This window comes from Pipra filicauda, unplaced genomic scaffold (assembly GCF_003945595.2).
Source record: "Pipra filicauda isolate LSUMZ 115617 unplaced genomic scaffold, ASM394559v2 scaffold396_size653610_pilon, whole genome shotgun sequence".
Taxonomy (NCBI): domain Eukaryota; kingdom Metazoa; phylum Chordata; class Aves; order Passeriformes; family Pipridae; genus Pipra; species Pipra filicauda.
In genome coordinates this window covers 293,022-414,917 of record NW_024104527.1, presented here as the reverse complement: position 1 = coordinate 414,917, position 121,896 = coordinate 293,022, and the positions used below count along the sequence as shown (strand labels likewise).

The 121,896-nt window shown below is 45.5% G+C and overlaps 4 protein-coding genes across 17 annotated transcripts; 3 read left to right on the top strand and 1 right to left on the bottom strand.

Moving 5' to 3' along the window:
• Nucleotides 1-1,761: 1,761 nt before the first annotated feature.
• On the bottom strand, nt 1,762-2,823 carry PIGC (phosphatidylinositol glycan anchor biosynthesis class C). The gene has a single exon (XM_027734889.2). The coding sequence runs from the start codon at nt 2,744-2,746 to the stop codon at nt 1,868-1,870; it is 879 nt and encodes a 292-aa protein (XP_027590690.1). The 5' UTR covers nt 2,747-2,823; the 3' UTR covers nt 1,762-1,867.
• Nucleotides 2,824-3,131: 308 nt separating this feature from the next.
• LOC120323982 lies at nt 3,132-10,298 on the top strand. Of its 7 annotated transcripts, none has more exons than XR_005564957.1 (4): nt 3,132-6,606; nt 6,704-7,667; nt 8,992-9,304; nt 9,802-10,298. XR_005564957.1 is itself a non-coding variant. In XM_039385117.1 (3 exons), the coding sequence occupies exons 1-3, from the start codon at nt 6,456-6,458 to the stop codon at nt 9,099-9,101; spliced, it is 648 nt and encodes a 215-aa protein (XP_039241051.1). In that variant the 5' UTR covers nt 3,132-6,455; the 3' UTR covers nt 9,102-9,551. The 7 variants fall into 7 exon arrangements, 1 of the variants encoding a protein (XP_039241051.1); XR_005564959.1 differs by lacking the exon at nt 9,802-10,298 and having other exon boundaries at nt 3,132-3,430; nt 3,752-6,606; nt 8,992-9,551; XR_005564958.1 differs by lacking the exon at nt 9,802-10,298 and having other exon boundaries at nt 3,132-3,451; nt 3,752-6,606; nt 8,992-9,551.
• A 4,282-nt stretch (nt 10,299-14,580) lies between these two features.
• SUCO (SUN domain containing ossification factor) lies at nt 14,581-52,648 on the top strand. 2 transcript variants are annotated; one of them, XM_027734872.2, is made up of 24 exons: nt 14,581-14,773; nt 25,432-25,540; nt 27,843-27,944; nt 29,228-29,373; nt 32,565-32,705; nt 32,881-33,031; nt 34,348-34,468; nt 34,701-34,825; nt 35,314-35,381; nt 36,031-36,138; nt 36,796-36,901; nt 38,758-38,778; nt 39,013-39,068; nt 40,053-40,144; nt 40,794-40,859; nt 42,777-42,851; nt 43,363-43,459; nt 44,429-45,595; nt 46,455-46,542; nt 47,733-47,837; nt 48,783-48,937; nt 49,276-49,367; nt 50,522-50,577; nt 50,709-52,648. In XM_027734872.2, exons 1-24 carry the CDS (start codon nt 14,709-14,711, stop codon nt 51,153-51,155), a joined length of 3,759 nt encoding a protein of 1,252 aa, XP_027590673.2. In that variant the 5' UTR covers nt 14,581-14,708; the 3' UTR covers nt 51,156-52,648. The 2 variants fall into 2 exon arrangements, with proteins under 2 accessions (XP_027590673.2, XP_027590675.2); XM_027734874.2 differs by lacking the exon at nt 38,758-38,778 and having other exon boundaries at nt 14,582-14,773; nt 50,709-51,155.
• A 699-nt stretch (nt 52,649-53,347) lies between these two features.
• Nucleotides 53,348-64,553, top strand: FASLG (Fas ligand). Of its 7 annotated transcripts, XM_039385122.1 has the most exons (9): nt 53,348-53,475; nt 55,888-55,989; nt 56,744-56,941; nt 57,017-57,135; nt 59,997-60,085; nt 60,781-60,935; nt 61,288-61,333; nt 62,716-62,763; nt 63,168-64,553. In XM_039385122.1, the coding sequence occupies exons 5-9, from the start codon at nt 60,001-60,003 to the stop codon at nt 63,560-63,562; spliced, it is 729 nt and encodes a 242-aa protein (XP_039241056.1). In that variant the 5' UTR covers nt 53,348-53,475; nt 55,888-55,989; nt 56,744-56,941; nt 57,017-57,135; nt 59,997-60,000; the 3' UTR covers nt 63,563-64,553. The 7 variants fall into 7 exon arrangements, 6 of the variants coding, with proteins under 6 accessions (XP_039241056.1, XP_039241059.1, XP_039241058.1 ...); XM_039385125.1 differs by lacking the exon at nt 55,888-55,989; XM_039385124.1 differs by lacking the exon at nt 57,017-57,135.
• The last annotated feature ends 57,343 nt before the right edge of the window (nt 64,554-121,896 follow it).

Genomic DNA, 121,896 nt, shown 5'->3' with positions numbered 1-121,896 from the left:
TGCATCAGTCAAAGCCCAGGGATTTGCACAGGTGATCCACTGGGTTCCTGCTCTGGCTGAGGTGATGGCAGCCTGTGCCCATCTCCACCTGGAATATCTGAGTGGTCAAGATTTGCTTTTCCTAACCCGGAGCTGGTTTTAGAATGTGAATTTGGGAAAAGTATTTTTGAGGAAATATTTCTTCTTAGGGGAATGGGTGCAGCAGAAACTCTGCTTTCTTGTAGCCTCTGAAGTGATAGACAGGGGCCGGGCAGGTGAGATTTTTGATTTACACTCGAGCTGTGTCCTATCAGTGGGCTCTGTGAATCAGCTTTGGATGGCAGCATTACATTGGCATTAGCCCGGGGTCAAATGGGCCAGGCATCCTGGTCACTGAGCAGCAATCTGGGAAACCTCCCTGTGAAAAAGAACCAGTCTCCTTTCCAAAGACCTAAAAAATGTCATCTTGACTCTGACATCTGGCTACTCTGTGTTCCCTGTGAGACTGCAGCACGGGCTCCAAACTGCTGCAGGTTTTAATTAAAACTAAAATGAGATGTAGTTGTCACCATGACGACCACAGCAACATTTAACACTTGGCAGGAGCTGTAACAAAGCACTGGAGGTGTTGGGGACTCCACCGGGTTTTGCTCATTTCCGAGAAAACTCGAGGAACGCGGCAAGCGCCTGCTCCGTAGGATGAGACCCTGGTGCTCGCGGGGCTGGGGTAAATCGAGCAGAAAGTTGCACTTCTGCAGTGCTGGGTTTCCAAAAGAGAAGAATTTCGTAAAAACCCGGGTGATACCAAACGTATCCCTGTGCAGTGAGGCTGGGGCAGAGTATGGGCATCCCTTCCCTCTGGCAGTGCTGGCTCAGGAGGGTTTTGCTCCCCTGGGTGGCCGGAGCAGGGCTGGGGCTGCCGAGGGAAGGTGCCGGATGGGAGCAGGGAAAGCGAAAGTACCAGGGAGGCCCTCCCAGCACGGGGTCCGGCTGGCCTGGCCTGGCCTCCAGTGAGACTTGTTTGCCAGGAGCGCCCTCTGTTGCGGTGTGAGCGGTGACGGACAGACGGACACCTGACAGACGGTGCCAGATGAGATCTTGATAGACCTCCCCCGCTGTCCCAGCAGCGTGGCATCTCACCAGCTGGGGTTGCACCCATGGGGGGCTGTGCTGAGCTCCATCCCTCTGGATCAGGGTTTGGCCCTGCAGCGAGGCCTCATTAGCCTCTGAAAAAAGAGAAGAGAGGAAGGCATCATGCCCTCTCATCCCCACCTCTCCCAAAGGATTTAGGATAGTGTGGTATCTGGCAGTGTCATGAGGCTATTCTGGCAGCAGTGACTGTCGGGGTGCAGGTGAGCAGGGCTGTGCACCACACCCACCCCAGGTGCCCTTGTGCTCAGTCCTGCAGGTCCCTCAGCACCCACCACCCTGCACCTCCACCCTGCCCGCAGTGACCCTCACCAGCCCCTTCCCCTCCAGCCCCCTGGGAAAGTGCTGTCAGTCTGCAGTGCACACACTGAGGGCCCGTGGGGCACATCTGGGCCAGATGTGCGTTTCCAAGTGGTGTTTCTGCTCAGGGGATGCACATCCCTCTGTTCCCCACCCCCCCACCCCCCCAAATTCAGGTATGGGTCTGCATGACCAGAGCAGACACCACCCTCCTTGTCTGCACCCCGAACTGCTGCAGGGACCAGCTGCTCTTTGGGGCTCAGCTCCTTTCCTCACCAAACCCAAGCAAGTCAGGTTTGGAAACAGATGCTGAAGGGAACATAAACATGGTCCTTGCTGCTGTGTGAGGCTTTATTGGGTCAGATGTTCTCCTGCCCATGGCTGTCCCCCAGCAAGGACCTTTGTACTGCTCACAGCAGAGGGTCCCTCCAGGCCAGGCCTACATGAGGAACCTGGAGAGGTCCTCCTTGATTTCAGCCTCATCCCACGGCCCGTGGATGTTGTCCTTGAGCAGCTGGAGGCGGATGAGGCAGTAGGGGCAGAGGCAGGAGATGGTGAGCAGCAGTGAGGCAAAGAGCACAGCACCCACGCTGGAGATGGTGGCCAGTCCTGCCAGCGCCGCCAGCGCGAACAGCACCGTCACCCCCACGTAGCACTGGGGCGTCCGGGCCTTCAGCTTCTTCTGCAGCATGGGCCAGAGGGCAAAGATCTGCATGGCAAAGGTGACCATGACGAAGGCGTGGAGGGCGCGGGGAAGGCGCGAGGCCAGGCACACCGAGGCGAAGATGGCCATGTTGAGGGACAGCGTGCTGGACACGATGGCAGCGTTGGCACCATAGTCAAAGAAGATGAGGTGGCCCAGGAGCATGAGGGCCGACATGGCGTAGATGGTGTCCGTGCTGATGGACTCGGTCAGTGTCTTCAGCACGGGCGAGAAGCCGTAGGTGAAGGCGGCGAACACCAGCGTGCTCTTGAGGTCAGCCCAGCGCGTCCGCCCGCTCTCCCACCGCCCAGCCCCGCCGTCCACGGCGTCGAACAGGACGTAGCCGAGCAGCGAGGACACCAGGGCCGCCCCAAAGAGCCCCTGCGGGCTCAGCATCCCGGCGTCCATGTACCACCATGTGAGCACGAAGACGCAGACGCTGCACAGCTGCTGCACCACCGCTCCCGACTGGAAGACGACGGCCCAGTAGCGGTACTGCCGGGCGTGCACGTTCTTCCGCAGCTCCTCCAGGAACCGCTGGTCCACGTAGTTATCGGGGAAGGGCTGTCGCTCGTACAACACCTTCTGCCACCGCCGCGCGGGGACCGGCTCCATGGCCCCGGGACGGGCGGGGGGCCCCGCAGACACGGCCCCGCTCGGGCCCCGCTCGGGCCGCGCCGCCCCCGCCGCTGCCGGCGCCGCGCAGGGGCCGCTGGGCGCGCGGGGCCGCCCCCTGCCGGCCGGAGCCGCGGGACGTGGGACGGGCCGGGCGGGCCCGGGGTCCGGCAGCGCCGGGCACCGTCACACCCCGCCGGGAACCCCCGCCCCGGCCTGCGCTCCCCGCTCCCAGGGAGCTGCTGCTCCCCGCAGCCGGCTGCGGGTGGGATCACGGGTCACCCCAGCTCCGTGCTGGGAGCTGCCCATCCCGAGTGCCACGGCCCGTGTCCCACACGCAGGCTGCTGCCGGGGGGTGCTGGGCGCTGTCTCGGTCCTGCCTGCCCCCCCCCCCCCCCCCCCAAAAACGGCCCGGCGGGAAGGAGGGATGCTCCTGCCGTGGTCCCACACCATGGCGAAGGGCTCTCCTCCTGCAGCCCCAACGTGCTATTCTTAAGCGGCCACGGAGAAGGGCACAGCCGGTCGGTGGTATTTGGCCGGGTCCTCTGTGTGCTTGGACATCCCCCTGCCTGTCCAGCCTTGCTGCTGGATACGTGACCCCAGCCTGTGCTGCAAACCCCGCTCCCCGTTCCAGCCCAGCGAGGCACCTGCTTTTCTGGCCAAACCAGACTCCACAGCAGCCAGGTCGGGAGTCTGGGTGTGATGGTATGAGCACACGGTGCCCTTCCCTGAAGCTCCTGCCTGCTTACAGCTCAGTCTTGTCCTGCTCCCGGAGCCTGCCGGCACCCTCGAGAGTGGAGCAGGACGTGGGAAGGGAGAAGTCGTGGCTGAGCAGGGCTGGAGAGATGCAGCTCTACAAGGACATCCATCTCCTGCACTGCCCATTCCCGAGCCAAAGGGGCTGAGCTAGTGTGTAGCAAGGGGACAGGGGCATAATAAGGGATGCAGGGAGGTTTCACAGAGGCCAGAAGTGTTTTCCCTAACTCTGTGTTTGTTTGTGCTCAGGTCAGAGCCTTCCCAGCCCCGGAGAGGTGCTTGCTGCCGAGGAGCTGCTTACTTTGGCCTCAACTGAGAGGCCTCAGCCCAGGGTAAAGCAGCCCCAAACACTGCCCTGTTTGTGCTTCGGGAAGGGGCGTTTGTGGCTGTCCTGTCACGGTGGGAGCAGGCGAAAGAGCTGAAGGTTGTTTTCACCCCAGTGCCTGCCACAGGGGATTCTCCAAACAGGATCCCACCTCATCCAGATACGTGCAGAGCAGCAGGTAACCCCCACACTCCTGGTGTGCCTTTCGGGAGGGCCTCAGACTGAGCCACAGCACAGTGACATCTAAAACGTGCCACCTCCCAGCCCCATATCCCTGTACTTCCTCCGCAGGGTAGGAGCAGCTGCTCACCCTGTGCAGGTACTCCATGCTGAGGGTGATGCCAGCAGCTTCCAGGACAGGATGGAGCTGGACTAAGTTTTAGCTGCCCTACCTAAAAGCCCTTAGCCCCATCCTTTGCACAGAGCTGTGCGTGCCTCCATATGCACAAGTGGGTGCCCACAGGGACAGGGAGTTCTGCCAGCTCCTGTGATTGCTGGCATTGCCTTGATGCCCAGGGCCTGGGAACTTGAGATTTTAACAAAATGTCCTTCTCCTAAAGTCATGGAGTAAAGCTAGGACACATGAGGAAATCTGGGAGGGCAGTATGCCACTCCTGGTCCCCTGAGAAGTGCCACAGCCGCTACGGAGGAGGGACACCCATGGGCACTGGCAGGGCAGTGCTGTGCTCTCGCTGGGAGTGGTGACAGCAGGTTTGGTGTGATTTGGCCCTGGGGTCTTGTGCATATCTGTGATGCTCTGGGGACCAGGAAGAGCAGGCTGGGCTGGGGCACAAGGCTGCTTCCATGTGGTCAGGTCCATCTGGAAGCCCCAGTGGAAGGGGGAGAAAGAATATAGGTGAAGGGTACTCCTTGTGTCCCTTGAAGTCTCTGCTGTGGGCCACCAAAGTCCCCCTTGGAATCAGGGAGGGGTGGGAACCTGCTCTGGTTGGTGACCGGCAGCACCCCTGAGCCATGCTGGGTGATGCCAGCCATGGTGGCAGCAAAGCAAAACCCTCCAGGAGCTGCCACAGCAGCAGCTGTAGTTCCCCATGGGATGCTCAGCCACTGGATAAGGACCCTTGGCAGTGCTGACCCAGTGCCAAGACCCACAGGGCCCAGAGCCCATTTGGTGCCTGGGGGACCCAAATGTGCTCTGAGGAGGAGCAGCTGCCAATGCTGTGCCGGCCCTGTGTCCCCTGGGAGGGGACAGTGTGTGCTCAGCCACGTGTGAATGCACCGCCCACAGTCCAAAGGGCAGCTGAGCCCTGCCCAGGTGGCCCAGACTTTGCCTGCAGATGAATGACTCCTCTGCCTGCAAAACAGGCAGGACCCACCACGGGACCTGCCACGTCACTGTCAGTCCCTGCTGGACAGAGGGGAACATGTGCTGTGGAGTCATTGCTCAGGTCATCTCTCAGCCCTCCTGGGGCTGTGTGGCCAGTGGAGCTCTCTTGGCAGGGACAAGTAGTAGCTAAGGTCAAGGATGCAAAAGCTGTTTGTGAGCGTCTTAATTCCCCCTCTGGGTTCCATGCCAAAACACCTCCCTCACCTCATGATTACGTGTTCTCAAGTGCCACTGGCCTCTGAAGAGGCTGTAAGATGGTGAGTGCTTTGAGCCCCTCTGCTGAAATGCAGGAATGAGGAGCTGGATGCCATGGCACTACAAGCTTTGGGTATGCTGAGGACCCGTTGGCTTGGCTGTCCCCTGCCCTTTGCAAAAGGACCCCACTGGGGATTTGTTTAGTGTCTGCTGGGCTCTGAAAGTTTGAATACACTGCTAAAGCTTTTTGGAAGGAAGGCTGGAAAAGGTGACAGGCTGGGACTGAAATAGCTGGGGCTGATCTAGACCTCCACTGGAGATATTCGAATATCAAACTATCCCGGGCACTGTGCCCCCACTGCCAGCTTGGGGCTGCCTCCAGGTGTGTCTGATTCGCTGCGGGGTGGGACCATCACTTGTGCCACAGAAATAAGCTTCAAAATAACTAAACAGCACAGTCTGCTACAGGTTTGAGCTTGCCTGGGACTGTGAGGATGCACATGGATCCTACACCTCATCCTGTCCCTCGGGTAGGGCTCTTCCCTTGCATCCCTCCCATGTCGCTCCACAGGGGTGACAGCACAGTTATGGCTCTGGCTTTGTTTCTCTGCCAAGAGATCCCCCAGCCTCCCCCTCTGACCCTGGAGCTGAACCCTCCCTCTGCAGGAATGTTTTTCGGGGGGGGGGGGGAGGTTGGCACAATTCCAGCTGCTGAGTTTTTCCATGTCCAGAGACTGTCTCCTGCCTTAAATGGCTCCATGATACAGGCTGTGTCTGCTCTCCTGCAATCACCTATTTAAGGATTTTTTGGATTCAGTCCCTAGCACAAAGTGGGACGATACCAGCCCAGTGCCTTGCAGCTGAGCTGAGCTCCATAGTGGGATACTGGCGCAGACGGGGCTGGTTGCCCCGGGGTACCCTGCAGGGGTGTGCCTGGACACAGGCAGTCCAGTGCTGCTCCAGCTCTCCCAGGCCTCTTCTTTCCTTGTGTGCAGGTCAGATTCCCTGCATCAGGTCTGTGTTCTGGTCCCAGGGAATCCTGGGCCACCAGCAGTGTGTGAGCCAGGAGGTGCATCCCCTGTGCAGCGATGTCCTTGCTGTGGGCAGCCCGTGACACCGAGGGATGCTCCTGGGCCCCTCCGGCACAGCTCCTGCTCACGGCCTCACCACCCAGCCCCCTGAGCCCTCCTGTCCTCCACAGCATCTTCCACCGCCCAGGAAACCTTCTTGCAAGCTCAGGTGAGTCCCCTACAGGCTCAGTGGAGGCCCCACTGTCTGTCCACGTGCTGCAGTGCTGGTGGTGCAGCCATGATCCACACGGGTCTTTTATCTCAAGGCTGGACATTATGGGAACACTAGAAGCTCCTGGTGGGAATGTCACTGGTATCAGTATCCAAGCTCCACGTCCCAGGGCACAACCTGCCCTATGGAGAGGATCCTGCCCCAGGATACAAGCTGGAAATTTGCTGCAGACCCCACAGATGCATCCCCAGGTGGATGGCCCCTACCCAGGACAGAGAGGACCTAAATGCTGGTGAGTTGCCATTTTCCCTTGTGGCAGCATCTGAGGGACACAGGGGACAGGGTGGGCAAGACTTAGGAGCTTACGAGGGAGAATAGGGACAATAGGAAGGGAGACAGTGGGAAGGAGCAGCCAGAGAAGGGGGAAACTTGTACCCTCCCAGACAACGAGCTGAGATGAGGAGGTGCAAAGGCTGCTGGAGAAACCCAGTAATGCTGCTCAAGGCTGGGCAGAGCAGTCCAGGAAATTGGGATGGGGTCTGAGGAGCCCAGGCTGGACTGGCATCTGCCAGGGCAAGGTTTAGGATTCACTGAGCAGAGGGAGAAGGATGTGACGACTGCTGTGGAACTCGGTTGAGCACCTGGAGTAGGAGAGGTGCGATGTGGAAAGGCACACGCTTGCAGGGGCGTGACCTCTGGAAGTCACAGCACATGGGGCAGCTGTGAAACAGCTCCCTCAGTCCTGGCATTTCTGGACGGTGTGCATGGATCAGGGAAGCCTCATGGCAAAACACCCTCCTCACTGCCCACTCTGGGCTCTGGGGAGAGGGACAAGCCAGCCTAGCCACGGCCCTGCCCAGCTCCAGGGCAGGGGGCAGCAGGGGCCTGTTCTGTAGGGGAACTCCATGAAGGCCAAGGTATCATGTAGTAAAGATGCTTTTGTTTTCTAATCTCCTTAAAAAAAAGTTTCCCAGCCCTAGGAAACTGGATGTCAGCAGTGTGCTCTGCCAGCTGCAGGGTGCTCCAAGGTGGGCCAAGTCCAACCTTCAGCTGCCAAGGTAAGCTCAGCTCAACCCTCAGCTGTATGTGGCATGTCCCTAAGGCAAAGACACAGGGAGAAAACCAAACGAAACCACTGCCTGTGGAATCCGAGCATGGGTTGGCATGGAAGCTGAAAGGTGAAAAATTCCAAGATTCAGGAGCGAGGAGTCTTACGGTGGCAAAACACTGAAAAATCCAACTTGCTGGAGGGCAAAAGCAATGTACCACTGGGGAGAGCTGGTGACCAGGGTGGTTGTGGCTGGAGCCACACACCAGGTCCCTCGTCTCTCCATCAGCCTGAACCTCACATGGCAGCCACTTCCTTCTCCTTGCAGCTCTGGGACACAGAGCAAGAGGTGTGAAGGGACCTGGAATTTCTTAACAGGGATTTTATTGTCTGCCCAGGGAACATTTTTGTTCTGTAAATGAGGAGGTGGATGGGGGATGAAACACTTTTATAGGAAGCGTAGCTGGGGGAAAATTTGGTGTGCACAGGTCAAAAAGAGGTTGTAACTCACTGCCTTAGCTGGTGCACTGCGAGAGGATCCTCCTCTCTGTGCTCACCTTCCCATTTGCCTGGTAGAGAAGCCTTTGTTCAAACCCTAACCCTCAGCCTGGAAACACTGTGATTTCACAGGAGGTATTCACCCCAGGAGCCCTTCCTGCCCTCTCCCCATGAGCCTCCAAGCAGGAGCCCATGTGCTTGGGAAGAGCAGTGTGATGTTGGGGCTGAGCACTTCTTCCTGCAACATGAGCTTGTCCTACTCTGGAACACAGGGAAGGGGGGTCCCTGGGCCCAGCCCTGCAAGACGTGCATGTTCCCTTGGGAACACGGGGGTCCCTGAGGAGTGACATTCCTGCTACCAGCCACCCTCGCACTCCTCTCCCTGTTTTTAAATATCTGCCAGGGAGGGGATGGAGCCAGGTGGGAATTTAGTTTATTCTAGTAGTTGGGAGGAAGGGGAAGGGAAACAGCTGAGCCTGTGGCATTCCCTATGTATGCCTGGCTGGCCTTCTCATCTCTCATCCCCACCACTTGGATCTAGTGGAGGTGCTCCTGTTCCTGCAGAGGCTGTGCCGCTCTCCCAGAACATTCCTGGCACTGCTGACCTGTGGGATCACCTGCTTTGGCCTTGGTTTGCATGTGGCCATGGAGAGAACCCAGCACTAGGTTGCACCGGGTGCTTTCCCAGCCCTCAGGTGAGAGGGTGAAGAGGGCAGGGGAAGCTTCAGCCCACGCTGTCCTCCCAGAAATGAGAGCCAAAAAAAGCTTTACACCTCCATCATGAAGTTTTGCCGTTTCTCAGTTTCTGTAGTGAAATTTGCTTTTTCTTTTCCCAGGGGGGCTCAGACAGCAGCTGTCGGGAAGAACCTGGGGGGACCAAGGCACCCACCACTTCTGTTCACCCCACTGGAAGCCCCTTGTCCCACACCACATTTCCATCACGTGATCAAGAGTTAATTTTGACGCTGCCGGGAGCGTTTGGACTTTCCCTGTTCCGCCAGCCCTGTCAGATGGTGAGAGAAGCTCCTCGGCTGCCGACCACGTTTGTCTTCTCCAGCAGGCAGTGGCCTCTGCACTGGTGTCACAGCACTGAGCCGAGATGCTGCTGAAGGTTGTACCCAGAACACCTGCCAGCCGGGCTAGGAGAAGGTGGGTCCCTTCTTGAAGCCATTTTCTATCCATTCCCAAGCACTGGCTGTAGGAAATGGTGTTTTCTGCCATGCAGGGGCTTTGTGGTTCTGAAACAGGGCTGGGAGATGCTGAGGCTTCCCGCTGTACCCTGCCTGGGCATCCCTGCTGAAGCAATCACTTAATCTCCTGTTTCTAGGCAAAGTTGAAATTTGAATGAAGCCACATGAAATGAGCAAATCAAATACAAATGTTTTCAAAAGTGGCATTCCCATCTCAATTCATTTTCTTCATCTTACTTAAAGTTTGGACTTTCAGTGTTTGAGCCAGGTGGAGGAGACCTGGACCTGGCTGTGCCCTCCACGAGCCACGCCAGGGGCTGTCCTAGGTGGTCCTGGCTGTGGCTCCATCCGTGCTTTTTGGAGCTGTGGCACTGTGCCACCTGTGCCAGATTTCAAGGCTCTTCCAGGCAGGATTGGGGCTGGCAGGAGATCTGAGCAGTCGCTCTCCTGCACCAGGTCACACGGCCCCTGCTGGATGTCACCGTGTCCCGCTGTCCCTCCCTGCCAGACGCTCCTCGGCGCCAGCCCACGTTAATTAACCCTAACGAGGCTCCGTGCACAGCCAGCGCTTCGGTGATCCGGGAATCTGCAGCTGGATCAGCTGGTCACTGTGACCGCGGTCACAGCCCGGCATGGCGTCCCTCGGGATTTTAAAGGAGTGGGAGCGAGAATCAGCTCCCAGGGAGATGTCCGGGACCCACATTTGGGACCGCAGAGGCACAGCCCATGTGTAAGAGACAGTTTGCTGAGTGATGAAAGAGCAATTATCAACTCAGCTGGAGGCAGAGTTGCTCCTGTTTGATTTTCCAAGGAAAATTATTCCAACTTCTTTCCCCGCCTCTGCCGCCCCTCCCCAGCTTGTTTCCTTTCAGTGAGAATCACCGAAGAAATAAAAGAAATCGAGGATTTTCTAAAGTTTTACGCTGGTTTGCTGGATTCTCTCCCGCAAGTGGTTAACGGTTCACCTAAAGTCAGAGGAAGGTCTCTGAAGCAATCTTGCAATTTACAACTTTTCCTTTACCAAGTAAGAAACAGTCAGGAAATTAAACAGGAAATTGTGTCTGGAAGGAACAAAAGTTGCGTTGTCAGAACCTGCTTATGAAAGATTTACTTTGTTTTAACCAGTAAGGAGCCAAGATCAATAGTCAGAATAGGAAGGAGTTTGTGTGAATTAAATCACGCGTGAAAAAAAAACCTAAACAAAAACCCAACATTAGGTAAAACAAGAAGTCTTTGTAAAGAGCAGATAGGGATGAATGGGAGAGAAGTCTTAGCCACTGCAGCAAACAAGTGCTGGAAAGTGCTAGAAGGAGAAGCCCAGTGTGTACCCCAGGATCAGGTGTCCCTCCAGAAGTCAAACACTGCTCCACGGCCTCAGTTCCCAAGTCTCTGGGAGATACTCCACAGCCAGCAGGACACACAGGGCCTGTTTGAGTGCAGTGGACAAGCACTGCCCCATCACTGCACAGGTAAAACTGCAGCACCTTCTCTCTCCTCCCGCTCAGAAGGTGCCCCTTGGGTGGCCACCTCCAGCTCTCCCTACCCAGGGTGCCAAGCACCACAACCCGGCTTTTATTCCCTGTCAGCAGAGGGGTGTTCCCCACCCAGTGGATGCAGGGTGAGTGGTGGCTCAAATTCAGCCCTAGAAGGGCCAACTGTTTGTGGGAATTCCACCAGCTCGCCTCACCCTGGGGTTTTCTGTGAGGAATTTGGCCAAGAGCAAGCCAAAAAACCTTGCTGCAAATATGCAGCAACTTTGAGAATCCCGTGCAAATACTTGCTCCCAGGTAACCCCACAGTTCATTGGGTTTTGGGTTAATTATGGGCTTTAGTTGAGAGATTGGGTGATCTGCAATTGTTTTTACCATTATACTGCTCTTCTTATCAGCGGCTGAGAAACAAGCTCAGCAAGCACTGGTATGTGGGTGTGTCACAGGTGATGCACTGAAACCCCTTCTGGCTGACCCAGGCTCTTTTGGTTCATGCCTGGTGGGGACTGACTTGAGGGGGTTTTTCCTCCAGGATCCTGACCAGTCACTGCCGTGGTTCCCCTGAAATGGTCTGTGCTCTGTGACAGCTCTTCAGCTGCCTTTGCTCTGAGCTGTGTGTGATCAATCTCCCGCTGGTAACGGGATCGTAGCGTGCGGGAGCTGGGCCGGGGAGAGCAGCCACACGGGCTGAGCAAGTGTGGCTTCACAGCCTTCTCCTCTGCTCTTGGGGAAAAGCTCCTGGAGATGAGGCTGGAGGAGTTACAGTCCCGAGAGCACAGCAGAGGCTGACAATGGACACAGTCCCAGCTGCACGCCATGGCAGTGCTGATGGAAGTTCTCTGGCTGGAAGGTCTTAGCAATGGATTAATAAATGCTTACCATCCCTCCCAGCAGACAGCTAAGCAGTTGTTTGAATTTCCAGTGCTTCATGGACAGATTTCTCTACTGCTCTGGTCCTGGCCATCCCCAGCGCACAGTTTGTAGGATGGGGAAATGCTCTGTGCCTGCTGGGTGAGGTGTCCATGGGTGAGTCCTCCAGCTGGAGGCAGGACAGGTGTGCCCCTCGTCTGGCATCTCCCTATGCTGACACTGCTCTCCCTCACAAGGGAAGGTGCCATAACTGGCAGCATCCACAACCGAGACAAGTTCTACACAGGTCCCTGGGGTCATGTCCAGGCAGGAGGCAGAGGGAGGCACCTGCAGCTGGAGCTCACATCGCCTTGTCCCCTCCGGCCCCACAGGGAGAGCTGTGGCACTCCCTGGTGTGGTTACAGCAGCTGCAGGTGGGACATGCACCGCTGCTCCCACAGCTCGGGGAATTTCCCACCGCTGAGGCAGCTCCCTGTGGCCGGCATGGAGGCGTGTCCCTGGGCACAGAGGATTTTCATGGCCCTGCTCTGGGTCCCTGGGGGAACAGCTGGGCCCTCCCCAGCGTACCTCTGCTCATAACCCTCCCCCAGAGACCCCCCCCACAGCCTCGGATCCACGCCGTGCCATGTCTTAGCTCTGGCACCACAAAAAGCTGGAAAAACCCTCATGGCAAAGGTGCTGTCTCATGCCTTGCTGGGGCCGTGAAGTGGGTTCTCAGCATTTTTCAGGACTTACCTCACTCCCGTAACTGTCTGGGCATGCTCCCGGGGCAACAGGACCTAACCAGGTAGTGGAGGGAGCGGTGCTGGGACAGCCAGGCTCCCCACTGACCCACTGGGAGAGCTGCCAGCGGGCACTCGCTCTGGGGACATGGAGCAGGCACTGCCAGAGCCACCCTCCTGGCCGCCTTCATCTTGGAATAACCCCTACTGTGGCTCAGTGAGCCTGTTTTCCTCTGTGAGATGCTGGTGTTAAATCCCATGGGTTTCTTTGAAACTTACCGGTGACTCGCAGAGGAATTCCCCGTGGAGTCCCAGCCCTTCCCAGCAGCTCAGAGCCAGGTTTCTCATTAGTGCATGTACATATCTCCAAGGCTGGTGTCAAGAGGTTGGTGCTGGACTTTTCAGTGGTGTCCAGTGACAGTACAAGGAGCAACCGCCATAAACTAAAACACAAGAAGTTCCACCTCAACATGAGGAAGAACTTCTTTCCATGGAGGGTGGCAGAGCACTGGAACAGGCTGCCAGGGAGGTCTCCCTCTCTGGAGACATTCCAAACCCACCTGGATGTGTCCCTGTGTCATCTGCTCCAGGTGACCCTGCCTTGGCAAGGGGGTTGGATTGGATGCTGATGGTCTGTGGGAGGGGGATTAAAACCCCAGCCTGTGCGGGGATGGGGCACAAAGCTGGAGCTTCTCCCTCATCCCTTCTCCATGCATTGCAATGCAGGCCTGTCTGCTGTCTGTGGCACGTGGAGCTCTTGGAAGGGCAAGGGATGCTGGGTGTTAACAAAAGCACAGAGTTACAGGGTGAAAAATCAGGAAAAGAACAAAGACTCTCCAGAGGTTTCCAGTGCTGGCTGAGTCCAGTCACGACATCCCGCAGCTCAGCGGCCCCTCGCTGAGCCCTGCAGGCACCCGGGAAGGCTCTAAGGGCTGGGTGATGGGGCTGGAGCTGCTCTGGGGAAAATAGGGCCCTCTGTGACCTGGGAGGGCACTGATCCCGCCCGGGTTGCCGTGAGTCACCCGTGCCCAGCAGGCAAAGCTGTCCTTCCTCGTTCAGAGTCCTGACATGTGCACGTTTCCAGCGTGGCATCCCCGTGACTAATCCACCTGCGCCTTCCCGGGCTCCCCGCGGGCGGGGAGAGCTCTGTGTCACTGCTGTGTCGCTGCTGTGTCGTGCCTCGCTGCTCCCACCGCGTCTCCTGTCCTTGGGAACCAAACCCCCAGCTCTGGGTGAGCCGCAAGGATGGTGTTCCTGGCTCGGTGTAAAGCCCACCTCATGCCACACTGTAGATGGCCAGAATTAGGCTTGGTTACCTGCAAAATGCCTGTTGTTTTTGATAATAACTGTTGTGTTTTTCTACCAGTTCACCCAAACGTGCCAGTGCCAGGGAAGGCTCCTCCCTTCTGTCCCACATCGCCCTCAGGCTCCCCTGTATTCCCTGAGCATCTCCCAGCAGCGATAGCCTCTGGCTGTGCTCGGCTCCCCCTCATACAGTGGATATAAATATGCACCGAACATCTTAATGGCCCCTCACACACACGGGGGTGGAGCCTGACCCCGCTACTCATGACGGGCCCCCTCAGGGCGCCCTCAAAATGGCGGCCGGGGCCTCGTACAGTCGCTCTCCTGTCCGGAACTACAACTCCCGGCAGCCCCCGCGCGCCTTCCCTTCTGGAGGGGCCTCAGCGCTCGGCAGCCCGCAGAGAAGCCTGATCAAAATTTAAAAAAAAAAACAATTTAAAGCTGTCGTGTCGGAGCGCCGTTGCTTAAAATGTCCCTTGGAACGGTGGTAGTGACGGTTTTAGCGAGCCTCGCGGCCTCGGGTTTGACCGCCAGCCGCCGTTTATCAGTATGGCGATTTCCCTTTAACGGCTCTCCTAACTCCGACACCTCACGGAGGGGGTCCTTAAGGGGCAAGGGCACCGCCCAATCGGCGGGGTCGGGAGGCGGGGCCATCGCGCGGGACGCTCAAGCCATTGGCTGACGGGCGCGAAGCGGGGGGTGACGCGCATCCTTCCAGCTCAGCGTGTGAGGGGGTAAAAGGGGCGGGGCCGGGGTGTAAGGGGGGCAGTAACGGCCGGGCTCGCGCGCCGGGAGGGGCTTTGCGCAGGCGCCGCCGTTGCCCCGCAGGCAGCGCGTGCCGCCGCTCGCGCCGCGCGTAGGGAGGGGCCGCGCGCGACAACGGCCGGAGCCCCGCGCCGCCCTCACGGAGCCGCCGGGGCTGAGGGAGGATGAGCCGCCGCCGCTGCACGGCCCGCACAGGGAGAGCCGGGAGACCATGAGGGAGCCGCCCCGCCGGCCCCTGGCCCTGGGCTCCTGCCTGCTGCTCTGCGCCCTGCTCTGGTGAGTGCCGGCCCCTCAGCCCCCCCGCCGCAGCAGCCGGGGGGGACCCCCGGGGCTACACCCCGGGCAGCGCTCCCTGGGAGGGATGCGGGGATGGGGCCCTGGGGGATCACAGGATTGTGAGGGTTGGAAGGGAGCTCTGGAGATCAACCAGTACCCCCACCCTCACCCAGGCAGGGTCACCGGGAGCAGGTGACACAGGGGCGCGTCCAGGTGGGCTTTGAACGTGTCCGGAGAGGGAGACTCGCCGACCTCCCCGGGCAGCCCGGGAAGGTAAGGTGTTTGTTTTTGGGAACACAGGGATGCGCTGCTGTGCTGGCAGCGCGGAGGCAGGTGGTGGCTGTCGGGAGGGCGATCCCCCGTGAGCTGCAATAGTCACCTGGTGCGGACAAGCGGCGTCAGGTGCGGGTTGAACCCGCACACCGGGGTTCAAAGTTACCTACGCGTGTTGTTCCCTCTCTGTGTTTTTACTGGAGGTATCCTTGCCTTTCCAATTTCAGGCTGAACTCTTGCACTGTTCTCTGGAAGATCATGATGCTTTATTCTTGAAACCCTTTTTCTGAGTCTGTCAGAAGTTGTGTTGAATTAAACCCAATGAACCTTCTTATTTTTGCATTGATTACACCTCTGACAGTGTGTTTCATGGTGATTACCTCAGCTAAGTTTTGTTCCAGCATCTCCTGTTTACTTTGTTTTCAAACTTCCTTAAGAGATGATATTTAGCAGAGCACAAATATTAGGAGACTGTATTTATGTGTGGTAGGTTCTGGGCCTCTTAAACTTTGGCCTTCTTTGAACTTGGTGAGTCACTGTTTGAGAACTGATAGGCAGCAAACTGCAAATATTGAAAATTGAACAGCCACAATTGTACTACTTTAGCATGGTTCCTGTAGGTTGTTCAGATAGCCTGCTTAAAAAAAGAAATAATCTTGAAGTTCTGTCTTGTCTCAGCATTGATTCCCGTTGGATGAAGAGAGGGAGCCCAGGCATCTCCCAGTACAGAATCAGTTGCAAATCTGGTGCTGACACTTGTGTTACAGGATTTGAACAGTCCCGAAGCAAATTTGGTTCATGTCATCACATTTTTGTTTATAGGAGACAAAAGTGAGTCTAAAAAGTGCTTGAAAACTCAATTAAAACAAAAAGGCTTCTGGCCATGAGGGTTTGATCAAGTGAGCTGTGAACCCCATAAACTGTCTCCAGACAGCTTTGCTCTTACTCCTTGGACAACTAGGTTTCTTCTCACAGAAGGTTCTAGTTGTATAGCAAGGATTCTTATTCGGAAATGATTAGGAAAACAGTTTTTGTTTCTTGCTTGGAGTACCTTGAAGGCTGATAATCTGTTCCTGCCTCCAGGTAATTTGTTAGGGAAGGTGTTCTCAGCTTAACGATCAGCAGATGGTCAGGATGGATTTTTTTTCTTGCTGTGTTCCTAGTCTGCTGTTTGAACAGAACTCTTCAGTTTGAGGAAAAGTTCAGGCACCTATTCCATATTGGTGAGGGAATATCACATCCAACTGACTTGTTTGGAATAATACACCTGTCTTGTAAGTCTCTGATAATTCTGTGTTCCTCTGTGGTATGGTTAGGAGACATAAATTTGCATTAGAGAGTCTAAAATCCTCTGTCTGCAAGGATGGCATTGTGACTGTGATCATGTCGGAATTGTAATTGGAAAGCCTTGAAGTCTATTGATTCCTTCATTGTTGCTGGATTGTGATAAGTTGTGATGTATTTAACTTTTTACTAAAATGAAAATCAGCACCTTTGTTCACATAAGCACTTAAGAACCTTCGAGTAGCAAATGGAAGGCTTTGTGTTATAAATGTTGGCTTTTTAAATTTAGTTGTCTTGAAATGTAATTTTCAAAGGGTTTAGTGCTACTAGGAGAGAACTTCTTTCCTTACAGGCGGCACTAGTGGTCAACAGATGATCAAATTAAAACCAAAAAGGCAGGGGAAAAGAACAGAAGACAAAACAATTGCTGAAAGAACACTCAGGGCTGCTTGGACTCCCTTATCTTTTTTTTTTTTTTTTTTTGACCTGGGCTTTGTTTTACTTTTGGGTAGATGTTGCTTCTTTCTTTGAAATTAAGCATAAACCAGGAACTTTTTAGTCCCCCATCAGGCATTTTCAAGCTCACCTAAAGAAGTTGGTTCAGTAGGGAAGTACCAATTGGTAAAAGTCAGGGGTGTGTGTGGGGGGGAAAAAAAATATTGATTTGACGTGGTTTTTTTTTAACTGGAAGATGCCATCCTGTAAGTTAAAAATGCGACTGTGTATTAGGAAGTGTACAAAAAACACAGAAGCTTGAGCATAGGGGTTTGTTAGCCAGTGTCACTTCAATAAAAGCCACGTGATGCTCTTTGGTTTGGGAGTGCAGGGTCAGAGTTGTCTCTACTGGAGGCTTTCTGAAGCTGGAGCAGACACAGCTCTGACAGACCTGAGCCAGCGAGATTGTTCCAAGTTTCAGAAGAGAGGGATGCCTGCATGGCTTTAGGGAAATACTTTTCATGGAGGTATGGTTCAGGAATGTAGTGCTCTAAAAATAATAGGCATCTGTGCAGATGGGAGCTTTGACTGTGCCTGACAAATGACTCCTGCTGTCCTGAATTTACAAAGATTTTCTTAATGCTTTAGTTAATCCCTTTGTGTGGGTGATCATAATGTAAAAAATACGTTTAAAACTTGTAGTGCTTTGTAGTTTGACAATATAGAGAGCTATAAGTGGAGAAGATTTAGGAGCTTATAGGAGTACCAGTACTATCAGGAGTGAGACCAGCTGTGACAGTTGTTTGAAGAGTAACCTGTGTAAATTGTTCTGACCTCAGCTTTTGCTGCACTTGCTGCGTGGTAGCTGTGAGTTTAATAAAGAAATCCTACAGTAATTTGTCTTTCTATCCCGGAAAGTTCATTGCCACATCCTCATTTACTCAGCTTTTATGAGCTCTTATCCTTGGGTTTACAACTGTGAGTAAATGGAAGATGGAGATAAGTGCATGTGCACTTCAGGATTATTGAGTTTTTGTTACTCTGTGAGTATCACGTCAGTAAGGTATGGCTTGTGTCAGAGTGGTTTAGCAGCAAGATGTGCTGTGTTTGGTGGAAAACCCCTGGCCTAGTAGCTCTGACTCTGGAATCCATAATGAGTGTACCCTGAAAATTGTGAAGGTCACACTGGGTCAGTGGCATAGCCAGGAATAAAGCCTAGGTACAAGTACATTGGAAGGGAGTGGATCTTGATACTGTTCTTTATTCCCACCTATTCATGTGCAGATTGGTGTGAATTTTAATGAGATAAACTAATGATCTGTGTAGGACTGTTAGTGTAACTTGCTTGTGGTGGGACTCAGAATTGTATATGGGATTCTCCTCCACTTAAATCTCCTCAGAAGGCTGATATTTAAATAAGCACCATGTGTGTGCATTTTCTAACAGGAAGAAATTTAGTGATTTGGGCACTGTTCATATAATCAAAACTGTTGTTCCAGGCATCTGATTTCAGAATGGAAAGTATGTTCCTAGGTATGGAGTATCTTGTTTGGAAGTGTCATTGCTCTGTGGTTAAGGCTGGTACAAAAGCTGCATTGGAACTCTTGGACTCCTAAAAATGAAATTTGAATCTGCCCAGCTTGTAACCTGCTCAAGTTGAAGGTGGTGTGTGCGATCAGGGGCTCTGGTGTCTTATGCAAACAAATGCTTGGCTCAATCAATTATTGAATATTTACCTTCTAAAATTACTTGAAAATCAGTGAACTGCTTTCATGCAGTATCTTCTGAAAGATTTGTCCTAGAAACTTCAAGTTTGGTTGTTTGTTATGCAAATTGTGTACTAAAGTGGCCTCTATCCCATCACGAAGTTGCTGTGTTGACCTATAAGACCCCGTGTGTTTCAGTGAAATGTGCTTCCCCATAGCACTTAATTTGACCTTTTTCTGAAATGTCTTTCTCTAACCTCTTTTTCACTTTGATGTTCTTATTACTGCAAGGCTTTTACAGACTAGTTTTTAGCTATTTTGCTTTTCTTGTCTTTAATTGTCATTATTAATCTAGCTTTTGGTAGACTCTGTGTTTCTTTCAAGAGGAAGACATACAGTGTCTTTTAAAGTTAACTCTGGAGGTGCTACAGCCCTCTGCCCGGAGAGGCAGAACAGGGTAACTTAGAACTGTAAATCTAAAAAACTTTCTTGTAATTCTTGTTGAAAATACTGAGCTGATATAACAGAAAGACTCATCCCAAAGCTAGAACTTTTTCTTGGTTGAGTACAAGTGTTTATATGAATGACAGACTGGATTGGAATATTAGTAAAAGGTTCCAACTGTTCAAGAATTAGCTTAGGTGCTCAAAGGAATGGCAATCCCTTGCCTGGGGTTTGGAATGGCAATCAGGATATTGCTGAAATCCTTTAAAGGTGAGAAGCCTATTAAAAATACATTATAAAATGTCTGGGAGTCAGGTGGTAGCAGCTTTACAATGATCTAGGGCAAAATTCATGTTGCTAAACTTAGGGTAGCATTCCCTCCTTGGCACTCTGTCTGTGTTGGACTTACAGCGGGTTTTTAGCATGGGGAGTTGGTGCAGAGCAGCTGTTGGTTTGGAGCCTGCTCTTGCAGTACTGTGCCTGTGTAGACAAGCTTATGAATTTAGACAGTGAGGGAAATCTTCAGAGGTCTAAGTTACACATTACTACAGTCTCTCAGAGCCTTAACGTTTAATCACTGTGCGTGGCTCTTCTGCTGTTTCCCTGTAGTCTTTGTGGTTGGCATCAGGTTTTATTGGGTTTTTCCACAATGTGTTCTTTTCCCCAAACTCCTGCATTAAAGATATTAGCTGGAGTTTGACAATGGAGCGAGGTTCTCATAAGCTGCAATCTTCAGTGTTACGCAAGTCTGTTCCCAGGAGTCACTCGGAACTGCCTGTTCCTTTGGGCGCTTCCAACGGACACCTTTTGAGGGCTAAGGACTTCTGCCCTGCTTTAAACCCCTGAAATAGGGCACCTGGATCCTCCTTTCAAGAAATAAAAGAGGGTTGTGTTTGTTTCAGTTACATTGCAACATGCATTTAATGTAGGTTGTTGTCTCAAAACAATGTACAATTAGATGCTGTGAAGGTGTCTGTTATCTCAGCAGCCTTTCCTAGGAGAGGATGAGAGGAATACTGGTAGTGCTGTAAGAAAGGAATGAAGTTCATTTCCGTTATTTGGCTTAGGACAACAGTGGGCAGTCATGAACAAATAGTATGTTCTCCCTCTGTCTTCTTGGATTTGCTCTCTGGGTTTACCCTGGCTCAAAGCTGACTTTCTTTCCCCCCTCAGGACTTACTGGTGTGTATTCATATTCTCAAGATCAGATCAGAGTGTGCAGAGACCTGTGTGGCTGAAGGCTGGACTACCCCTTCAGGCAGTAAATCAGTTAAATCTGATGAAGTATCTGATGCTGCTGGAACCTCCCTTTGCAGTCTTTGCATGTTAATGCATTTAAAACGCTGAAAGCCCTATTTTAAACCAGTGGTTGGAATCTCATTGTTTGAAGCTATGGAATTCAGTATTGTCAGAAGTATCTTTGTGTTTGGCTCCTCTGAGTAAGTGAAATAACTGTTTGGGGAGCACATTCTTCGAAATGTGTGGGCAAGATTAAACACTGAATTGCAAAATAGAATGGATTGGTAAAGGATTTTCAAAAAAGCTCCAATTTCAGTTGTTTTGGGGTTGTTTTTTTTTTTTAAGCATGTGAATCAAGTTAGTGGTAGGAAATGAGGTGATATCAGTGCCTTGCTGGCAGTATCCTTGCTTAGTCTAGGTCTGTAGTTCTAGTTTTCAGCTTTTTTTCTCCCTTAAAGGTCCACTGTAACTTTTACAATTATCTTAGTAGTGTGTGCTGCTCTTCTGTGGTGTGTTTTTTGCTTTGTGTTGTTTGGAATTTTTTACTAGTATTAAGGAAGATTAATGGTTCTTCTTTGCATTTATCAATATGTATTTCCACTTCACATGCAGAAATGAGTGTTGTGTCTGGGGAGATTGTGCTACAGCAGTCAGTGCCTGGCAATTAACTGGTTGAAGTAATGTCGCTGTCCTAAAAGCCTGAGCTTCATTTTCCAAGAGATTTACTTTGTTCTGCAGGCCCTTTTAAATACAAGTCCTCGGCTAAACTGTTCTGAGAGAAAGATTGATTCCATTAAGTTGCTGGGGAGAGGGTGAGGATTCTTCCTGCTGTTTTTCCTGTGTTGTCAGTGGCTGGAAGGCAGGTTACTGCTGACTGGAGGGTTTGGTTGTGGATCTGCTGAGCTCCTCATTCTTGCAGAGCATTTTTTCTCTTTGATAGTTCATTAGCGATAGTCACAGACCTGTAGGACTTGTTCAAAGCAAAAGGTATTTTCCTGTCTTCCTTGCCCTTTCACAGCTTTTATAATTTTAATTTTTACAGTTTTAACATGATTAATCTGAAGTCAGTTACTCTGTTATCAGGAAGGTGAGCTTCCACCAACAACTAGGACCCTCTCCCCATTCACAGGCCAGCTCTGCCCTGGGTCCAAAACCCACCCTTCTCCTCTGCACAGCCCTGTCTGATCCTGTGAGTATTTTGAGTAGAGAATTGTCACATGGCAGGAACGGTGACATCTTCCTTCTCCCTGGCAGCTGTTGGGCACTGGCACATCTGCACCTGTTGGTAATACAGCCTTCTGAGAGGTTCAGAAAACATCAGGGATTGCCCTGTGCCTGCAAGGAGGGCTTGGAATTCATGTGCTGGTGATAGCTTCCTTTCATTTTTCCTTCACTTAAATGACTCTGTCTTGCAGGTGTCAAATGTAAACTGTTCTGAACTGCGTCACTCTCCAGTGTCCAAAAATAGGTCTTGCTTGGGGAGAATTTATGAAATTAATTGTTTAGAGGACAGATGTGTTTGAACTGAAGCTGTGTAAGTGTCAGTGTTATGTGAAGTCCTTGGAAAGCCTGGGCTGTTTTTCTCTGGGAAGGTTGAATTGTGGAAAAACTCCTCTTGCCCTCATATTTTGCTAAATTGGTTTTTTTCACCTGTAACTTGTATGATTAATTCTTCTTACCAGTTGTTTGCTTTCTACTTGATTGTTATGCCTGTCAAAACAGTTATCAATAGCTTCTCTATCTCTGATAGTCTTCTGCAGCCTCCTTCACAATTACTTAGGGAGTTGGAGCCAAATTAGAACTGGACAGTCTTTCACATGAAACCTACTCTGCAATTTCCGAACCACCTGCACTGTTGAATTTCGTTGCGTTCCTTTTCAAAGCAGAACAGCCTCGGTAGAGCAGAGCCAATTTTACAGCCACGAGTGTACTGAACCATTCAGATAGGGGTGAGCAGCATTTCTGCTTCAGTGGGCAACCACAGTGTGTGCCTGCCCTGGGAAAAGTAAAGATTCCCCCCGCCCCTCTGCTGCTTTGTCTGAGCCTGTAGCATTTGCTCTGGGGTTTGTGCATATCAAGCTGAAAAATTCAAGGCATATTAAAGAAAATAGCTTTTAAACTACAGTTAATTGTAGCACTAAGAGTCGTGCTTAAGTTTCTTTGTTCTTTATGAGATTTAATAGCAGGCGGTACTTTGAGTCATACCTATAAAAATGGAACTCTTGAAAACCTCTGTATCCATGTAAGTCACTGACTGTGGGTTATGTGTTTGGAACAGTCTCTTCCTTTGAAGATCTACCTTGTACCTGAGACAGTATATCTGGTGACTAATCTCCAGCACTATTTGGGCATTAGGTTTGCTTGTTTCTGAGTCAGCATTAAAATGCTACTTGTGGGTCATGAGAAAGGGAAGGATGGATTAGTATGTGCAGGCAGAAGCTGCTCTGCTTCCACTGCATGTACACTGCAAGTTCATTAAACTCAAGGGGAATTCTCTCCTCTGTAAATTAACAATTAGATTCTCATGTTTGACTTTCTGCATTTAGAGTAATGCTTGCTTTGGCAAATTGTTTTTATTATGGGCTATATCCTTTGCCAGCCTGTGGCTAAAGAAGCCTGTTGAATTAATATGCAGAATGCTGAAAGTCTGAAGAAAAAGAAGACTCGTGGTGGCCTTGGTAAGATGATTAATTTGACTTCTCACAGACTGGCTGGTCTCATGTGGCATTGGTGTTCTGTGAATTTGTGTTCTTAATGCTCTGTCAGAGCTTGATGGCAGCAGTTGAGTGATATATCCTCTGGTGCAGTTGGGCGCAGGTTTTCCTGTGGGTGCCTGCATGCATACACGAGTTCTCAGTCCCCTCCCTAGCTCAGAGGGCTTTGGGGAGACTTGAGGCATCTTGTTGGAGTTGGGGAGTAGACCAAGAAGAATTTTGGAAAGTAAGCAAATCAGACATTAGACACAGATTGTCAGAATAGCTTAAATCTGAGCTGCCAAACCGCATTCTTCTAAAAGCGGTGTGTGTGCCCTAATGAAGCCTGATTTGTTGCACAAAAACTCTGTATATTAAGGCAAGAAATGTGTATCTTTTGTGCTGAGTGCTTTTTGTGAGTACAAGTACTAAAGTAGTTATTGATGCTTTTGTGAAAATATACCTTGTGTTTGAAAATGCTGATTCACAGCCAGTGATACCTTTCCTTTTCTGCACTGAAGGTCTTCATGTTGTTCTGTGCAGCTCACCGGAGATGCCCCCCTTAGTGGAAGCAAAATAGGAAATGAATGTGCGTGTGTAGTGACAGGGTGGGATGAGCTACAGTATGTTCTGTGTAATTTCTGATTTTTCTATTGTATTTTTTATGAAGAACCAGGGAGTTGTTATATCTGGAAGGACAGATCAGAGGTACTGGAATGAAGAGCATGAGAAAATTTCGCCATGAAATGACTGAAACTAATATAAATGACTCAAAGTATTTGCATAACTGATTTTTCCAAGTGAGAGCTAGGTAGTAAGGCTGTGAAAGTCTGGTAACATTTCATTCCTTCTCTTAAATGTGCATCCTGTGCTTAAGAGAAGACAGAGGTTTGATGGAAAACTTAATACAAACAAGTAACTACACGATGGGATGGGAATTTAAGGTGTGTGAGAAGCATATACCTCCTTCTGAATGGCTATGTGAGACATTGTACCTGCTACAATATCATACCCTTATATTCAGTTCTTTATTTTCCAGTAACTGCAGCTGCTTCTGCCTGACTTGAAGGCTTTCATTTAGCATAGAGGAAAGCTACTGCCTCAAAGATAAGAGAAATTACTGAGGTGATCTGGGGCTGAGACTGACCTGGGCACCTTATTTGCCTGTCTCCAGAATAGTGTGTCAGGTCCCACAAATTCCTTGTCTGTTGTCTTCCACTCTCCTAATGGCGAGAGCCGTGGATTTAGTGGCTGCTGACAGTCCCTGCTGATGCAGGTGAAAGAGGAGCAATAGGGTTGTATCTCCACAAGAAAAGTTCGATTTTTGTGATTGCAGCCTGGAGAAGTGGTGCTCCCCCTGTGTATGCATATATGTATATATGCATAAAACTGTTTTTAAATTTTACACTTGGCTGTGGTCTGTTGTTGCATGGGTTCCTCCTTGGTGGAGGAGTCTATGCTGCATATGCTTCCCAATAAAGTTGATATTCGAGCCCTTAACAAAGGTGGTAGTTCAAATTCTAAGCACTAGAATGATCCCAGCTGTGTGAGTGAATCATGACCTACTAATGATCTTACTGTTCTGACTCAGGTCGCTGTATCCAGATTTTTCTATGCTATAGACCTGTCTCCTCCTCTGTCCTTTTTTTCAGGATGTTTGTGTGAATTCACCTGGCTGTTACGTGAACAGTATTTCCTGAATGAAAAATGTTTGTCTTTAAGGTGGCAGGTGACTGATGTTCAGGTGTTGAGAACTCCACTGAAAGCTCAGTTTGTATAGTGTTCTGCTGGCCTCCCCTGAAGTCAGCATGGAGACCTTTGGGCCTCCAAGCCTGGTGGTTTGCTGTTGAGATGCTGGTTTAGGATGCAAAAGGATCGTGTACTCTAAGCAACAAAAGATGCTGTTCTGGTACAGGTGTTTGTATAGATGATGGCTGCTTTTCTACAGAAATAAATCCATTTCTACTGCACAGCAAAGCTGTTCAGAACTGCGGGTTCAAAACAAATGTCTCTGGAGGTTGTAGCTGAAACCAGCACCTTGTTTGCCTCTTGTCTGTACGTTTTCATTGTTTTTTTGCATGAGCCTTTAGTGTACTTATTTTCTCTACTTTTTTTAAATGTGCTTGATAATGCTGAGTGTGCAGAATTTTCTCAGGTATGGTCTGTGCAGGGAAATAAGGAACTTTATTTTTTTGGTCCGTGGCTTTAGTTTTTTCTTAACAGTAATCATTGCTAGAAATAGCCCATTGCTGTATGATAAAGGATATAGTTGATTCAATGTTTCCAACTTGCATAACTTAACTAATTTGTGTCAACTTCCACTTTGTGACATAGTAACACCCCAGTAACTGTTTTGCTGATAGTTTTGTGTTTTGGAAGCGCTGCATTTCTTGTGGTTTCTCTTGCTAATTTCTTGAGGTGAAGTCCTCCAATGGATTTTATGAGTATCTATGAACTGTATATGTGTATTTTTTAGCCACATTGTGGGAACAGCTGAAAAAAAGCTTGGGGACAATGCTGAGGAAATTCTGAAATGTCATTTATTCATTTTAAATTAAGATTTTTGACTTTTTTTTTTTAACAGGCTTCCTGTTTGCAATGTCTTTTGTAAAGACAGTGTCTCATCGGCAGTGCAATATGCTTCAGGTGATGCTTGTGCCCTGGCCAATGATGATGAAAATTTCCAGGAAAAGGTATGCTGAATACATCATATTAATTACTTACTCAGTCTGACTTGATATTGAATTTCAAAAACTGATTCATGCACATTGATTCACAGTGTCTTCTCACCCAGGATATTTAGTGTATTCAGTTGTTCTGTGAACCAGGATGTTATCTTGCCAAGTTTTTGCTCTCCTTCAGGTTTGTTGCAGTTATGCAACAATACAAGTGAACAGTTTGGGCTGGGAGAGGGAAGAAAATAGTAAAGCTAGTTTTGGTGGCTTAAGGTTTTTTATTTGGGTGGCAGACGTTAGAAGAAGTGGGCACGAGGGAGAGTATGTGGCTCTGTAGAAACCAATATCAGAGGTGGTGGCCTGGATGAATCTAGGCCATGGTATGCCAGTAACATCTGTGTTGTGTTAAAAACAGTGCACAAATGTTTGCTATCCAAAATAGAAGGTTTAAGATTAATTGTTTTAAGTCAGTATTTATCACTTTGTTTTCCTCCTGTTTAATAATAATTAACAAAGCTAAAATATTTGTGTGAAATATATAATTAACAAGGTATGATCCCTTTTTACATTACTCAGCACTTTAGGTTAAATTGAGTGTAATTGTCCCACCCTGATTAAGTCATTACAAGTTTCTGCATATTGCAGTTGTGTAGTGAGTTCCCAAGCTGTTGAGTCACATCAGAAAGTCAGGGTAATTTTATTTATTTATTCACATAGGTAAAGAATCAGTCCCACGATAAAAATGGATAGTATTGATGTATTGGTTTTATCATTTCCTCCAGCAATCTGTAGTAGTGCTAATCATGGTTCTCATTCCAAGAAAGCTTTTATATGCCACATCAAAATTGAAAAATATGTGTTGAGCATTCTAGTTGACTCAGGTGGGGAGCTGCCTGACCGTAAAAAACCCTTGAATTATTGTAGATTTCTTAAGCATTTCAACAACTAGGGTAGCTGTATTTTTTTTTCCAGTTTGTGCAGCCAAATAGCATTCAGTCCTATTCTTCTGGCTGCCTGAAAAAAAAAGTTCTGCTTTAGTTTAATGGCTGATGTAATAAAACTGGAAAGATCAAGTAAGCTTTGACACTGGGAAGCCACTGGTGTATGTTTTCTACTTTTTCCCAGCATTCTTCCTTTCATTCTATTAATGTGGCTGCATTGTTAAGCACATTTCTGAACCTAAACCCAAGGATGTGAAAACTCATACATTACACTGTTCTTTTTACTCATTAAAGAAAATCTCTTGGGTGTATGAGAAATCTTAAGCATTTGTCTGTTACTCCTAATTAGGCTGCTGGAACTGCCCTGCTCAGAAAAGAGCAGTTCTGCAGCCCTTGATGGGTTTTCCTTAGATCAGTTGTCTCTTCAAACCATTAATGCTATTTCATCTTAGGGACTAGGCTGTGAGCTAATAATGTTTGGGGAAAAATATTGCTTAGCTGTTGTCTCTAAGATTTTCCCACCCAGGTTTGTAGCTCTTGCTCTTCTACTGGATGCCTTGACTCTCAAATGAATGTCATGTAACGTTGTGTAACACAGCAGCCCATTTTGGATCTGAAGTCCAGCACTTGCAGTATTTGGCCACAAGGTTTTAGACAGCCCTTATAAAACAAGGGGGATGTAAATGTCTACCAGATTTCTTGCTGTATTTTGAAGTATTGTTCAAAAATAACTTTCCTATTTTGTAGTCAACTTAAAAAAAAGTTTGAGGGGCAAGTGTAAATTCTTGTTAGTTTTAGTCTCGTGGCTTTAAAACTTCTTTTCCCTCAACTGTGTATTTTTTTTTTTTACTTTGTGAATTCACTGCACTTGATTGTAAGTTTTTAGTTGTGAAAGAGAAGGTTGCTTTAAAAGGGTACAGCAGACTTGTGCAATTACTCTCGTTCTGCTGATTGGACTCCTGCATCTGAAATGTGCCACGTGTTATTTTTTTAATGGTTGCAAGTCATCTTAGGAGTTATTTTTCATTCCTTCTCTTTTGGACAGCAAGGAGATAGGGAGGATTTGCCAGCATGGGAAGTCATAGCAGAATGATGAGCTTTCCTTAGCAGACAAACTGAATGATATAAGAAAATGTTAAAATGGTCTTTTCAGTGACGATTTAACTGAGGTTTTTTTTAACTTGCCATAGTCTTTGTGCAGGTGAGGTTTTAAACATATGTGGGCAGTGGCTCTGAAGGTTAATGTAGCTTAACTCCTTGATATTTTAATGATGGAAAAGGGGATATTACTCAGTCTGTGTCAGAGGTAGCTCCTCTTACTGAGAATAGGCAGGCTGTGTTACTGTGTACTTACAGCTGTTGTACCTGTAATATTCCAGGGGGAAGAGGCTGGTCCCAGACTGGAGCCTGAGCAGGCAGACTCAAGTACACGGAGTTACTCTATGGAAGAGCTGCTCAATGACTTTACAAAATCTGACCAGGCAAGACTTTTATCTCATTTGCTGTCTCCATACACTCTTCAAATGCTTCTTGGATTTCAGCCTTTCATTTTGATTGTCTAAAGCTCCCAGTAACTGTCTATCACATTTCACTTGCACACAGGACTGCTGTTAGACTCATGGTTCCAGTGAAGGACAAAATGTGTGAACTAACAGACCTTGCATTTCCCGTGTGCATAAGTAATAGGAGTAATTTAGTACTTGTAGGTACTGACTAAATGAAACTTTCCAAAATAAATTAAAATTGGATGTTATAGTTAAAGATGTCTCTTTATAAATAAAATATGAAAAACCTTCTCACTGAGGTATTTTTTATAGAGATCAGACTTGGTGATCATAGCAGTCCATTTTAGCTTTGATCCTTCCTGGCTTCTGTCAATTTAATTTCTTTTTTTAAAATGGAAAAAGGGTTATGCTTCAGTAGTATCTGCCATTGATACCATTTAGCCAATGCTCAGTGTTAAATGTTATAAAGCTCACTGTTAAAGATGGTTTATTTGATTATATATTTCTGGTTTGTAGATTACAAGACAATACATAAGACATACTCCAGAAAACATAATGCATGGTTTTGATGTGTAATTGTATAATAAAGTCTTCAGACTTCTTCATATTCAGTTAGATGGCTTGGAGTAATCTAGCAGTTGACAAGAGGCTCTTGTTTAATAATATTTTCTGTTGCTGCAAGAGTTTAATCTGACCTGTTTCAGTGGTTATATGCTTTTTCAGATTTACTAAGCCTTATTTTGAGTGTGCTGTGCAAAGGTTTATGAGAACTGAAGACCTAGAATAACTAAGACTCAAGACTACTAAGCTGTCGGAAGCCATAAGTGATTAATCTCTTTATTCAGCTACAGCATGGAATAGACTTCTGAAGACTTTTGGACCTCCATTTGAGTGATAAAATTGGAAGCCTTCTCCAAAATTTAGTTTAGGATGAAAACAGTAAATTTTATTGTAATAGAACATGCAAATAGAACTGTTTATTTCCGTTGCTGCAATATGCAAACTGCTTTTCTCCTGACTATCTCTATAGGATTGCACATCCCTGCTTCAGTTAATATTTTTACATGTTATTGCAGACTATGGAAGAGTGTTGCAACTATCCCAGAGCAGCACAGAATACCGCTTAAGGAAGAAAGAAAATTTATTTCTGACAAATCTGAACTACTGAACTTTGAGAACTCCATACTAGATGTTATTGTATGAATGCTTTTCCCGTTCAGGTTTTGAAAAATGTGTGTTCACCTGTGATGTTTTCACAGTCAACAGACATGAGTGAAGCAAGCCAGCCCGAAGTTGAGAGTCCACCCTCAGCAGATGTAAATGAAGCTTCCTCCAGCATAGTTGCAAGCACTGAAAACACTTCCAGTTCACCTACCTCAGAGATACCTCCAGTCTCACAGCCTGAGTAAGCCCTTTAAATTTTGTTGATTTTTGTCTTCAACACTATCACTTACTCTAATGTTGTTAAAAGGTTTAGTAGGGATAAAACTAGACTGTTACATGTGATTGTTTTGCTGGTTTATGGTGTCAGTGCTAATGGAGTATGTCATCATTTACTCAGTGTGTGGATAAACACTTGAGTACTTGCATGAAGTGAGATACTATTGCCATTATCAGTTTCTAAGCTGCTGCTTTGAGAAAAAGCCCATGTGCTCAGATAATCTGTACTATAAAAGCCCTCAGGCCTTTCCCATTAGGATTTCTGCCCTTCACAAATGTGCTTTCCCATCTGTGACAACAAGCATCGAGGCTGCTTCAGCCATGGCCTCTGCTTTCAGTTAAAGAAGAACTCTGAAGAATTTTATTTTGGAACTTAAAACAGAGCAATCTGAAATAGGTTCTGATATGAGGAGATTTTTGACTAAATAGCAAATTTTTATATAAATGCAGTCAAGACCATTTGTAGTTCTAGTACTCAGCAGGGTATTGCAGAGCTACCTCTGCTGCAGGAAGCCTTCTGGAGTTTGTGTGGTTTCCCTTCTTTTGTGGAATGCTGTGCTATCAAACGTGAGCTGTAGTAGGAAAATGCATGTGTGTGTACTTCTCAATACTTTCACAGAGTTCTGCTGGGCTTTCTGATTTGTGCTGAGGGAAATACATTGTTCTAATTGCTGATAAAAATTGAATATTTTGGTAGATAAAAATTTGACACATTAAAAATTAAGTAGACTTGTCTTTGGTGTTTTGGGTTTAAGAGTCTAGTTTTTCTGCTTTACCAAATTGAGTTTCTTTACCATAGAAAAGGTGTGGAAGTCTTGTTTGCTGACTGATCTTGCCTAGTCTGCCAGGGCTAATGCTTAAGCACCTTTTGGTACTTCATGAGTGTCTTTAATTTTAAGTCTTCCAAAATTTGCAGTTCTTATAAAGCAAAACTGGAATATCATTTCAGCTTGCTGTTTTTATAGCTGTTGTCAACTACTGCAGTGATTCCTTGTTGTAACATGTTGTAAATCCTACTGTTGTCAGGTTGTAGAGACAGGATATTTTTTTCTTTTAAACGTTCAGCTTGGTATCTGGTAACTGTTCAAAACTGTCAGTCACAGTTGAGGATATTGGAGTGAGGAACTCTGAAGACTTGACCTATGAAATGAATGAAAATGGGAACTTGTTTTGGAGCACCTGATTGATTAGTTAATGCTGGGCAGTGTTCTGATGCCAGTACCATTTTCAGGGAAAAAGGGCAGAATTAATATAGGAGAGATGCATATTTCAAACTGCACGTCAGCTTTAAATAGTAATGGATGGACTCTTATTGTACAGATTAATATTCAAAACAGCTGTAGTCCAACCCCGTATTTAAACTAGATCTTTAAAAAGACACAGTTGCATTTTTTATCTTCAGACAGATTTTTTTCCTGTTTTAGATGCTGAGGCCTGTCAGTGTAACAAAGTCCAGCTCCCTCAGGTGTTACTGGTCTAATAATACAACAGAGCCTCTTAGTCAAAATATTCTGAAAGTAATTTTATTCCAAACTATTTTTACTTTGTAATGGATCCTTTTTTAGGACAGCACTGACTGTAGCTTTTGTACTCGGGCCTAGTCTGAGGAAAACTTCTTGCAAAATTGTCTGAGCTCCTTCTGGCTGCAAGTAAAGACAGCTGCTGTGCAAAGTGAGCTTGGTAGTGCATTTTAAAAGTTAAGGCAAAGCTACTAACAAATCAAGGTATCCAAAGGAGAGGGAACACCACAGCTTCTAGGTTCACCTTTTGCCAAAATTAGTTACTTGGGGCCAGTCAGGTACATCCTGAGATCAGGGGATTTTTAAGTTCATACTTGTTACATATTTTATTCAGTTGATAATTATTCATACTTTCACTTACCTACTGAGACAGAGACTATGTGGAGCTTTTCAGCTTTAAGTGTAGTAGTCAGCCTTATTCAGTTAGTGAAGCTTTACATGCAGAGCCAAACTGTGCACCTCAGATGTAGGCATTTTTGGGATGTTCAGAGAAACCACTCCCTGTTTGTAGCTAATAAATTCTTGTGTTCATAATGTTTGTTAGATTTTGCTACAAAGCAAAAAGTCTTGAATGTCTCTGAGGTTTTTGTGTTATGCTGTAGGAACTTTATCATATGAAAAGTACTAAAATTGTCTCCCTGGGTTGGTTGCAGCTGCTTCTGTTGATAATTGTAGCAGCCAGAGAACCAGAAAGATTCCCTTTTAAGTCGCTGACGTGCTGTTTGTGTTTTGGCAGCTCTGTCATGATATTGGATTAACCTACTTTGCTGCTGACATTAAGGAAAGCTTATGTTGAATTTTAGAGGGCAGAATAAAACTTTGCCTTATATCTGGCTATAGCATAAAGCAATATGAAAGTCATTCCTGTACTGGAGAAGAGAGGACAGTCAGAAGTGGAAGTTATTAGTTGTCCATCTTCTTCTCTCCACCCATTGTCATTCCGAAAGAGCAAACGGGGAGACTTTCGTTCCAATCTTTGCCTCTGGATTTGTCTGATGTGGTGTGTTCAGCCTTTCTGGGGGAGAGGATGTGAAGCAATGGGCAGATCAGCTGGTTTGGCTGTTGGTACAGCTTGGCTAATGGTCTGCTGGGTCACCTGATTTTTATTACACTAGTGAAGAAAAAAATAAATGAACCTAGAGCAAAGGAAGTCTGCCTGGCTTTGCTGGATATTGTTACAGCACCTCTTTTCTCCTCTGGTTTTAGCCAAGTTCTGTTCTGATTTCCACCCATTGACTTGGGAACATTAGTGAGGGAACTCAATCTCGTGTTTCTTTCCTTTGTTGAAAGGGGAAAGAAAATTGCTGGCAGCCAGATAACTATGAACCTGTTGTTAGTTTGTAATGAAGAATTACCCATTGCAGTGTTTGGTAAAATGTTAGATGAGAGTTCTGGGAGATGAGAAGCTAGTTTTGAGTTTCTTTCTGGGACAAACAAGCTAAAATGGAAATTCTTTTCTTGCATGGGTACAGCTGAGAATGCAGTTCCTTAAGTACAGCATACTTCATCCATTTCTTAATTATTTCTGAGACTGTTGCTTTATGAAAACTTTCTAATATCTTTAGTTATGTGGTTGATTGTCAGGGTTACTTATATCATCAGAAGGCTAAAAAGCATGTTATTTCTTTCCCTTCAGTGCAATAGAGAATTCCCGTGCTGATACCCCTGTAGTCAGCTCTAGTGAAGCTGAGCAGTCAGAACCTGACTGTGATATTGGTGGGACACTTGAGGCTGACCCTCAGAGTGAGCCTTCCTCTTTTGTCAGTCCACCAGAGAGGTGAGTATCCACGCAGGTTGTGAGTCTGAATAGTGTAAAGGTAGTTGTTCTTTTCTGTCCTGGCCTTGCAGCAAACATTTGCATGTGCTTGCTTATCTACATATTTATGTGTTTGTGTGTGTTTGTTATTACATATGACTGATTTTATGGGTCCTTATACTCTTTATGCTTTCAGCCTTGCAGGTCAACATATAGAGAATATATCATCTTCACATGGCAAGGGAAAGAAGACAAAATCTGAATTTGAGTCGAAAGTTTCAGTAGCTGAAAAAGGGGCAGATGAGCAAAAATCTGCTCTGAATGCCTCGGAGAACTTAAAAAGGGAGGTAAGCAGTGCTGATATTTACTCAGTACACCCAGGAGCCCAGTGCCCTCTGCTAGGTTATCATCACTGATAAAGATGAGTGATATCCATTGCTTTCCTGATTGCCACTGTATAAAACAGAGAGAAAAGGGCAGCAAGGCTGATCTGCTGGCACTCAGTTTTTCTGAGCTAGCAAGTCTTTTCAAATACAAGACTTGGGGAAATCAAGTAAAACTATCTGGAGGAGAAACTACAAGAACTGTACTTTATGTAAAGATGGTTAAGCTGAGACTTCCCACAGGACCCTGTGGATGCAGAATTTTTTTTATATGGGCTGAAAAAGAAAACAGGTAGGGAAGTCGCATGGTCCAAGTGAGCTTGTAGAAAAGAAGCTTGGGGGTTGAATCTTGACTGAGTCAGGAAGTTCCTGACTAGCAAGCAGATGGCTAGAGGCAAAGATGACAGTTGGAGGAAATACAAAACGTTTGGTGTGTTTTTATTCTGTCCCAGGAATCTTACTTGGCCCCTGTTAAAGTGGGATATTTAGCTAGACAGGTCTTTTATACTCAACTGTATGACTTTTTTATGCTCTTACTGTGAGGCACTTTCTAAAGCTTATGTTTTTTAAATAGCTAAAGAACGACCAAGGCCATGGCTTTTTGCTATTTTAGGATCACATTTAAACTGTCACTGATATCTTGGGAACTAACTTTAAAACATTTTCTACAAAATGGCCTCTGCACTTGAAATGTCGAGCCAAAGCTGTTTGTGCATCTGATGGTGTGCTGAAAATGTGTTTGCACAGAGAAGTTGACTTGAAATTCAGTTTAACAGGGTTGCTGCTTTGTTAGGCAAATCCAAAATATTATTTCTTTGATTAAACGTTAAAGAAACCATCTTTAAACATCTCATTCTGCTGTTTTTGAGATGTTCAGAAATTCCAGGGGACTTCTGGAATTCTGTCAGGACCAAAATTTATGTTTGAAGATTTTTTGCTGCAGGGAAACCTTTCCTTATTAGTAGGGGGAGGAAAAGCAAAAATTTTGAAGGAAAAGCAGGTGTTTGAGACAGAATGCTTAAATTTTACTTAAAATGTATTACTTTAGCCACAAAAATTGCTATCACCTTGGTGAAAGAATCTGTAATTCCAGGAGGAAATCATCACGTGTTTTTTCTGGCTTGTAAGCTTGCTTACCTTGGCACAAAGTTGTTAACATGGGTGCAAGTGATGTGTCTGCTCTTGACTTGAGGAGAGCTTGCTTTATTTGTTGAAGTTGATTTTTGTTTTCATTGTTGCTACTGAAAAATATTCACAATCGGTGGCTCTTTCTTTTGCAGAAAGACTTTAAGAAAACAGGAGAAATTGACCCTACATCAGTAATAACTCCAAAGGACCCTGGAGACATTCCAACATTTGATGAATGGAAGAAGAAAGTCATGGAAGTGGAGAAAGAAAAGAGTAAGTTCAGGATTCGTTGGTTTGGTCTAAATAGAGACTGCTTTCATCTTGTACTAGATTTGAATAGGGAAACTGTCTCAGTTTGGAATGCAGCCTGGAACTTCATTTTTCTGCTGGAATTACATAATTAATGGCCTTCATTATATAAAAGCAGTGAGCAGAAGCTCGCTGACAGTGAAAATACTGTTTGTTTGCATGGTTTGTTCTAGTAGCAATATTTTCTTGTTCCTAGGTCAGTCAATGCACCCCTCTGCTGTTGGTGGGCAGCATGCCACTAAAAAGGTCCAGAAAAATAGGAATAACTACGCCTCTGTAGAGTGCGGTGCCAAAATCTTGGCAGCGAATCCAGAGGCAAAGGTAAGCATTTACTAATTATCAGTGTGCATTATTTTAATGTACTGTTATGCAGGAAGTACTACAAAGTACACTTAAAACTGAACACTGATTTGTGAAGTGATCTTTTATTCCTATGTTTGTGTTTATTGGGATTTTGATTTATAAAAACGGGACATAGTGATCTGTGCTTTTTTTAAGGGGGATTGCTATAGAGGACTTGATGTCTTTTTAAGTGAATTCAGAAGGGGGAGCAGAGTCTGCTTATTACAGAAAATGAACAACTGAACCAAGTTGTATTAAACATCTCACCATAGTAAATAATCTGTGATGGCTTCACAGTAGTATGATTTACTGTGTCCTGTATATTATCTTGCTCAGAATGTTATGAAACTTGGTTATTAGTCCACATACCTAATATCAGAGTTTTTTTTGGAAAGCGGGAAGAAATCCTTGGTGCTCTGTTGGTATCTACCATGCAATTTAAAATACTAATCCTCTTCTTTATACAGAGTACTTCAGCTATTTTGATGGAAAACATGGACCTTTATATGCTCAATCCTTGCAGTACTAAAATCTGGTAGGTTACTGAGGTTTGCTCACATGATTACAATTTTCCATTGTGATGGCAATGTGTTTATCCTGTGGGACTGACTTGACCTTGGTGTGTTGCTGCTTGAAATGGGCGTGTAAGAAACTTTGACAGAATTAGCACAAGATGCTCTATTGTGCCTCCCACAGAAATCTAGCTCTGCTATTGAGAAGTAATATTAAGGTGGTATTTTTATTTACCTTCCTATTTGTAGGTTTTGCATAATTCTAATCTTGCAGAAGGTTAGTGAGTATTTAGGTAGAGATTTTGGTTTCTTTCTCCAGCTGTCAAATAACTAGGAGAGGTGATCAGAATTTACCATATACTAACTGGTATTTCAGATGTGATTTAAATTATATTTGCTGTCCTTAGTTTTTAGTTCTGTGACTTGATGCCTTTGAGTACAAGATGGATGAAGCTCTTGTAGCTGCAGGTGCTATCTAGAGCTACAAAGCTGGATATTCCGGAAAATATCACTAGTGATTCTGAAGGGAGCAACAAGTGTTGCCTTCTTACTCTACAGCATTTTTGTGGCTTCACAACAGTAATGGAGTAAAGGGCTGGGGATTGTAACTGTGGAAGGAAAAGTCTTTTTTTTTTTTTTTCGTTGTTTAAATATTTCCTTTTTGTCTTTAAGGTTTGTTGTTGAGCTCTGTGAACCAGTCCAAGTAAAGCAGTTTGACATTGCAAATCATGAATTATTCTCTTCCACTCCTAAAGACTTTCTGGTGTCAATTAGTGACAGGTATGTTATCTAAATTTACCCTTCTGAATGAAAAATGAAATAATTATTAGATACAAGGCTTCAAAGAACATGGTCTGTGTATGCCTGTTGTTATGCAAAGTGTAATGTTTTGTGAAATTACATGGATTTTCTTTGTGCATATTTTATCAATCTAGCTTTTTTTTTCCTTTGCCCTCTTAAAAACTCAGGGGTTTTTTGGGTGCTTAAAGCACGTAGATTTTGACTTTCAGCACTTGGTCTGTTGTGTAGTTCTAACTCTGCTTTGCTCACAGTTTTTTACTGCTTGCTTACAACAGTATTTACAACCTGTCACTTAGATGTTGTGTTCTTCACTGTTCCTGTGAGGTGACTTTTTTTTCAATTCCAGACACTTTATTGTAGACTGGCTGAATTTCAGTAATTGGATCAAGTGTAGGGTTTTGTCCTTCGGGGGCTTGCACACTGTTTTAAGTATGTGAAGAGGTGCTGCTGAGTTTTTGTGCTGGGACTACTTTATCTTGCAGCTCTTCCTTCCATAAAAAACACATTGCTGTTACTGTGCAACTGGAAAGAAAAAATTATTCCTTCTCTGGAAAGGCGTTTGGGGAAACCTCAGCAAATGTCTGTAAACACTGTGTTCTTGCATTTCATTAGCTGACTTCATTGTTTCCTTTCTAGGTATCCAACAAACAAATGGATTAAATTAGGTACTTTCCATGCCAGAGATGAGAGAAATGTCCAAAGCTTTCCTCTGGATGAACAGATGTATGCAAAATATGTTAAGGTAACTTAATACTGCAGAAGCATCCATGCTTGTCAGGGATGGAAGGGTTTGCTGGGCTTACCCTGTGTAACAGCATCCAAAGAAATGTGTTATCCAAGCCTGCCTTCCCATTAATTGCCCTGGGTTCATTAGTGGCCCCAGTGGTATGGGCCATGTACACTCACAAGCCTCTGACCTGCCTCAAAATGGTAACTGAGAGGATCTTGGGAGGCACCTATTGCCTTGTGTCCAAGTGCATACTTAGCTGATAGCTGAATTAAGAAAAATCCAGACAATGTTCTGTTCTATTTGACTTAACCAACTGTCCCCTAAATGCAAGATTGGAAGAATCTCAACCTATTTTGTCTCTTGGCTGTACCTGCTTTATACACATACATATGTACTATCTCACTCCCTGGAGCACAGATCAGAATATGTGTCTTTCTTGATATTTTTGTAGTTTATTCTGCTGTACAGTTTTAAGTGAACCTGAAAGACTAAATGTTTGAATCTTGATTCTCATCAATAGATTCAAAGTGCAGTTTTGCAATTGCTCATAATTCTAACTCAGGCAAATTATTTAAGCTCACTGCTACTGGAGCATTGCTGTGATATCTCCACCTTCAAAATAGCTTGCATTTATTCAGGAGACTCAAAGAGAATAAAACTCCATAAATAATTAATGTGGTACTTGAACAGGGATAAAAGCTTTTGTGAAAATATGGGGATGTAGTGGAGGTTTAAATTCAAATAAAATATAGACCTTTAAGGTCCTCTCCAGTGATGTGTTTATCTGCCAATTATGGTGCTGCCAAAAAAAAATGTAGTTGTGCTACTGAATTATGCTTTGTGCTTTCACGAAGAAGCAACTATGAATGATAGTTGTTTAACTTCTCTACCCAGAAATTCTGCATGAGTCACAGAATAAAGATTTCATTTATTTTTAATTCTGTTTTCTGGCTGAGTTAATGCCTCAAGGTAGCTGGAGTCTTGTTTGTCACTGAAGATCCAGAATTCCAGTAGATGCTTCAGCACCTAATCCTTTGGTGGATACAGTGCTCTGCCTTGAATAACATGGTAAAATGTTCAAGTTCTGAGTGTGTAGTCTACAGAAGAAAAGTCCAAAAATTTTTCAAAAAAGTTTAATTTTTTGATGTGGCCTACTGAACTTTTATCAAAAACAATTGAAATTTTTTTGTAAGAGTGCTTTTATGGGAATAGTTGGTCTCACTTGTAGATTATTACAGTCCTTCAGTGGTAGTGTCTACGTGTCTACGTAGTAGTTTCATAAATGTATTCTACACTTGCAAATTAATTCAGATTAAATAAATACCAGTGTGTAGTCAACGTGGCACTAGAAATACACAGACAACTGAAGCTTCCAAGATCTGATCTGTCATCAGATGCTCTATTTCTCCAGTCGTGCTTCTATAAACTGAAGCATGTTATGCTGAACTTGAAGTAGCAGCAGTACACAAATGCATGCTATGTGGGGTTATTTTTCCTCTTGAGTCACTTTCTGTAGTCTGTGCTCTTTAAGGGAAAAAAAATACACTTAGAACACTTAACACACTTCAGTATTCTGTCTTCAATCATGCTGCCTTGAAAAATTGAATAACTTAAGTTAAACTTATAACTTAATAAAACACTCGTTGCATGTAACCTTCGAATCTGCAAGGTACAAGGGCTAAAAGAAATCTTGCTACCCCAGGCAGATGTAGTATTGCAACTTAATCCTCCACAGCTTGTCGTCTTAGGCATTTATAGTACTGAATTAAACCCAGCCAAACTCTGTAGTTGCCTGTGGCATGTGTGTTCAGCCTTTGTACTGACATCTTTTTTTTTTTTTTTTTCTCCTTTCCCTTCTCTCGCTTCAGATGTTCATCAAGTACATAAAGGTTAGCAACCTCTTCTTTTGGAATGGTGAATGCTTGGGGCTTGGGGGGTTCTCTGCTGCAACTCAGCACTTTAATGCATGGCAAGAATAAATCTCTTGGTCTTTTCTGCTGTGGGCAGTCTGCAAATCCCTTGAATAAACAAAACTTGGAATTTCAAGGTTGAATGTGTATGTTAATGAACTCTTGACTCTGTGAGTCTTTGGAGTTTTATTTTAAGTACCTCTTATTCTTTAGGTGGAGTTGATATCACATTTTGGATCAGAACATTTTTGTCCTTTAAGTCTTATAAGGTAATATTTTTTGTTTTGCTTTGTCTTTCTACCTCCTTGCAGTGAGGATTAGTCTTTTTCAATAGTATTTGAGCAACAAATTCTAGTTTTCAATTAAAGTTATCTGCGAATATTTTGAATTGAAGTAGTTAACCTAACTCACCTGCTGTTTAGACTCCTTCATGTCTGTTTAAAGAAGTTTTGAATCTTTTTATTTGGTTCTCCAGTATGCAAGGAATAGTTTATATTTGTAGGGGGGAGCATGAGGGAACAGGAGCAGCTTTAGAGAAGGACATGAGCATTCAAGGCTGACCAAGCAAAATAGGGAACAAGTGGTGAACTAAAAAGAGCAGGTTTGGTGAGTGCTTTTAGAAAAAGTTGCTGTGTTTTTTGGCACCCCAGGTGCTTGCAGTTAGTAATGCTTGGAATATCCAAGTAGAAACACCTGTGTGCTTGTGGTTCAGAGGACCATCAGCCTCTGCACTGCTCCTAAAAAAACAGGTCTTGAACTTGGGAACTCTGTAGTGGTATAAGTCAAACCATATTTTCAGTTAACAAGACTGCTTTAAATTGGATTGATTTGATATGGTCTTGGCAGAACAGGTCAAAGAGAATATAGTATGCAAAGTGAAGTAGTTATGAATAGATACTCCTGAAGTTAGTCAAAGGTGAGGCTGAAGAGGAGGTGTAAGAACTCATGGAGAGCTTAAGACGAGGAAGTTTAGGCGTGAGTTAGAGTTAAAAAGGAGGAAAAGACTCTTTGGAATTAGTAGAATGAAAAACAGGATCTTGTTCTTGGTTCAGCATTTAAAAGCCTGCAGTGGACTTTGCGGATACCACTTTGAAAAAATAAACATACCTCCAGCTTGATCTTGGTTAACTGAATGCAACTACTGTGTTTCTAATTAACTTGCTACATGAAAGTAATAGTGCTTATCAATTAGGTAACACAATTACATAACTAATAGGCTAATATTAGGTTGCCTTTTAAAACTTTGTTCATAGGGTATTTGGTACTAGCATGGTTGAAGAATATGAAGAAATAGCTGATTCTCAGTATCAGTCTGAACGACAAGAACTCTTTGATGAAGATTATGGTAAACAAATATTTTGTGCATTTTTCCAGCAATTCACACATCTCCTGTGCTAGTCTGGTGGTTTGTTGTTTCCTGGTTATGATAAAAGATTTGACTGTTAAATTTACTGTGTGTCTTGTTGACAGTGTTCTGGGCTCTTCCAACAATCCTTTTAAGTTTTAAACAATTTGTTGAAATGTAACTATGTGGAAGGTTGCTTTAAAATGCTCGTACTAAGTCTCTCACTTGGCAGAATAGACAATAATTTCTTCATCTGCTGACAGTAGTCAAGGATTACTAAAATAGCCAAAGCAGCTCACACAAAACAGATTTATACTTAGTGTCCATAGCCCATTTCCTGTGATTGTTTTTATAATCAATGCTACATGCAATTGGGAAGGAGCTTATTTTGGCTGTAGACATGGTGTTTTAATTGAAAAATGCGAAACCATCTACCTCCAGCCTCTGTGAAGCTCAGTGAGTTGTTTGCTGCATCTGTCTTGTGAATCCTGGCTAACCCCTGTGTCTGACCTCTAACTTTATTTCTGTAGTTTCATTTTCACACAATCAAACTGACATAACTGAATGAAATGTTAAATCTTGAGGTTTATATTCTCTGTCCATGACACATTTAATTTTGATAGTCACAAGTGTTCTTCTTTATACATAGATTATCTGTTGGATTATAACACAGGAGAAGAAAAATCTTCAAAAAATCTTCTTGGTTCTGCAACAAGTGAGTATGATTTATTAGAAACACTATTGCTGTGCTAAAACAAGATGAGTTAATTCAAAGTAGAATGACATTTTGTCATGCAACATCTACAAATTTCATGTTCTTCTACTGAAGCAATATATTGTAATTCCTATTTAGTTTCATAGGAAAAAATGACAATTTCAAGTTGGGATATCAATCTTAAAGTGTTCTAAAAATAGAACTTTCAATTTCTAAGGATGTCTCTTTTGTGAAAACTTTTTCTGTATGTACAGATCCTGAGCACTTAAGATAATGTGAACCTTGCATAGGGCTGTAAGTAGCCAGTACTCATGTGCTGTAGAACCTTAATTATTTGGAACTTGGAAATCTGTGTTTAATGTGCTTTATTTATAGGAGACAATATAAAGATTTCCTTTGTGTACAGCTTGAAAGGGAGGAATGGAGAATTCTGTTTCTGAGAAGGCTTTATGTAAATGTTGTAACTTATGTTCTTTATAAGGGCTGTGTTTTTGGTTGTTTTTTTTTTTTTTTAGAGAACTAATAGTTCTTGACTGTCTCTTCTCACTTTTCGCTTTGGAAAACCTCCAGTGCAGGGTTTGTTTGCTAAGAATATGTGAATATTTAGTTTTAATGGCATTCTTAACTGCTGAATTATTCAGGCTAGTATCAGCTCCACACAAATTTTTCTAAGGAGCTCTTACACTGTTCTGCTCTTCCTTCTGTCTCAGTTGATGAAGATTTGTTCCTGTAGTGTAGATTTGCACTCAGTTAATGCTGTCTGGGCTCAGGCTTTCCTTTCATCCCATAGTGGATCAAAGCTACAGAATTCTCTATTTCCTAGAAAATAGTTGTCTCCTAAGAATAAAAAGGTCATGGCTAGGAATATTCATAGCTTAGAACAGTTTTCAAAAGGGAAACAGATAGTGCAAAAGGCAGATTCTTTCTAATGTTAGTCTCTCACAGATGAGAGAAAGCAATAAATTCTTCCCTGATGCTGCTTATCTGTTCTCTGTGGCTTTCAGACTTTCTACTCTCAAGCTGTCCTGATGATGCATATTCACATGATCTGTCTGTAAGGGCAGTATTGCAAGTTTACGTTCACTGTCTAAAAAAATGCAGTGACTTTTCTGTTAGTTTTTTCGAGTACTAAAGCAAAGATTAAAAGATTTAAAACCTCTGTTGCTGATCGTGCTCAGCTGTCTTCCTAAAGCACTGAAACGTTGCAGTGATCATTGTTCAGTGGATCTTGTTGTTGAGACCTTTTCTCTCTGGCAGTGTAGTCAGTGTTCCTCTTTTGGAAGGAGTAGAGTTTGTGGGTTTTTCTGTGGTGGTTTTCTTATATGTACATGCCTTCACAAAAGTGATAGGTTTCCATTTTGCATCAGTTGTTTTAAACAAGCAGTGAGGAAGAGGGTCCTCTGAGGGGAAGATTTAGGGATTCCCAGACATTTAATGTCATAGGAAGTATTCTGCAGTCTTCCACTAGTCTTGACATTTCTCGACTCACTTTAGTTCTGTTATGAGAAAGGAGCCAGCCTGTCTTTATTAGAGCTTTTCTATTTGAGTGTTCAAGCTTTAAATTTCTGGCTTAGGACCTTCCTCAGAGGTTCACATACTCAAGTTGTCAGCAAATTCCATGCTTAAATACTCTGTTTGTTTTACTATTCCATGGTTTCAGTGGACCCATGATCAGCAAGTACTTCTTGCTGTTGTTAGAAGGTCCAGCTGGTAAAGGTTAGGTGCAGGTTTCTAGCTTATTCACTTACCCTTTAAAAGGAACAGCTGCATCCCACATAATGGAATGACCAGGCTTTTTTAATGTCTTTATACTATGATTCCTTTCAAGCAAGTATTGCAAAATAGCAGATTGCTCAGTGCTGCTGATCTCTGGGCCCTCTGAGTGTGTCCTTGTTGAGTAGCTGTTGTCTCTTTTAGATGCTATCCTCAGTATGGTGAACATTGCTGCTAATATGCTCGGAGCCAAAACTGAGGAGTCGACTGAAACAGAAGGTATTTTATAGATGGTTGTTTTCTTTAATGAAAATTCTGTAAAATTTTAATTTCTCCTTGTTGTCTTGTTTAATGTTTCTGTGAAGAGTTGGATGACCTATGTGTAAGTGACTTTTTCCACCTTTTATGGCACAGCTGATTAGTGTCATGGAATTCTTATCTTACTTACTGTGAACAGTGGAACAAAGATGCCAAATTTGCTGAGGAAGGAACTGATATAAATATGACACATAGGCCTGTTCAGTTTTGTTCAGAGATCTTTACTCTTTGTTACCCAGCTGAAGTTGTAAAGTCTAATTTGCTGCTTCTTTCTGGAAGCATTCTGAGGCTGTCTACAATATCATGTTTATAAACTGACAGTAGCACTTTCATTCAAATAACAAATCTGCAATTAATTTGGTAGAGCAGTTAATAATCAAAGAAAACCCCAGCAACAAACCCAAACTCCAAACTCTTTGAAAACAAAGATGGTTCTTGACTTTTAATGTTCACATTTACCTCCTTCCTGCAGCAGGGAACAAAAGTGTGTCTGAAAATGTCACTGCCACTCCTGCAACTTCAACAGCTGCACCGAGACTACCTGAACCAACGCCTGTTCCTTCACCAGAGTAAGTGATTGGTGGTGGGGTTTCTCTAATTCCTAGCAGAGACCAACAGGCACTAGTCTGGAATCTTTGGTACCAGAATGCTCGGGTATGGCATACAGACATAAACAAGTGAAAAAGCAAGTGTTTGGTGAAGTCTGTAGTATGGTAATGTTACTAACCAGGGGAATTTATTGGTTTAGTTACTGTTTATATGTATTTCCATAATAAAACATTATAACATGTTTTGTTTTGGTACAGCAACTGACTTAATATTGGTCCAGGTTTTGTGGTTGTTCTCCTGCAAGGGAGACTAATTAGGCATTAAATTGTATTGCTGAAACTTCAACCAAATTATATGGGCAAAAATTCGTGTTTAAAAGCTTAATATATTTGCTAGGTTATCCTTAATAAAAATTTGTATGCAAATACACAGATTAGGTTGGAAAGAGGAGTTGTATATAGATTCTGGGACTTTTTTTTTTTTCACTTGATTGCAATTGTTGAGAATTGATTTGGCTACTTAGAGCCAAGATTCTACCTCTTAAATGTTAAGACATGAGTTGTGCTGTATTTAGAGGTTTTATAGTTTTCTAGTACTCTGGTTGTTGAGAGACTGAGGAAGTTCAGTGGGAAGGCTGAGATTCTTGTGTTTGCATTTGAAGATTGCAGCAGCAGAGTAAGGTGTTTACTGTGGAAGAATTTAGTCATATTTGAAGTGGTGACTTTTTTCAGGGGTGAGGGAAGGGGCAATATCTGGCTGAGAAGGCTTCTGTTTCAGAAGCAAGGGTTGAAATAATTTGTTTGTAAGTTGAGACTGAAGAGCACCGGAGAAAATGCTACCTTAGAGAATTTCTCACTGTCTTCAAATTGGCCCTTGGTTACCAGATGAAGCCTTGCTGATTTTTCTAAAAGATCCTACTTTTGCAGTCTTCCAGAGCAGGCATGTAAAACTGTTGAATTAACATCCTGTCTTTAACTCTTTTGTTGTAGACTTGTTACTACAGATATTCCACAGATAGATAAAGAGCAAATAGTGGTGGATTTGACTAAAGACAGTCCTATTGTTCAGCTTGTACAAGAGTATGAAGAAGATACAAGCCAGTCCACAGTAACCTTGCTGTCCAGTGATGATCAGGAAGAAGAAGCATCGACCTGGTTTGAACTCGAGACAGAGCAGTACTGCTGTGACATGGCAGCAGTGTGCTGTATTTCCACATTTTCGGAATACCTGTTTAAGTGGTGCTCAGTGGCAGCAGCCCTGCATCGGCAGCACAGTAAAACTGGAGGCAAGGACGGGCCAGCTCACCCTGCTGATGTGCAGCAGCCACAGGCAGCTCTGACCGAGTCTGTCCCTGTGTCAATAGATGAGCCTCTGCCCGAGCAACCGGACAGCAAAACCGAGAGACCATCTGGGTCTATTGCTGCAGTTGTCTTGAGCAGTGTGGTCCACGAGGAGATAAGTAATGAGACCACAGAGTCAATTGAACTGGAGCCGAGCCATCCTCAAACTGTCTCTCAGTCCCTCCTCTTGGAAGTTACTTCTCAAGTTAAGCCATCACCCACAACAGACGTGGTGTTGGAGCCTGCAAAAGAAGATGCAGTCCAGGTAGCACTGAGGGGGACTCCCCAGGTGGATGTACCTGAGATCAGTGCTGAAATGGAAAAGGCTGAGAGCTCGATTGTAGAAGAAAGCCCTGTAGTTTCTGAGACCAGTGTGGTCACTGAGGTAAAGGAGATGAGCACAAGAGAGACTATGGCTACTCCAGTGATTTCAAAGCCTACAAAGACTGTTCTGCAGCCTGAAAATACAGTGGATGTAGTAGCCAGTGTTGCTGGGGAAGGAAAGGAGAGCACTCCAGAAGTGCAGAAACCTATTTTGCCTCCTGTCGAATCTTCTGTGCCTGCCGAAACAAAGGAGGACGATCAGGCAGCTGAAGAAGCTTTAATGGCAATTCCAGTCTCAGGGGGACCACAGAGAACAGCTACAGACTTCTATGCTGAATTGCAGAATTCAACAGATCTGGGCTATGCTAATGGGAATCTTGTTCATGGATCCAATCAAAAGGAATCTGTCTTCATGCGCTTGAATAATCGCATAAAAGCCCTGGAAGTCAATATGTCTCTCAGCAGCCGTTATTTAGAAGAACTCAGTCAGAGGTAAGTCTGAAGATGGTCTTAGCCATTGACACAGAGGAACATCCCTATATGGAGAGTAACACAGGGTAGTTGGGTAGAGCGTAAATCACAGCATAAAGCTTTATGGAACACTGAGGAAAGTAACTAAGCCTGGGTAGGTGCTGGAGACCCAGATGTCTGTGTGTGGCAGAGGTTCCCTCTTTGTATTTCAGATACAATCACATTTATTTTGTTCTGAGGGATACTGCTGTGGGTTTTTTAAAAGGATAAAGTGTTGCCAGGAGGTAGGCACTAATCCTATCCCTAATCCTTTCAACCAAAGGGCGCATCCTTCTGTTGCTTTAAAACTGAATGCCACAGACCTACAATGCCTTCTTTATTGAGTTACTTCCACTTAAATTACTGTGTTATCCATCTGTAATAACTCCTGTTGAATAAGTGAGTGTGGAGAAGGAACTAAGAGCTTTCTGTGAGGGATGTATCTATATTAGTGTTTGTCTGTGGTGCTCCTTAGGGACAGGAGAAACGGGAAATGTACCAATTTCAGAATTGGTTCCAAGGAAGGGGCTCTTCATTATACTTACTGTTGTGTTGTCTGTCTCAGCAGTCAGTGTTTCCAGAATGAAGTTCAGTAAATTGGCACTAAATTCCAAGGTGTTGAAATAGATTTGATTTTAACCTTGGGAAAAAACAAACAAACAACCCAGAAAGACACATCTGTTTTATGTGCGAAACTTAAAAGCAAATGCCACTTGATATTTAAATAAAACTTTGGGCAAAGAGAAGTTTTTTCACTGGCGTAGTCATGGTTTCTGAAGACAAGTCTAAGCTGAGGAGTTTTATGCACTAGTATTTCAGACTTACATGCTCTTTGTTTTAGGTACCGAAAACAAATGGAAGAAATGCAGAAGGCTTTCAATAAAACAATAATAAAACTTCAGAACACCTCAAGAATAGCAGAAGAGCAGGTATGGCTTGTTGGAGTATTTAAGTGTTTTCCTAATTAAGAAAGTTTACTTTTAATGAAGAGTTGCAAGGAGTTGGAGAAATCCTCTTTCAGTTGAGCTGTATATCTGTGTTTTACAAGTATCCATCCCTTACTTCTCTGGTTTTTTTCTCCACAGTAGAATTCTTATCTATGTTCCCAGTTGTTTTAGAGTAAGGCCATTCCCAGCTCTCTTTTCTGATTTTGTATTTGAAGAAAAAAAATAAGTTATCAGCTGCTAATGGCTAAAACAATTTTTTTAACTTGGTTGGTTTTTCATATCTGATTTAAAGTATAGATAGACAAATTCTCTGCTGCTGAAGAGACCCAGCCTATAGAATGGTAGAGGGGTACAGTAAAGGCTTAAGTGAAATTTGCATTTGAAAATGTAACAAAGCTTTAGTTCATTCTTTAAAATGTGGGTTTTCCCTGCTCTGCCATCCTGGCTTTTCTGAGCAGCTGTGGAATACAGCCTGTACAGTCGTGCTGAATATTCGCTAAAGCAGCTGTGCATGTGGCATTGAGACAGTTTGGGACCAAGCCTGCGAAGTTTCTGAAGTGCAGCCCCAGGCCTGTAGTTTGCTCATCCATCAGCAGTGAAGAAAATGGCAACTTCAGATGTGTTCTCATTTCCGTTCTGTTTTTTGAAGAGTATCAATGCTGATCAGTCTCCTCTTGGTTAACCTCTCTGATATTCTACTCACCTTCCTTGGTTTCTCATAGGATTAAGAATCCTGTTAGGGCTCTTTCCGGGGAGCGGCTCCAAAGTTGTTGTTCCTGGCTCCTGTCATTAAGTGACTGGCTGCCTGATCCTGGGACAAGAGCTCTGTGTCAACCCTGAGACTGGAGCTGTGCCTGGTGGTGTGCATGTGTATTCTGTGACGTGGCAGTACTCAGCCTCCTGACAGCCACTGCCTGGAGCTGGCTGCTCACTCTGCCTGGAATGAGGGCAGCACAAGTCACTGTAATGAAATGCACTTGGCATAACTTTACGAAATGTTATCTGACAAGTCAAAATGTTACATAAAACTGGGCTAAAAACAATGCTGGATGGGTCATGTGGCTGCAGAGTGCCTGGCTGTGTCAGACAGAAAGAACACTAACTGTACACGAGTGCATATGATAGTGGGAACCTGACAAGCACTAACATGACCGTGACTCTCTTGAACGCAGGATCAGCGTCAGACAGAAGCAATCCAGCTGTTACAAGCACAGCTCACCAACATGACCCAGCTGGCTTCCAATCTGTCAGCGACTGTGGCAGAGCTCAAACGGGAGGTAATTACAGTTCAGCAGTATGGCACGAGGACTCAGAGGAAACAGATGCATAAACAGATCTCTGTTTGAAGAGACCAGAGTCTTTAAATGAAGCTTTAAGTTGTCTGTAGTGTTGCTTTCAGCTTGCTTTATCCTAAGCTTTTAGCTACAAATTTGAGTAGCTTGAGCTGTTTTGTGCACGGCAAAATTGATAATGATTACTACAGCCCTACAACCCCATGACTGTAGTCTGAGCTAAGGCACCTTTCTCCTTTCTTCACTGGATATTGTCATCTTTGGAGATTAGGGGGATCTTGGCAACAATACTGAGAATGTCTTGTCTCAAATGTTTGTTCTCCTGCCTGGGATTTCAAGCAGTATCATAAACATGACCTTTTTAATTTTGTGCCTGTTGCCAGAGACCTCCCTTGAGCTGTTTTCTAACACTTAGTGTGACTCCTTCTTTGATACCTGGCTGGCTAAGCTCCTGTTCACGAGTGCTGTGGTTAGTGAAACCACATTGAATCAAGTGATTATAATGGTGTTCTGTGAAGTACTTCAGTGTCAGCTGATGGAAAGCATCAATTAGATTTGCTATAGTGTTGCATCCATGCCAATTGTAAACCAGAGGAGTTACCTTCTAAGCATGCTTTTTTTTATTGCTTCAGGTAGGTTTGAATGCTCTTTACAAGGGGTGGCAGCTTCTCTAGTAATGCTGGTACTGTAGGCAGTAAAATACTGTCCTGTGTTAGCACTTAGTGGGATTCGGCCTTCACTCCTTCAGTGCTGCACAGCCCATAGACTGCATCAAACCTCTGAAGAATTACTCAAATTTGAACAAGTGTTAAGTGAAACTGAAGGACAGTGACTTTGAGAACACGTCATTTGTCTTTTAAAGTTTAAAACACAAAAATAGTAGTATCAGGAAATTATTCTGTCTTGAATAATTGTATCCAATTCCTGCAGGTTTCTGATCGACAGACTTACCTGGTGATTTCACTGGTTCTTTGTCTCATCCTGGGCTTGGTGCTTTTTGTGCAGCGGTGCAGGAGCCCTTCTCAGTTCTGTGACGATTACCTCTCAAAAATTCCCAAAAGCAATCACTACCCTAGCCCCAAAAGGTAACGTATTTATATTTGAAACTTAATTGTTATTGCAGCTTTTTTTGGTATTTCCACAGTCTGCTGGTACTGAAATATCTGCTTTAATTCTGAGTTGTCTTTCTGCACGCTCAAAATTGATGGCAAAGAGCCATTACTGCTTTGTAGTAACACTCTCCTAGAAGCATTTTGGGCCTACTACACTTGATAACGTGTTGCAAACACAGTGCTCTGTCTGATTGCCAGGCTGTCTTGGGCACCTCAGTTCTGTCTTTCTACCAAAAATGCTTTTTAATGCAAAATGTGTATGACAAAGTACTGAGAAAAATGTGTTAAAAAAGCTTTCTGGAATTTTCTAGGTGTTTTTCCTCCTATGATGATATGAATCTGAAAAGAAGAACTTCTCTTCCACTGGTCAGATCACAGTCTTTTCAGCTAGCTGGTAAAGAAGGTATTATTCATATTGTACATCTAGTTTCTAGTGTTACTCTTAGTGCTACACAATGTGCATATAGTTCATGTATGTGTTCTGTAGGACAAGGTGGTTTGTGAACAAATTACCAGATATTCATAGAAGTGTGCTGGATTATGCTAAAACCTTAAATGCAGTTTTTGATATCAGTTATGCTCTGCTCTGCACGTGTTTTCTTGGGGTTAGTAGCAATCCATGCAGGCACTCAGATCTGCAAAGCTGTCAAACTTGCAGAGTAGTTTTTTTTTACTTGTAAGTGTCAGACGTGGGAAGTCTGAGTGCCCTACTTTTCAGAAGTCTTGATAGTCTGTGTTTGAAACTTGGCAGGTATTTAGGATTCAAATTTAGCAACTGTGGTAAGAAATTTAGACCATTTATCTTGGCTCGGGTATGAGGAACGATCTGGTCTTTTCAGTATTCACGTTAGACTTGGGACAACTGAATTTTGATTTCTTAGGCCATCATTGTCATGCAAAACCAAGTGTTGCAGATTGTAGTAATTACCGAGTATGCAGCTGACACTGTTCTTTGGGTGCAGCAAACTTGCCTCACAAGTTTTTGTACTGTGAATGCAAGTGCATGAAAACTTGTAAGTTGAGTTGGAAATGTGTTGTAATAAAGACTAGCTAAGGCCTATGCTATTTTATTTTCTTTTTTGAAAAAAACACACTTTTCCTGCTTCATCTTGGAAGAATGGTTTTGCTTCCACCAAGGCCCTGGTGGAAGAATGCCAGACTGGTCTCGTGTCTATCTGAATGTCTGTGTCCTTGATAGGTGCACGTGCTTCTGTCCTGTCAGGGTCAGGTTGCTTGTTAAACACTGTTATGCTGGTTTGTTTTCTTAGACATCAGCTTTTGCTGACTCCTGCTCCTTTTCCCCAAAGGATGTTCTCTGCTCCTCTCCCATGGCCTAATTTATCAGAAAGCCAACCTGTTTTCAAGTGTGTGCCACTGACAGCTGCCATGACAGCACAGTGGAATTCCTCTGAGTGCTCCCTCACTTCCAGTATTTGTGTTGTGCCCCCTTAACTTACAAAGGGAGAAAAAAATGTGCCTGATAAGTGGAATATTTTGTTGTGTTGCTCTAGAGCTGGCAGTGTCAGGACTGCTAAATGTGTGTTTCCTCTCTTACAGTGGATCCAGAGGATCTGTACATTGTAGAACCTCTGAAGTTTTCCCCAGAGAAGAAGGTACTGTGGGGTGGGGTGGGAGGGCTGGTGGGGCTGAGGTGCTTGTGCTGGCAGGTGATTGAAGGCGTGTCTTTGCTGCTCTGCTTCCCTTCCAGAACCTCACTGTTTCTTTTTTTCACTTGTGATTTCAGAAAAAGCGTTGCAAATACAAAAGTGAAAAGCCAGAGACTGTTAAGCCGACAACAGAGTCTGTGCATCCCATAGCCAATGGGGAAATCAAAGGAAGGAAGCCCTTCACAAACCAGAGGGACTTCTCTAACATTGGGGAAGTTTATCACTCTTCGTATAAGGGCCCCCCATCCGAAGGAAGCTCCGAAACATCATCACAGTCTGAGGAGTCTTATTTTTGTGGCATTTCAGCGTGTACGAGTCTGTGCAATGGACAGACCCAAAAGACAAAAACTGAGAAGAGGGCTATAAAGCGAAGACGGTCTAAAGTTTCAGACCAAGGGAAGCTCATAAAAACTCTGATACAGACTAAGTCGGGGTCAATGCCAAGCCTGCATGACATAATCAAAGGAAACAAAGATATAACAGTGGGAACACTTGGTGTCACGACAGTGTCTGGACACATCTAAAACTAGCTGAACTTCTCAAACAGGAGAGTGTTTGTTCGTTTGAGAACAGTCTGTGGTATTCTGTGGGAGGATAGTGGGAGACAAAGAGCTCAACCAATTGGAAAGTATTCAGAAATTTGGTTTCTGCCTTTTTAAAATAGATGGGATTGTGTCAATCTTGGCTATAAGCTGCAGCTTTACAAGGCTGATAATTTCCTATGAGAACAGCTTGGGGGGAGGGAGGGCAGGGTTCATTTTATAAAGGTTTTTTTTCACAGTTCCTGGGACAGAGATTTTTTGAAACCCAGTTTGTTGGGTGGAATAGGGATAAAAGCCTAATCCTCTTCCTTTAGCTTTGTTCCTATTTCTTGCACCTTCCCATATTTATGTGCCTTTTGTCTATTTATAATGCCACTGGAAGAGGGGAGATACAATTGTTTGTCATTTGATTTATTTTGTAATTTCTCTAGCTTTTTTTGAAGATGCAACACTACAGTGCTGTAAAGGGACATGTGTTGGCCTTCAGCTGGACTCGGTAATGTGGACTGGATACTGTAAAAATACCAATAGATGGACTTGCCTGACTAGATTCTGGTTTTGCAAACTCTGAGGAAAATACGTCACCAGGGTTGGTAACTGTCTATTTGCACCTTGAGTCACAAATGTGAGCTGTAGTCTGTGCAAAATCAGTGACGGTGGCTCTCCAGGATTTCCCCTGTGCAGTGGAACCTGAGGCTGATGAATGCGTTTGTCATCTCAATGGCCTGCTGCAGTTCTCTGAAGGAAGTGGATGAAGAATGCTCACTGTTGTCGTGCTGAGTTCAGTGAAAGCTCAGCTGAAGAACGGGAGGGTGAGCCTGGCACAGCCAGGCCATTCTCTGAGCCGGTCCGGCTGCGCTGAGTTTGCAAAGCCTTGGAGTCTGAGCAGTCGGGCTGGTTCACTGGGGGTATTTCCACAACGTTTGCTTTTGTATTGGCTAACAAATGTGCAGTGTTGGTATGGTTGGTATTTCATATTCAAGTGTTTTTTATTTTGACTGTGATTGTATATTTGGATACTATAGGATGTGTGGTTGCTAAAATGTTGTGTGATTCTGAATGAGTGGAACAAAAGGTTATTCCTTTTGACAGGTGTTACAGGTTCACGTTGTACAAAATAAGTTAACTTATTGAGCACTTTTAGTGGTACCCTTTTTAACAGATCTAATGCCTTTCCTGGGTATTGTATGTAATGTGACTTATTTAAAGACTTTGGTTTTTTTGCTGCTTTCTTGTTAGTTTTTGAATACTTTAAAGTGATGTACTTTCAGAGTTGATCTGCACAATTAGCCAGTCAGAGCACATGAACCAGACGTGTTGAACCTGAATTCAGAAGGGTGTCAAACCTGGATTAGGAAAATACATACCACCAGAGTGCAGCATCCAATGTTGTGGAACAAGAGTATGTAACTACAGAGCTGTAGTGCCATTAGAAACTGTGAATTTCCAAATAAATCTGAACACTTTGTCTTTCATTTACTGGCATTTTTCCTTTGAAAATGAAACTTGTGGCTTAAATTGTCTGAGAAGGACTGTTCTTTAATTTTCAGTCTAGGACTAGGACTGGGGTCCTTCAGCCCTAGTAAGGAGTTCATAAACTCAGCCTAGATGTGTTTGTCTATCTAAAGAAAGAAAGGGGGGAGGTGAATTCTGAAGACCAAGCTGTGCTTTGTCTGAAAGTTCAGGAATTGTGGCCCTGTGAAACTGCTGGATAAGTTTCCAGCAGGTCAGTTCACACCTTGCCCAGGGGGATCCCTGGGCGTGGTGGCTTTCTGTGAGAACAACGGCATGAAATGACCTCTTGATACTCAGAGCTAAGGTTTGTGAAAGATATAAAAGGCCCTGAAAGGAAAAGGTTAGGGAGTCGTTTATTATTTCAAACCAGAGTTTTCAGCTTGGTTTGCCTCTTACTGGTCCTTCCCTCCTAACTTATTTCTGTCAAGCACAGCAGCACTGTGTGCAGCCAAATGCTGAATTCACAGGCTCTTCAGCACTGATTTTTTCACTTGAGTGTCTCAAGACTCTCTGCTTCATCATAGCACTGTTACTTAAAAAGCAATTTAGTGTGGGTTTTGCTGGGGAGGGGGGGTTGGATGGGGAGAGTGGCTGTTTTTTTGGGGGGAAGGTGTGGGCTTCTTTTATTTACTCCTTTCTCTTGATATGTCACTTGTAGGAAACTGTGTACCTTCATTGCCCAGGCAACCACTGGGCTCTTCTCTTCAGTAAGAATCACCTGAAACTGGACATGTCTGAATTCTTAAAACAGCCCATCTTTACTCTGCTATGAACCAAAGGCTGGCAGGTATATACTAGGCTGATAAATGTAGAATGAGGCTGCACATTTGTTATGACCCGCCCAGAAGAGGAGGGTAACCCAGGTTCTTGTTAATACATCCTTTGGGGTGGATTAGAGTGAAACAACACTGAATAGTTGGCATTTGTAAACATATATATATATATGTATATAAATATATGCAGGGTTTATTTTAGAGCAATTTTGTTTCAAAGGTAAACAAGTGTGTTGCCATTTTGGGTACCAACATCTATAGTGATGCAGCAATATTAAAGCATAGCAATATTAAGGCATAAAAATAACACTTAAGAAAATGTGTAAGGGAGAGAAAGGGAAAGAAAGGATAAGGGTCCTAAGATATATATACATATATATAGTCACCACCCACTGGATGCAGCAATGAAACTTGGTAGTTGCAGCTTCCACGTCTGTTGGTTCAAGTGGTAGTCTTGATCCATTGGGGCTGGGAGAAGACACACACACACCCCCAAACCTCAAAGATTTCAAGCTCAGGTGGTAATGCCTTGTACTTCCTCTGGGGTGGGGAGTTTTTCAGTGGATCATGTCATGGGACATGTCACAAGTCTTGGATGCTCCCCAGAGGGATCTTCACAGCAGAGCCATCATGTAAGGGAGGACACTGGCATGATAAGAAGGATTATCCTGCTTCTGCAGGATTTGCCTCTTCTTTTTTCTGGCAATCCAGTTTGTAGCTTCAGGTAGGGGATAGTTGGACCATAGCACCCACTTGTCTCATCTGAAGGTCCTTTCCCAGTAGCAGTAGCACATTCAGGGAGGGGGAGGCTTTGCTGGTTGTGCAGCTGTTTCTTTTCAGTTTACTACAGTGGACAAAAGTCTTTTGGTGATCTTACAGTGTTTAGGCCATTGACTATTTCAGTCTGACAATGTTGAAATTCCAAGCACATGTTCACATTTCCAAGTTAACAGTTTCAGATGTCAAACCAAATGCCTTCTAAACCAATCCTTTAATACCCTGTGCTCTCTGTACATTTTAAGCACTGGGCATGACTTAGATCTAAGGAGTTGCTGCATTCTGTGGAAGAGTATCAGGGATAAAGCTTGTCCTGTAATGAACAGGAAAAGTGCCATGGGAATAACACATCTGAAGGAACCTACAGAGCTGATTGTGCTTTTGCAGACTCAAGTGTGTGTGCTTTGGCAGGAGATTGGAGATTGAACCACAGCTTCCACCTTCTGCTGACTTCCTGCTTTTAAGTATCTGTAACCACTGTTTTAAAAAAGGACTCTCAATATCATGTTCTTACTGCTTAATGTTGTCCTTTCATGTGGGCTCTTGAGTAATTTTTTACTTTCGGTTGTATTAATGTCATGCAATCTAGCTTTCAAAATCTGATTCTTTGGTGGAATCAGGTCTCAAATTGGTTATAATCTTTATATAGGGAAAAATAGTTTCTAATGAAGACAGTCGTTAAATCTGAATGAATTCCTCTGGTGATGTGGATACTTAAATAGGGGAGGAGCTAGTCCATCTTGTGATATTACATACTGAGATTGGACAGCTGCTCATGTAAAATACTAAGAAGCCAGTGTGTGTGTGCTGAGTGAGGATGGTGTCCTTCAGACCTCGGGCAGGTCTGGAGCCCGTGGTCAAAAAATACCTACAGAATGCAGAGGTTTCCTCAGGGGGATGGATAATCACGAACATACACCTTGTGTAAGTGAATTACCAGCTGTGGTTGCCAGAAGAAGGCATCTAGGTTATATACATTAGGTATCAAGAGAGGAAAACCAATATTTTTTAAATATGGAAACTCTATCAGTTGGTTGGTGTTGTAAGTAGAGAACTCAAGTCTAAGGTGTCTCTGTGTGGCTTCTGCTTTTGCCAAGTTACAACACGAGATGAAGCAAGATGGAACAGCTTAGCATGCTTTGCTTAATTGGGTACAAACATGTTCCACTTGATCTGGAACAATTAAAGTGTAGAGCCCTGACCACAAACTGCTGTGAGCAGGCACCGGGTGGCTCATCTGGAAACCCGAAGTGTCAAACAGCACTGGGTGCTGCGGGAGACATCGCTGTGGTTTGTGAGAGCTCAGAGATGATCTATGTCCCCAGAGCTTCTCTAGAGAAAATGCTTTAGTTTAGGAAAGGGTGCCGAAATGAATCTTTCTTACTTATCCCTTCTCTAATTTAAGGATAGTAATTTTGAAGGAAGTTTCCAAGGAGCTTCCTGCTGCCTTGCTGCTGTCTCACATTGGACACGTGGCCTGGGAGCTGCAACTGGTCTCACCTGTGCTGCTTTCCAGTGGCATCACCCAGTAACACTCACATCAGCAGTACAACTTTTGGTAGGGAATAGAGAGGAAGTTAGTATCTGCACTTTGTGGATCTAGAGATGGAAAATGTTTACCACCCTGAGGCTTGTTTTTCCTTTGTTAGATGTGGTCAGAGCCTACATCCAGCTGCCAGGCCCTCCACAGACTCGCAGCAAACAAGAATCCCTGTCTATTTCTTTTCTCCCAGAAAAATAACTTAAAGCAGGTAATGAATCTTCTGTTAGTCATAATTTGACACAGTTACTGCTGGAACATAAAGGTTGTATAGACTGCTCATGAAACCACCTGTAGCTCAAAGTTAAATCCCAGAAAAGTCAGCTGAAGGTCCCTCAGGGTTTTGGGAAGTCAGCTGATATCTGTGCTGTGTAATGAGATGGGCATACCTGCTGCTGGGCTCTCTGTCATGAAACCCATGCTGGAGGACCTGAATTTGCTGAGTGACCTGGAGCTGAGGTATGATCCTGGTGGACTCAGTGAAGATCTCGATGTAGGTCTTGGGGGATTTTGTTGGTTTTTTTGTTGTTGCTGGTTGGCTGGTTTGGGGGTTTTTGTTTGTTTTTTTATGGGCTGAGGCTGCTCCCAAGAAAACGAAATTGTCAAATACCAACTAGGCCACATTGGCCAGCAGAGCCAGCTGGTGTTTTTCAGGGCAAAGGCTGAGAACCTGTAGCAGGGCACAGACCCTACTGAAGAGCTTGTGAACGCAGTTCTCAGCCGTCACTGGGGAGGAGACGGGAAATCAGCATCTGCACGTTCTCCTTGGTCTTCCTCACAACCTCTAAGTGACCACAGCACCTCATTACATTTTCTCCCATAACTAAGCTATTGTATCATATGAAACGACCTGCTTCTGTTTCTCAGAATAGATCCCGTTACCTCATAACCACTATACCTCATTTCCTTGTTCAAAAGAAATGAAAGCAACAGAGTAATATTTTAATTATTCCTCTTTTTCTCAGTTGCTTTGGCTCCTTGGATTCTCTCCCACCTTGAGACAGAGCCCTGTACCTCTTTTGCTGAATTCAGGGCTGCTGTCTGCTTGTTGGGATCATGGTGAAGGAGAGGACAAAGCCCCTTGCTCACTGGAAGAGGGATGTATTAAGCACTGCAACACCAGTCCTGAGCTGTTAGCAGTGGATTTTGAAACCTGCTCAAGTGTGAGTATCCGAATGTCCCCCCTATGAGCTTTTGGCACCAAGACATGGCTTTACATGTGCTGTAAATGCTTCTAGCAAGGAGAGCAGTCACTGAGGAAATGAAAAGCGTCACCCTCATCTGGGAAACCAAACTGTTAAAAAAGCATGTAATAAAGAAACGACCCGAAGACGTCAGCACCAACTGCAAAGGCTGAGTGAGTTCAAATGTCTTCCATGCCTCTCCAAGGCTTCAGTAGATGAAGATCCTCTCCCTTTGGAGGCAGCTCTTACAAGCATCCATGCTAATGTTCAGTCAAAAATCCATGTCCTTTTTTTTTTTTTGTTGGAACTCCTTCAGCTGTGGCTCTCTGGGAAGGTTTTTATTCTGTGAGATTCAAGAGCACTCTGCTGTTGGAAATTGTCCCTGTTTATACAGGTTTTCCACACACTGTCCATCCCTCCCTGCCAATCTGCTCTTCAATGCACAGAGTTGAATCCCTTTGCTATCCAGCAGTTACTGCAACTTCTTCCAGAGCCTCTCCAAAGTTAAACATAGACTTGGAAGTGGGTTCCAAGACTGTCTGTAGCTGTCTGGTGCTGTTTGTGAGCTCTCATGGGGGAGCTTATGGGAACCCGTGGGCTTTCCCTACTGGGAGCTCATGTCCATCTGAGGAGCCTCAGTTTCAGAATTGTTTTCTTTCTAATATGATATTTTCTACCTAAAGAGCTTGATTTGAAGTCTTTGTTTCTAGACTTTTCTTCTGACACAATTCCCTGTCCTCATGGTTTTGAATACTGTTTTTTGAATGTGAATGAGTCTCAACTTCCTCTTGGGTGTAATTTATGCAGGCTGGTGGGCTTTCAGGAGTTGCTTTTTGGCATTTCCACTAGTCATTAGCGTAATAGGAAACATTTGTTAATCGCTTTCAGACAGACTCTGTCCAAAACATGATGAGAGCCTCTCCTACACAGAGGTTCACACTTAAGTTGGTTTTGTTTCATCTTCTGTCAAGTGTTAGATCTGGATCATTGTTCAAGTCCTGCTTTCTTTGGGATATTTCAGGCAAGTCATCCCTTTGTCCCTAAATCTGCTGATACAAACTTGTAACTGGCTGATTCTCTGCTGTCAACATAAACTTTAGTACAGTTATGTGTATTGTTACTAAAAGCTCCCATGTCTCCTCTGGGAGTGAAGTGGGGATAGAGAGTGTTCTTCTGAGCAAATCCTTTTCTTCAGTCTGTATCATGTTTTTCGTTGGTTTGGCAGAGAGGGACAATTCTCTGATAAAGCCTCTGGAAGGTGTTTCCCTTTGAAAATACTCTTTTCTGTTCCAATGACATAATAAGGCTGCTGGAAACAGAGAATGCATCTTGCAGACGCTGAAGAGGGGGATAGGGAGGCAGATGGAAAAATCTGATACCCTTTTTGTCCTTCTTATGCCCTCCTTTCCTACCTACCTGTCCTTGTCCCATATTTTAGGAAGGCTTAACCTTGTCTAAATCAACACCAACTGCTCTGTGACTCTGTCATCTTGGTGATAGCGAAGCTGGTGACAGGGAAAACGGAGTGTGACAGCAGCACCAGCACAGTACAGTGTGTGAGGAAGGGAGAGGTCCCTGAAAGAATGTTGTGCACCAAACACAGTCCTTTGATGGTAAAATATCTGTGAGCATTGGCTTGCCATGACGTGGTATCAGCAGGCTCTTGACTGGAGCATTAAAAAGCAAAGATGCAGCTGAAATGGCTTTAGCTGATTTCATTGTCTGTCCCTCTCACCCACCTATTAAAAAAAGCATCTCTGTGAAAATAGGAAGCAGTGGGTGAGAAATAAGAGCCCTTCTGACGTTTAAGGGAAACTGCTACTGTGCTCTCAATCCCACTGGGATAAGATGTTGGCATTAAACATGGTGCCAGGGAAAAACTTGGGAATGGATCATCTCCAGGCAAAGCCACTGTGTGACACTCTCTTGTAATGGTCATGAGAGTGGATGGGGACCTGTCCTTGGGCTGGCTGGGGAATGCTGCTCGGGGGGCCTGAGAGAGGGTAGGCATAACCCAGCTTGAACTGTTGGAGTTGGATTTATGTTGCTTTGTGTCTTTTGTGTCAGAAACCTAGAAGTGCAAGGAAGAGCCAGTTGGGGTTGTTGAAACCTCTTTTGCTGCACATTGCTGCTGCAGCAAAGGGCTGTGGTGAACATCTTCAAAAAGCAGCGGGGTGTGTGGTGGTGCAGGCATGGCTTTGACAGCACATTTGATTTATTGGTGTGGTTGGAGGCAGAGCTGAGCCCTCGTTTTGGAGAAACAAGTGTACATACATTATTTAAGTGTGCCCTTCTCAGATCCCAGTTTTGATGTTCAAGATCAAAGCCTGTGTGTTGGGATTGCTTCCTTCAGCCACAAATCTCCAGTTTGTTCTTGTATCAAACATTTTAGTTTTTTAACACTACTATACAAATACACACTTCTGTAAAATGCCAGAACAAACTGTTTATAATCACTCGTGTGCACCTGTAAATCTTCAGGAAATTCTCATTGTCACCACTCAGAAATCTGCGGTCAATGAGGAATGGAAATGTCCCTGTCTCTCTTCATTAGGATTTTGTAATGAGCTCTTATAAGTGCTGGTCCTTGCAGCATAGCCTGGATTCTGGATGATTTCTTGAAAGGCAAGAGAAATTCTACAAAGATGAGTGGCACTGTGTCTGCCCCTGGCATTAGTCACGAGATACCCAGCCAGGTTCGATCCTGCTGCAGTGCTCAGCACTGACCTGGAGAGATGATGAAAAAGCCCTTCCCTCTGTGAGGCTTCTTCAGGTTAGACTGTGGGATTGGAGATAGTATTTGCAAAGGCATGAGGGGCAGCAGAAGCTGTCAGAAGAGCCTGCTTGTGCCCCAAGGTACTGTGTGTTCCCCGCATTACAGCAGTCATCTGGTTCAGCCTGGCTGGTGCCCCGGTGGATCAGCGGGGGTGAGGGCAGCCCACCGAGCTCTGTTTGGGCTGGTAATGCTGGGGCTGTTTGGGCTGCAGCACTCACTGTGTCCTCCTCTTCTGACATAGATTGGTTTTTGTTACAGTGGGATGGTGTCTGTGACCATGTTCTGTGCCTCAGGATCCATGCCCTGTGAAACAGCCAAGGAAAAGGTCGGATGCAAAACGGACAGTGGTAAGGAATTTGCCCTGTGTGAAATGAAGTGACTCCCTAGCACTCAACAGCTGCACTTGGCATTGGTTCCTCATCCTGCTGAGGGCAGAAGTCATCAGCTCTATCTCTGCCCTCTGCCAGAGGTTTTGTCGTTCCCTTTGCACTGCTTGTGGTCTAGGACACCTCAGCGGAAAAGCAGCTGCCTCTGTCTGAGTGGGCTGCTGGAAAGAGTGGCTGGTGGTGGGTATGAGCTATCACTCAGCCCCGGACTGGCAGCGCAGCCCTCGTACCTCCAGCCCGTGGCTGCGGGAACGCGTTCGGCTCCCGAGCCCCGCGGGCTGGTCCTGCTGCCTGGCGGGGGAGGAGCAGGTTCGTGTCCCGAGCCTGCAGCCGAGGGCGGAAGCTCTTTGGGGTTTGCTGTCGGTGCTTGAGGCTTTCAGAGAGTCGCAGCATCTGAGCCGGGTGTTCACCGGATGCAGGGATGCAGGCGTACAAAGGCAGAGCTGGGTGCTCCCCCAGGGCTCAGGCTGGGACAACCCCGGCAGTTTTTGGCTGCCATATGGAGGACCACACCAAGCGTGTCCAGCCCATCCCGCTCCCGGCCATGCAGCAGAACTTGAACTACGGGTACCCCCAGATTTTTTGGGTGGATGGCTGTGCTGAATCAAGTACTTCCTGCCCCTCGGCACCCCCTGTTGCTCCTTTCCCACCACCAGTACCGGACCGGAGGAAAAAGCCAGGGAAAAACAGGGAAAGGAGGGGCTTCGACTTCCTGGTGATCTACTTGCTGCTCCTGCTGGCCTTCGCTGGAATGGGGCTGAGCATGTTTCGAATTTTTCACCTGGAGAAGGAACTGGCTGAACTCAGAGAGGTGAGGTTTGCCTGGCTGGTCACACGTCCCTGGGGAAAGAGGGAAAAGGAAAAACTTGAAATTGTGTCTGAAATGCTCAGGTGGCACAAAGCTCCCCAAGGGACAGGATGGTGCTACTTCAGTGTCTGCCGTGACAGAGTAAGTGAAGTTGCTTATTACTGTGAGGGACTGCTCGGTTGGTGACTGATGTACCTGGATGTGTTCGTGTTCCTGAGTGCTATGAGGTCTCTCCCTGTATATTTCTTAGCACTTTACAGCTCCCAGTGAGCACCCAGAATTTGCCACTGTTAAAGACAGTCTTTGACTGCTTATGCTCTCATTCTAAGACAGTGTCATTCTTCTCTTTTGACAGTCTGCCAGCGCTGAACACATCCCTCCAGCTCTGGAGAAACTCATAGGTGAGTGGATGTGCTTGGAGGAGGAACTCCTGTGTTAGTAGGTGTGAGTGTTCCTGTCAAACTCTTTCCTCATCAGGGGTCACAGCTTGATGCTCTGAGAGTGCTGATTTCTCTTGCTTGGCTGGACAAAGAGCTTTATCTCAAGGCTGTGAGGATGTAGTCCTGCAACCTCCCCGCTGGACTGCTCAGAGGTGTCAGCCACAGGTTCCTGGGGCCTCCCATTCCCAATGTGACAATGGTACTAGGAGTACTCTGCTGTGAAAGGGAGAATCTGGCTGCCCCAACACAGAGCAACAACATGAGTGAAGGAGAAAGGAAATGGGCACTGGATGTGTTACTTCTTTCTCTCCTTACTCTTAGAAGATTCTGGGAGGAAGTAGAGAGGTCTGTCTTCTTTGGAGTGAGGAATTAACTCCCACCCTTGAAAGCACACCTTATTTTTTTCCTAAATTCTTTTGGTACAAAGCTAGTTGAGAAACATTTGATTATATGTAGAGAGTTTTTCTCTTAGAAATGTAATTTCAGTGAAATTGAAACATTCTACAACAACCTGACAATCTTTCTAGATTTCACTTAGGTAAAAAAGGAGTTTCAATTTCAATGGAACAATTTAAAAATCATATTTTGGTCTTCCAAACTATTATTTTTTCATTTGCATTCCATGCTAATGTTGTCAGTGAGGATATCCTTCTTAATGATGGTCAGGTCTTAAAGAGCTTTTCAGCTCTCTTGACAATTTTTGCTAGATTTGAAAGGTTTTATTTTATTTTCTCCCTTTGAGGATTTTGGTTAGTAGAAAAGTTAATTTCTTTCCAAATTTGTTCTGATACTGAATGCAAACAAATTTGGAAATAGCAAAATTCTCTGGAAAGGGCAGTCCTGATTCCCATCAACTCCCATATCAATAAATTTTCCACTTTAGGGAAAGAGGAACTATTTTAGCTGGATGCTCAATGCTGTGATCAAAAACTTCTTTAGCAGAAGCCAAACAAAAGTAGTAACCCTGAATTTCTTGAGGGGATGAATAAATAAATAGAAACAGGGAAATAGTGTAAAGAAGAAAAGGGAGAGGATAGAAAAATTTAATTGGCTTGAGGAAAGAAGAGGCTGCTTCTAAAATTAGAGGACACGAAGCAGATGCTGATAAGAAGGGAAGGATGAAGTGGGTGGGATCCACATACTGAGTTGGTGTAACTGGCCCACCTGTCCAAGGGAAGCCAAGGCCCCCAGGAAAGGCAGAGTTTTCCCAGCTGTGCTCTGCCTCCCTGAGGACAGTCTGCCTGGCCAGAGGGGTGGTTTGCAGGGTCTCAAGTGACAACTTTGTGGCTGGTTCCCTCCTGCACTCTGGGCACATGGCTAATGTCTTCTCTATTTTTGTGCAGGGCAGAAGGAGTCAATGAAAAAAGAAAGAAAGGCAGCACACTTAACAGGTATGTGCTGAGGGACCAGGAGGATTCGGGAGCAGGAGACAGGGCAGATGTAATTGTACTGAGAGGGTGTCATGGTTGTAGTTGTGAGGAGCCCACCTCACACAGACCTTCCTATTTTCCTTGGAAAACGTGTGCTCTGATGGTGGAAAGTTGCTCCACAGACAAAACCTCCCCCTCATTCAGACTTCTCAGCGAGGCCTGTTTTTGGCTTGCCTCTGGGGTGTGTGGGGCAGAAGCTGTCACAAGGGGCTGGTGTTGATGAGGTGCCAGGTCAGGGTGGGCTGCAGTCAAGGGCTTGGAGAAGGGTAGACTTGTGACGTGGGGTGTGACTTGATGGGAAAAAACCCCACACAACTGTTGTACTTTACCACCCCTTTTTTTTTCCTTCTTGATTCGCCTTCCAGGGAGCCCATCCCAGCAAGGCCTCCCTCTAGAGTGGGAGCCCATCTCTGGCCATGCCTACACCAGTGACATTCAGTACCGTGACCGGGGGCTTGTCATCAATGAGACCGGGCTGTACTTCGTGTACTCCAACGTGCTGTTCCGGGGCAATGTCTGCGACAGCCAGGTGCTCACACACATTGTCTACAAGAGAAACCCGAGCTCCCCCGGCAGCTACGTGCTGATGGAGGACAAAGGCATCAACTACTGCACGGGTCACAGGACGTGGGCCCGGAAAAGCAACCTGGGGGCTCTATTCAGTCTCAGGAAGATGGACAGTGTGCACGTCAATGTCTCCAAAATCGCTCTGGTTAATTTTGAGGAATCCAAGACTTTCTTCGGCTTGTTTAAGCTTTGAAATGGAGTGTGGCCAGCAGCCCCCCCTCACACACACCCTAGGATGTGAGGGCTGCCTGAGTGCAGTGGCCAAACCAGGGTCACACACCACAAAACTCACCAAGAAACCATGTTTTGGCCTTCAGTGTGAAAGAGTTCAAGCCACTGGCAAAGGCTTGAAAGCAGACACCTGGGAAGCACCAGAGCTGTATTGTGTCAACCTGAAGAGAACTGGACATGTTCTCCTTACAAAGAAACCCCCAACAAACTCAAAATGTGATGTGCTGAAGACCCCATTGAAACTCACTACTCGCTACCTGAGAAGAGGCTGGGGCCTGCGCCTCACATGGTGTCATGGCCCTGGTGAGCTTGGGCCAGCAGAGACAGCTGGTGGGAGTTATGGAGGTCCCTTGAGCCAGGACTGCAAGTGCCTGGGTTGTGCCACACTGCAGGGAGTGGTGTGGGAATGAGTAGTGCCAACAACTGCTCACCCCGGGCCATGGCTGCCCACCCTGCCTGGGCACGGGGCTCTGTGCTTGCTGTCTGACAGGCACCTGCCTGCAAGCTGGGCTGTTACAGCTGGTATGTTCTTTTTGTGTTTAGTTATTGAACTGTTCCCATCCCAGAAAATGCTCCTCAACCCCTTTATTTAACTCATCCTGACTGTCTTGCAAGGAACATGCTAGAAGCAATGGTGGCATGAGGGGAGTCCTGACCCTGGAGTGGAACCATGACCACACTGTGAGGGTGGGGCTGGTGAGGAGGCCACGTGCTGACAGGATCTGAACAGTGGGGCAGTGAGGCTTAAGGTGAAAGCAGTATTTCCAACCCCCCTCCTGCCCTTTCAATATGTGAGGATCCTCTGTGGAGAGCTGGTCTGCCACCCCTTTCATGATGCATGTGGTGACATGCTGGCATCTATCCATGGCATGGCTTCAACTGGCCCCCTTGTCATGAGATGTTGTCTCCTGAGCAAAACACAGATGGTAAATAAAGATATATTTTTCTAGTAAGTGACACTGTCCTCTCCTCATTTGGTGCAACAGGTTTCTGCAATGGCCAAAACACTGAAGGCCTCTGTGATCACGGTCCAGCACCTTGTTCCTTCTCCAGCAGCATGGCAGAAATCTGGGAGCCTTATCCCACTTCACTGCCTGCTTGGCACTGAACAGGATCCCTTCCATGGAGCTTTGGGGCTCCAGCATGCAAACATCAGTATTTGGGGTTTGGGGAGGTGTGATGGGGGCAGCACAGACCAGACAGCCCAAGCCCACTTGGACCATCAGGCAGGGCCTGATTTCAAAACACAGGCTTGAGCTTGAGTGGAGCCAGACACTTTTTGCTGAGCAGAAGCACTGCTGTCCCCAAAGACACTGTGGTCCTCTGTGTGACTTCTCACAGGGCAGTCTGAAGAACAAGGAAAGGAAGTGGTGTAAACAAAAAAAAAAAGCCTATTTGCTCACTCTGGTGTCTGGTCAGTGCAGTTCTATCCCCAGAGTTGTCTGTCGCGCTACCACCAGGCAGGACCCAAAGGCTGCAGCTGTGTTGCATCATCACTTTTGCCTGTGGTTGTGCTTTCTTGCAGCTCTGGTGTCGGTCTGCTCTTCAGCAGTCTGCAGCATTTATTTACTTTTCCTCCGTGCTGCTCTCAGCTTGGTGGTGTGTGGCCTGTGGTTTGCTGTTTCTTGCTTCAGGTAAGCCTATTTCTTGGAAATTTGTCAGTGATCTGGCTACTGGTGTGTCCAGTATGAAGGGAACACTGCACCTCTGCTCACACACCCGGTGCTGCACTCAGATGGTTCCACTGCATTTCTCAGGATGGAACATACATCAAACAGATGAAGTTTAGGGACCTTTTGTCTTGACTGACTCTTTTTTACTACCCCACCCCGCTAATATCAGAGGGGCAAAACACATAGTGCAGATATGGAGATGCTGGATCCAGACCCTGCCGTCCTCTTCCCATTGCTGTTTGACCTGTGTTGCTCTCCTAGTGGTGAGACATCCAAATGGGGAGTGGGAATCTGTATGTACTCCTGCCTGCAAGCTTTTCAGCTGTTTCTGTAGCAAAACTAGCCGAGCACATCACATGCTTCCAACAGCTTGGAGAAAGGCGGAGTATTCTGTGCCCAGAGGAAGTCTTACTGAGGTTATGCTCTCTGCTAGTGTGGTGTTGGAAGGGTTGGAAAGCTCCTAAAGGCTTCTCTCAGTCAGCACCTGGTAATTCATCCAGACTGACTGTAGCTGCCTCTGGGGCAGGATGCAGCAATTGCTATTGCTGCACGTCATGAGAGGACAGGCATCTGTCTTTTTATCTGAAATGTTAAAGGCAAGGGAGACCTGCACGTTTCAGAAACAGTGGCACAGTGGAGTGGACAGCCTTGTTACATGTGAGTAGTGGTGGGGTCTCCTGAGGTGGACAGAGCTGGCTTATCCCTGCAGGATAAAGCTCAGTGCTGCTAGGTTTGCTCCCGAATCAGAGAGCAGCTGTGACTGTGCGAAGTCAGCAGCACAGATGCCAGTAAGACATGTGTTTCTGCTTTGTGATCCCTTCCTCAAATATCCCTCTAAACTGCTCACAGCAAATCCACTGCTTAGCTTGTGGGCTCTGGCTAAAGATTCCAAGTAAGATCGTGACAGGATTATGCAATTTCAAACAGCACAGACTCAGTTCCTAGGCTGCTTTTACCACAACGGCTTTATTAAAGTCATCTGTTTATCTAGCTAATGAGCTGTTCATTTAGTGAAATGAGTGCCTATTGTTACCATTAAATACTAATGAATATTAAATGCTGACATTAGGCTCTGTCAAGCTGAGAGAATTGGGGTTATTCAGCCTGGAGAACAGAAGTCTCCAGGGGGACCTTAGAGCTCATTCCAGTGCCTAAAGGGGCTCCCAGAGAGCTGAAGAGGGACTTGTGACAAGGGCATGGCATGAAAGAACAAGAGGGAATGACTTTACACTGATAGGGGGCAGGGTTAGATTGCATATTAGGAAGAAATTCTTTACTATGAGGTTGGTGAGGCGCTGGCACACATTGCCCGGAGAAGCTGTGGCTGTCCCATCCCTGGAAGTGTTCAAGGCCAGGTTGGATGGGGCTTGGAGCAACCTGGGATAGTGCAAGGTGTTCACAAACAGCTCTCATGGGCAGCTGAACCCTTCCCAGGTGATGGCTGTGTGTTTGGATGTGCAGCTGGCCAACTCAGGGCTCTGCACAGCAAGCATTTGTGCTGCTATGTGGCCGAGCGCAGTGAGGTGCTTGATAGAGATATGGCTCCTTTTGTGGTTGATGCGTATCAGATGCTGCACCCTATTTGCCTGCCTTGGTGGAGGAAAAGGGAGAGCAGGATGCCAGTGTCTTGAAAACCTTGTGCAGGCTCAGTGCATGAAGTAAACAAGATGAGAGAAGGGGCTGCATTATAGAAAGGACTGTATGGGTTGGGTCATTGCTGCTTCTACAGCAGAAGTGCAGTGGAAGCAAACAAAATCCTGGTCAGAGAGGAGAAATATTCCCTGGACAGCTATGACCAGCATCACTCATCCATGCATCCTGACTCTTTACCAGTCTGTGGTTACTCATGATGGGGAGGAAGGTGACTGATGCACAGTGAAGGTAAAGCAAAAGGAACAGTTGCTGATCTCCAGCTCTTGGCTCAGAAACCTCAGAGCTTAGATGGTTAGCTGGAACTGTCACTGGTGAGAGGTGTTATGTATAACTGTTTCTGTAGCCCTCCCAGGGAGAAGAATATGAGTAAGAATGGAAGAATTGATATATCTGAAGACACTCAAATTCTGTGAGTTCAGGCAGTAACGTTCTGTTTGATCTGACAAATTCTAGTGGTTTTTTGCAGGTTGATTATTGTTTTCCTTTTTTTTTTCCCTCCTTCATTTACCTGAAGCCAGACTTGGGCTCTCTAATTTTCTGTTACAATGTTTTGTGGAGTCACCTCTTCCAGCCCAAGGAGCTGTACAGACTCTGGCAAATTTTTACCAGGTTGTGAAGAAGCATTGTCTAGTGGTTAGAGAGAGGAGAAAAAGGAAGAGATATAGACTTAGATATTGTTATTATTCTCCTAGTGGTCTGGCATGGCTATATTACATCATGATTACAAAAGTGTAATTTTAGGCACCTAAGTGAGGTTCAACGCAAAAGAGAGCATGAGATGAGTAAAGAGAGAAGAAATTTTGCTGCAAGGTGAGGCAAGTTGCACGTGAATTTCTTGTTGATTTTAATTATTTAAAAAAAAAAAGAAGACGAAAAGCTTGACAACTTGTTGCTGATTCATCTCTTGGTGTAATGCAGAGAGTCAAATGTTCCATTCCTTGCACATAACCTGTTACAGGAGATGTGGGACTTTAGTCTGGGGTGGAGGAGTTGGCTGGCAGTGACGGCAGTGGTGTCTCCTGCCAGGCAGAGCTGTGAAGACATGCTGAGCTCCCCAGCCCCTGCCTGTGGTGAGACCAGCAGTGCTGCTTTAGGATCATACTGGTGGGCGCTGGCCTGGCTGGTTATCCCTGCCAAGACATCAGCAGGCACATGAACAGGCACACAGGTTTCTGTTGTAAAGACTCACTTGTTTTGAAAATCAGCTTCTCGTTCCTCTGGGTAGCAAAGAGACTAAAACTCTAGCTGGAATAACAAAACCCAATGTGCTTTCCTCTGTCTCAGTTGCTTCCCCATTCCTCAGCATGCTCTCTATTACTCAGCTCTCTCCCCCCTTACAAACCATCATAGAGGTTTCACATCTCTCTCTCTTTCCCCCATGCTTCATAACCAGTTTCCTTCAACAGTAATCGAAAAAGTCTCCTGTCCATTTTTCTTCTGCTGTTGAGTGACTCCTTCAGTCCCCCTTTGTCAGATCATTCTTGGGGAGTGAAAGACAGCTGGTCAGCTAATTCCTTGGGACCTTCAGCTTGGAAAGCTGCACTGGCAGGGGAGTAGCTGGCCTTTTGAGCCATCTGAATAACTGTCAAAACTGGACTGCGTGCCCTCCTGAGCCTCATGCTGGGGATATGCTTTCTCCTGATGTTTCTCTCTCTCCTCACTAAAGTGAGGTTTATGCCAACAGACGCAAAAGATTTCAAGCAAAAAGGCATCAGAGAGGAACATTTGTGTCTCCTAATAAGGTTTCTGCATGGAGAACAGGTATCCAAGATTTAGCTTTCATTAAAGTCCTGAAAGAGAAGTCCAAACCATGGAAGATAAGAAAACATTTTGCTCAAAACTCCTCACAATCCGTGGAAATCCTGCTTGCTGGGCTGGAGGATGTGACTCAGGTAAGGCTGTTGATGGATGGAAGGGGATGGTAGTTTCTTAGTTCAGTTTGAACCATCCTCAAGTACTGTCTCCCTGCCTCGAAGTGTTTATTTTGTCACCATACACATTTTATTCTGCACAAGGGGATGTTTAGTGGCAAGACATGGTGTAACCCATCTACCAGTCTATGCATCCTCAGAGTCACTGTACCTAAAGCCCTCCAAGCCTCAGATTAAACATGTTTCAGAGCTGGTAGGATTGCAGTGCTACAAGAGAAGTACCAGTGCTGTGCACAGGACCCCTGGAAAGGAGCAGAGCACCAACTGCACAGCTCCCTGCTGGCACCAGGTTCTTTGCAGTGGCTGTAGGTGGCACTGGGTACGGGGAGCTTCTGCCTCCAAGTACTGATTCCTCTCTCCTGTGGGACCCTACCCTGAAAGTGCTCACCAGCACTTCAGCCAAAATTGTTCTCCCCACTGCCATCCTTTGTCTTCATGCAAAGTAAGCAAAAATCCAGCCCTGTTGCTTGAAGGAGACTGGAGGATACACTGAGGGGATGAAGTAAAAGAATATGGGAATATGGTAGCAGACAGTTTCTAGGCTGCCATGCTCCAGATTGCTGTTTGGGAGTGTTGGAGCTGAATGCAGAGCATACCAGCAGCCATATAAGCCCCACTGAATTCTTCGGGGAAAAAAAAAGCCTAAAATTGGCACTTGGTTAAGCAGCGCTTTCGTTTCTCTGTGTTTCAGGTCACTGCCTGTAAACCCTGCCTAGCACCCAACCTTATAGGACACCAAAGGAAAACCTGCTGATTTCACGCAGTGCTCGTGGTGGGGTTATGACCAGCATTGAAAGTGGGTATGGAAATGGTGTCAGTGATGAGCCTCTCCTCTCCACCAGCCCACAGCCAGGTCTAAGCAGCACATCGAGCCCTCTGGAGAGAGAAAAAAATGTTATATGAAAGAAGGAGATGGTTTAGAGAAAAGAAATTCATGTTCATTGTCTTAAACGATTGACTCTCTAGGAACTTCACTTAGCAAGTGTTGTTTCTTTGTATAGCCTTCTTTGGAATTTTGACCTTTTTTGGTGACCAAATTGCTCTCTTTTGTTTTCTCAAAACTGTCTTCTAGTGGTTTGTACCCTCTACAAGTCTGTTACCACTGATGAACGCTTCGCTTTTGCCTTTAGGGTGTGAAAACCCTCTTGCAGAACCATTGAATCACCTATTAACAGAATGCATCACGCAGTTGGTTTGGAAATTCACTCTAACTGCTTTTTAATCGCCTCATTCTTTTCTTCCGATTTCCTCCGTGGAAAAAAAAAAAAGGAAAAGAGGAAAAAAAAATGCTATACCCCCCCCACCCCGCCCAGACCTACTTTTTAAAAGTGTTGTGCTATTTCCTGTGGTCTTGAAGAGCACGTTGAACACAAAAATGCGAACCTGAAGTATCTCTGTGCTCTCTTGTTGACGTCAAAGGCAGCAGGTAGGCAGAGAAACTCCATGCCGACTCCCAGGAAACCCTCAGCCTTGCAGGGAGCTGCTGGGTCAGCTGGGTAGTAAGTCTGCCAGGAATTCCTCCTTTTCCATGCTACTGTGTGGTCTCTAAAGTCCCTGCCAGGACTGTAAACATATTCTTGCCAGACATGCAGACAGAAATGCTTTTTTCCCCTCTCAGCACCCCTGTGTGCTGAACAGGGCCAGTGGCTTATGTGCCTCTCTGGGGCAAGTAAGGCTGAGCCATGTGCGAGGTACTCAGGCTCTTACTTGGAATATGCTGTAGAAGTGATACTTGCTGGATATATACGCACATTTCAGTGCTTGAAATTTAAATAATACTGGGTACCTGTGGTGGGCTGACCCCAACGAGCTCCCCAGTGGCCACCCAGCCACTCTCACTCCCCCTCCTCAACAGCACAGAGGGGAGAAAATAAGTTGGAAAGGCTCACGGTTGAACAAATACAGGTAGATGAATTATCAGTTATCCTCACCACCAAAACAGACTCAGTTTGAGGAAACTAATTTATTGCCAGCTGAAGGAGGTTTGGATGGTGAGAAACAAAGACAAAGCAACACCTTCCACACATCTCCACCCTTGTTTTTTCCCTTTGTGCCTTCATTTCCAGCTCCTCTAGCTGTGCAGGGACAGCGACTGAGGCTGTGTGTTAGAGATGTGTGGGAAGTGGAGGTAATTAATAATTAATAAGTACTATCTGTGTCTGTAGGCAGGTATTTTTACCCCTTAAATGGAGCAAGCCCACACGTAATACAACCTCCAGCCAGCCAGGGAGCAGGTAAAGCTGCCAGCACTTTAGGCAGCGCCCTTGAAATGTGTTGTGTTTACATTTGTAAGGAAATCGAATGTAATCGCATTGTAGTTGATGTAATGCTTTTATTTCCAATGTTAGCTAGTTCCCTAATATCAAACTTAAAACCTGAAGGGCTGGAGGACTCCCGTGGGGAGCATCTGTTTGTTTTGTGGGTCTGGCTGGAGCTACCTGAGCTGCTGGAGATACACTGCCCACAGTCCTTGCGTGTCTGTTCGGGAAAGGATGGTCCGAAGTCTGTTAAAAATTAAATTGATCAGCTAGTGGCTGGAAAGGAAAGCCTGAATAGAAACTAAGAAATGCCTCTTTTTAGTGAGAGACAGCTCAGAGCAAGGAGGGAGAATAAAAGAGAGGTAAAACAGGTTTCTCTGCAGTGCTTGGTCCTCGCAGCCTGACCTTGCCTCCAGCTACTAACACATTCTTGCTGCTACAGAGAAGTCTCTGTCACCCCAAAGACTTGCCCTTCTGCCACAGGCTCACACCATGATCCCCCTAGGACTCATTCCCTGCCCTCCCCATGAAGTCTGGCAGTGTCTGCAAGATTTCTGGACCTGGCAGACAAGTGACTTGGTGAGCAGCCAGGAAATGTGTTTGGGGGAAGGTTAGGACACAGAGGTGCCACAGTAAGTGCTAGGGAGTGGGAAATGCCCTGAATGCCTTGCTTGAGACTGGAGCTGGGTAAAGATGAGTATGAGGGCTGACTGAAGGGTGGAGCTATATTAGAGCACTTCAGACTCTATTTGGATGAGCAAAGAGTGCATCCTTTCACTTCATAAGGACATTAAATTCACAGATATGGTGTCCTTTGTCTCAGAGCCTGGTATTTTGGGGACACTGGTCTGAACTGACTCTCAGTGTGCAGTTTGTGATGGTGTGGGTACATTTTCGCCTGAAGGGAAGAAGAGCAAAGGTGTGGCCACACACATTAACCCTGCAGTAAAGGAGGAAGCTGAAACAAGGGGTTGGAGCCAGGGATTTTGGAGAGGATTAGGATTTGGATGGCCAGTGGCAGGGGTCTCCATGCTCAGTGAAGCTACAGGTCCAGCAACATGTTCTTTGGTGACCCAAGGAAATCTGCACGACAGGTCCTGGCTGTAGGTAGGGCAGCTCCAGGATTCAGCTCCCTGGCACACGCACCACTAACCCTCAGATAAGCTGGTGTCCTGCCTGTGTTCCTTGGCTCTGCCACACAGTGCTGCCAGGAGAACTTGTGGTTTGTGACATCAGCACCCCCACCTGCCCGGGCAGTGCACGTTGTGAGACAGCAGCGTTCCAAAACAGCCTGGAGACAGCAAGGCCCACAAGTGAATCATAAACACTTGTGTTCTGCAGATGACTCTTCCACCGGGACGGGTGAGTCACAGCTGTGCTGGTGAGGGCTTGGGGGTAGACTGGGTCTGTCCTTTCACGAAGGATGGTGGAAGAGCTCTTCCCTGGCCCAAGAGCTCTGGCACCACCATGGCCTGTGCTGAGCTGAGAACCTTTTGAAAGCTCCTTCCATCCCACAGTTGAGAAAGGTGCTCGCTCGATCCCGCAGCAGTGCCTATTCCCTGTGACCAGGTGAATGCTTGGGATGGTGCTGAGGGTATCCAGCAGTGCTGTCTGGCACCCACGAACTGGGTTCTCTCCACGGTGCTGCAGGCCAGTGTAATCTCCTGTCCCATGTTTCCTGCAGGGCTGTGTTGACCACCTGTGCTGCCCTCCCAGCCGTGGGTGAGGTGATGCTCAGAGTTTCCTTGATGCTTGGTGGTGGTGGGGGCAGCAAGAGCTGCTGATCTAAACTCTGACAAGACCTTCTTCCCTGAAATTGCTGGGTTTAGTCTTGGGTGGTTTGTGAGTCCCTAGGAGCCTGAAGAGGGATAGTACTGGTGCCTGGCTGGCTGGCAGGCTTGTCGTGGGTTTATCTTAATCCCAGAAATGAGGCTCCCCCGTGGCTGGGGCACAGAGGTCATGACTTGTGGCTGCTGGATGAGGCCTTTGCAAGGCTGCATGTTCTCTCCAAAGCTTGCAGCATCCCTCGGCGAGCCCTGAGCTCAGGGAGACGCTCTTTGGAAGAGGTTCTGGCTCCTCATGGGCCAGGAACTCAGTGACTGGGAACTACAGGGTGGGCTGACACATGCCAGCACCCTGCTCTACTTGTTAGCTCTGCCTGGTAGAGGAGACTGGACAGGAACCCTCCAGAGAGCCTTTCCCACCTTCTTATCCTGTGACTCGACACCAGGTGCCAGCCCAGCCCCAAGCCAGAATTGTCCTTTCTCTGTGCACTGTAGCTGCACTCAGGGTGATATTCTCATGCAGGGAAACCCTCCTCCAGCATCCAGGGAGGAGGAGAGGATGTGCAGGAGGGGATGAACAGCTTCCCCCCCATTCCAGACACCTTTGGGGTGACAGGCTTGTTCCACCCGTAGGTGCTCGTGGTGGGCTGTCCCCCGTGACGCCTCTCTGCCACCTGGAAGGGAGCAGAACAGCAGCAACTGTGATAAACAGCTCAGGGCTTATTAGAACATCAGATACAAACAGAAAATGCTTCTTCTTTATTTTGTTGAAAGAGCTACAGGAAATCAAGCCACCTTGGGCAGGAAGTGGAGGTTACTGAGAACAGGGACAGGACAGCCGGGGGGGTTTGTGTGCTTCTGGCGGTGGTCTTGATCCACTGCTGTTCCACCTTAATTTCCTCATAGGGTCTTAGGAGCTTCAAAGGGCTTTGGTGAGGGGAAGCAGGGATGTCAGGTCTGTAGCCTGACAGACAATCTGCTTTGCTGTGCATCCTGCGCCTCCCAGCTATGGCTGGATGAGCACTCTCAGGAAACAGCTCTGCAGGGAAGGGTCTTAAGTCAGGACACCTTATGAACTGTGATGAAATATATGGAGGTCTTGAAGGCTATGGCAGGGAAGTTTAAAGGGCACAATTGAAATTAACACCCTGCTTTACACATGCAGATCTGCAGACTTGTTACGTGACTTCTGGATGCTGGTATCAGGTATAACCATATCAAAGTGGGTTCTGGCAAAATCATACCTAGATTGCTTTAGAATGTTAAGCGGGAAGCTGAATTCAGAGTAATCTTAAAAGTAAAATCCCCAGGAGACTCAAAAGTAGATTAAGATCCTAATAAGTTAAAGAATGTTAGAGGTGGCTATTGCCAGTATTGTGTTAATGAGACTATTCACCAACTAGGCACAGAAGTGTCACTTCCAGCTGTATCCCTGAAGAGCTTCAGACAAACAAGGTGATATTGAATCTCTTTGGGATTGGAGCTTTCCCAGTTCTTTTGAAGATTTGTCACACGGTTCTCTTGGGACCATTGTGGGCTGATTGTGAGATGAAGTGTATAAAATTGAAAGTTTTAGGTTGGCTCATCAGCAAAGCGCTCAGTTTTTATGTGAAAGCAAAGGGCCTGAGTGTACAGAAGGGAATCCTTTGATATCTGGATATAGTTTGCAGCCTTCCATTGTTCTTCCTCTGGCATTGGTAACCCATTTAACTGAGACATCCTTACCAAGAGATGGTACACTACTGTCTTCGTGGCTCAGCATGCAAAAGGTCTTGAACAAAGTCAGACGTTTGTAACAGAATTTTCTTAGGCTTGGAAAGGACTGTATTATTTGGGTAAGCAGGAGTTGCTGGGGAAAGTGGAAAGAAGTGAGAACAGTGTATTGGGTTTACATAGTAAGGTTTTGGTAGTGGGGAGGCTACAGGGGTAGTTGCTGTGAGAAGATGCCAGAAGCTTCCCTTATTTCCAATATAGCCAATGCCAGCTGACTCCCAGATGGACCCACTGCTGCCCAAAGCTGAGCCCAGTAGTGACACTGTACTGCCTCTGAGACAATGCATTTCAGAAGGGGAAAAACCTGACAGCAGGAGAAGACAGGAGTGAGGTTATGTGAGAAACACAGCTCTGCAGGCACCAAACTTGGTGAAGAAGGGAGGGGAGGAGGTGCTCCAGGTGCTGGAGCAGAGTGCAGACCATGGTGACTCAAACTGTTTCCCTGCAGCTTGTGGAGGTCCAGGAGGGAGCAGATACCCACCTGCAGCTCACAGAGGACTCTGTGCTGGGGCAGGTGGAAGCCCAAAGGAGGCTGTGACCCAGTAGGAGTCACCTTCACTGGAGCAAGCTCCTGGCAGGACAGTAGACTTGTGGAGAGAGGAGCTCCTGCTGGAACTGGTTTGCTGGCAGGATTTGTGACCCTGTGGGAGCAGTCTGTTCCTGAAGGACTATGCCCTGGGGAAGGGGCCGGTGCTGGAGCAGTTTGTGAAGAACTGCAGCCTATGTGAAGGACTCATGTTAGAGAAACTTGTGGAGGACTGTCTTCCATGGGAGGGACCTCATGCTGGAGCAGGGGAAGCGTGTGAGGAGTTCAACTCCTGAGGACAAAGAAGCAGCAGAGACAATGTTTGATGAATTGAGCACAACACCCATTCCCTTTGTCCCTATGCTGCTGGGGGGAGGAGGTAAAGTATTCAGGAAATTTGAATTTGTATGATACAAAACCACTTTCTGGGATGGAGTGACCCCAGGGAAGGATTTTTCTGGGCAACTCCTTGTGGCTCACCCGTGGCAGGTAGCAGGAAAGTCTTTGAGCTGGAATAGACAGAGGAGCAGAGACCAAAGGCAGAAGTGGGTGACTTTCATCTCTCCTACTCCTTAGCCAACTTTTGCAGTATTTGCCTTGTAGTGACAATGCAGCTTAGTGTTGAAGTGTTAAAAACTACTATTCTTGGGGAAAAATATAGAAAGGTTTTACACTTAATATAGAAAGGCCGGAGACTCAGTGGTGGAAAACGAGCTAATCTTGCTGAAAACTGATACACCTGGTGATTTGTTAGCCTGAGAGATTCTGATTTGTGGAATCCTCCACACCTGTGTGGGAGACCAAGGCACAGGAAAAGTTAATTGTCCTAATTGGGCAAATTACTTAAAGCAGGGTAAAGGAAGCAGGGGTTGGTTCAATTGTGGTGTGCTGTACTGGCTGGCAGGTAAGGCTGTTTGCTCTCTTACTTTTGTGCTTTAAATTCTGCGGCTTAATGCTCCTGTTCAGGCCTAGGGCGTTTTATGGACTTGGATTTTGCTGTGTGTATTTGAAACTGGTCTGACTTTGTGCTAATTCATCTCTGGTTACTGAGAAAGTGCATCAAAAGGAGGCTTGGATTCTTAATAATCCACCAAACATCTGTTTCTGGATAGTGCTAGAGGGTGGACAGAGGCTGTGGGGACCTTTTGTCTGAGCCAGGAGCTGGTGGTGTGCTGTGTGGTTACCACATTTTCAGTGTAATTGCTTGGAATGACGTCTCTGGTGGTTCTTTGGGACAGCTGGTGATACAGAGGCTGGACAAATTGTGAAGGCGGCAAAATCCTATTCAAAAAGAAATGTTCTGTTTCCCTCCTGTGTCACTGATACCTGGTCTGCAGAGGGATTGGTGCACCTTGGTTCTTAAAATCTCAAGTCCTGTCTGTGCTGCCTGGCTGCAAAAATGGTGAAAGCTGTGCCCCCGTGACTTGGCTACTGTGCAGCTCCATATCACCCTTTTTGCAGGCCTTTGGACAGCAAGACCTTCAGGACTGCAGTCACAAAGGTGTTCTTCTGTGGTCGTAAACCAAAATGTGAACTTTAAGTCTCGCATGAGAGCGAGTGAGACTGTACTAACCAGCAGTCACACAGGGATCAAAGAGTGTTTACAGGAAAGGAAGCCACCCAAGAAATCACTCTTGATGATTTTACCTGATGATCCGTGCTCCCTCTCTGCACCTCTGAGCACTGGCTCTCCCTCAGGCAGTTGCCTAACTTTTAAGGGCCCAAGTGACTAAACAGGTACGTGCAGGGCTGTGGCCCAACACAGGCACTTTGACTGGAGTGTTCCCAGCTTTTCTGCCATGAACCCCCTGGAGCAGAAGGGGATGCTCTGGGCTGGAGTGGAGCAACTGCAGGCACTGGATGGAGCTGGCTGTGGATTCTGCAATGTGAGGTAAGGGGGAAGAGGGACTCTGCAGCTGTACGGCGTGGAGGGGCTCCTGCTCCAAGGTGGGGTTGGGTGCTGTGCCTGATGTGATTTGAGTCTAGGAGAGGTGTTGGGGGGCATTTCTACGCAGTTTGTCTCAATCTCCCTCAGCGCTGTTTCATCAGAAGCAGCGCAGTACAAGTGCTTCCCCTCTGAAAGCTGATCTGGTGAGATAAGGTACTAGGTAGGCATTTCCATTAGACATAAAAGAAAATAACCCTTTTTCCACCACCACCATACTGGTTCCATACCCTGGAGGAGTGAGATGAGAGGAGGCAGGAGGGCTGAGTGGGTAGAGCTGAAGACCAGTGCTGACTCAGGGTCTAGCAGCAACCCAGGACTTCTCTGTGCTTGGGTAGCCTGTGTGGGAAATGGAGCGGCAGCGTTCGGAAGGAATGGGCGTCCACTGCTGCTCCAGATGTCAGTAACCCCTCCACAAGTGGATCTTTTAACTTGTTTTATGTCTTGTCCTTGCCTTGTTGTGCCTCAGCTGAGTGTGCTTCTAGCCTTCTCCTCTCTGCAGTGGGGTTGGAAAAGGGCAAAAAAGACCCTGTGTGTGTATATTGATTAGCTGTATTGGGGGATTGAAATGCAAAGCCTTCTCCATTACTTATTTTTCATTTTGTTTTCATTTTCATTTTCAACTGTTGTGTATTGCCTTTGATTTCTTTGTCAAAGGCTGAGCACCTTCCTGCCAACTTTCTCAGGGCTGTGCCCAGTGTGAGGTCCTCCTGCTATATTTGGTGCCAGTGTTAACCGTGCTTGTCCGGGGTTGCTGAGTGAGGCTGGAAGGTGGGAGTCCTCTTTCCATAAGTCCCTGGGAAGGTTTTTGAAAGGTTTTGAGTGAGAGAGGTTAATTCCTTGCAGTGCTGTTTCCATCCTGTAATAGCTCAAGTTCTCAGCCATGCTGAGATGTGGCAACCAGGGCGTTTTGTATCAGAGCTCTTACTTTTCCATATATGAAATGAGCTGACTTTAATAAATGGGAGAAGTACCATTTCTCTTTATAAAGCCCTCTTGTCTTGCTCTAAAACTCCCTGCTTGGGCGAACGTATTGCAACTCCTAGGCTTACTAATTTGGTCTTTTGCCAGGGGGTGCATGTTTGTCAGCAGGTTTCCGAACAACAAGATGTTTCTTATTTCCCAGCTAACAGAAGAATCTTCATTTAAATCCTTGTTTGAAAACCACATTAGTGGCTTACTTTACTATGCTGGCTGGTAAATGGAGTTGGGTTTTTTTATACCCTTGGGGATGATGTTGCAAAGGATTTAAGGTCTCTGTTCTAGCTGTAATTCTGCTGTTAGGACAATAAGATTTTTGTGATACTTTCTCCTCTGAGGTTTTACCTATTTTTCTGATTTATTTTTTTTTTTTAATGTGTTGATTTGTAATTCTGTGAGTGTTGCTCTCGGTGAAAGTGCTGCTGGCTTCATCCTGCCCTGACTGGAGGCTGTGGCAAGGGAAAGCCTGGTATCAGATGAAGTGTCTGGAGGAACATGTGGAGGGGGCTCCCTGGGTGGGAGGCAGAGAGAAAGGGAAATATGTGGAGGCTGAGCAGAAAAGCTGATGGCTGGGCAGTGTGTGGCATTGGAGCAGACCCAGAGGGCCCTGAACTCTGAGACATGGGCATTGCTTTTGTCAGCCCCGGCACAGGGGAGGGGAGAAGTGCAAGCAGTTCTGCGTGCTGTGTGATCAGTGTTATAGATACCCAAATAAGTAGGAAAAATGCTATCCTCCTGGTGATTCTGCCTCCCCCAGAATCACTCGCATCTGGATTGTTTTTACCCTGCCCACATGTTTCACGTTTCGGCTGCTCCAATGAGCACATGAAACCACCCTCCCACTGCTGAGTGACTCACACTGTCACCCCTCCAGGAAACCAAACGATCATCTCGCTGTAGCTGATAGCGGCGGCTCCTCCTCAGCTTCACAGGTGGTCCCACGCCTCCAAAAAGCTGCTCGCAGCAGCTCCAGGGGCATCCCCACCTCCTCAAATTCAAATGTACTCTGGAGATCAGAGAGCCGAGCTCCTCCGCTGCAGCCCGGGGCTGGGTCACCTTTGCACGGAGCAGGCGGGGATTCCTCCCCGGGTTGGCTTTTCTCTTTCCTGCTTTGAGCTGGGCTGCCCTTCGAGGCTGCCTCGCTGTGTTCTGTGCCCCAATCCTTTCCCTGCGGCAGCTGCGCGCAGCACAGTCACGGTGTTTCTGTGCAGAATAAGGCGAGGATGCCTTAGGGGAAAGCCTGATGGAGACACCACGTGGGGGTGGGAGGAACAGTGCTGCAGGAGCAGTGGGAAGGCTGTCTCTCACTCTATTTTGGAATTATGCTTGCTCTAAATAAGAACTTCAGAAAACCAAGGCAGTTTGTGGGAACAGTCTAGTGTGCACATGCTACTGCCAGGGTAGTCCCAGTGCATTGTGACTCTTGCTGTTTCCATGTAAGATTTTTGCTTTGCTTGGTGAAACAGTGGACATTCAGGATTTCTCTTGTTTCTTCATCCTACCTAGATGGTGATCCATGGGTGTTTGACTGTAAACTGTCTGAATAGGTGTGAACCCTCTGTCACTCCCATGTCCCTGCCTCCCCCTTCTCCTCCCCCAATTGACTGACGAAAGGCTGAGTTTGCTGTGAGCTGGAATGATGGGGGTGGACACAGGCTATCTCCCTTTCAAAGCGGGGGCGAAACACAAATTAAGTCTGAAACTGCCTGTTTGGTTACTCCAAAGCATCTGTCAGGGTGGTGTGTATATTACTTTTAAAGAACATCTGTCAGTATTCAGTCTGTTAAAAGCAACCTAACCTCATGGGAATTCAGTGCTGCACCTTCTGCACCAGACTGCTGAAAGTCACAGCTGTGGGGGTGTGGGACAATATTGAGTGTGTTGGCACCTGGAGGATGCCCTGCAGCTCACAGTTAGCTTCCTCAGCTAGCAGCTTCCCTGTGAGATGGGTATTAAGGTGTGTACTGGGGACCTTTCAAGTACCTTGGGCCACAGAAGGAAATGCAAACCCTTTAAAGCAGTCAGGTTGAAGGCCCATGCTCTGGTCCTTGGAGAAAATCCCTGGAGGACACAGGAAAGAGCAGAGGTGAGGTCCCTGTGCTGGATCAGTAGGTGATGGATCAGTCCTGCCACCCTCGGGAGGGGCTGTGCTTTCTGAAATCTCCCATTACTGGTGCAACACTGGGTTTCCTGTCAGTTCCTCAGTGCTTTTTATTTTGGGTTGGCAAGATGTATGTTATCATGACACTGACACCTGTTATCTTTCTCGTGTGGAGAGATGCACAGATGTTTTACCAGATATGCATCGCACAGACCGTGTGCTCTCTTTTGCCATAAGGACTGACCTCGAAAATGGCCAGAGCACTGGATTCATCTGGAAGCATTTGATTTGTGGCATGGGCTCCCTAAATGACGTTATTTAATTGCTAGCTCTTTGGGGCACGTCGATATGTTCCATGTGTGTGAAAGCCCAACATGGGAATGCCTTGGTTTTACCCTGATAGTACAGACAGATGGTAGTGTTGGTGCTGCTGGTGCTGCTCTGTGGTGGCCCTGGTGGAGCTTGAGCACAGACCACTAGATGTCTGTATAAACCAGGGTGTGACAAGCAGCAGTCCCAGCTGTGGGTAATGGGTTTGTTGGCTTATCAAAAGGGGAGATGGAGCACAAGGTCATAAATTTCAGTCTTGTGCAGAGAGCTCAGGAGGGGATCAGAGGCAGGTCCTGCAGCAGAGTGGGATGGTGAATGACCAGGAGGTGTCTTGGAGGAGTCTGAGGCCAGGCTAATGCTGCCACCTCACAGCACCCTGGTGGGACCTGCTGTGCCATTGTGGTCAGAGCTCCCAGCAAGCAGCCCCTGCAACCCCAATGAAATCTGTCCCTTGCCAAGAAACCTTGTTTTGTTTAATGGCTTTTGCTCTTTGCCTGCAGTGAATCCTTCCAGGTGCAGGCTTGACATCACCTCTGTGGTACAGTTCTGTCTCTGCTGTGTGAGGGGTTGGTGCAATTGTGCTTTCACTGGGGAGAAGGTGCTTTCTCAGCTTGCAATTTCCCCGTGAGATGGGCATTAAGGTGTGTATTGAGGAACTTTCAAGTATGCTGGGCCACAGGGGGAAACAAACTCTTCAAAGCTCCAGGTTCAAATGGTTCTCGACACACCATTGCAGCAGCTGTGCCTCTGAGCACAGTGACTGCTTCGAGCAAGGGCTCACAGATCTCTTTGGAAAGAGAGATCAAGGTGGTGAGAAGGAGCCCAGTCTCTCTTCCCTCCCCACTGGCAGAGCAATGTGTGCCTCTGCTCCCCAGATCTTCAGGTGTTGGTTGAACCTGTGTCCCACCCCACAGAGCTGCGTTTCCCTGCCAAAGCAACTTGCTTTGCTTTGCCTCTGCAAGATAAGGTGCTGCCAGTACCAGAGGGCAGCTGCCCACCCACAGCTGCTGGGAGGTAGAGGAGGCTCTCCCTGTGTTAGTCCTCCTGCACAGATCCTCTAAACCCACTAGAGGGCAGGGAAGGTCTGTGAAAGAGCAGAATGGCCTCGAAACCTGCTGGAGACAGCTCAACTGTCCCTGGGGTGAGATCCTGCTGGCTGCTTTCTGGAGTCCCGGGGCAGTCCTGCATCCTCATAGATCCTTTCTACCCTGTACCATCTTGCTTTGTCCCTTGTTCCTGCTCCACCAGCCTAGGCTGGAGCACTGCCTCAGCCTGCCTGGGATGCTCAACCCTGTTGTAGAGATCAGGGAGGCTGCTCCAAGGAGGAGCAAGCAGCCTCTGTGCATGGAACATCTGGTGTTTCATGGGTGCCCCATGGCTAATTTGGAGGGCTCAGTGGCTGAGCTGGAGTGTGAGCCCCTGAGCCACAAAGCACAGGAAGATTGTGCAAGGCAGACAGCACCTTTGCAAGGTAATGGAGGAGCAGCACGTCCCCCTTGTGCCGGCTGTGTGGAGGAGTTATGGCAAGTGGCAAAGTCCAAAGGGACTGTGTCCCCTTACCAGAGATTGTGGGTTAGCCCAATGCAAGGGACATCTGTGGCTGGGCGGAACTGGCCTGTGATCCACACACAGCTGAGCCTTGGAGCTTGGTAGGATTAGGGGGAAGGTGTAGCCATGGGAAGATAATTACTACATGCTGTGCTCCCTGGGCTGCATCACACCGAACATGTGCATGAAGTTCCTGGGTGGAGGGACTTCAGGAAGTGGCTGAAGGCTGGATGGTATTATGACATGGTCAGAGCTGTGGGTTTTCCCACAATTCCCAGGAATGTGGCTGTGGTCTCTGAGGATGCTTAGTTATACCTATGCTTGCTGCCTCATCTAACAGAGGCCAGGGTAAGGCAGGCAGAGTGGGCTACAGCGGAAGATGAGCCAGAGGATGCTGAGATACTGCGTGGGGGATCAGAACCACAGCACAGGGGGAAGATGTGGAAAGGGGGTGATGTGGCAGAGCTGTTCCTGTCTCCTGCCCTGATCATTAAAAGAAAATTTATCTGGTTTTCTTGAAGGAAGCTTGGGCTTTCAGGAAGATCTGTCTGCGGAGGTCTGTGCCTAATTAGGATATTGCTCAATGGTGTTTGTCAGGACCAGCATTTGTAAAGTATGGAGCAGAACAAGTGTCTCTTGGGGATCCTCTTCCCCCCCTCCTTTTTTTCTTTAATTCCAGTTAGCAAGCCATTCTATCCAAAGTTTGGACAGATAGTTTCCAAATTAATTGCTTAAATCATAGTATTGGACATGCTCTGATGTACCCTTTGAGGGTACCTTTGAGGAAACCAATTAATCCATGTTTCAGGGTAGTCACCAATTCTTACTCCTGTGTGCTCCTCACTGTTGCACCTATTTTTGAATCCAGCAGATATTTGCCAGCTTGTGTGTGAATGATGAGGGAAGTGGACCGTATTTCTTTCCTAGGAAAGAAAATTTGAGTGTGTACATTTCTGAGACAGCTGAGAACAGAGCATGGAGCCCAGTGAAGGCAGGACTAAGGCTCAGCTGACTACCTTGCAGCTGGGCTATGTCAAACCAGGAGTTTGCATCCCGTGCCAACAAGGCTTATGTGCACCCTCTGACAGCTTAGCCACACGAATTTTTGATTTTAGAACTTCAGAACTCTGTGGATCAGTGTATTTGGCTGATAGTCAGGCTTTTAATTCTCTAAGCCCTAGATTTATTCCCAAGCCAAACAGATGTACTGTTAATACTGTTTGAGCTGCCTGGAAATACTTGCCCACCGTTTGTTGCTGAGCAGAACTGCAACACACTGCCAGATAAGGTCAGAGACATCCGACCTTTTTTGCTGGGTGCTCCCTCCTTTTGAGCTTTCTTCTTGTAGAAGCATCTTTGTCCAGCACATTAGCCTGTTTTGCTTCCCGTGACTTGGCTGGATGCACTTCTATAGCACGTAGCCAGTAGGACCAGAGAGAACACAGAGACGAAATAGGGTTAGCTAAGAGCACAGCAAAGATCAAAGGAGGGGAAATAGAGTGTGTTCCGTGTCTGGCCAGAGATCTAATTTCCAATTCCCAGCTGAGGAGGTTTTCAGTAAGTGCTGAATGAGCAAACTGGTGCCATGGTAACTGGGTACACATTTGACATCAGCAGTATCTGTGGCTGCAATAACTGATCGATGTTTGCAGTCACTGCTTGCAGCTGTGACTTCTACTAGACAATTCATGCTGACTTCCTCTCTTTGGGTTGAGGGTCCCAACACACACCCTATTTTGTGGTATATGTTCTGTTATTTTGGCTGCTGCCTCCATAGCAGAGTGCTGTGCATTTGCCTCTGGCCTGTTTCTCCCCAGTAACCAAACTCTTGGTAGTGTGCACATTGGTGGGACTTGTTCTTATGGTTTGGCCTCATCACTGCTACGGTGGCCTTCTTGTTGGAGATGTTGGGAGAGGACTTGAGATCATCACCCAGGCTCACAGTGACTTACTGTACGCTCAGACTTGTGCCATGTGCGAGCGAGGTGACCTCCATGTGGAGATGATGACAAGGGAAAATACGTCTTAGAGGGGTAAGGTGAGATCAAGAGCTGGAGGTGGGAGAATTTGCACCCACCAGCTGACCTTGTGAGGCCTTCCTAGCTATGTTCACAGAAGATGCATGACTAGACCCTAATCTTGGGGTAACACCCAGGCCTGATAAGGCTTGTTTTACAGCTCTGTGAAAATACAGGGTTAGAACCAGCCATGAGTGTGAAAACCTTATTAGCTACACTAGTGAGATGAGTCAAAACCTTCAATATTCAGTGTCCTGCACTGGCATTTCTGAAATGAGATGCTGAGCAAGTCTGGACATGCTCCTATCTGAAGACAACTGCTTATTTGACTGACAGCTTTTTATTGGTAAGCTTGGAAACTTATTCCTCATCCCACAAAAATCTTTCCCTAAGGGAGAACTAACTGAAATTACCCATGAACCCAACATTGTACTAGTTTCTTTGCTAACCTGATAGATTCTTTTGTTCTTAAGATGGTTCTCTCAGTGTTTAAAAATGCTTTGATTCCTCTGGGCATCTTTCAAGCAAGCTCAGAACTGTAGCTTCTCCCACCTTATGAGCTGGTTGGTTGGCTGGCTCTGATGTGGTTTGTGGTTACACGTAATGTTGCTCATGTGGCCATCCCGTGCTTTTGATTTTCTGAATCACCAGTGAGTGCACTTTCACAAGCAGGTGTGAGCCTTGCTCAGGAGATGTGTGTAAATACCATAGAGAGATGCTGAGAGGCTCAGCTTCTTCCCACCTGACCTGCAGGGTCCCTGTGCCTGTTGGAGGTGTGGATGTGTGGGCTCCAGGTGCTGCTGCAGCAGGTATTGTGGAGCCCAGCACCAGTATTGTGCAGACACCTCACCAGGTACAGTCCTTGCCCTGAGCTGCTGTGGACTCCGGCCACCCTCCAGTGTGGGATGAAGTTCCCCAGGGTTAGATGGTATCTGCTGAGCAATAAGAGCTGGGGATCCAGTCTCATTCCTCACTTGCCAAACTATCACCCCTCTATTGCTGGGTTGATGCAATGCTTGAATCTTGAAAGATTCAAAGAGTCTTGGTGTTGACCTGAAGACATTACTCTACAGGTGCCCATTCTGTGTGTCTTAAGCAAATAAAAGATTGGTGTCCCAACTTGCCAAACTGGCTCTAACATGTCAATGGCAGAGGCCAGGTATGATGCTGCCATTGGAACACAGTGCTGAGTCAGTGCCTTTTCTGCTAAAACATGGCCAAGCAAACTTTGTGGGATCTCTGGTTTCTCTAAATTGTAGGTCAGGCACAGGTGTGTCAGAGGCTGGGTCCAGTGGGTGCAGGTGGAGTTGGGAGCTACCACGCTGTTGCTGGTCCAGACTCTGAGGTATCTCACACAGAAATGGTATGTCCTGTTCTACTGGGCTGTGTGGAACCAGATGCCATGAGGAGCTGGGTTCAGTGCATCTGCAGAGAAATATCATGAACCACGCCAGCCCAGGGGAGACATCTCTTGACTCAGCAGGATGATAATGAAAAACGTGTCACAGTTGATGAACCAAGATACTGTTTAGAGAAAAAGATACCTAAGAGCTGGAGTTGTGTTGGTGTACAACCCTGGTGCACAGGGTCTTCCTAGCACACTTAGAGTAACTTGCAGGTTGTCTGAGTCTCTCTGGTGTATGTGTGCTGCCTCAACTGCATCTTCACCTCTCTCTCTGAACACTGCTGAGCTTACAGCAGTAAGTTGGCAAAGACAGCTAAACCACAAAGAGGAGCTTTCAGAAAGGCCTGACTGTTGAACAGCAATGTGAAGTCCCCACTCCTCTGCTGAAAGATAGCCAGAGATACAGGACATTGTTTTGGCAATGGTAGTAGATGTACGGGGTGTTTGAGCAGTAGTGGGAGGATGATAGGAAAGAGGGTGCCCTGGATGAGATGATTGCAGCTCTGCTCCGAAATGGCACCCAAGGAAACAAAATCTGGTCGATGAAAGGCACAAGCAGAAGGAATAGTGAAGCTGGAGGTGAGAAATAGAAACCGGTGGTTGAGGTCACGCAGAATCGAGACTCAATCAGAGAAGAGATTTCTTAGGAAAAAAGGAATACCATTAAGACCCTTTTTAGAAAGGTGAACGTTTTACTGTGTAAAAATCCTGAGAGATTTCCCATATAACTGCCACTTGGAGAGCTTCTGATCCCACCCTCACAGATGTGAAACAAATCAGAGGGTACTGCAAGCATCCTCTTGAACCAAAGAGTCTCTTTAGCACTTCTGCAAAGGAAGTGACCTTTTTCTTTGGTATTTTCCTCATGCCATCGAGTTCATAATCCTCTTCCGCCTCTTTTAAAAAACGAAAGAAAAAACACCATACAAAGCAAATTAGCCAAATCTTAGTAGCATATCCAGGATATATTACAGATAGGTGCCACTCAGCTTGCTAAAGTTTTTCTGCAGGGTTTTCTTAAGTCACTCATTTTGTGTAAGTCAAGCACTTGTGAGGCCCTTAGAAATGTTTGCCTTCTTGCCATCTAGATAGGTGCCCTATGCTTCTATTAGCAAATTTTATTTGAAAGTGCTTTGCACGTCTGTCTCAGTCTTTTGGCACGCTGGCCCAATTAATGTTCAAATCCAGCGTTCAGGGCCTGGCTCACTTCCTTTCATTGTGTTGTGCAACGATGCATTTCACTTCCAATATCAGAGACTGGTGGTGCTGTGCAGCTGTCTGAGAAAGGTCACCGAAAGTCAGAGGAGTTTCACAAAAAACACAGATGAAAAGTTGACTCAGATTCACTGAAATGAAGAAAACTCTTTTTTCTTTTTCTTCTTTTAGAATTATGTTTTTTGTGAAACTCACTGGTTTTGCTGTGACCTTTATCTTTTACTCAGTCGTAAGAGACCTTGTTTTGGTAGGCACATGGGGAATGACTTTAATACAGTGTGTGCACCCTATGCTCAATGCTGAAGGGTGGATTGAGATTTCCTGTGGCAATCCTGTCACCAATGGCTCGTCTTAAAGTCATCTGCTGTTGCTGGTGCCATGTGTGTGCCCTGGGGGTCGTATCCAGAATTGTTCCCTTTATCCATGCAGGTGGTAGAGGGGCACCTCTTCTGTGATTTGATGCCATCCTACCCATTTTTCTTGCCCATCACTGGCAGAAAAAGATCTTGAAAGATCAGAGCAGTGGCCTCTGTGTGAGTGGCAGTGTTTGGCACTGTTCATCAGCCTGGCCTGAATTTAGAGGGTTTTGCTGGCATCCAGCTGCAGTGCCAGGCAGACGTGCTGTTAGTGTGGCTCCTACATCCTTTGCTTATGGCACAGTATCTTCTCTGCGTGTAACCAACCGTCAGTATCTGATGAGGTGTCAAGAAGGTGCTATCGAGAATAGAGAGCACTGAGAGGTTTTGATGCTCTAGGTATTTCTGGGGAGGGGTGTGGTAAGAGGTCACCGTTTCAGGTGACATCAGGATGCTATGAAAAGCCTGTCAAGTGTTGCGTCTTGCTTTGAAATCAGCAGGTATTGGCTGTGGCAGCTGATGGGCTCTGTGTGGGTTGGTGGTTCCCTCAGACACCACTGAAACCGCTGTTCTTGCCTTGCCACTGCCATCTCGAGAGAGCTTGGGAGCACAGTGGGGCCCCAGCGACACTGCGCCGCAGGTGGGAAAACGTTCCCTCCTAACACACCTACTTGCCCTTTGGAAGTTCCGTATACACGTGAGTCGTACCTGACTAAGTTTGTAACAAAGAGAGAAGCTTTCTCAGAATGGAGTGAGTTGGCTGCCAGAGACAAATGTCCCAGTGCTGCAGGATGGGTGATGGTAGGAGGACTTGATTCTGCCCAGACACTGTGATTTTTAAGGAAAAGTGAATTTAAGTGCTGGTTGCAGAGCAAGCTGTAAAAATGGGAGGCCTCTCATTTTGGTGTTTTGAGAGCTGGAGATGAGTGAGTTCCTCAGCTGCAGCTCTCCTAGCCCAGGATATTTTTGCCTGTGGAACTTGCTTTTTGACTGTAGTAATAGCCTAGAGCTCTGGAACACTCTTAGGGCTCCAAGCTCAAATAGTCTTTGTGCTATAACCATTCCCATAACTCTAGGGACACCTTGCCTTTGTCCCCTTCCAATGAGAAGTGAGTGGGAGTCACTGTACCTCACCAAGCCATGTAAAAGGAAGGGAGCTTGTCTAGGGCATGTGGGTCACTTCACCATTAACAGATGCAAAATCCCTCAAGGATGGTCCCACCATCACCAGCTTCAGCAGAGCCTAATCAACCTGCACAGTGTGATTGGGTGGATCAAGTGTAAATGCATGTGAACATCGTCTTTGTTTTGTGTAGCTTTGAAACCAGATGGCAAGCTGGGAAGAGAAGGCTGATCTTGATGAAAATGTGTCTTTGGGAGCCTCTGGTAACACTTTCACAAGACTGTAGAGAAAGTACAGCCTAAATTCTCAAGTAAATCCAGAGAAGTCACTTTAAAGCTGTACCCTCTCTCTCTTGGACTTACAGGAACAGCAGCTGACATCCTACATAATTTTGAAGGTCTATGAGGTCCAAGTCCTGAAGTCATTTTCAGGGCATGTCCTTATTGTAAGACTACAAGGCTGGACTTCTCAGTGAGTTGACTAGCTGATCAGATAAGGTGGTGTGCTTTCTGTGGGTTGAAATGGATTGAGTGTGTGTAAACAAAGAAGAAAGTTGTCTAGATTTAAGTAAAGCTGTGATTAAAAACTTTACTGGGGTAGAACCTGCAGAGGAATCATCGGGCCTTGGGTATGCAGCTGGTTTAAGGTGCCTTTAGGCAAAGTGGCTGCATTTGCTGAGCAGTAGGAAATGTGTGTCTTTTTGTTGGCCCTCTTTGGTCATGGGTGAACTGCATCTGAGAGCAGGGGGGTCACGCTCTCTCCCCACTGATGCACGAACACATTTGTGCCTCTGATTTGTAAATCCTTAGAGGTTTGTCTGTCAGGCAGTAACTCTCTAAGCTTGCCATGAGTTGTTTTCAGCCCGTCAGGAATCAGTTAGGAGCTGATGGGAAACAGGCAATTCCTTAAATGAGAATGAGCATCAAGAGCGTTTGTGCCTGTCCAGCTTAAGTAGTTGAAGTTCACAACTTGAACCTCACTAGCATAATTGCTCTGCCCCTTCACCAGCTAGACAGCATTCAGTATGTAAGTCCACAGGAAATGACTCCTAATTAGACAAGACAGAGACTGCTAAGAGGTGCAGTAGGAGTTGCTCTATTGGGAGACAATCAGCTATACCAAAATGGAATCTCGGGATGACTGGACATGAGGGGTACTCCCTAGGGCTCAGCCTTAACTACTCTTTTCATTAACTCCCCCAAAATGAAAACCTGTTGCTGATTAAAAAAATGTGTTTTGGATAGAAGTTAGGAAATAATTTCAGCATGGGGGAAGTGCCAGAATATCATACCAGGAATGCTTAGACCAAAGTAGAAGAAAAGGGCTGAAACTCAGCAGTAGGATGTTCAAGGGTGCTCAGTGACTAATAATGAAAACCTGTTCTTAAGCAGGAGTCTCATCAGTTAGAAAATACCGAGAAGAAGAAAAGGTGTCTGTGTACTGGCCCATCACAGGATGACTACAAACCATCTATGTGATGTTCTTGTGAAAAAAGCTAATCTAGTGTGAGGGTCCACCAGGTGATTTGTGGTGGGGTCTAGTCCCCTGCTGTGGCAGTTGTGAAGAACAACAGTGTAGATGGGAGCTCCTGGCAGTTCCCTGTGGCTCATCTCCTTGGTTTGCTTCCTCCTGCACTCATGTAGGATGAGGCAAGATAAGCGGGAAGCTGCTGGGACAGTCTGGGAACACCTTGTCTGTGTCCTTGCTTTCAGCTGAAGTTTGAAGCAGTGGGTATCTAGACCTGGCTTCTCTTTGTGTTGAAGCGGTACCATTGTTTGGAGAGACCAGAAAATGCTGTTCTGAGCACAGCTGGAAGGAAAAGAGCTGGGTTTGTGTTTTAGCAACAGGAGGAATTTCTTGCCTGGAGCCATACAGGCGTGTGTCAGTGGCTCAGTGGTGGATGGGTCACACAGAAATAGCTTTTAAACAGAAATTTTCATTTGGAGAAGTTAAACGTCACGGGCTTTATTCTTTTCCCAGTTGCATCCTCCTTTCTAAGATGTACTCTAACCCACCTCAATGTGAGTAAAATCAAGAGCAGCTCTTGTATTTTCAAATACATCTCTGCCTCTGTAGCAACTGTCAAATACAAAGCTTACTCCTAAAGCCACTGGTTTTAAAAGAACCACTGGAAAGTTTAGGATTTCACTTTGACTAAGGCTGTTTTTCTTTTTATGGGAACATCACAAAACCTTTCTTGATACAGTTTTGAGCGAACAGATGCTGGGATAGCCCCTTTGAGGGAGCAGTCTGTTTGTTTAGGTTCGTGTGAAATTCAGACTCAAAGGTGAAATAATTAATAGCATGTGCATTTGTTTTTGTTTTGGGAGAATGCTTATAAGACAAAGTACATGCTACTCTGATCCAGATACTGAAATCATCCAGACAGCTGATTCACAGAGGCTGATTTTCCAGTAAAACTTTGTATGTTGTTAAGGTTTGCCTGAAAATTTAGCACAGGAAAGTCTTTGGGTCAGAAAAGGTTGATTATTTTTTTTTTTTAATATTTTTTTTCCTACAGTAAAGTCTAAACAGGTCAGATTTTCTTCAGCAAAAAAGTATGACTTGTTGAGGGTTTCTCTTGGTAAAGCAGAGACTTTTTTTATAGTTGCCAGTCAAACAGTGACAAACTACAGATAAATTACCAGTGCAACATGATAAACTCATCATGGTATGAAACCAAGTTGCTGCTCAAACAGCACCACTAACAAATTCCTTGTGGCTTGATATTAATGTTGTGGTCTACCTTATTACAGATAAGGAAATTGAAATTATTTTAATATTAAACTAAGAAACATACTGAAACTTAGAATTTTCAGAAGACAATTAAACCGTCGTTTTTATTTACTGTAAGCCTTCTTTGTCTTATTTTCTTACAAAAAGAAAGACTGCTTGGACTACCAGCACTTGCTTGTGTACACGGGTATTTATCTGGAAATAACTGCCAGCTTCAGCTGGGTAATTCTGATTAATGAAGTATTTTGGGCCAGTAGTACTGACAGTTTTGACAGATGAGCCTGTGACTGACTGCAACACTTTCTGGGGTTGCCACCACAACTTCTCACAGACATTTTAGTTTGAATTGGCTCTGTGAGTCGTTTAAACCTATATCTTATGCTGAGAAGTGTAGCCCTGAGCACAGGTGCCTCTGTGTCTCTTTCTGGGAGAAGAGCAATTCCTTTGCCTGCTCCAATGTGTTGCTTTGTGTGTGAGAAGTGGCCCTTGTTACCTGTGCTCAGGTGAACTCTGTGGGGCTGCTCACCTTCAGCATCATGCAAAGAAGCTGTGATGCTCCCAGGAGAGAAAGCTGGCCTGGGAGCTCAGTGAACCCAGCACAAATCTGATACCCTCTCTGTGCCTCAGTTTCTTAGGAGACAGGGACAATAAAGCTTACCTTCCTAGGAAAAGATATATGAGGATGAGCTTGGAGAAAAACAGTGATTGAGAAATGTCTGTAGGTTCTAGATGTGCTGCTTTGCAAGGGGTTTTGTCACCCTCTGTTTGGAAACATTTTTGCCTAAATTGACAGCCCTTGTAGGTGGAACTGTTTCTTTCTTCCCAGGGAAACTACAGGATGAGACTCTGTCATCCCCTTCCTTGCCATCATGCAAGCCTGACTGAGGGGGAATTTCCCTTGGCACTTAGCACAGGCTAAGCAAGGACATTCTCATGTGACAGACCAGTGTGGTAGAAAAGCTGCTGTTAAACACCACTGTCCCCAGGCATCTTGGTGCAAGGAACCCAGGGGCAGGGCTGTTGCTGCATTGGGAGAAAGGCTGTGCAAGAAAGGAAGGGAAGGCAGGAGAGTGTGGTTGCTTGCTGTGCCTCTTCCTCTGCACCAGCCCAAGGCTGGCTGTAATGTGCTGGCTGGCAGGACTGGGAGCTGGTGCTTGCATATGACAGGGTAGGGTGACAAAGAGGGAGTCTGTGACAGTCCCTGGGCCCAGGGAGCTTGTTTGGTCTTTCCCTTGGGCAGGTTTCTGCACAATTGCTCAGTCTGCAGATGAGGCACAAGGGCAGTTTTGTCCCAGTACAACTGTGCAGGCTCTTGGTTTCCCAACCAGACACTGAAATGGTTATGGAGCTGTGTCTGAGCAGTGTTATCCCTGAGCAGGTAGCTTGTACCTGAGGTAAGACATCCATACTGCCCAGGCCTTCCCTGGGCAGTGCTGGCACAGGAAAGCTCTTGATGGCTTATTGACACAGGCAGCTTCCTCTGCAGTCACCAGGCTTGCAGTCGAGATGCCCCTGCCCTTACAGGACAGCTCCCACTAAACAAAACCACCCCATATTTAGGAAATCTAAAAACAATGCTAAGCCTTAGCACCACTGCCTGGACTTGCGTCCGAATCTGATGTATAGATCACATATACTGGTTCTGAATTAGTCATTCCCAGAGCATGCATCAGTATTTCTTTTTCTCCCACAAGAACTACAGGCAGTTTTAACAAATTCAATCTGTTTCTTGCGCTCTGGCTGCAGGAATAGCTGCTGACAGGGCCAGTGTGCTCAGCTGTTTGTGGTCCCATTCATGGCATTGCTGGCACCTCTTCTTCCAGTGTGATTCAAAGCTCCCTGAGTCCTGCCACTGGAGCACTGGTAATGGGATCCAGTGCTCCCATTGTGGCACTGAGACCAGAGCACTGGAAGAAGGTGGCTGCTGGTGCCAGAAGGGCACTCTGGAGATGTACCTGGGCTGCAGTTGACCTGGGCTTGTAGTGGGTGTGATGTGCAGACTGATATTCAGACTGATGGTGGCAACACAGCAAACAGAAACTCGGACAGTTGCACAAGGGAAAAAGGATCTGGTCTCCCTCTGCATGCAGGTGAAGGCCTTTATTGGATTTCTTGCCCAAGAAATAGATGACTTTTCAATCCTTGCTAGTTAATTCCTGTGATTTGTAAATTATTGGTTAGCAAGGCCATGAAGTTCATGTCAATGATAGGGAAAGCTTGATGCAGGTTTCACAAGCTGTGGAATATTTCACAGGGAAGACTTGTTTCCTGAAAGTTGTTCCTGACAGCTGCACTACCTGCATATGCACCCTCTGAGGGTTGTGAGACCTGGCAGCTCTGCCTCCAACTGGGGGGAGTAAGTCCAGCAGCTATTTCAATTTATCTGTGTTTTTAACTCTATTTTTTTTTTATTACATTAAATATTCTGTCTACAAAGATATATGTCTATTTACCTATATGTATTTCTGTCTAAATACCAGGAGGCTGTTCACGTCCTTTGTAGACACAGACCCATTGTCCCCTCATGCCTCTGCCAGAAGGACAGACCAGTGCTAGTGCTGCTCAAGAGCTGAGACTCTGCTTCATCCCTCTTCCTTCTCTCAGTCTGGGCCCAAGCACAACCTGGGTACATCCCAGCCATGGCCAGGATGGGCTCTGGGGCAGATCTTCCATCCCACCCAGCAGAGCTGCTGCCCTGCTTCCCAAAAACTGTTGAGCAGAGAATGATGCTGGAACTGCAGGGATGGTTCTGGCACTGCTCTCAGGGTTTCCAGCACAGCTCAGAGTATTCCAGTTGCTTGATTTATTGTGTATGTATAGTTCTTGGCTTTTTGCAGAGCACTCAGTCTTCCTGTCCCAAGTGTGTTCCACGTGTAGGCAGACACTTCCCCTCTCGGTGTGTCACCAGGGTAGTCACACAGCATCAGATATGCGGACCTTTGACTCCGAAAGCAGTCAGAGGGCAGTGCCCTATGTAGTCAGAACAGACATTCCCTGCAGTGATGCGTTCCGTGCCAGTCAGCAGAGATGCTGTGGCTGTGTTTGGTAATGTTGCCATTCCCCAAGGCGATTTGTGTCTGCATCCAAGTCAGGCAGAACTGAGCCAAAATCAGTGTCTTGAAAAAATCTCAAGTACAAGCGAAACACTGATGGCTTTGCCAAAATCAGCACACAAATCACCTTTAAATCCAAATTAGCTGATAAACCAAATTACTTTCAAATGAGGAAGTTCCCTTCTGATTTATTGCCTTTGTTAAAATATTTAATTTCTGCAACACATTCATCTGCCTCTGTACAATTGAAATCCTCTTGGTTTCTTGCTGATGCCAAAATTGACCAATAATTATGTTGTTGGTCCTGTAGGATTTCCTGACTGATTCAGCAGGGAAGGCAATCTTTGTGGTTTGTTTTTTTTTTTTTGGCACTCAGATCTTGTGTTTGCTTCCCATATGCAATTCCCTAGGGCAGCAAGTTGTTTCCTTGTTGTTTTTATTTGCCAGGATCCTGCAGATAAGTTGTACTGCAATGGTGCCATGCTGTTTATTAAGACTCTGGAGTTCCCAGCTGTCCTCCAGCCTAAACAAATGTACATGAACTTTGCTATTTGTCAAGCGTGCTACCTTGTGTTCGCTAATGCTGGTGAAATATATGCCCAGACTCTGGTACATGAGAGTTCTATACCTTGTTGATTTTATCTGCTTGGATTTCTTCCTAGACCCTCATAAAAGAACTAATTTTCTCCACCTCTGTGCAGAAATATTTGGGTCAGAAAACCCAATGTCTACATGAGTGAGGAAACCCCTGGGTCTCTCTGCTTGCTGCTTTTCATTTGCAACCCAAGCAATGCAGAGACCTTGGGAGAATGGTCCCAGAATTCCCGTGCGAAGAAGCCGATCACAACAGGATTGTGAGCTCTGTCTGATCCCTGGCTGCTGGCGATGAGGGACACACTGCTGGTGGTGGTCCCCACTGCAATTCAGCTGCAAATTCTCTTGGAGCACACCAGGGAGCCTGTCAGTGTTGTGATACTGGGTTAAATCAGTACTTATTAGCGTGACTTAGCTTCCCAAGTGTGCCAGAGGTAGTAGCTGGTTTTCCAGGAACAGGGATCCAGCAGAGGTTAATGAACACCAGCTGGGGAGTGACTGGAAAAGTGCAGGATGTTAGAGTGCTGGGAGGGTCTAGCTGGGGCAGGATTAGACCTTGTTTCTCCTACAGAAATTTCAAAGAGCATGGTATCCTTACTATTTCTATTCCTGGATGTGGGAGACTCTCCTTCCAGATGTGGCTCAGGAAACAGTGTACCTGCTGTCAGACCACCTGCAATGGAAGGCTGAATTCTGTCATCAGGGGGAGTTGGAAGGTGGTTGTGTGTATCTTGGGCCAGTTGTTTACTGTCATGGCTTTTTGGGTGCTGGTGAGGTCCTTGGATTCCTGAGCATGGTTACTAAACTTTGCGGTCCTCACGATTAACATTTTTCACGTGGAGTAACCTCCAGATGGTGATGCTTAAGGTCCTGGGAATCTGACCATAAAAGCATGGGTACCACATCCCAGGGAAAAAAAGGAAAGATTTTCCCGTCACATTCTTGCACAGGGAGAGATGGAAATCTTTTACAGTTAGCTCTGGGCTGTGGCTTAGATTGTAATGCTGCTTAATCATTAGCTGTCGATACTGGTTGCTTCTCTTGAGGTTGTCTGAAACCATGAATGAAAAGGAATTTGATAATAGTGGAGTTACAAAATAAGCTTGTGAGGGTTTAGTCTATTTAAAGTACCACCACCACCGTTATTTGCTAGCAAATGCGTGGATTTTTCCTAGAAAAGAACTTTCCCTGGAAATGAGTGACAAAACACAAATCCCCAGAAATGTTAGCAAAACAAAGGCAGTTGCATTATTAATAGATAGGGTGCCCCAGGATGTCATGGATCCACATGACTGGATGAGAATGTGGCCAATGAAATTAATTACCAGTCACTGCAAAGCAATGTGTGTGGGAAATAAGGGCTTGCTCTAGGGATATATGTCGACATTGCAAATAGTCCTTTCCTCTCTGGAAGGCTGTTGGAATCATTGTATGTCTACCTGAAAACCTCTCTGCAGAACTTAGTGGGAGAAGAAAAGACAAACAAACAAAATTCAGAGCAAAGTGAAACATAAATCCATATTGCACCCGCATCTGCAATGCTGATGGCATTTCCAGCCTGAGAAACTTTGGAGTAGAGCTGTAGGAAATGCAGAGATGGGCAACTAGGGTGGTGAGCTTTCATATGCGAGGTGACTACACGACGCTTTTTTGTTTAGCAAGGCAGTTTTGAGGAGAGGTGCTGAAGACATGCATTTATCAACAGAGAGCTGAAATATGTTTCACTCATGGTTGCTTGTAATACAAGTGCTGGGGCATAAAGTGAAATAATTCCGATGCAGGAAAGCCAAAGGGAAGGGGGTAGTTTCACAATGCGCAGTCCAAGTGCAGTAAATTGCTACAAGATGTTTTGGAAGCCAGAGATGTACTTAGTCATAGGTGTTAGCTACATTTGTTGAAATTAGGTCCATGACTCAGGTAGCGAGCAAATTTTGCTTGCTGGGACAGATAAAGCAAGGTCCCATATTATGCACACACCTTCTTGTATTCTTCCTGAGAAATCCACTTTTTCATGCTGTCAGAAAGAGGGTATTGGGCTGTGCTGGATGAAGGCCGCTATGTGTGTTTATGTAAAAATTGAGAGCACTGTGTTGGTCAGTGGCGTTGTGTGGACAGCTTTGAAGGGAAGTCTGAGTTTCCTGGGAGATGATAATCACTATATAGTGGTAGCTCCTTTCCTCTGCAGGCACTCTGTATTGTGACCTGGGAAATACAAGCAAAGGTTACACAAGTTTTACTTATAAATGTTGATGAAAAATCAAGGCAATAGTCTTGCACACACGTTAACAGACTGAGGACTTCAGGAAAAAACAGAAGGTCTCCCAACCTGCTCTCCACTCTCCTTCATGCCATCAAGCATGGAGAATTATGAACCCTGAGCTCCAGAAGCAGAGGATCTTGTAGGAGAGTAAATAGGTAAAGCTGAACACATGTTTGGAATAAACCACAAGGCCTTTTTTATCTGCTGCTTACCTACTTTGTAGTGGTAAGCAACTCTCGTGCCTCATGTTTTGCAGAGACTTATTTCTGTAATGCTCAGTTGTTTTCTGTTCACTGCTGTAGTGCTTGGATTGCACAGGCTGTGTGTTGGCAAAACGAGAGGGCGAGGAAGGAAGGGAAAGCTTTTAGTTTTTGTGGTTTTGCCCACAAGAGAAGCCAGATTTCCTGTTTGCATGATGTCCTCTTCTCTGGGATAATGCTGCCCTTTTTGGCCTGGGTGGTTATTCCCTGGTGCTGTGACCTTTCCCTAAAGCCTGCACTGTGAATTTGCGTCTGCTTTTGGAACATAGATTTAGTGTGCGCTGGTAACTTTCTGTATGTTTATGACTTAGGGAGGGTGTGGTCATTGTGTCGTGTGAGGTTCCAAAGAAAAGGCTGGAGATCTATCAGGAATGCATGATTAAACTGGGGATTTTATTGCTTCAATACATTGTAGAACATTAATACATCAAGAAATGGAGCTTACGTATGGATCCTGATATAACTTGCTGTGTAGGAAAAACTTGAGCAACAGTTTGCTCCTTGAGATCAGAAGATATGCAGAAGGATGACTTGTACATGTACCCTAACAGCGATATTATCACTGCTAGAGGCAGACTTCTCATCTCAATTACCCTTTACCATCTGATCTTGTGCAGCTATTCTTGTGTGTGTATGCACGTCTGTATATACACACACATATACAGTGGTCAACAGCATATAACTGTTTGCAAATACACTTTTTCTCCCCTTATGGGAGCTTTTTGCACTCAAAGTGAAATCCCTGTCGCTTGGACTACTAGAACCAAAGTGAAAATGGAATGTTGGTGTGTTCTTCCATCCAACAACCTGCTCATAAATTACAGGGTCTCTGGCTCTCACAGAACCGAATGGAGCAACAAAGGGAGTCAAGGAAGCTACATGCAAGGCGAAAAGCTATATGCCAGGCTGAAATCTGTAAATTATAAGGCCTAAAAAGTACAGTTGTGAAGGAAAGTTGCTTAGATTTAGCCAAATGATCAGTGTTTGCTCCCTCCACAGTGGCTGGAGGGTGGCGATGTAGTGTTATACACTGTCTAAGGTATTGTGTGACTGCTAGCAGAGGATCTGTTGCCTCCTAGATCCGTACAAGAGCTCTGAGTGTGACTGATGGATGTGCCCTGCATATATCTACTTGTTGCCATACTGTTGCCTAAAGAAAATTCAGGGAGGAAAAAAACTCCAAGGCAAATTAGTTTTGGAGGTGAGATAAGGAAAGGATTTTAATTTGTGCCTAGGCATAAAGATTACAAGACACACGTACCTCCCTCTGTACAGATGTTACAATTTATAATATTGTCTGCCCAATCCCAGATGTTTCCACCCTTTTGGCTTTTACCCTGATCCACCCCCATCCCACCCCCTGGGAATTGGGGCTGGGGGTTTTTCAAGACCCTCTTTTTCATCAATCATCATCTTCTTCAGAGTACAAGGGGCATGTATTCACCCAGTTCTTGACTGTACTTTTGCGGTTTAGGCCAAAGTACAAGTGTTCTCTAAACAAAATAGGCCTACTTTGACAAGAGACTTAACATTTTCTAATGGAATTCAGGGGTAGAATTGATATGAGGAGCATGGAATGGGGTAATAGGGGTTGGGGAATGTGTGTAGTTACTATGTTAAGGGTAAAAGAATAAAGGCTGCTGTTTCTAAATCTACTTGTATTATATAATTTTTATAAAGCTTATAAAAATTAGGAAAATCAAAAAAACTAGATGGACCTTAAGGCGTCAGTACAAATAACTTTTGCAGTGATATTGAAGAGGGCAGGGTCAGGTCCTGGCCTGTTCATCTAACCTTTCTACTGCGACTGGGTAGCTGACGTGTTGTTCCTGTCCTTTCCAGTTTCCCCACACATTACAATTGCACAGGACATTTGCATTGGCAATATGGGAAACAAAGGCTTCTATTTTATCATCTTTGCTCTTCAGTTTGCTGCCCAGCATTTCCGCCTAACCAAGTATACCTGGAACTGACAAGGTACAAGTAAAACAGCTGGTGATGATAAAGTTTCTCTGGAAGGACATAGAACGGTGCTGATGTACTCTATAGAGAATCTGACATTTTTTAGTGGGCTTCTGATGTCTTGACCCTGTACTGGAGTATTAATCTGCCCCCACACTTGTGTAAAAAATCAGCTCACTCAGATGCTTCTGTGATGATTTCTGTTTCCCCCTCAAACTGTAAAAATGCCACATCCTTGAGTTTTCATGCAATGGATTCATGACTGGAGTGTCCCTCATCCCACTAAGTTTGGCTTGAGAGAAATAAGAGCATTTTCACTCCTTTCTTCTGACTGTTTTTTGAGCACATATTCAAAATGGCTTTTAGAAGCAGTGTGTGTAAACATCGGTCTACAGTAGGAAGTGCAAGTTGGTGCAGTGGGTATGGGGGAACAAATGGAGGTCATTAGACCAGGGTGGGGGGGAAAGTAAGGTAGCCTGGGAGAAGCTGAGTGAGCCTGATTCTTCTTTTTTGCATTCTGATCTGAATCAGGGACATGTCCACTGGAGTCAATGAAACAATACTGAGAGAAGTATTTCAAGAATAAAGGAGTTTGGATCAAATTGTCCTTGAAACTCTTCTGAAGTAAACATACCCGCTAAGCCCTTGTCAGTGTGTGATCAACGGGGTCCACCTACCTCAGGATCAATTTACTAGTGCACAGTGTACAACAACTACCTCTGAGATTGCCTTCTCTGATGTGTTTTATCTCAGAGAGAGTAGTGTGGCTGAGAGCAAGTTATCCCATGAATAATTATTCTAGAGCTGCCAGCCAAAACTTGTGCTCTTCTGCCTGTTGTCACTTTGAGGTGTGATTCTTCTCCTCCTTTAGCTTTACATCTTTGCAGTTTTATTTTCTATTTCAGAAGCATTGCTTCTTACTGATTGAAGGGAGGAACTAACAGCTACTTTTCTTGTGTTTGTTCTTTTTATCAGTGTTATCAGCACAGATATTTACATTAGACCTATTAGTGCACATGCAATTTTTGTTCTTGGAGAGCCATTTCAGTCTTGCATTTATCCTCTTTTCTGCTGATGCCTCTGCCCGAATTAAGGTGCAAATTAGACCATATGCAGAAGTCAATAGCATGCATTTTATTTAACAGTAAATGTGAGGTAGAGAGAGAGAAAGAAACAGGAAAGTGGAGGGGGGAGGAGACAGAGCAGAAGATAATCACCACCTGTGGATCCAGTGGTGTCCTGTTGGTCTTTCTTCATCCTGGGCTTCTCAGTGGTGGGTCCCAAAGTTGTTCTTCTGGGGGTACCACCTTTACACAGTCCAAGTTCTGGGTATCTATGGGGTGATCATAGATGTTCACATAACTTGGCATGGCATGTGTATGAGCAGTTTCTTCATTTCCCACAGCTTGCCACAGCGGAAATTTTTGTCCGGATGCATAAACTGGAATGTGCTAAACAGATGTTGCCTCTGTCAGGCCTGGAATTAGCACCTTCCTGTTCTAAATTTCTCCTGCCTGTGCTTTTCTCAAATTCCCTCTGTGGTGGCTTATCTTATGGCAGGTTCCTTTTGTGGCCTTGACAGTGCTTTGAGAGAGGCAACTGTGCTCTGTAAGTCCTTTGAGGTGGGATGCCTATTGGCACTTGTATGTTCCTCTGCTACGTAAATTTCAGGTGAAGTATTTCAGAATGGTCTGTGTAAGCAGAACTTTGGAACAGTAGGAATTATTCTATCTTTTCTTTATAGTTTTGGAGTTTCAAAGAAGTTTTTTCGCAGAAAGGTGCAGTCCTTTTACAAAGCAGATAAGATGGCACAGCTCAAACAGAGGAAACACACTGGTCTCTTAGACACAGATCACTTCACTTGTTTTCCTCCTCCAAGGTAAATCAATGCTTTCTTTTGATAAATGCATAGATGTGGACAGGCATTGGGTTGATAAACTGTGCTTTCCCATAGGATTTCTCTGTTGGTGTCTCCAGTCTGTCTCTGAATAGGGATATGAATTACACTGTAAGAACAGAAGGTGCTGCAAAGGTTACACTGAAAAAAATTTGCTCTCCTGCCATGGGAAATGTGAATGTTTAAAGATAGCCATTTTTTGTCCTGCACAGAGAATAAACAATGTAAGAGCTGTTTCTGGAAAAATGATGTCAACAGTTACTTAAAAATTGCCTTGTTACTTGCCTTGTTTTCAAGCAAAATGCCATCATGATGTGATCTCCCAGCTGGAGCCTTTTTTTTCATAATTTGCTTCAGTATGGTCTAGGGGATGTGGTGTAGGGTAATTTGCATTTCAGAGAAATTCCTCTAAAGTCTCTGGACTGGCGCTACTGGAGAGAGGAGGCTGTGCACTGTGGGAGAATTGGTCTGCTCATAAAATTGAGTTTTTCTAGGAGAAAATGGAGCATTTTTTTTATTCTGGACAAAAATGTTCCCCAAGAGAGTTTCCCGATCCTAAGATGGCATTTACCAGGAGCAGGTAGAAGAGAAAGCCTGTGAGGGAGACAGTTTTATAGAATAATATTGCCTGTTTCCTTGGATCCTGACAGAAATTCCGTGTGGCTGAAAGCTTCTGCATGATCACCTGGATGATCCACACTTACTCTGGCTAACAGATGGTAGGGAAACACAAAACCTTTACCTGCCTTTAGGTCGAAGGAGGAATCTGCTGCTTGAAGACTCCAGGGATGAAAAGGAGGATTGGGGCTCTCTGTGGGTGCATTGACAGAACAGCTCATCACTCAGGACAATTTTGGAAATTTGACTTGGAATGGTTAGAGCTAGAGTTTAAGGAAATCAGCCCATCTAAGCAGGAAGATGGTATATCTACCAGCCCTAGGGACATATTGATAAGTTGAAATAATTCTTTATTTTTTCAGGGACTCATAGTTTGGATCCTGCTGTAAGCCAGGAGCTCACGGACTAGAGGTCCAGCTTATGGCAGACTCCTTTCCCTGCTCAATAGCACCCAAGAACCCCGTGCATTTTCTACTTCTATCATTACCAGTCCAATCTCTTTTACTGATGCAGTTGTAGATCTTGGTTTCTGATGAAGAATTCAATCAGCCACAGTGTAAGAATTGTATCATATCTTCTTAACTCAACAAGCTCATGCAAGAGTGCAACAGAGCCTGCAGAAAAGGATTCTGTGTAGTGGCTCTGGACACTGCCCCAGTGTCCCTGCCCTTACACCCATCTAAATGGGCTCAGCCCTAATTCTGAGGCTACAGGAAACTGCCTTGGGTTCTGCTTGTCCTCTGATAACTATACAGGACTTCTTGTATGAGCAGTTGAAAAGGCAGACTTTTTTTTTCAATTTTTTTTTTTTTGCAGCGCGAGCCCTCTTCTCTTCAAAACCCTCTGGTGTCCATCAGTTGGGGCACTTCAAGGCAAGCTCTGTTTTGTATTGTGTAGGATGACAGCCAACATTAGTGAGATTTGTTGAAGCATTTAGAATTCATGCCTTGTTTCATCTCATTCTGAACAGCAAGTACGTGTCTTCTAGGACACCATGGGCTGAGCAGCATTGTGGTGGCAGCAGGAAAGGAGTGACCTTTTGGGAAGTAAATATGTGTTCTCTTCCAAGGAGAACCAACATCTTCAGTCTGTGTCAGAGACCTCATCCCACCACTCACACACAACATGATCATTTGTTAGCTTGTATGGGAGGGTAAGAGAAGGAGATGGGGGGGAAACCCATCCCTGTGGTGTGACCTGGCATTATTTCTACGGTTGTACGAACTGTGCCTGAAAACAATATCAGAATGATGTGCTGCTGAGTGATATGCAGAGTGCCACTTAGGTTTCTAGAGTTGGTAGTCAAGGACCATGGCTGGGACCGCACTACACGGTATTTGTCTGAGCTCACCGCGGGTCTGGAGACTGAAATTTCCCCTGTGCACTTTGCTCGGAGGGTTAGGGAGCCCTGACAGGGTTAAGGCAAGGCCTCCTCCCCACAGGGTACTTGCACAGGCACTGCCTGCAGAGCCAGCCTGGTGCTGTGGGGGTGCAGAATGTATCTGGGCTATGAAGTGGGTGATGCTGAGACCAAAAATTCCACTGGAGGTATTTGCTTGAGCCCTCTTCAGCATAACTGTAGACTTACTCAGCTGCACAGGGTGTCCTTCCCATCAGTGCCTTCGTTGTGAAAAACTGTGTGAACCTTGAAAATATGTGATGGTGGTGTTGGATGACGACACCATGGTCTGTTAGGATAGAGGCACTTGAAAACTAAGCTTCCACTTTCTCCTTGTGTTAAAAATACCTCAGCAGAAGGTCAAGAGACACAACACATCCTGAAAGGAAGTAGAAAAGTTCCCTAGTGTGCTGGTGCTTCTCCAGTCATCCTACTGCTTACTCTTACAGTTCCCTGGGCAGTAATGAGAGTAGACAGGAGTTCAGGGCACAGGGACAGCAGAGCTGTCCTTGAAGGATCATAGCTGGAAAAGTGTGAATGAGAAGAGTTTTCCACTCCAATAAATGGAATCCCGTCAGGAAAACACCTTAATGTTTTTGATGAGTATGACAGTCCAGAAGAATTGTTCCTCCTGTTTTGTAACTTTTGTTGCTGCTTGTTGACTTCTCAAGAAGCTTTTTCATCAAATTTTGTTTCTGTCTCTGAGCACACTGGCTGAGTTCAGCATGCCAGAATGACTAAAGAATGTTTCTGCAGAAATAAGTTTGGTTTTCTGGGTGAGGGTGGTGTCATGGCACATGAACTATTGCAGACTTGTTTTTCATAAAGTTCTGTTTGCCTTCAACCAGCATAAATGTGGTTCAACTTCTTTGTCATCAATAATATGCCCTTGGGATGATAATTAAAATCACCAAGCAGTTTTTAAGCTGTGAAAACTGCCCTGGGTGTTGCTTACTTTCAGTGAAAGGGTAGCTAACTAGACCCTCGGGGGTGTCATTGGTCAGTCCTCAGGGCAGCTGATGCTCTTGGAATAATAGAATCATTTAAGTTGGAAAAGACCTATGAAATCAAGTTCAGCTGCTGACTGTCTCTGCCAAGATAAAATACCAGGGCCTTAAAAGGTGGGAAGGCAGCAGTAGCAGCAGCGTTGTAACTATCCTCTTGTCTGAGCACTAAAGTCCTCTGCTAGCTCAGAGATGAACCATTAGTGCAGAGTGCTGTCATTCCTATTAATTGGAGTGAGCAGAACTACTTGATCTAATTTTTCTGTATGCTCTGCCCATGTGTCAGTCTGAAGGCAAAGGAGACTGTAAAACTAAATCAGGACTTTGGAACGTATTTTGGAGTTAGTAGCAATGGGGAATAAATGATGTTATCTCTAATATCTGCTTCCCATACTGGGTTGATCTTGGGTAGCTGAATATCTCTCTGCTTCTGATAAGAGTGTTTGCTAACAAGACAGAGGACAAAAAGAAATCGCATTTTCTCTGCAGCAACAGATCACTGCATTTTACAGATTCTCAGCTAAATCTGAGTCAGGTGTCAGGGTAGGAGTAAACAGTGCATCTTTGCCAGATTCTCTGAAGGAAACATGGAGGAGGGAAATAATCTTACTATGCAGGAGAGTTGCTTCAAATTTGGAGTGTGTCTACTCTCACTTGTGGTGAGTCAATTCTACATAAAAAATAGGAACAACTTTTTTTTTTTTCCCCCTAATCGTTTGACTTGTTGGAAAGAGGTAGAGGTGCAGCTGGTTTGTTTTCTTATTAATGAAGCAGCTGAGGCTCAGCCTGAAAAACTGTTTTCAATTTTTTAAAATTTGAACCATCTTAACTATCTGAGCTATTTCTTCCCAAGAAACTGAGACTAAACAGTCCACGCCTGTCTGAATTTTATGAATATTTAATGAATTTTGTGGTAAGCAAGTACCAAAGCAAACCTGTGCAAAGGCTAAAAGGAGAGAGCTGTGTGAGGGGATCACAACCAGGGGGTCCTGAATTCTTGCATTATAACTGGGCTTGTTTGGGATTGTATTGCCTTGAGACCAGCTCGGTCTGTTTGGACCCATCCATTGTGCTGTGCCCTCTTGGGTGGCAGGTGCCTGCAGCCTGGTTCTTGTGCCTGTCAGTACTGTTCCCAGAAAAGCATGCTCTGCCTGTTTTTGGACAAACCACCCGTGTCAGTGGTGTGCCATCTGGTCTATCCACCTCCAAATTGTCCTGATCTTCCCTGCTAGTATGTCTGTCTGCATCTCACAGGCTTATAGTGCTTGTGAAGTTCTCTGCTGTTGTATAGTGACAATTATAGAAATTCTCTGAAGAGTAACTACCCCTTTTTAGTGAAAGTTTTTAAATAGTTTTAAATAAGACCAGGGTTGTATGTTGAACAATGAGGAGGAGACAAATGCCAACTAACACTCAGCAAATGATCATTTGACTGTCCTGTGTCTGATGATGGTTAGGGAAAAACACTATTTTTAGGGATAATTGTAAGATGTACCATAAGTTTGCAAAAGGAAGCCAAACTGAAGTGACAAACTTATTTCAGATGTCTCCTGAATCTTGCGTCATTAATAGTAACTTTTTCATGTGAATTTGTTTTTGTTCAATTCATAAAGTGAACTAACTAAAGTCTTTCTTTTTAAAAAGATAAACTTGTAAGAAACATTCTAGCGGCAGGAATACTCCCTCTGTGTTGTGTTATCCAGCTTATTACAAAAGCAGTGAATCTTCTAAATAAGGATCATGGTTCTGGAATAAGGCTTTTCCTGATCTCAGTGCAAAAGAAAAGAAGGTTTATATGGCACGGTGTCCAACAGTCTTCCAACTCCTACTTTCAGATTTTCACATCACCTCTGTGCTTCCTGCTGCCCCAGCAGCACATGATTCCCCCCAGTGAGAGATGAGATTTTTGTCTTGGACCAATGCTCAGTCTGTGCTGCCTGAACCTCTGCAAAGCACTGCAGCTTGAGTGAGCAGTCATGCAAACAGGAGCATCCTTTGTGGAAGTTCCCTCTTTCCATTTTAGTGATGTCAAACAATCTCATTTCCCTACTCGTGTTTGATAATTCTGGGATTGTCACTTGCTCTGGCTTTGCTGTGATGTCTACAGGTGGTTGGCTCCGATCTTTGGTACAATGTGGGAAAAGTCATAATTGCTGAGAAGGGTTTGCACTGAAACCTTCAGCAAACACTTGCAGGACACGGAAGGGCTGCCTTGTCCCCCTCATAGCAGGGAATGCTTTGGTAGACAGAAGATGCATCAGCTTGTCAGCAGTGACCTGTTGGTTTGGGTGAGCTGTCACTTTGCAGTTGTGCTACCTGAGCCCTGAGTCCACCCATGCTGTACTCCCACAAGTGACCTCTGTTCAAAGCACTAGTTCCTGGACTTCTGGATACTGTGCATCACTTCTGTGGGCCAACTGGTGCTTCCCTCCAAGGCAGTAGCTGTGGGCTGGTTTAAGGATACCAGCCAGTTCACAGGTGCTACAACGAAGTCACCTCCCGCTGTGGTAATTGCTGTCTCTATTTGTCCTCATCTCTGTTTGCTTGCGCATCCAACTGTAAATTCAGTCATGTTTGAATATACATAAGAAAATCAACTACTGCAGTGAAAAGCCTTTTTGTTTGTTTGTTTGACTGCATTGTTTGTAACACCAGGGCAAGTCCTCCACCCACAAGGGCGAGGTACAAAGTCAACACAGAGAATTACATTAGAGAACTCAGTGAGGACAAGCATCTATTCTGGCATTGAGACACATTTTTACACTCGCCCCCCTCCCCCCCCCAAGTCACAGTTGTTTTCCACTCGGAAAGCAGCAACATCCGTCCAAAGGCTGCAAATTCATGGGAAGTGCGTAGGAATGTTCCCTTAGTCCAATGATGAAACTTCTTTTATTATGTACGTTTTAAGTAAAGAATTTAAAAATAGCTTTGCAAGTTAGTCTAGACCAAGAGTAAATGTTTCCTGCTGTGCTTTAGGACTGAGATGACCCCATTCATCACTTTTAGGGGTGAAGTTGAGAAACCCTGACACCCACAACAACCATGCAATTTTCTCTGACCTAGAACTGATGAGCTTTTTTTGTTGTTGTTGATTTGGAAATTAGGACTATGATCGCTGCTCATTTTGGTCATTTGGGAATAGTGCTGCTTGTCATAACTTAGACAAAATATTTTGGCTCCTATGTATATGGAAATTGTTGCAGACCTATGTTGCAATTTATCTGGTATTTGGACATTTTTCCAGTGTCGTCTTCTAAATATATTGTATTCTAAATATAAACCCAAGCCTATGGTAATGGCTTTCTTATAATGTTATAGGGGTGAGAATATTTTAAGAAAGAAGTGATGGATTCTTTGACTTAAAAAAACCCCCAAACATTGCCATGGAATTTAACCTTTCCCTAAATCTAAATGTATTGTGGGTTTTTTATTCGTGTTGATTTTTCATCAGCAAATAAACAAAATCATTCTTCATTCCTACCTGGCCAATAGAAATTTTGCAAATAGCTGAAAACAAACCAGCCCCATCATGGGTCTCGTGTCATGTTTGCTTTAGGAATATGGCCTCCCATTTGCTTTTGACCATTTTTTATCTCATAGATCATTGCTGAATAGTATAGTATTCTGATCTTTTTTTATTCTTTCATATTGTGGCAAACCTTCCTTTATCTACTTTTGATGTAGCTTCTTTTATGATTCATTAGTGGAAATAAGCTTCTCTCACATTTTATTTAGAGCAGTTACTGTCCGCATGTACTTGGAGTGCTGGATCTAAGGAGGAGAATTCATTCTGTGATGAAACAGTGAACCTCCAAATTCACCCTCGTGGAGGAAAAGATAGATGAGAAGTGGGGATTTGCAATAAATATTAGGAGGCCTCAGGTATTGCTCTCCTTTATGGCTTTATGCTGTTTGGACACCTGGTTTGGAGAGAGAATTACAGCAAGTGGGTGGGTGGGTGGGGAAAAAATTGCAAATATCCCAAATGCATATATTTAGTAAAGCTCCAAAGAATATGGTCTCAGTGGGATGAGCTTCTTGCAACTCTTACAGCCTTTTCTAATGCAGATTTTTAGCATCATTCTTTCAAAAAAGAATTTAGCATCTTAAACATCAAAAGATATAACAAAAACATAGTATGTTTCAAGAAGGATTAGGAGACATTGTTTTATTAGAGAGCAGCTAGTCATGGAGGCAAATAACATAGAAAAGAGCTTTCCTGTAATTTTAAGACATTTTAAGATACCATTTTCTGCAGAAAAGCCATAAAACTAGAGCTTAATGATGGAATTAGGCTGTGGTTATATAACATGAATTAAGGTAATGTCGCTTATGCTCTTTAAACTCAGTTATCTGACTGTAAGTTAAAAACATTCATCTAATAACACACTAAAGCAATCATATTTCCCAGCCTTAGTGCTTTGGTAGTATCAAATCTGTGTATTGCCACCAACTGTGTGGTTTTGCCCCTTGTCTCTTTGTGTACATTTGAGAGGGTACTTGCTTAGCACAGTACCAGAGCAGCTACTACTTGCTTGAATTCTTCACTGCAGTGCCTTTAAGTGCTGTGATTTCCACTTGGCAGGGGCCATGCTGACAGGCCTGTTGAGAACATGATCTACAATCGTTCTGAAAACTCTGTACTTTCCCCTCTCTTAAGCAAGAAGACAATTCTTTGTGTTCTCTTGAAGCTCAGTATGGAGCAGATCTGTCATTTGGCTTGAACGGAATATACATTGTCTTGTCTTCAGCTGAACTGATTTATGAGTGACTTTCAAGACAAAGCCACAGCAAGCAGGGCTCTCAGAAACCGGCAGGCTTCTTTCTGATTTAGCAGTCGGTGTTTGGGAGATAGGGCAGTTGTGGCAATTTGAAATCTGAGCAGGTTTTTCACGCGTCACCTCCTGCAGCACGTGGGGGAGCCTGCCAAGCCCAAAGTGCACTGGTACATCTGGCTGATTGTTGATCTGGCCGAGTAAACACTGAATACTGAGTGTTTACATTTCAGAATTCCCTGCCTTCGCCACGGTATTTGTTGTTCCTTGGATCAGCACAGGGATTTCCCAGTAACTCCTGTCAAAACTGATGAAATGTTAACAAAACTGTTAACAGAAGCAGTTGTGCAGTTTTCAGTAGTGACCACAGCACTTACTTTTACCATGGCCATAGGAAAGAGAAAATTATAAAGTTTTATATATCCAATAGCACTCCATCAGGCACTTTCCTCTTTTCCATGGTCAGTTTTTATCTTTGTCCTTCCCTTAGCTTATTGGCTTATAACAGTGAGGAATTGCACACACAGTCAAGAACGAACAAGTTTGGTAAATTTTAAGGGCAGTTACGTGGCAGCTACAAATGGCAGGGAGTCTCTTGCCCTGTGCCACTAGGCAGACTTGGTTACTTTGGTCCTCACTTCAGTCCAAGCAAGGCAAGAGCTTCTTCTCATGTCCAAATTGGTCAAACCCAACACATTGAAACACACATAGTTAGAAATCTTTTCTGTTGTGATCTCTTATCTAAACTACAAACTCCTCAACTTGAACTACTACCTCCTTTTATTTTTACATGTTATTTTAACATCCTGGGCATGTTTTTGGGTGTCCTTATTTGTGGCTTGGGCCAGTACTTATTCCAGTTTTAGCAGCTGCAAATTTGATGCAGAATCTGTCACTGCTGTCTACTAAAGCAGATAGCAACAGATATGGTTTTTAATCTTCATATTACCTAGACTTGTGTGAGCTGAGGTGTTGCATGGGAGAGAAGAGGAAAGAAGTGAGAAGGGAGGGAGACAGGACCGGGGAGTGGGAAAGGAGTAGAGAAAAATGTGAGGCAGTAATATTTGACCTTTGGCACAGTACTTTTCCTGCTAATGGAACCGCTCGTTTACCAAACTTCCTTTCTTCATTATGGCTGCGTGAAATTCCTGTTGTTTGCCCTCAGTGTTAACACTGACCCTTCAGCTGCCTCTGTGGTATCAAGATGTTGCAAAGGCGGGGGGTTCTTTCTGCTGTGATGTGGGATGTGGTGATTCAGCAGGAAAATCAGTGCAGCTGCATGAACTCTGCAAGATGACAGGCCTAAAAAATCCGAGAAACCAACCCACTACACAATGCAAAAGCACACTTGGGTTTTACAGCCTTCTTGGGGAACAGTATCACCTGGCATTGCCAGCAGTGACAAAAGCAGCAATGAGGTTTTCAAATGTTTTCCCTCTTCGCATTTTGTTCTGGTACAAGGAGTTCTAAGGCCCAACATCACCCACCCGTTTATTTACAGGCAACCAAGTCTGTACATGATGTACTGTGTGCATCAGCCTGTGGTATCTGGTCATTCCTGTGGGCTTCCTTGTGGTGCAGTAGTGTCTTGCCCCTGAGGGAAACGCCCATACTGCTTTGGGAACAGGGTGTTGCACCTTGTAGCAATTAGCAGTGTGTGCAGTGCAGGAACATTCCCACCTCTCATCTGTGGGGACTTGTGCATTACAGGAGAGTATCAAGTCAAACCCAGCAGTTGTGGATGAGGTTGTGTGTGCCGCCTCTTATTCTGATAATCTTGGACTTGCTGGCTTTAAAACAAATTAAGCTCTTTCCTTGTAGTTTTGCTAGTGGGTCCGAAAGAAAGAGAGAAAAAAGTTATTGGACCAGTGTTTCTGGGGTGCTAAATCTGTTTATTCTACTGGACAGATATTGGGGTGGGCTTCTTAAAAGCTTATAATGCATTTTTAGATTACTGGTTGGAGAATGTAAAGGCAATGGAAATATTTTGGCAATTATTTCACTGTGAGAGCAGAAGAAGCAAGTGGAGAAATGTGTATGTGTCTCCAAGTACGTGCTTCTGTGGACTGAATCAAGCACATGGTCCGTGTATCCCATGTTATCATCATCATTGGCCACCACACATTTACTGAGAGAAAAGTGGAAGAAACAGGGAAACTGCTGAATTGTTCTGCAGGGAGATTGTTTTTTGCTGTTCTTAGCATGGAGTTAATGTTTGTCTTGGAGAAGGAGGATCTAGATATCTTGCAGAGTTTAAAGTTTAAATCCTTGTTATGGATCCTCATTCTGTAGTAAATCTTCCATCGTTCTTCTCACCCTGCCAAGATCTTATTCTCTGTGGTGCTGGTGGCAGTGTGTCCACAGGGAACCCAGCTGTAGGTGGACAGGAGCCGTGGGCTTATGAGGGGTATTGTGGGACTTTGATTTGCCTTGCAAATCTGTGTCTCAGTGCCACCATTTAGCTAAAAATCTTCCCTTGCAGAGGACACTGAGCTTTTTGTACAGGTTGTTTATGTCTTACCTGAATTTCTTAGACTGCAGTTGATAAAGCAAAAATAACCTCCAAACCTTCAAAAAAACCCAGCACCTAGTATCTAAAATATTCAGTGGCCAACATGAAGGACTCTCTGGGAAGTGCTGTTGTCTTTTGAAGGGTGTGGCTGCTTCACTGCTCCACAATGAGGAGTTCCCCATGCAGCTGTACAGTCTTTGGGTGTTCTAAGTGGGAAAAAATGAACTGAAAGTTGAGCCCAAGTCTCAAAAGCGGAGGGATTTTTGTCCTTGCTAGACATTCAAGGTGAACTGAAAGCTTTATTGTGTGTAATCTTGATTTTTGTGAAGTGGCTGACATGGGATGAAAGCTCCAAGAACTAGTAATATTCAACCCTGTGCTGAATTAGCCAGAGACACGCAGACTCTCACTGCCAGATGGATATCTGAACTCCTTGGATGTCCGCCCACCTTTTTAGGTTTGTTTGTTTTTGTACAGCTCCAGACCCTGCTTCTCTGGCACCTCGTGTCTGGTATTGCCACTCGCATCCATGCAACAGTGACCATTCTGGATCCACTGGGATGGGTTAAAGCCCTGTAACAGGGACCAGACCAGAATTACCTGGCTGTTCGGTGGTGGCACTCTTGCATGATTTTTCTTACAGTCTTCTCATGAGTAAAGGTCCAAAACAGTTATCAGCCCACCTGATAGGCTCTTCCCAGTTAGAATAAAATTTTCAGGAACATAGGAATCACTTAAGAGTGCTATGAAGGAGTCAAGGCCAAGAAGGCTGCCTCCTCTCTGTTACTAAATCTGCTTCAAACTGCTTTATGCCCCCACACCTCACTTTCTACGCTGGTCAGGCAGAAGGACAACTTTGGTTCAGGGAGTGGTTTGACATCTGTAAGGCAGGTTGAGATAGGTGACCTGGGGAGCTGATGTCTGAAAAGGAGGCTCTATAAGGTTTTCTGTTTGCAAGACAGCCTTGCAACTAATGTGTTCAACAATTCACTGTGGATTTCCTACTGAAGTGGCCTGTGCAGTCACAGAGAGCTTCTCTGGGAGTTGCCACATGTGCTGGTACAGTTCTGTCTGCTGTGGGTGCCCATCTCTAGTGTGTAGTAAGAAACTTCCCCAGATGGCCCTGATGAAGCAGCAGCAGATTTTTAGCAATTCTCCTTCAAGCACCTCAAAGTGAGTAAGAAAACCCCCAAAAAGAAAGTCACAGCTGCTGCAGCACTGACACTTGAGGACAATCTCTGTTGACATTTTTGCAAAGCATGAATCAGGAATTTGACCTTTTCCCCTGCAGTACCTTTGTCATGGTATATACTGCTGTGTGATTTCTGCTTCCTGTGACCCAGATAGGACTGTGGTGCACTTATGTTTAATGGCTTATTACACTCTTCTCACCAGCTGGACTTATTACGAGCCAGAATTCAATGGCACAGATGAACAAAGAAAGCTTCATGCTGTTTAGGGGTGTCCATTTGATGTAAAGTAGCTGGACTCAGCCTGTTTGGGCTGGTTTTGTGTAGAAGTGTTGCAGTTTATCCCTAATCTGAATATGTAGCTTGGCACTTCCTAAGCTGGGGAAGGCCAGACTTGCCCTGGAAGAAGGTGGTGGGCAAAAGAAGCATCAGGGAGTCTGCTAAGCATAGAGATGGCAAGGGAAAAAAAACAAGGAGAGCCTGCTCTGACTATGGTAAAGAGCAGCAGGAGTGGCTTAGGGATATAGAAGGAATCTTTCATTTGCCTTTTTTTTATTTTTTTTTGAAAGGAAAAGATAGGGATGCATCACTCTTCCTCCCCTTCCTGTATCAGTCAATAAATGGCTGATCTTCCTTCCATTTCCTTGAAAGCAATGGAATACTTTGAGGGACAGTCCCACTGCTCTCTCCAGACCAGCAGTTAATTGCATGCTGTCACATGTGGTTAGTCTGATTTAGGAGAGGGAGTCCTCCCATCCTTGCCACAGCTGTTTCTCTTCAGATATGTTCTCAGAAAGAAGAAAAAAGAAAAATCCCCCTAACATTGGAAACTCCCGTTACTGAACCTCTTTTCTCCCACCCAGGACCTCTCCCAGTTCTGTGAACTAACAGAACTCTCCACCTGCGTTGCACATACCTTAGTCACACTGTGATACCATCTGAGGTTTGCAGAGCTACTCTAAATGAGCAAATACTCAGTGTTGAAATCAACCTCAAGACCTTGAAGAAAATTGCCTTCATTCTGTTGCCCTGTCAAACTTCTTGAAGATGCTATCTCAATGAGGAGAGCAAAATTGTAGTCTCTTCCCTTCCCTTATTACTCCAGCATGAGAGTTTACATGCCCTCTTTGAAACCTCACTTTTTCTTGACACAGATCACTCTTGTGTAGCAGTTCTCTATTTACTTAACTACTTAGTTTGATTTCTGCTTTTTCTCTCCAAGTTATTGCCTCCTCCTACTTATCCCACTCTTTCTTTGGTCAGTGTATGCATTTGCTGTCATTTGTGTGGTAATATCTTTTTGGGTCAAGCACTGATGTCTCAGTGGTTTGCTGGTTTTGTGCTGACACCTTGCTGTGTTTGACCTTTTGCTGCCTCCTTCTATCAGTTGGCATCGGTGACATGGAATCTGTGCTTTACTGCTGGTGGTAGCATTTCTCATTGCTTCTGCCCTTTGGCTAAAGGGAAAAATGAAAGATGTCCTCATCTGTCACCTTTCCCTGCTACAGGGACAGAGGGGGCAGAGAGCTGGGGAGGGGAGCTCCTTGCTCTGGTGTGGATGTTCAAGGGTGCCAACAGGCAAAGCACCAATGGGAGTTGACTTTCAACTGACCAAGTCCTGAATGAAAGCAGGTTTATAAGTACATTTTATTGTGGTTTCAAGTCCTTCTTTCTGTCCAGACACCATGGTGTGATAAAAATTGCAGTGCAGACAAAGGACTCACTCTTTTAAAGCGAGCCTCTTCCTGTCAGTGTGGTTTCAGTGCATGCTGTTTCCATCCTGGACTAAGCACCTGATGGGGCTTTTGGTGCCCTTAGCAGCCCCTCCTCCTTCAGTCCCCCTTACCCTCCTTTCAGGTAAAGCTTTCAGAGAGACTATGGTGTCTGCTTTTGTGTATGAGTCTCACTATTACTGGCTGTTCCCCACACACTCCCTTCCCCATTATAGTATTTGATATGTTATGAGGAGAAAGCTGAGTGATAAAGGCAAGTTTGACATGCAGTGGTGATTCCCAAACCATTGAACTCTAATATCCAAAAAATATAATGCCTTTCTCGAATAGGGCAGACCAGGCTGCTCTGCAGAGGAGGTTTAGGTTAGATGTTAGAAAAAGGCTCTTCACCCAGAGGGTGGTTGGGTACTACAACAGGCTCTCCAGGGCAGTGGTCACAGCACCAAGCCTGACAGAGCTCAAGAAACATTTGGATGGTGCTCTCAGGCACATGGTGTGACTCTTGGGGATGGTCCTGTGTGGGGCCAAGAGTTGGACTTTGATCCTTCTGGGTCTCTTCCAATTCAGCATATTCTGTGATTCTGCTAACCCAGAGGAGTTTCCCACTGTGCTGTAGGGTGGTTTCAAAATGACTTGGACAACACAGGCTTTACTGTGACTCCAGTGCCAGTTCAGCTCTGCTTTCTTCTAGTCCACCCCTCATTTGGTTATATCCCCTGGATGTGTTTGATGCCTTAGGTCCCTTGGCAAATGTCGCCCTTGGGGGAGAGGGAAATGGCCATTGCTGTTGGATGCAGAAGGGCACTTGGTGCTTGCTCTCCCCTCTGTGTCCTGTGCAGACCTGTTGGGGGTCAGTGGAGCTGGGGTGTGGATAGGAGCTCACCCAGGGTATCTGCTGAGCGAAGAAGTGCTGGTAACACCTTATCTCTTCAAGCCAATGCAGCAAATAGGTTTAGTCTGGTTTATTTAGTAACTCAGGATGTGTTTGATTGTGATGTGTTAGTTGGATTGAATGCTTCTAGGTCATGGTTTGAGACAGCTATCACCTTGGCAAAGCAAAACTCTAGTAAGAAATAGTATATTAGATCAGTCTATCTTCATTGTTAGAGAAAGGACACCCTCTTCATTTTGAAATTCTCATATTTTGAAGTACAGTGCTCCCCTGTGGATCAAACAAATATTTCTGCAATTAAATTCTAAGTGTATATAAGAGCAAAAACTGAAATATCTCAATCCAAACCTTATTCTAAAATCACAAACGTGGAGACAAAGTCTGGGGTGAAGTTTTAACTTTAGCTCTTCTTTCTTGGTTGTCGATGTAATTTTGAAGTTGGTAGTAGAGGACTAAAGTCTGAGCTGAGGGAAGAGTGAAGGTTTTAGTTTGCTTATCTTCCTTCATGCAAACTGTATTCATTTGCACTATTTTTTTCATGATATCTGTGGGTTCAACTTTTGTCCTTAAATATTGGAAACTAGAAGCTACCCTTAAGATCACAAGATAAGCAGGGAAGTACTTGCATAAACCTTAGGGTTCTCCTTTGCTGACCCTGAAGAAAGGTTGTTTTACACTCTTTGGAAAAATAAATACTTGGGTAAGAAAGGGCTGTTGACCATACAATATCACCCTATGAAACTGCCCATTTCTACAGCTGTAGCCAAAGGCCTGAGGCAAAAACCTTTTGGATCTGAATGCTTGAATTGTCAGGTATAGTTTGGCCATATCAGGTTTTGAATTAACTTGGTTAGCTTGGTTAACTGGGTTGCTCCCAAAGAGCTGCCCACGTCATCAGGATCAAAACAAACCACAGGATGCATGATAAAGGACAATCCCTTCTTGGAAAAGTAAACAGCCTAAAAATATATGTTAAAGTGATTCCACTTGTAAATGTTTGTTAATTTGGCAGTGTGCCTACGTGGTTGAGTAAAAGCTCTGGAGTCAAACACCAAAAACTTGTCCTAGTCAGTGCTGAGTATTTTCTGTTCAAAGATTAATGCTAACAGCCTGTACTCTACCATTGTCATGAAGAAGGATCTACTGGCATGACCTGCAGATATGTGTCTAAAAGTAGAAGAGAAAAATATTTATAAATTTGGGAGGAAAAGAAAGACTAGAATTATCCTGCAGAATACTGCATTCAACTGCAAGGTTCAGTCAGTGTGAAATCAGTCTTTCTGGGAGGCACTTCTGCTCAGTGGCTGTTTTAGCTCAAGGTGGGAACCGTATTTCTAAGTGTTTTAGCACAGTCCTAGCTGATCCCAGGCTCTTGGAGGAAGGGAGAAATGCTGTTCAGGGTGATAGATCCCATGGCTTGTTTATGGGAAGGAGTTCTGGGGGCTCTTTATCTACCTGACCTAAATGCTGTGTGAACAAACCTGGGTTAGGAGATGGTCCTGTGCAGGACTCTTGTTCTGTCAAACCTGTGTGTCCCAGCGGTGCCTGGGCCAGAGCCCTCTGATCCTGTGGGGTAGAAATAATAGCAGAATAGAAGCTGGGATCATTGTCCAGGGGTGGAGGATCGGTAAATAACTGCCCCATTGATGCCCTGGGCCAGGGAGAGCTTCCCTGAGGATGCCTGAGGGGTGAGGGAGGTCAGGGCTCTGGGGAAGGGCCTTGAGGGGAAGCTGTATGAGGAGCAGCTGAGAGTACTTGGTCTGTTGAGCCTGGAGGAGACTGAGGGGAGACCTCATAGCAGTTACATCTTCCTCATGAGGGGAAGAGGATGGGCAGGCACTGATCCCTTCTCTGTGGTGACCAGTGACAGCACCCAAGGGCCTGGCCTGAAGTTGTGTCGGAGGAGGTTTGGCTTGGGTATTAGAAAAAGGTTCTTCAGCCAGAGGATGATTGGGTACTACTGGAACAGGCTCCCCAGGGAAGTGGTCACAGCACCAAGCTCGACAGAGTTCAAGAATTGTTTGGATGACACTCTCAGGCACAGGGTGGGATTCCTGGGGAGGGTCCTGTGCAGGGCCAAGAGGTGAACTCTGATCCCTGTGGGTCCCTTCCAACTCAGCATATTCTATGAGGATGCCTGTGAGTGAGAGGCTGTGTGCTCTGCTGCTCACTTAGCTTTACAGGCTGAAGGGACTGGGAGGACTGGTCTCACAATGTTGCAGTGGTTACATTTAAATGTAAGGTCACAGTTTAAACACAGTCTAATAGCAGCAGGAATGTTACTGGGCTGACTCGTGTTGCCAGGAATACACTCTGATTTTCGCTTTCATCCCTGCACAGGGGAGGGGGAGGAGGTGATGCTGCAGTCTTGGATTATCCCAGTGAAACCCAGTTTAAGGCCCTGTGCTTATTCCATCCCTCTTATTTCTCTGTTGTTTGGATATGGTCTAGTTGGAATAGGGTTTATTGAACAGTGTTGGGCAACAGGCTTTGAGCTGAAGGGGTGTGAATGACCCTGTGATGGTATGACTGGTGAAAACAAGGGGTCCAGTTCTGTGGCAGCTCAGATAGCTTTGTGCATGGCTATAGGAGAGGCTGGGTGGGATGGTTAGGGAGGGATTAACTGGTTAATATCTGGAGTCATTTGGCTGGGAGCGCAGCTGGGGAGTCCAAGAAGATCATGACAGTGAGGACATTGAAGCTAAAGACTGAGTTTCCCAGAGGAGTAAACCATGGCAAATGCCTTGCATGAGATTTAGCTAATGGAAAACCATGCACACGTGCTAATGCACAAACAGAGCACATGTCCTCTGTGGATTAAGGAGGACCACCGTGCTTCTCTGTGAGGCCTACATATCTGAGAAAGAAGTGGGAGGCATCTATTGAATACGTCTGGGAAGTGTGGGAATTTCTATGCCCGTGCCTTTGGGGTGAAGGAAAGTTGATTTGAGCATGTGTTAGGAATCCAACTTCCCAGACAACATTTTTGGACAGAAAGAGACATTGTATCCTTGTAAACACAGTGTGTGATCTCCCCAGACCTTGAGGCTTCTGCTTTGAAAAATCAAAGATGGGTAAGGTAGATTTGGAAGAAGGGGGCTGACAAAACTATCTCACAATCAGTTTCCATGCTGTCACTTTTCTATTCCTGTTTCCACCTTCTCATACAAGCTTTTGCTACTTAGTCATCTGGGCTTAATTGCCTGCTTATAAGGAACCTCATTTTCTCTTTCATGGAGACCTCCCGTGACGGTATGGCCGTGGATGGGGCCCTGGGGAGAATTCCCAGTCTTTAGGGCTGCAGCTTTCACAGTTGATGTTGGCAACATCACAGTTGGCACTGCTGCTGGCACCACATGTGTGGATTTAATAATGTGAGGATTTAATAATGATGAGCTGTCTGCCAGCTGATAGTTACCCATCTTTTTTTCAGTTTGCTTCCATTCCACTAAGTCTTTTTTCTCCAGGTAATAGGTGGGACCAGACGACAGAGAATGTCCTCTGCAGGCCCTGGCAAATGACACTGCAGGAAAGGTGTGGCTGAAAAAGCCAGAGCGGTGTTACCTCTGGTCACATCGGTGTGGCTGTGCTGGGAATGCAGCAGGGGAGCCCCTCAGAGGCTGCTTGGCTGCACCTTCGGCCAAGCCAGGCATGGGGATGGTGTAAAAGGATAGGGCTGCCACCTGATCCAGCCTCTGAGGCTCGGTGGTGTGCTGTGGACTCTCAAATCTTCCTATTTATGTCTGCTGCAGATGTGACTGGTCCTTTCCCACTAGAGGGCAAGTTTTACCATCACTGCATTCCCATAGATTGCTGATCCCACTCAACACAGTCTTCCTTTTAAGATCACCAGAAATTCAGACGAAAGTCACGATCAATATTTAATTATTTCGGCAGCCAAGTACCTATATAAATGATAAAACCATTGATTTTGAAATACATTGCTTGAGATAAAGCAGATATCAAGGAATATTTTTTTATATATATGTCATATATCTTTGGGAACAAGCAGGCAGCAGGTGTGTCTCAGTCACATGGAAATCAGTGAGTATGACTGGGGCATGTGTTCTGCACTGAGAGCAGCCACACAGCTCCCAGATGCTTCTGCTGGTAAAAGTGGAGATATAGCAAGTTTGTATCATGGAACTTGTAAAACTGCACAATATATATATAAATCTGACTGCTACATTCAAAGAAAACCAAAAGAATCCCCAAAGATCCTAATTGAAAAGACAAATGCTCTTTAATAAGGCATCAGCAGACCTGGAGGTTTTGCTTCTCAGATAAATAATGATGTACTAATAGACATTAATACTTCAGAAAGCCAAGTCAGTAAGAGCCATAATTTCAGGCTCACTTAGAGGTCTACACATCAGAGACAGGCTGAGGAGCTTCCTGCACTGTGAGGAGTGGCTGTGTTGGGAGCATTGCACTCAGTTCTGCTGATGATATGTGATAGGATGTGAATTGAGTTCCTTGGCTAATGAGGAACAGAAGATGAATCGTGACTTTGTCCTGTAACTCAGATTTGATCGTATTCTAATATTGTATTTCTCCCAAGCACTGAAGTCAGGCTTGTTTGCTTCTGCCACTTCTGAGCTATCCTTGCACAGCACAGAGGGAATGTGTTCCTCTGTTCCCTCTGGGTGCCTGGAAACTTCCAGGGTTTTACCTTCCTGAGATCTGAGCTAATAAGGAATATGAGGAATGATAGATGGTGACCTTGCTAGGAAGCTCTGCAGACAACATTTCTTTCTTGTTTTTCTCCGTCTAGTTTTACTTGCCTAGGCCATTTGTCCCTAAGCCAATGTCTGGAAAGAGTGGCTGAAGTCATGCCTCATGTTTCTCTGTCTCTGGGGTCAGGAGTTTCTAGGACTTTGTCTTATGAGGCCTTTCCAGCAAAGCTGAGCTCTGATCCAGCCACTGGGTTAATGATGTATTTATGAGTCTGTGTTGCCCTTTCCCCCTCCTTTTACTTTCCTTTTGGGAAGTGGATTCCCCAGGAGACGAGGTCAATGTGAGCTATAGTCTCTTCAATGTCTGTCCTAGTTCCACTCACTCACTTGTTTTGAGGAGACACTTGTTTTGTGGCCTTTTAGGTCACAGATTCCTTCTCAGCCTTGGTGGAAGCTGCCTGCTCCCGCTTGAATCAGGGTCACAGCACCAGGACCATGCTCTAGGTGTGGGACAACTGCATAGTGAGGAACACTGTACCAAACACAACCTGAGCAGGTAAAACAGAATTTTGCTTTTGCTTCCCCAAAGGCTGCATCAAACATAGAAAGCTATGCAAACTCCCTAGGGCGTTCACGACACACCACAGAAGTTACTCTAGATGGACTCTGCAGAGGGATGCTCTTACCTGAGAGCCTACAAGGCCCTACCCTCTCTTATCTTTTATCTTAAAGGTCTTTTCAAGCCTAAATGATTTGCCTGAGTCTTGTTTGCTTGTATTGGGAACTCTGGCTGTGATGCCCCTTCACTGTGTTGCCTGACAGAGTTTCTCTCTGCGTGACTCATCCCCCAGGACAGTCCGAGAAAGTTTTCAGTTGTCATAAGCAGAACGGTTTCCTTGGGTGGGCTGTGTGGGGCTTAACCTGTGCAGTGGTGAGAGACACACTTGTCCTCAAAGTTTGCCTGGTAAGGCCAGACCCCAATTCCATCTATTGCCTCTTTGGTGCTATCCTCTCTGGTAATTTTGGAAATAGAGGGAGAATAGAGAAGGTCAGGCCTGTGCTGCAGGCTCTGACCATGTCCAAGCCACCTCTTTAATGGATCTCCCTCTCCTGTTCAAGGGATGTGTCCAAAGGAGCTGTCACCTCCGGTGCAGAATGACCCTTGTCTCCATGAGGAAACATAGCTCTGTCTTGATCCTTTCCACCATTATGTGTTTAATCCTGCATGGTTGACTGTGATAATCTTAACATATTGTTTTGGGATCTCATGCTGCTTGTTTGTTTTTCTGATTGTTTCATTTTCTAAGGGTTTTCAGACAAACTGTAGGCTGCTTCCTGTTACCTTGACAAACCTCTGTTCTCTTCTCATCTGTCTCTCCCCTTTCTTAAGTTTCCTATGAGAAGTTAAATTGTTGTTAGAGTCTTTGCTCTTCTTCACTTTTTGTCCAAGATATTTTTTTCTGTGCAAGTCTCTGTCCAGTCCTTTTCTTCTCTGAAGAGGTAAAGCTGCACTGATCCAGGCCTAAGTGTATCAGCATCTTTCTGCTTTCTTCCACAACTAGGAGCCAAAATCTGTGGATTCATTTTTTTGGTCCTTGAGGTTTGACTAGGAATGTACAGGCAAAATCATATTTAAATATAATTTTGTCAACCATTTTGTGGTCGCTCTGGTGAACAGTGGGTTTGATATTTCTTGGTTACTTGCTTTCTGACACATAACTCTGCTTCTGCTAACCACCAGTCTTATAGACAATAGTAAAAAACAGGCTGCTCAGTTCATTCCACTTGTCTGTGGAGGATATACTGATGCTGTCCGTTTCTGCCATGGTCTGGTCAGTTAAATCCAGCTCATGCTCTTGCCATCTGAAATTACAGCTGCTCCTCTTGTCAGGGACATAAGGGAAATTTAGGGCCACATCCCTTTGATTCCTTAGGGCCACTACTGTGTGGTAAGGATTTGAGATGATTTTCTTGGGCAGGGTGATTTCCTTAGAAGTATCCTTAGTCTGATCCTGGACATGGGTTGTCTCCAAAATAGGGCTGGAACCCAGCAGTCTGGCCAATGTTGGCAGAAATAGCACTGTTGGGTTGTACAATCTGATCTTCATCTCTATG

Bases quoted from the DNA above. Each gene is read 5' to 3' on its own strand.
- FASLG (XM_027734897.2), top strand. From the start codon at position 60,546: ATGCAGGCGTACAAAGGCAGAGCTGGGTGCTCCCCCAGGGCTCAGGCT. The intron at 61,334-62,715 runs GTGAGTGGATGT...ATTTTTGTGCAG, and splicing joins AGCTCTGGAGAAACTCATAG to GGCAGAAGGAGTCAATGAAA. The intron at 62,764-63,167 runs GTATGTGCTGAG...TTCGCCTTCCAG, and splicing joins AAAGGCAGCACACTTAACAG to GGAGCCCATCCCAGCAAGGC.
- LOC120323982 (XM_039385117.1), top strand. From the start codon at position 6,456: ATGTCCTTGCTGTGGGCAGCCCGTGACACCGAGGGATGCTCCTGGGCC. The intron at 6,902-7,575 runs GTGAGTTGCCAT...CTTAAAAAAAAG, and splicing joins CAGAGAGGACCTAAATGCTG to TTTCCCAGCCCTAGGAAACT. The intron at 7,668-8,991 runs GTAAGCTCAGCT...TTCTTTTCCCAG, and splicing joins TCCAACCTTCAGCTGCCAAG to GGGGGCTCAGACAGCAGCTG.
- SUCO (XM_027734872.2), top strand. From the start codon at position 14,709: ATGAGGGAGCCGCCCCGCCGGCCCCTGGCCCTGGGCTCCTGCCTGCTG. The intron at 29,374-32,564 runs GTAAGCCCTTTA...CTTTCCCTTCAG, and splicing joins CCTCCAGTCTCACAGCCTGA to TGCAATAGAGAATTCCCGTG. The intron at 49,368-50,521 runs GTATTATTCATA...CCTCTCTTACAG, and splicing joins TCAGCTAGCTGGTAAAGAAG to TGGATCCAGAGGATCTGTAC.
- PIGC (XM_027734889.2), bottom strand. From the start codon at position 2,746: ATGGAGCCGGTCCCCGCGCGGCGGTGGCAGAAGGTGTTGTACGAGCGA.